We start from the raw sequence: 144,179 nt of genomic DNA on the forward strand, positions 1-144,179 counted from the left end.
AGATAGCAGGATTTTTTTTTTTTTTTTTTTTTTTAGCAAGGTATTGTCTTTCAGATAGCTGGGGGTTTTGCAGGGAATAAGAAGCAACAGATAAGAGAGTTTTTTGCTCCACATTCCTTAAATAGATAAGCAGTTTTGTGTAGATTCAGGGCTCTGACCCATCAACACAATTTATCCATTATATTCTCTGGTATTTTCCTTTTTTTTTTTTCCTTCAATCTTTCCTAATATTAGGATATTTCCCAGTAAGTACCATCTTCTCATTTTGTGGCCAGAGTATTTAAGTATATAGCCTTTCAGTATTGAGTCCAAGTTAATTTTTATTAAGTATTTACTGATTTTTTTTTTTTTTTTTTTGCTGTTTAAGATGGAATGTCAGCAGTCTTCTCCAGCATTACAATTTAAAAGCATTGATTCTGTTTTCCTTATAATTCAACCTCACAGGTATATGTTACTACTGGAAAAACCATAGCTTTGACCATATGGACCTTCTCTGGCACAGTGATGTCTTTGCATTTAATATGTTGCTCAAATTTGCCGGTATTATTTCCAAGAAGTAAGTATGTTTCCATTTCATGGCTACAATCCACTTTGTAGTTATTTTTCAGCCCAAAAATATAAAATCAGATACTGCTTCCATTTCTTCTTCCATCACTTCTAGAAGTGATGAGATCAGTTGTCATATTCTTAATCTTTTAGTTTGTTTGTTTGTTTTTAATGTTAAGCTTGAAGTCAGCTTTTACACTCTTCTCTTTCACCCTCACCAAGAGGCTTTTTGATGCTTCTTCACTTTTTTTGTTGTCAGAGTGGTATCGTTTGTATATCTGAGGTTGTTGATATTTCTTCTGGCAATCTTAATTCTGGATTTTAAATTATCCAGCCTAGAATTTCACGTGATGTAATCTGCATGTAAGTTAAAGTGAGTTTATACAATCTTATCATACTCCATTCTCAATCTTAAACCAAAAAGTTGTTCCATTTTTGATTCTACCTGTTGCTTTTTGATCTGCATACAGATTCTTCAGAACACAAATAAGATGAGGTGATACTCCCATTTCTTTGAGGACTTTTGCCATCTTTTGTTGTGATCCACATAGTCAAAAGTTGCAGGGCAGTCATTGAAGAAGTAGACGATTTTCTGGAATTCCTTTGCTTTCTTCAAAATGCAGTGAATATTGGCAATTTGATCTCTAGTTCCTCTGCCTCTTCAGAGAACTGGCCTGTAATTCTGATAATTCTTGGTTTACACAGTGTTGAAGCCTTACTAAGTTATTAGTCATAGACTCCAAGGCCAAAATTGCTTCTTATTCCAATTATTTATGATTTCCTATTTTAGCATTCCAATTCCTTATGATGAATTTGACAACTTTTTGGATTGGGAAGGAAAAGGATTTTTCTAGAAAATTTTGTAGGTCTATATAAATTTAAGAAACTTTGACCTCTTCAGCGTCAGTGGTTGGAGCACAGACTTGTATTATTATATATTACTCTGACTTCAATGGTTTGCTTGTATTTAAACATATATCATTCTGTCTTTTTTTGATTATGCCCCCATACTGTTTTTCTCACCTATTTATTGACAATGAGGGCTACTTCACTTCTTCTAAAGAGTTCTTGCCCACTATAGTTGATGTAATGATCTTGTGAATTAATTTTTATCCATTTCTATTCAAGTCCATTGACTCCCAAAATGCTGATGTTTAAACTTTCTATTTCCTGTTTGAGCAAATCCAGCTTACTTTGATTCAAATGTCTTATATCCTAGGTTCCTATGAAATAGGAACAGCCTCAAATTTTCCTTTAGTCATTGACATATCTACAGCTGAGCTTCATTTCAGCTTTGGCCCTTACACAATATTCTTTCTGGAACCTCTGTTTTTTCTCAGTAATGAAGTTGGACACCTTCTGACCAAAGGAAGTCATCTTTTAATGTCATAACTTTTATCATTTTAATATCATCAGGGTTTTTCATGGAAAGGCTATTGGAGTGGTTTGCTGTTTCCTTTTCCAGTAAGTCACCCTTTGTCTGAATTCTCCACTATGATCTATGCATAATAAATAATCCTGCTAACTCATAATTTCACTGAGCTATGTAAGCCCCTCTGCTATGATGATGCAGTAATTCAAGACAGAAATCAGCAAATAAAGAGTAATTTAAGATGGAATAGGGATAGCATAAAGAAAGTTTCTAGAGGAGACTGGAAAGGTTGTGATCAAAGACATAAATGGAGGTGATTCTTATAGCAAGAAGGGAAGTTGGGAAGGATGAACCTGAGGTTTTGAATATTAAATAAGTGATAAGTGGCCTCTATTTTCTCAGTAAAATAGGTATATTTTGTTTAATTATACTTATTTATTATAAGGAATTGCTTCAATTTTAGTGATGAATGAATTGGTGTGGAGTAATAGAAATACATAAAGAGTAAAGGAATGTCAATCAATCTTTAAAAAAAAACTACAGAGAAAAAATAAAGAATGTTCAGAAAGGAACATATAGAGCAATTTTGTTATTACATTGTTAAATATAATATACCCTTTAAAATAGTTTATTATGGAAGTTCATGGTTTCATAGAAAATCCTCTTGTGTTTGCTGATGATTGCTAAATTTATGATAATGAATAAAAGAAAAAATAGAAAGTGAGGTCACTTGAGAGGGAGATGAGTAAGAATCGTGTGGAGAGCTTGAGGACAGAAGTTTTAGAACAGTTTTTATGAGAAATGAAATGCAACCAATTAAGAAAAGAATAAAATGATTGCTGTACTATGACAAAGGCCCAATTAAGATTAGAAAATCTCACTTTGCAATTTGGTTCCAAGTAAGTACAATTGTAACTTCTGGTAGTGATACTGAGCAGTACCAGAGTGCTTGAAGAGATCATTTACCTTCTGGAAGTGACTTCTGCCTGCACAATGAAATCAATTTGCAACTCCTAAGATTCTCTGAGTCACCTCCATTGATACTGTCTCCTCTGCCTTAAATCAGATCTTTTATATCTGGTTTGATGACAAGAGCAGGGATTTCAGCCAAGAACATAGCTTTTTTGGTGGGGGAGGAGGTTAGAAATAGCTGGAGATGGGACTTTAGGGAAAATTTTTATAAAGGAAAAAACTCAGAGAATTTGCTGAAGCGAAGGGATGAGGAAACTGTCTTCAAAAGTGTCTAGAGGAGAATTCATGGGATCCTTGGGGCCATTGGAGCAGATGGGTAAAGTTCAGCAGAAGATATAAGAATGTGTCTGAGACTTTGGGATGATTTAGGATAAGTTAGGAGAGCATATTGTCCTGTCTCCCTCTCCATCCCCTCCCAATCCAAACCCCAAACACAAGAAAACCCAGTCCCTGATCCTCAAGGCAACTATAATCTTTGATTCTAAAATCTACCTCTTGGACAAAACTTTTGTCCCTTTGAAAAGGGGCTTGCCCTTTCCTGGATCAAAGCACTGAAAGAGTCCTGACTGTACAGGTCAGGCACTGAGTACTCTCCTTGACTTTCCACACACACACACACACACACACACACACACACACACACACACACACACACACACACACACATATACATACATATATATGGTCTGATGCCAATTCTAGCAAGATGCCCCTTTGGGCTAGGAAAGCATTGTTGATCAATCCAGTCCATACCTGGGCTGGTTACTACTAGTCTACAAAGTTCCCAGAATCACTGTCAGAAGAAAGATCCATCTCAGAGTTCTCTTTTTTTATTACTATTAATTTTATAATTATAAGAAAAAATTTTGACAGTATATATGCATGAGTAATTTTTTCATAACATTATCCCTTGTATTCATTTTTCCAAATTTTCCCCTCCCTCCCTCTACTCCCTCCCCTAGATGACAGGCAATCCCATACATTTTATATGTGTTATAGTATAACCTAGATACAATATATGTGTGTAAATCCAATTTTCTTGTTGCACGTTAAGAATTGGATTCCGAAGGTATAAGTAATCTGGGTAGAAAGACAGTAGTGCTAACAATTTACATTCAATTCCCAGTGTTCCTTCTCTGGGTGTAGCTGTTTCTGTCCATCATTGATCACTGGAAGCGAGTTGGATCTTCTTTATGTTGAAGATTTCCACTTCCATCAGAATATATCTTCATACAGTATTGTTGTTGAAGTGTATAGTGATCTTCTGGTTCTGCTCATTTCACTCAGCATCAGTTCATGAAAGTCTCTCCAAACCTTTCTGAATTCCTCCTGCTGGTCATTTCTTACAGAACAATAGTATTCCATAACCTTCATATACCATAATTTACCCAACCATTCTCCAATTGATGGACATCCATTCATTTTCCAGTTTCTAGCCACTACGAATAGAGCTGCCATAAACATTTTGACACATACAGGTCCCTTTCCCCTCTTTAGTATTTCTTTGGGATATAAACCCAGTAGTAGCACTGCTGGATCAAAGGGTATGCACAGTTTGATAACTTTTTGGGCACCTCTCAGGGTTCTCTGAGCCTAAAGATAAGAATCTTTCTGGGCTTCAGTTTCTTCTTCTGTAAAATGAGCTATATGTAATAAATGTCTTTGAAAGGTCTCTTCTAGCTCTAAACACATGACCTTGTGATCCCAAAGGTCTTTTTTCTGTGAACTTTAATGGATAATAATCCTTTCCTCAGCAACTCTGAGAAGATAGTGTAAGATAAGGGGAGCTTGGGTCTTCACCTTATTTTTTAGCTTCTAATGGGTATGGGCAGATTTCTCAAAGCCCACTTCCTATGGTCCTGTATTATCTGGGTCTGTCTCAGCCCTAAGGCAAGAGAGAAAGAGATATAGTCTGATACTGGATTCCTGCCAGTCCTCAATACCTCAAAAAAAAAAAAAAAAGTAAAAAGACATTCATTTGTCTTTATATCTGTTTATGTGTCTGGCTGTCTCTATGAGTTAGATAGTAAAAAGAGCATTAGAGTAAATGTTAAATGATTTAGATTCAACCCCCTTCCCCCTAGAGCTACTAAAAAGCAAATTAGTTAATCTTTCTGAGCCTATATTCTTTAATCTGTAAAATGGTGAAAAACCCCATTTAAAAAAAATAAACACAAAATGTTCTTTCAGAGTTATCCTGTGATTGTGATTCTTGAAAATATCAAAATCTCTGAAGAATAAAGGTTACAACTGACCAAAAGAACAATGGAAAGATGCATGCCAGATATTATGGAGCTACAACATATCCTCCAATGACAATAGATGAACAAGAAGTGAAAGGAGGGACACATTTGCAAATGTGTAATCAGAAAAGGAGGGCTGCTTTTATGATGAGAGCATATTAAAAGGTTTGAGTGAGTTTCAATCTATATCAGTGGAAAAACACAAAAGAGGTCACAAATCTACTGAATAACTTGAAACAGAAAATTAGTAATAATTCTAACATTACATATGTTATACTTATGAGGAAATCACTTTGTAAACCAAAAATCCCTATAGAAATGTGAACTATTTTATTGTTTTTGCATGTATTTTTCAATCAAAACTGAATTAGAGACTAGAGGAAGATTCAAACTCAAGCCCCATTTTATCTACTACTCACTATTTTGCCATCTATTTTTTCATTTCTCTCCTTATCTCTAGCTATCTGACATCATCTTTTCCCATTTCCATGCTTTCTACCTAACATCATTCTTGATGGTGCTTTTCCATCTCTTTTCATTTCTCTGATTATTTCTCTTTCCTACTCTCTCCACACCCAAGGCTAAGTCCTCCTCTTCCCCTAGTCTGCCCAGTATCAATCGCGAAGTTGCAAAGTAGTAAAAAAAAAAAAAAAAAAAAACTTTCGAACCAGAGATTTCCAAGGTCACCGGTCCAGATGTTGAGGGGTGGGGAAGAGTGACATGAGGCATGTGATTGCATGTAGACCTTCAGGGCCCAAGGGTATGGTCACGAAAATTCTAGGACAACCAGCGGAAGGGGGTAGAGATGGATAGTAACCCTGTAGGAGGGAGACAGGGGAGGGAATTCGTCCCTACCTCCCCCCACCCCAAGGCCACAAAGTTGACTGCAGCTCTCCCAACTCCCAGCCCAGCTGGCCACATCTGGTAACTGCCCCTTTTCCATGTTTCCGCTGGATCCAGACTTCCTCTTGCGGTGGCTGGAGGCTGCGCATCTGGGGGTTTAAACATACAAAGGAATTGCTGGGACCAGCAAAAGGGCAGGCGGCGCGGAGCGGAGCGAAATCGAAGGGAGGGAAGAAGAGGGGAGGAGAACTAGCTAGCTAGCCGCTGTTCAGCTTGAGGGCTGGAGACGATGCGCGGTTGAGAAAGAAGGCGGAGACGTGGACTCCAGACTCATAGAACCCCCCTCTTAGATCGCGACAGCACAAACACTTTGAGGAACCACCATGAAGACTTCAGCGGCCCCCGGGGTCCTCGGATTCTTCCTCCCGGCCCTCTGGCTCCACTCCAGCGTTTTTCACCAAACTTGGGCAGCCCCGTCCCCAATCATCAAGTTCCCGGGCGATGTCTCTCCCAAAACAGACAAAGAGTTGGCTGTAGTGAGTGTCTCGGTTCGGCTTCTGTAGGGTTGGGGGTTGGGGGAGGGGAGGGGAGATGGAGGAGTCCTGCAAACAGCTGTAGGGGGCTGGCTCCCTCAGCTCCCCCGGGGTGAAGAGAGGGAGAGGGAGAGGAGACAGCTGGAGGATGGGAGGTCTGCCTGGGTTGGAGAGAGGCAGAGTATCCCGGGAAAAGAGAATTGGCAAGTCTGTCTTTTAGATGTACGGCCCACGGCCAAAGAAAGTTTCCTAGGAGTTTGGAGAAGTGAGGCTGGAGAGGGGCAAAAGAGAAGGGAGGAGGGATGGAGGCGCGAGGCTCGCTGGGGTTTCGGGCAACTCCTAATGAGCGCCGTCACACAGCTGGGGAGAAAGAAGGAGGGGGAAGCGGGGAGCCCCCGGCCGATTCCTGGGGAAGTGAGCTGGCCAGAAAACCTTTTCCCCAGGGCCTGGACCGCTCCTTGAAGCAGCTCAGATGTTGTTTTTCGAGCTTTCACCACATCGTTGCATAAGCAGAATCGGAGGGACAATTATTGTGCGGCTCTGGGACTGCTGAACCTTTGGCTTTAATAAGCACTTTCGACTTGGGGCACTAGTCCCCGCGGTCAGAACGTGCTCTTCTGAAAGCTGCGGGACGGGAGTATAGGGAATGCTGGGGAGGGGAGTGCAAGGAGAGAGAGTTTAAATGGGGGTCTTCTACTTAATCCCTGGGCTCTATTTTCCTTGGAATTTCTTTTAAATAATTCATAAAACTGAGCCCCAGAATTGAAGAAACTTCCAGAGGCCATCTACTCCAACCTGTACTGAACAAATATCACTACTATAGCATCTCAGAAGAGTGGTTATTTAGTTAGTTTCCACTGGAAGTCATCCAGGAATAGGAAACCCATTTATCACCCACTAAAGTCACCCATTCTGGTTTTGCATTGCTCTAATTGATTTTCCTTTGATCAAGCCCCAAAGTGTCTTTCTGAAACTTTATGGGCATTTGTTCTTAATTCCACATGTGGGATCAAATAGAACAAGTTCAATTGCTCCACCCTACTAACAATCCTCAAATATATGAAGATAGATAACACATTCCCTCTACCTCTTCAGTATTCTTGTCTCCATCCTAAAATATTATTTCACCTTTCAACAGACCCTCACTAGTCCCCTCATCATCCTAGATATGTCCTCTGGATGTTCTTTAATCTGACAATATCCTTTAAATGTGATGCTTGCAACAACAACAAAAAAGTGCTCCAGTGTCATCTGGAGGACTGAGGCTCTGGGTTTAGCTTTCTTTTCTGTAAAATTAAGGTTTTGACCTAAATGATTTATGACATTCATTTTAGTTTTAAATGTATCATTTTCCAATCCTATCACTAATCTAACTCTTATTCTAAACATCTTCTTTTATCTATTGATGGATCCCTCATTTCCAAAAGGTCAAAAAAGTTAGAGGAACCCTGAACTACATCTGAGATAGGACTAATTTGGTTTCCTGGATTATTTAGGATAGCCCTCAACTTGAGAGACCTTGGCAAGAAGAGGACCAGATGCAGAGTTCCCCCAAGCAGAAACAGCTGAGGCAACATTTTTCCTGGGTCCTCATGTGGGGCTTGAGTCATAAAGAGAGATAATTTAAAATTCTAATCATAATACACAACAGCAAAAAGAGTATCAAGGCCTTGAATGAGATGGAAAAGGGGGTAAAGTTGAATTAGGCAGACTTTAAGGTTCTTCCCAGTTTGGACATCTTATAGTGTCATCTTTACTAATCACTATTATTCAAAGTTATAGATTTAGAACTAGAAAGGACATCTGTCACAAGTCATTTAGTCCAATCTCTCTTTTTACAGATGCAGAAACTGATGCCAGCTCAGAGAGGTTAAATGGCTATCCAGGGTCACAAAGAGATCAGCAGAGATGGGATATAAATCCAGATCTTCTGAATTCAGAGCCAATATTTTTTTCATTATAACTTTGAAACTCAGAAACTACTTATTAAATGTCTAATTTGCATCTAACAATGCAAAAAAGACAACTCCAGAAGGACCTAATCCTTACCTTTGAAGTGCTTCTAATTTAAAGAGACAATACCACTGGTACCTCTAATGTACTAGCTAACATTTGTAGTGTGATTTTAAAATTTGCAAAGGATTTTACATGTTATGTCATTTGATGTGAAATAACACAGAGAAATAATTAGCATAGTAGGAATGTTATTTAATAATAAATGACACTGTTCTAGGCACTATATGAAAAAGTCCATGGACTTTTTTTTGTAGATAGTATCTGCTCTCTGGAAGTAGAATACACAGATAATTAGCCAGCAAGTCAATGGGCATTTATTAAATGCCTACTATGGGCCAGACCAGATGTCGAAGTGGATAGAGCAATGGACTTTGGAATTAGGAAGACTCATCTTTATGAGTTAAAATCTGGCTTTAAACATAATAGCTGTGTGACCCTGGACAAGTCCCTTGACCATGTTTGCCTCAGTTTCTCATCTCTAAAATGAGCTGGAGAAGAAAATGGCAAACTAATTTATATCTTTGGCTAGAGAACTCCAAATAGTGTCACAAAGAATTGAATATGAATGAAATGAATCAGCAACAACTATGGTTATTATAGAAAGTGGCAAAAGACATTTCCTGACCTCAAGAAGCTCACAATCTAATGAAGGAAAAGACAAGCAAATATATGCAAACAAGGTACATATAGGATGAGTGAAAAATAACTAAAAGAAGGAAACACTAGAATTAGTACTTTAAGTACTAAAGAAAGAATAAGCTACTTAAAGGAAGTCAGTGAAGCCAGTAGGTAAGATGAAGAGGGAACATTCCAGGTACATAAAGGCTATTCAATCAATTGGAAAGAAAATAGTATATCACTAACTGACAAGAGAAAAGTCTTGTTTATTAAGCATCTTCTTTGTGCCTGATAGTGTTAGGAAAAGTGGTCAAATGAAGGATTGATTCTTATATATCATTTGCCTAAGAATTACAAGCATCAAGAGCACTGCAAAACCTTCCTTACCTCTTCTCATCCCCATAGATTTTGTATTCATTTTGGTCTGTACTCAGTTTGGGTGCTTCTCATACCTTCCCTGATAAGTCCAAAAATGAGGAAATGAGAATTCAAGAGCTTGTTGAATTGAAATGAAACATTGGGACACAAGATCAAACTTGGCAAGGTAGGAATCAGAACAATTTGGTGAATGTCTACGAAGGATAGGGCACAGACTTGTATGTAATAGTGAAAAAAGCACTAGTTTGGTCTTAAAAGTCCTTTTTCTCTTATAATGTGTTCTATGGGGGCAGGTAGGTGGCACAGTGGATAGAGCACCAGCCCTGAATTCAGGAAGACCCAAGTTCAAATCTGGTCTCAGGCACTTAACTTCCTAGCTGTGTGACCCTGGGCAAGTCACTTAACCCCAGCCTCAGGGGGAAAAAAAAAGAATGTTCTAAGTAGTTTTCTAGTTGGGTAATCTTGGGCCAGATATCAAACTGCTCTAAGCCTCAATTTCTTCTGTAAATTGAATGAGCCTTAGTCTCTTGTTTTTTTCTCAATGTGAAGACTCATGATCCAATTAATAATTCAATTCAATTCAAGCATTTAGTAAGTGCTTTCTATGGGCAAGGTATTGCACTAAGTCTTAGAAATACAAAGGGCATAGATTAATAGTCTTCTTCCTTAAGGAGCTTACATTCTACAAGTGGTGATGTAGATAACTGTGAAATATACATAAAGTAATTTTAAGAAATAAAGAGCCACCAACAATTGGGAAAATCAGGAATCTCTTATGGGAAGTGAAAACTGAATTTTGCTTTGAAGGGAGGTTGGGATTCTAGGAGACACAAGTGAAGTGGAGAATGTGAAATAAAACTATAAAAAAGAAGTGAAAGCTTCAAATTCGAGTCTATGTCTAGTTCACATGTCTTAGAGGCAATAATGAACATTAAAGATTTTTGCATGGGAGAAGGCTAGCAAATTCACATCTGTGTTGTAGAAATAGCATTATAAAAGAGGGATTGAGGTAGGGAAATACCAGAGGTAGAGCAATTTTTAGAGGCTAATGCAAATTCCAGACAAGAATCGATAAGATCAATGAGAAAACACTACAGAATTTAAAGATGGGGGACATAGTTAAAATAACAGCTGGAGAAGACTTTGCAGGGAATAAAAAGCCCAAACTGAAGGGAATGATGAGGATGGACTGAAGGCAGGGAGAAAGTAGGTAGAATTGCTAAGAGAATGGGAGTAATTGTATCCAAATCATGTAGGTTGAATTTCTGGGGGAGTTTTTCTCCCAAATATTAGAGAAGTTGGGTGTAATAAGCTTAAGCTTATGTGATAGTTTGGGGCTGGTTAGCTTTGTGGTTGTAGCCAACTTTATAATGAGAGCATAGTCATGAGTTTAATTCTCAGGTAGGTCAGTTAGCATTATTACATTTTGTGGCTACTGGCAATACTCTTTACGCCAGCCAGATGTTCTGAAAAATCAACAATTTGTGATCAAGCCAAGAAGAATAAATTGCTCAATGTAAATCTCTCCTTGCTGTTTATAATAAACAAAACTTAGAGCCCATGTCTAACTGATGAGAGGATCAGAAGCAAAACTTTTGCATTTAAACATAGTACATTTATTTTAGAAAGTGCAAACCTATGTGGATGGTCATGAAAACAACTGACAAGGAACTAAGCTCTGGGAATAGAAGGGGAAGTGATTTCATTCTTTATTGGCCCTTCTTTCTTCTCTAGCCTCATATCCAGGGACATTCCCTGAGGCTCTGTCCTTAGTTCTTTTCTCTACTCAGTTTCAGAGAATTCATCTATTCTTGCAGCTTTATCTATCTTGTAACTTTATTTTATAGAGATAACTCTTTCATTTGCATTTCCAGTCTTGAACCTACTACTGAGCTTCTGTCCAAATAATCCAATTGGCTACTAGACATTTATACTTAGATGTCCTGCCCATGCCTAGAATGTGTCCTCTGTTCTTAGAATTCCCTTTTCTCCTTCAGAATTCAGCTTAATCACTACTTTCTACTAGAAGTTTTTCTCGAGTTCCTTTCTCTTTTTTGATTATATATATATATATATATATATATATATATATATATATATATATATATACATATATATATTATATGTATTGTATGTATTCAAATATCTTGTCTCATATTGTATATACTCCCCATAAAATGTAAGCTCTTTTAGGACAGGGATTGTACTAGCAGCATCTAATCCAGTGTCCATATTAAACACTGAAAGATGCTTGCTGATTTGCGTGATTTCAAGAGAACACATAGGTACTTTAAAAATGCTTATTGACTGATTATCTAAACTAACTCATCATCATCTTTCCCCAAACCAGTTTCCTTTCCTAACTTCTGAGTTTTGTCATGATACTATCAATTAGGCATTAGGCCTTAAAAATTCAGAATCATCTTTGACATATTCCTTTTCTCATACTGAGTCAGTCATCAAGTCCTATTGAGTCTTTCTTCATACACACACACACACACACACACACACACACACACACACCCTTTCCATTCCCTTTGTCAGAAAAACTTCAGGGTCAAAAGATATCATATTTGGGTTGTAGTAATGATGAAATCTAGATAAGGGGTACCTAAATGAAATTAGGTTTAATTGAGGTCTAGTGGCAGGTTTGGGGTACAGGGAATCAAATGGAGCTCCCCTGCAACCCCTTTGGATTTGGAGCAAGGATACAGAGTTAAATGAGGTGTAGTAGTGGCGCAAGAGTCCTCTGTAAAGGAATTTACAGACCTGCAAACCTAGATTGATAAAAGAGGTTTATTATGGGGTTTGGAAGTAAGGTTAAAAGGTGTTAGGTAAAGAGAGAAAGGCACCAGAGCCAGAGTGGTGGTTCCAGTGGGCATGCTCTAAGGCAGGAATCATGGCTTGTTCTTCTTTTGTTTTTTCCCTAACACTTGTAACAGTGCCTAGCACATTGTACTCTGGGAGAAATACAATGGATGAATTATTGTAAATGGGGTCTAGTGCACAAGGAGGTCCTATAGGGGGAGTCCTTTCCATATACAGAACTGACTTATGTCCCTGAAGGCACTAAGGTTAAGTTCCTTTTAAGTCTCAGCATTGTAAGACAAAAAATGCAGATAATAAAAACCAAAGAAAATTTAGTGATTCTCTAGTCCAAATTCATCATTTTATATAACAAAACTCAAAGAAATAAATTGACTCGCCAAAAGGCAAAGAGCTGGTAAATAGAAACATCAGGCCTTGAACCAGGGGGTTATTTTCATAGATGAAACCAGTGATGTGTTGGTAAATATTTAATGGACGGGTTTTAAAAAATGACCATCCCAGAACACATTTTTCAGTTTAGTCTTCATGATTATTAATATTTTTCTTATCATCCATTTAACTCTAGATATCAACAAAATAATAAATCAAACCCTAATTTGTAGCATTTGCTGATTCTTTGTTTAAACTAAAAATTTAAAAATATGCTTATGTGAGGCTGTTTGAGCTAGCTCAAGCATATCCCTGACTTCATCTCCAGGCTTCTAAATTCAAATACAGATCTCTTTCCCCTATACCATGCTTCCATAAATGAGGTAACCATGATGAAGAACCATACTAGGAATCAGTAAGAGCATAGATCAAATCCAGCTCAGACATATACTGGCTTGCTATTCTATTCTCAGAATCTACCATACTGCCTGGCACATATTAAATTATTTTAATACATGTTTCTAGGGTGGCAAAGTGGGAAAGAACTAATCCTAGAGTCAGGAAGACCCAAATCCAAATCTGGTCTCAGTCACTTACTATCTGTGCGAACTTGGGAAAACCTCTTAACCTCTGTTTGTCTCAGTTTTCTCAAATGCAAAATGGGAATAACAATATCCAACTCACAGGGTTTTGTTCTAAAGCTCAAATGAAATAACATTTGAAAAGTGCCTAGCACATAGTAGGTACTACATATATGCTTATTCTCTTATTCCCTGCTTCTTCCCTGTATTGATAAATTAATTGGCTTTGGGGTCTAGAACAAGCCATATAACCTTTTAGAACCCTAAAGAATCTTTAAACCTGCATTTTGCAGGGCAGTGGTTTATCTGCTTTAGTAGGAGTTAGCTTTTGTTTTTCTTATTCTGTTAAAAATTCCCTATACATACAAAATCATAAGACTGTACTTTCCTCATTGCTTACTCCTAACATTTTTAATAAACACTGGCTAGAATATTTCAATTATCTCCGAATATTTTACTGGCTTCATTTGTAGATGAAGACCTGGATCTGGATCTAGTTCAGCATTATATACATGATTCCTTTCCAGGGCATCGATCAGTCTAGCATCTCTTGCAGTATGATCATAGAATCTAAATGGGCACATAGGGATTCAGTCCTACACACTTTTATATTCTAGCAATACCTGAACACATTCTATGGCTGCCCTAAGGAAAGCTGCAACCTGTTCGTGCTGAAGGACACTCTGAAGAAAATGCAGAAATTCTTTGGGCTACCAGAGACAGGAGAACTGGATCATAGCACTATTGAGACCATGAAGAAGCCACGGTGTGGGAACCCTGATGTGGCCAACTACAACTTCTTCCCCCGGAGGCCCAAGTGGGAGAAGAATCAGATCACATACAGGTGCTCAGGGAAGGGGAGAAGACTGGGGGGAGGCCAGAGCAAGAGACAAGGCAACATGAAATCCCAGGTATATAAGCAGGGCTGCAAAGAAATAAGGTTGCAGGCCTCTGGGACATCAGGCAACAGATCAAAAGAAACTACAGTCATCTCCACCCTGCCCTGATCTTTTTTTTGGGCAAGAATCCATGGGGATCTTGGAGATTGATAGGTAAAGTGGAAAAGTAGGGAAGTGGGGAGTGTCAGAGTATGGGACATATATAATAGGAGGTATTGCTCTTTGGTAGAAGATCATGCTTCATTTTTGCCGTTGATTCTCATCTCTTAATACAGTGCCTGGCATGCAGTGCGTATCTAATAAATATTTGTTGATATCTTTTTTGGCTGGAGGATTTCAATTATAGAATTTAGAGCTTCAGGAGACCTTAAAGATCATCTAATCTGGAAATTCTTTACCTAGAGTTCATGAAATTTAAAAAAAAATTAAAACTGTATTTCAGAATAACTGATTTTTTTTTTTGCAATCCTATGTATCTGAAATCATTATTCTGAGAAAGGTTCCATTAGTCTCAAGCTGCCAAATGGGCCCCATCGCACATGAAAAAAGTTATGAACTTCTGAGCTATGTCAGCATCTTTATTTTTTTAAATAATATTTTATTCTTCCAAATATATGCAAAAATAGCTTTCAATATTCATCTCTGTGTTCCAAATTTTTCTCCCTCATCCCACCCCAAGACAGCAAGCAATATAAGATTAATGATAGTACCTTCATTTAAAATTAGTTCAACATACAGATAAAGAAATGGGGGTCTAAAGAGTGGGTGAGGAGAGATGGGTTGAATTAACCCCAATAGTAAGTAGCAATGAAAAAATTCAAACCTAGACCCTTTGACTCCAAAACCATGGCTTAAATTTATTTTTAATATTTGTTAAGCCCTAAAATGTGAAGAGTACTATGCTGAACCTGGAGAAGATAACAAGGCTAAGTTAAGTCATGGTTCTGTGTTTTAGGAAGACCATTTTGGAAGTTGTATTGAGGAATGAGTAGAAAGTAGAGATATATTAGAGGCAGGAGGCAGGAAAAATAGTTAAAAAGCTAATTTACATTAATCCAATGTGACAAGTGATATGTGGGGGCCATGTGAATGGAGAGAAGGAGATGAATGGAAGAAATGTTGTGGAGAATATAGAAAATCTCTTCAGAAGTAATTTCTGTCTCTGACAGGAGCATGATGTAGTGGGTAGTAGTTTACATTGGAATCAGGAAAGGATTCAAGTCTCTGATCCATGTGTGATCCTGGACAAATCTTAATGATCCAGATAAATCTCTAAGATTGAAGGTGGGAGATTATGTGTTCCTTGGCAGTTAGAGAGACAATTTCCTTATCTGTAGTTCCCTATGCCAATGAAATTATAGGCCATAGGCCTTGGTTTCTACTACATAAGCCACATGCATTTGTCTCACAATCCTTTGTATCATTTCCTGGGGAAGGGAGTATATCATCCCAAATCTTCAGAGGGCTGAAAAGGTGTGAATTAGATCCGTGATTTAATTGGAATAAAGAACTCCCAAGAGAAGAAACTCCTTTTATTAATACTAACTGGAATCTTCTATATAACTTGCAGAGAGGTTCCTGGACCATTGAGAGGTAAGTGACTTGTCCAGAGTTACAGACAGACTGTGTCAGGTCATTTAGGTTTTGAAACTAGCATTCTGTTCACCAAATCACACTAACACCCATGGAAATTGGATTAGAAGAAGGTTGGCTTAGAATTTCAATACATTATGAGGCAGATGTTTTTACTTATAATGTTTTTCCTGACCTGCATTCTTTTTGCCTACCTCAGGATCATTGGCTACACACCTGATCTTGACCCTGAGACTGTGGATGATGCTTTTGCTCGAGCCTTCAAGGTCTGGAGTGATGTGACACCCCTTAGGTTTTCACGTATTCATGATGGGGAAGCTGACATCATGATCAACTTTGGTCGTTGGGGTAGGTGCTATAGATGCTGCAATACCTCTGAAAAATATAAAGCTTGAAAAGCCATCTAGGTGTAATTCCCTCATTTTACAGATGAGGAAATGAGCACAGCACAGTTCAGTGACTTTCTCAAGATTACACACTTAATAAATACCTAAGCCAGGAGCTTCAATATATTTTTTTGTTTTATTTCAATTTTGTTTTGTTTTCCATTCTTAATTCTCTCCCTTTCGTTTTAGTCCATCAGCTTTTTATGAGGGAGATGGATAGTTTACTTCATCATAAGTGTTTTAGAATTCTGGTTGGTCATTTTATTGCTCAGACTTTCTAATTCTTTCAAAGTGATTATCTTTAAAATAATGTTGTTATTGTATGAATTGTATCCTTAGTTCAACTCATTTCACTTTTCATCAGTTCCTATAATTTTTCTCAGATTTTTCTTTTAAAGTTCATTATCTTTTTAAAAAATTTTATGAAGCTTTTAATTTTTCTGTTGAAATGATGTAGACAATTGAAATGATGAAACAATATAAACTACATAGTTTCTTTTTTTAAAGTTGTTCTAATGGGTGATATCAATATAATTTTAAGCATAATAAGTTTGATTGTTTTTAATTGGCCTATCTAGTGTACACAAGCCAGAATTCCAAGTATAGTTTTTTATACTCGCCGATGTTTTTTTAAATATTTATTTATTTTACAAAAAAATCATGCATAGCTAATTTTTCAGCATTGACAATTGCCAAACCTCTTGTTCCAACTTTTTCCCTCTTTCCCCCTACCACTTCCCCCAGATGGCAAGTTGACCAATACATGTTAAATATATTAAATTATAAGTTAAATACAATATATTATACTTGCCAATGTTAAGACAAATTCTCATGTTATTGATTTCTCAATATATTCTTCCCAATCCTCACATCTTCTACCCCTAATTTTACATGCTTTTTAACTTCTTGTTTAAAAATAATATTTAATTTCCCCCAATTATGCATAAAAACAATTTTTATATTCTTTTTTAAAGTTTTGTGTTTTTTCACACCTTCCCTTCCAGTTCATTATCTTTGCAATATTTTTGTCATCATATAAATTGTTTTCCTACTTCTACTCTCTTTTTTCATCAATTAACACAAATCTTTGCAAGTTTTTCTGAAACTATCTCCTTCATAATTTCTTACAGCATAATCATAATCCACAAACTTCATTTAATATAACTTGTTCAGCCATTCCAAATGATTGGAAATCTCTGTTTTTAATCTCTTTACTATCATGAAGACACTTGCTATAAATAATTTTTACATATGACTAAGACTGTGTTTGAACTTAAGTATTCCTGACTCCTATTCTAAAATCTTGTCCACACAACAGTTCTGCTAAAGGATCACTACAGCATTACTTTCCTGAATATTTAATCTGTCCAGACTACTTCTAGGCTTAAGTTAGAATGGAAAGTATGATAGATAAATACTTGAATGGCAAGGCAGCTTTGACATAGGCCAAGAATTTGGCTTTTTCAGTGATCTCATGATTTTTTGGAACAAATCAGAGCCCTAAGTAAATCTGGGTTGTCCTGGATGTCATGAATTTCTCTTTGAGGGGTATTCCTGGAGGCTAAGGAACTGATGCCTACATGTGTGTTGCAGAGCATGGAGATGGATACCCCTTTGATGGGAAAGATGGACTCTTGGCTCATGCCTTTGCTCCTGGCACTGGTGTAGGAGGAGACTCCCATTTTGATGATGATGAGCTATGGACCCTAGGAGAAGGCCAAGGTAGGAGCTTGATTCTTCCCATTCCCCCATTCCCCTAGATGTATCTTAGACTTATCTTTACCACTACATCTTTACTATTTCTGTTTACTTATAAATTCCAAGTGAATGGAGAACATCCCTCTATCCTTATCACCCTGTGGTATTCACTGTGTACCTCTCTCCCCTCTTTCCCCATCATCTGAAAACACTATGTACTTTACCATTTGGCAGCACATAGTTGGAAGGCAGGCTATTCCACAGATATCCCTGAGCAACAGTAATGGCAGCCAATACTTATTTAGGGCTCACACTTTTCCAATCACCTGACATACATATATTATTTCATTTTAGCCTCAAACATCCTTCTGAAACAGACAGAGCAAGTATTATTTTTATATTTCAGATGAGGAAACTGAGTCAGAGAAGCAAAGAAATTTGCCTAGAGTCACTCAACTAATAAATGACAGAGCTAGGATTTCAACTCAGGCCTTCTGACTCAAAATCCAATGAGCTTTCTAGAGCTACAGCAGCTATTGTCCTCCCTTTGACACTCCCGTGTCTCTGTCACCTGTCACTGACTCAAAAAGGGCTTTTTTGGGGGTGAAAAAAAAGGTGATTTTGTTGTGATTGGTAAATCAGAGATATACAGCTATACAAATGGAATAGGGAAAATTTAACATGTAAGGATTACTAAGTACTTTCCTCATAGCACTGTGGGATATGTGGTCAAGTATGGATGTGGAAACACAGGTTCAGAAAAGGTAAATGACTTTCCCAAAGTCACACAGTTGTTAGGTCCAAGCCAGGTCTCCTATCCTGCTCTATTTACTCTATCCTGCTGCCTTTGGTATATTACAGACCCTGCTTTCCAAGCTTTCCCCTATTCTAATTTTACCTCTCTTCTACAGCCTCATGGTCCTTTATTTCGAATAAGCTAGTAACAGCTTTTCTGTTGCTTACAGTGGTCCGAGTGAAATATGGGAATGCTGATGGTGAGTACTGTAAGTTTCCTTTCCTGTTCAATGACAAGGAATATACTAGCTGCACAGATGCTGGCCGTAGTGATGGCTTCCTCTGGTGTGCGACCTCCTACAATTTTGACAGTGATGGGAAGTATGGCTTCTGTCCCCATGAAGGTGAGTTCTTCTCTTAACCAAATTTTTCTTGTACTCTGAATATATGTATTACCACACCCCCCCCCGACAATGGCAAACACTGTCTCGAACCCCCTGTCATCTTTAGACTTTTATTGGTTCTGGTTTCCAAGTTTTCCAAGTAGGGATGAGAAACAGCATGCTTTTCTAAGAACTGGTTATTTAATTTGGGAGTAGAATCCAGGTTTAGGATGGGTTAAGGACCTAGTCTATGGGGCATAGAGCAGAACTTATAGACTGAGGCTAGTTTGACTATCTGGCTCCGGGAGGTGAATCCTTAAGGGAACAAAGGGAGTACTAGCAATGGGTCCTCCTTGATTTGATCTCATGTTTGATTTAATGGTGAGCAGCTAGATGGTGAAGTGGATAGAGCACTGGGCTTGGATTTAAGAACAGTCATCTTCCTGAACTTAGATACTACCTTGCTTGCATGATTATGCAAGTCACTTAACTTTGTTTGCCTCAGATTCTTCATCTGCAAAATGATGTAGAAAAGGAAAGAACAAACCAGTTGATTATCTTTGCCAAGATAATGCCAAATAGGGTCCCAAGGAGTCAGATATGACTGAAAGAACTGAACAGTAGCAACAAATGTGAGGGTACTAATCTGTAAGGCCTGGGACTTTTCAAGGTTTGTATTTTCCCCCGTCTACCATAATATTCTGCATATAAAATGCCCTTAATAAAAGTTGGTTATATTTATTTTTGTTGTATCAATTGTCCTGATGTGTGCTTGGATCACTCCCTCTCTCTAGAGATAAAGAATGTTTGGTGTGCTAACATATATTGTGTGGTAGATTTCTGGACTTTTTAACATTATAAGGAAATTATTTTTCTTTATACATTTTAGGATATATTTACATTTTAGTTCATCTTATGAATCTAGAGTCTTTTTGTTTAGCATGAAAGTAAAAAGAACTCTATCACACATAATTTGATTTCCACATAAATTCACACTTTAGAAATGTGAAGACATAGTCCTAACATATATTTAGGCATGGAAAGGCTTAGTTAGGAAAAGCTGAAACAATTAAGTAATGAGGGAAACATTTTCTTCACTTCTCTTTTCCTGATTTTCAAGGTTAAGAACGACAACAATGATAAAGTTTTATGGCTTTTTTTCCCCAGACAATTCACCCACTCTACCCTGCATTGTTAAGCATATGTAGTAGTTGTTTGTCACACATTCTTTGTGTGTCTAAAGATAGACATATGCTTTCATCAGAACTGAAGATTGAACACCAACTAATCTTGGCATCAAGGAAAACAATTAGCAAATTAATCTACATTTCTAATTATGCTTCTGTTAATGAAATTAGTCATTATTTTACATGAGCACGTCTGACTCCAGTTCATAGGATCCATTAGTAATAGTTATACCATTAGTAATTGTTATTGCTTTTATAAAAAAGTCATTTCACTTTTGAATTTTCTGTGTCATGTAGTTCAACTATCACTTTCATATGATAACATTTCTAATCAAATTAGAAGACTATTAAGTAAATTATTAACTTTGAAGATGAAATCAAGAATAGAAAGCCTCTATTATTGTTTTTCCCCAGATTTTTGGTCTCTCGACAGAGTGTACATATTTGGGATAGAAGTTTCTATTACTCAGTTCCTCCTGACTGCTGATTCAGTTGTCTCTTTCAGCCTCTGAATGTAGGGGAACATGGGCTTGAAAGATCAGTGAAGAGCCAAGGGGCTTCCTGGGTGGGCAAAGGAGAAGAGGAGGGGTGGAGCTAGTGTTGGATAAAGAGATTGGGGCCAGTCAAATTCAAACTTAACTCTTTGAATCTTTCCAAAACAAAGGTCCTGGAGCCTCTGACTAGTCTCCTGCCCTCTTTATTCCTAATGCACCTAGAGAACAGGACAGAAGTCTCATAGAATATAGCCTGACATGTAAAATCTAATGTCCTTGAGTCCTAGACTGGGAGATGGGAATGGCACTAACCCCATTCCAGTTATAATAGAGTTAATGCTGGTGGGGGTGGGGAGTGAGATCACCTCTGGCCCTGTTCAGCACAGATGGTCCTCATTATACTGTGTGGTTTTGCTTGTTGGCAATTCCAGAGATACAACATTTTGCAGATTGGGGGTGGGTAAGAGGACTAGAAATGAGACCAGGGAAAGAAAACCCATAGTTCGAGGTCTGTCTTCTGCTTTACACTCTTGAGTAATAGTTTCTTTCTTGAGGAGTCAGTGTGAGAATTTTAAATATTTTTAAAGAACTCTTCCTTCCAAAGTATTTGTCCTTTTTACTGCCTCTTTCCCTGTTATTTTTGTTTTAGATAGGGAGTGGAATGGGATCTACTAGAAGAAAAACTGGGAAAGAGGAAAGGTAGGGGATAGAGTGGTGGGACCATGATGAGATATCTAATCTTGATTCCTGTGTGTGTATACAAACATGAATGTTTGCCTCATCTGTCTCTGACTGTCCAAAGCTCTGGTTACCTCTGAGAGGAGGAAGATACATAGCCAGTTATGATCTTGCATATGTTCAATGATCTTGCATGAGGGAGCATATGTATATTTATGTATACATGTACATGAAATAACATAATCTTTCTCTCTCTCTCTCTCTCTCTCTCTCTCTCTCTCTCTCTCTCTCTCTCTCTGTCTCGGTGTGTGTGTGTGTGTCTCCCTCTTTCTCTCTCCATGTATCTGACTGTATATGTCTTTTCTCTCTGCCTCTATCTGTCTGTCTGTCTGTCTTTCTCTCTTTTTTTCTCTCTAGCCCTGGTTTACCATGGGTGGAAATGCTGAGGGGCAGCCTTGCAAATTCCCATTCAAGTTCCAGGGTACCTCTTATGACAGCTGTACTACTGAGGGCCGAACAGATGGCTATCGCTGGTGTGGCACTACTGAGGACTATGACCGTGACAAGAAATATGGTTTCTGCCCAGAGACTGGTGAGAGTCATTGCCTTGTACTCCTTGTACTTTGTCTTTCCACACTGCCACGATGGAAAATTTGAGATCTCTCCCAATCTCTCCCCAGTCCCATATTCCTGGGTTTTGTTTATTTTTCTTTCTCCCCTTTTTCTCCTCCATCTTTTTTCTGTCTACTTCTATCTGTGTTTCTTTCTGTTTCTGGCTTCCCTAGTAGAATATTCCTTTCTTTCATCGTTTCATTTTATCTGCATATCCATTCAATAAGTATTGAACATTTCTTCTTCCTAGCTCAGTGAAAGACATTATGGAGATATAAAGATCTCAGTAAGCTTGATAGTTTCCTCAGCTCTGCCCTACTCAAATTTTCTTTATTTCCAGTATAATCACCCATCACTTTTAATGGAAAATTTTTAACTTGTTTGGACTAAGGTAGAGAAGGAAAAGTGGAGAGGCTGCTGTTAGACACACTATCTAAGATGTCTCACCTATAATGTTGTCCTCCGGCCCTCCTTTCCTGTTCTCTCCTGCTGTTGTCCTATGTAGTTCCCCTTCACATATATTCTTATTCCCCCTCACAGCCATGTCAACTGTTGGGGGGAACTCTGAGGGTGCCCCATGTGTCTTCCCCTTCATCTTCTTGGGCAACAAGCATGAATCCTGTACAAGTGCTGGCCGCAGTGATGGCAAAATGTGGTGTGCTACAACTACCAACTATGATGATGACCGAAAGTGGGGCTTTTGCCCTGACCAAGGTATTGGGGACACATGGGAGGAACAAGGGAGGGTATATCTACTCTCCTGGGTCAAGATGGCATCTTTCTTCCCACCACAAGCAGATTCAACTTCTCTATAATCTTTTCCTTCCTCATCACTCCCCATCAGCTTCTCCTAGGCCAAAGATTACCTTGGGGGGAATAAAAGGAGTTTCCTTCTGAATTTAGCCACTTACTCTAGTACCAAAGTCAGAATTTAGGGGAATGTTAAAAAAATTCTCTTTATTATACTTCTAATATCATAAAATGAAAGGATTTAGAGCTGAAAGAACTATAGAGTAGTTCCTTTCCTTTCCTCATGTGAGGAAACTGAAGCCCAAAGGACTTAAGTAATTTGTACAAGGTCACAAAAACAGTAAAGAACAGAGTGGCCATTTTAACCAAATCTTCTACCCTAAACCCTTTTCCTGTACATCATGTTCTTTTGATCATTTCAATATCTACTATTTAAAGACAATTGTTCTGGGCATCAGAGTCACAGAGATTGATAAATACAACCCTGCTCTCAAGAAGTTTACAATCTAGTTGAAGAGAAAGAATCACACAGAATTATAGAGGCATAAAGTTAGGAAAAAACCTCACAGTTATGTAGTTTAAGCCAATCCATACCTGGACAAGAATTCTCTTAATAACATCTCCAACAAATAATCATCTAGCCTTTCTTTGAAAATCTCTAATGAGAAGGAATTTCTTGCCTTTCAAGTCAGTCAGTTTTGCTTTTGGAAAGTTGTAATTTTAAAGGAATTCTTCTTCTATCAAATTAAAATCCAGACAGGAGGGAATAAGATAAAACATAAGACTATGTATGCCCAGCGTCAGATGAAGGACACCATCAGTGAATGGGACAGACAGCCACTTATTTTCTTCTTTAGCCCTTTCTTGTCTCCATCTCCTCTCTATTTAATTCTTCAGGGTATAGTTTGTTCCTTGTGGCAGCTCATGAGTTTGGCCATGCTATGGGATTGGAACATTCAGAAGATCCTGGGGCACTGATGGCACCAATCTACACATATACCAAGAATTTCCGTCTATCTAATGATGACATCAAGGGCATTCGGGAACTTTATGGTAAAATTCCAGCTCCAGGATGGGACATGGGGACTATATTTTCTACTAGCACTAATAAAGTGAAAACCGGGGGGAAAATATAGTTATAACAAAATAAAACAGTAAGACCAGCTTCAGTTTCTCTGATAAAATACTGACTAACAAGCTGACAAATACTAGTCAGAAGGTAACCTTACTATCTTCCCTGTGTAATAGATCACGAAAGCTTCCAAATTGTGAACGGGGAGACCTAAAACTGGAGGGAAAATTAGGCTGTGCAAAGACCAGAGAAACTAGTGAGGATTATTGAAGACCTCTAACCGGGGAGTTAAGGGGCTTATGAGATGAGGCTTCAAAACTAGTTAGAACTTGTTCCTGGGTGTAAGTGAGGTGGAAGTGTAGGTAGGAGCCATGACAATTATGTGGGGGAGGTGAGGGTCATAGATTACTCCTGAATTCTAGAGAAAGATGTGCTTCTCACAGGGTCTTCCACTGACACCGACACTGGCACTGACACTGGACCCACCCCCACTCCTGGGCCTGTCACTCCTGAGATCTGTAAACCAGACACAAACATTGTGTTTGATGGCATCTCACAGATTAGAGGAGAGACATTCTTCTTTAAGGACAGGTGAGTGATGGATCCTACTTCTGTTCCTTAGTCCTTAATCTCTCCTCCCTATTTGCATCAATTTCCCCTTTATTCCTAACTTATACCCTTTCCTTTCTACTGGCACCAGAACCCAAGGAAAGTCTTCTGCACAACTCCTGTGCCAGGGTAAACTGTTCTGATCATGGGAATTAAATGACCACAGGAACAAGGGAGAGATAAATACACTCACTCAGGCCTGTAGTATGACAGTCATAACCATCAACACTTTTTGGTGTGTGAGATCAAATTCAGAGTACTACAATGCAACATATAAAATGCTATACTGAACCTGAATATGCAATGAAGCCAGAAGGTATTTATAATTATAAATATAAATGTTATTCTTGTAGCCAATAGCTTACAAGGAGACCAATCTTCTCTAACAGAGCCATTAATTTTATAGTCAGCAAAAATATTCAAAGACTGCTAAAACTGGAATGAAACTACTTTGAAGGGAAATTGAAGAGATTAACTTTCCCAAGGTCAGTAAAAAATAATTGAGTTGGAACTTTTTCCCCTTAAGATTCTTTTTTAGCCTTTTGTTAGGGAATCTGATGTCACCAATAGCTTAATAGTAAGTAAGAGAAGGACTCCTCCCCCAAGGTGCTTCAGATTAAGTGAATTCTAGAGAAGTTAGAGCCTTTCTATGGTTCTTACAGCCTAAGAAGGGGCAAAGGTTCCTCTGGATTCTTTATCCAGTTATCTTCAGCACATTCTAGTTGTGAAAATCAAGAATTCAGTCAGAACTTTCTGAATCATAAATACCTCTAAGCTAACAGCCAGAGAGGACCTCTCAGAAAAACTACCAAAGGGCATATCCAAGTCTAGTGGAAGTGCCCCAGTTTGGTAGCTCAGAAGGATTTCCCTGATGACTCTTATTACCCAAAAATTCAAAAAGACTGAGCTGGACGGATGCCCATCAATTAGAGTATGATTGGGTAAATTATGGTATACGAATGTTATGGAATATTATTGCTCTGTAAGAAATGACAAACAGGATGAATACAGAGAGGCTTGGAGAGACTTACATCAACTGATGCTGAGTGAAACAAACAGAACTAGGAGATCATTATACACTTCAACAATGATACTATATGAGGATATATTCTGATGGAAGTGGATATCTTCAACATAGAGAAGAGCTAATCCAATTCCAATTGATCAATGATGGACAGAATCAGCTACACCCAGAAAAGTAAAACTGGGAAATGAGAAAAAAATTATCATTTTTTGTTTTTCTCCCCAGATTATTTTTACCCTCCGAATACAATTCTTCCTTTGCAACAACAACAACAACAACAAAATTCAGTTCTGCACATATATATTGTACCTAGGATATACTATAAGATATTTAATATATATGGGAATGCCTGCCATCTAGGGGAGGGGGTGGAGGGAAGGAGGGAGGAAATTTGGAACAGAAGGGAGTACAAGGGATAATGTTGTAAAAAAAATTGTCTATGCATATGTACTGTCAAAAAAAAGTTATAATTATAAAATTAATTTTAAAAAATTAAAAAAAAAGACTGAGCTGGAGAACACAATTAGCTCTATGTGGTCCTTAGAATTAGGACATGAAGAGTCAAGAATGTTTTGTAGCATGGAGAACCCTCCTACCCATGGCTGACCTTCATGGAATTGAGATGATCATAATTTTTTTCATTAAACAAGTAGCTATTGGGATTGGTCAACAACAACTTGCCAGGTTCCTGCTAATGTTCAGGACCCAACTGAAGCCAGCGATCTAGAGGTGGAAGGGATACTGCTTTTGCCTTCAGGAAGCTTATAAGCTAACATCAGAAGTATGATAAATGTATGTGAACAGAAAATAAAAAATACTCAAGAATGTGTAATAAATATCCATTTAGGAAACTGAGGGTATGATAATATTTACTATAAAGGTGTTTGTGAGTTGGAATGAACCAAGGAAGCCTTTCTGGGAAAAAGAGGAATAATGTAAAGACTGCCCCATGCAGCTCAGAATACAGTGAGCATTCCTCAGGTCATGGCATCTGAGCAAGCCTAACTTCTTTCATTTCCTCCTTCTTAATTCCAGTTCCTTCTTTTCTTCGTTCTCTCTGTTAAATAGCTAATGGCTGCCATGGCCTGGGGCTTCCTTTAGGGAAGCTGACTGGGACAGACCAGGTATGAGGGAAGAAGCAGTTTGGGGGACTTTGTGAGGGGGAGTGGGAAGTGGCCATGAGGGTGAATCTCCCCAGACTTTTTTGTCTGTCCACTCAGGTTCATGTGGCGGACGGCAAACTCAAGGGAGAAGCCCACAGGGCCTCTGCTTGTGGCCACATTCTGGCCAGAAGTTCCTGAGAAGATAGATGCAGTTTATGAGGCCCCACAGGAAGAAAAGGCTGTTTTCTTCTCAGGTACTGATAAATGGAGGGAGAGAAAAACAGGGGGACTGTGTTGAATTCAGTGACCTTGGACAAGTCACTTAACTGGTCTGTGCCTCAGTTTCCTTATCTGTAAAATGAAAGGCATTGGACTCAAAGGACTATGAGGTCCCTAGCTCAAAATCTATAATCCTATCTTGATAATATTGGGTGAAGAATTTGTTCATCACATGCACTTGACCTAATACTTACACATGCAAACTCAAACCTAAGCCCAGCCCCTCAGGTTTTTTCCTTTCTAACACTTTCCCATAGTACCTCTGCTCCTTTTTCTCAAACAAAATAAAATCAGACAAAAACCAAAACAAAATACCTGTCCTCTTCCTCCTTTCTTATTTATTTCATCCTCTGTCCTTCCTTCCAGCACCACCTTTTTAATATCCACAAACCCTCTCTTTGGCTCTTTTCTCCCCCTTTTATCCTCTGTTCCTGATCTAACTATGGGTCCATTGTCTGCCCCAAATCTGTCTTTTGCAAAAAAAACTATATATATATATATATATATTATATAATATCCTGAGGAATTGTTTCCATGATTTAACTTGGGACTTGGAAAGAGATCTTCCCATCACCCTTCGTTCTTGTCCTCAAGAGACCCCCAGAGATGTGAGGTAAGAATGGCTGATTGATTACAGGTATTCTATGTGCCTAGATCATTAGCATGACTTTTGTCATCATTTCAGGGGATGAGTACTGGGTTTATTCAGCCAGTACTCTGGAGCGGGGCTATCCTAAGAAGTTGACTAGCCTTGGACTGCCTTCAAGTGTTCAACGTGTGGATGCTGCCTTCAGCTGGAGCAAAAACAAGAAGACATATATTTTTTCTGGAGACAAATTTTGGAGGTAGGTTTTTCTGCTCTTCTTGTTAAGCAATTTGATGATTTTCTAAATATTTTCAAATTAATTTTATATTGATTTTCTATACAAAGTCTCCTGTAACTGCTTTTCAGATTTTTCTTTTGTCAGAACCATAGGCTTGCACAAACACAGGAAGGACAGAGAAGTTTTCTCCAGGGCAATAGTAGAAGGAAGAACAGAGAGACTGATTTAAAAGGCAGACATAAGAGTTTCATGTTTCTTAAGGCCATTTCCTAGCTTTGTAGAAGAGGCAGACAGAGATCTATATCTCACTAGTTCTATTTTAATGAGTTTGAGATACTAGCTTGCTTGCCATGTAATGATGGTCTTATGAAGTCAATTGATTGGAAACTCTTTCCATTTTACAAATGAGGAAGATAAACTCTGGAGATCATTAGATTTTGAGCTAAATGAGACATTAGAGAGCAATTTAAGAGACTGAATGACTTGCCCATGTATATGTGTCTAGTGTGAGGGCCAAGATTCAAATCTAGAATCTTCCAGTCTATAGTTTAGAGCCCAGTGATTTGGTTATTTAATTGATCTTAGAGACTAGTTAACATTAAAAAACAAAACAAAACAAAAAACAGTGTTAAAGAATACCAAATAAATAAAGCAGAAGATAAACATATATAATATAAATGTGTTATTCTTGAGAACTCTGAGTGGGCACCAAGGTGATATTCTCACATACCCTAATAAAGACTTCATCATTTAATTCTTGGTTAGATTAAATAAATTCTCTTTCCTGGATAATGAGTCACATATATGAAGTTCTTTTCATATAACTCTGGCAATAATAATAATAATTATAATTGCCCTAATATTGTGTGTATGCATGTCTGTCTCTCTATCTATCTTTAAATATATACATATATGAAGACCATCTCCATCTACATCTTGATCTGTTTCTGGCCACTGGACCCAGATGCTTCTGGAGGAGAAAGTGAGGCTGGTGACTTTTCACAATCCTTTCTCACTAAAATCCAATTAATTGCATATCATGACATCACCTCCCTGATATCATACTTGTCAAAGAGAATAAAGGATAAACAACAATAACAATACAATGTGCTTTCTAACTAACTATAGATCATCTTTCAGTATTTTGACAATAAAAGGTAGAGTAGTTAACAGCTTTGCATGTTGAGATCATCTTTCCTCCTCCAAGATTCTTGGGGCTAGCACTACCTTCCTGGACAGGCCACTAATAGATACAATTATAACTACCTCCAAAATATTTCTATGGGAAACAGCTTAAAGGATCCAAGAAAGAGGTGAGGCAGAAGTGAAGCATCTTTTCACTCCCCTTTCCCACTTAGTCCTTTTCATTCCTTTCCATTCCAACCTAGGTCATAGCGGCTGGTTCTGTCTTAAGTCCATGGGTTCAGACAGAATTCCAGATATACTCTTAAGTCACTTAGCAGCTAAGTTGATTTATATCTCAGCCAGGAAGGGAAAAACAAGGCAGATACAGACATGAATAGAATCAGACACACCTCCTATAGGCAAAACCATGATGATACATAAATATACACAAGAGCTTGGGCGTGCTCACATATACATGCAGAAACACACAGGCAGATCTTCTACCCATATAAGCAATGGTACCAGCTGAAATGTGTATGGGACTTCAAGGTTTATAAACCACATGGCAGAGAGGAGAGAGTGCTGGCCTTGAAGTCAGAAGATCTCAGTTCAAATTCTGCCTCCCAGTTGTGTGACTGATCAAGTCACTTAAACTTTCATTATTCTAGACAATTCTTTAAGACCACAAGTTCTAGAAAAGCTATGGAATTTCATTGTGGAGGAAATCTACTCACTTGAGAGTTCCCTATAACCAATGATATTTCAAGTCCAGTCTTCCTCCTTTATGTACATTATGTATATTATGTACTACAGCTATTATCCCTACAAATATCATTTAAAGATAGTGAAGATGAGAAGAGGCAGTTACTGGTCTGTAGTCACAAGTTTTAGAAGCAGGTTTTGAATCTATTATCTATCTCATTCCAAGGTTATGCCACAATAAGATTCTATACAAAGTATTTAATAAATGCTTCTCAGATCTTTTCTGAGTCCTCCATATTTGAACAAACAAAAGTGTAGGAAAGTTTTCTCCAACAGGACAGTGGTAGGAGGAGAAACAGAAAGACTGATAAGGGCAGACATAAAAGTCTGTTGTCTTTTGAGGCCACATCCCTGGTTTGAACGGAAAGAGAAAGGGAGAGATGAAGAGAAGGGGAGAGAGAGAGAGAGAGAGAGAGAGAGAGAGAGAGAGAGAGAGAGAGAGAGAGAGAGAGAGAGAGAGAGAGAAAGAAGGAGGGAGGGAGAGAGGGAGAGAGGGAGAGAGAGAGAGAGAGAGAGAGAGAGAGAGAGAGAGAGAGAGAGAGAGAGAGAGAGAGAAAGAGGCATGCATATCTCATTATTTTTATTTTAATGAGCCTGGGAATATTGTCAATTCGGTTGTTTAATCATTTTTCATTCTTGTCCAACTCTTCATGACCCAACTTGGAAAATTTTTGCCATTTCCTTCTCAACTCATTTTATAGATATGAAAACTGAGGCAAATAAGGTTTAATTAAGTTGCCCAGAGTCACACAGCTAGTGTCTGAGGCTGAATTTAAAAACACAGGAACAGGAGTCTTCCTGATTCCAAACTCAGTGTTCCATCTACTGTGACACACCTAGTTTTGTCAGCAGTAATCCCTTAATGTTTATGCTATACATGATAATTATGGAAATATGTATAGAATTGCACATGTTTAACATATATTGGATTACTTGTTGTCTGGGGGAAGGAGTGAGAGGAAGGAAGGGATCAAGTTCAGGGTAGGAGTTGGAGAGTATGAATGAACTTTTACTGTATAAAATATAAGGCATTATTGTTAAGAAATGAGATGTAATGTATTGGTCAACCTGCCATCTGGGTGGGGAGGGAAGGAGAGAAAAAAATTAAAACAAAAGGTTTGGCAATTGTCAATGTTGTAAAATTACCCATGCATATATCTGGTAAATAAAAACTATTAAAATATATTTAAAAAAAAAAAGAAGAAAAGAAAAAAGAAAAGAAAGGCCCTTAAAGACTCAGTTTGAGAATTGTAACCTACAAACCTTTACTCACCCAACTTATGGCTTATATTATTGTTGTTGCTTTAACATTTAGCTTATTAAAATGCCAACTCACTGTTAAAAAAAAAAAAAAAAGAAATGAGATGTGAGATTAGGTGGATGTTAAATAATTTTTTTGGGGGAAGGGGCATAAACATAAAGGCAATTGAGATAAAATGACTTGCCTAGGATCACATAGCTAATAAGTATTAAGGGTCTAATAAGTGTTAAATGTCTGAGGTAGGATTTGAACTCATGTTCTCCTGACTTCAAGGCCAGTGTTCTATCCACTATGTCATTTAGCAGCCCCTATGCAAGGTAATTTAGAGCCATTGTAGTAGTCCAAGTCTGGGTTTATCATAGTGACTTTAGGATTGGGATGAGAAGAAAGAATACACATTTCAAGGATAAGGAGGTTTTGCAGGAGTATTATACTTAGTGATGTAGTGGGATAGAGAAAGTGGCTGTTGGATTAAGGAAGATGATAGTCAATCCAGTTTTCTTTCTATAAGACCTAGGTTGACAGCTAGCATACTTTCAAACCAGCTACAAACTAGTAGCTATTACTCAGACACAGGAAAGCCTATCCCATGATTAAGAGCTTAAAAAAAAAATTATAAATTACTCTCCCACATTATTACTTCTTAATCACAACATCTTGATTATCTGGGCAGGGCAGGGCAGGGAATAATATAGCCAATGGTAATTGAAACCCTTGGGTAAGGGGTGGGGGAAAATGACCTGCCTTAACTTCAATTTGAGGAGATTATCTTGTGGCCTAGTGCTGTGCAAAGAATCATCACAGATTTAGAGCTAGAAGAGATGTTAAGAGACCATCTAGTCCAACCCATTCATTTACATGTGAGGAAACTGAGATCTAAATGGTGAAGTATTTGCCTAAATTCAAATAGTTAAGTGACTAGACCCAATTCAAGCCCAAGTTCTTTTACTCCAAATCTAACACTCTTTCCATTAAAGAAATCATTTCATGTATAACCTATATCAATTGCTTGCTCTCTTGGGGAGGGGAGAAGGGAGGGAGAAAAACTTAGAACTCAAAATCTTATAAAAGTGAAAGTTGAAAACTTTCTCTGCATGTAATTAGAAAAACTAAAAATGGGGAAATTTCCAAATAGATAAAGGCATGCTTAAAAAATGTGTAGATAATATAAAAAGAGAGAGAGCTAACATTATAACTGCTCTAGTACATGAACAGATTATGTTTAACATAGGGAATGTAAGGATGGATTTAAGATGAAATTTACTGCAGATAAATGCAAAGTCTTAAACATTAGTTTCTCAAGCATAGAATGGGAAGATGTGGATAGTCCCAATTTCTTTGAGAAATATCTGCAGTTTTTATTGGACTCCAAATCCAGTTTAAGTTAAAAGTTGATTTGGAAAACTATTAAAATTAGCACTATCTTAGGCAACATGAAAAGATACATTGTATCTTTTCTAGAATCCAGGAGATGATAATGCCATTGTACTCTTTTCTTGGTCATATTGTATCTGAATATGATTAGTTCTCATCACATTTTAAAAAATAAATTATCTACACATACATACACACACACACTCACACAAAATCAACTACATTTACCAATGTATTTCCTACCCATTTTTGTTGTAAGCATCTGTGCTGTATGCATGCACATATCTACATTCACAGTATGTATATATATATATATATATATATGTATATATACATATATACATATATATATACATATATGTGTGTATGTTCACAGTATATATATATGTGTGTGTGTGTGTGTGTGTGTGTGTGTGTTTTAGAAAAAGCACTAGCCAGGGAGTCAGAGTACCTGAGTTCAGATCTCACTCCTGATGTTTAATCTAGTTGTTTAACCAAGGAGCAAGTCACTTAGGGAACAAGTTTTTTAGCTTCTCCAGACTTCAGTTTCATCATTTGCAAAATGAAGTAGTTGGTCTAGTTGACCTCTGAATTCCTTTCCAGCTCTATATCTATATAAAATGATTTCAAGAAAGAACAACAACAAAACAATTTACCAAAGTTAACAAACATAGAAACATTCTAATACATTGTAATGTTCTGTTCTCTAAATTGCAATGTTCTCTGGGAGCAGGTTTCTTGGGGAGCTTCTGGAGGCAGCCTTGGTTTTAGTTCAGTTTCAATAATCACCTCAAATGCATCCAGGAGTTAAAGTCCAAATCCTTTATTGTTTCTTCCAAAATCTTATCTCCTTCACTTGAGGCTCCGCTAGTTTTCTGGAGGCCTTCCTCTCTCCTTGGTTCCTGAGAGCTCTTGCTGCTAGTCCTTTGTCTCTGCCAGCTTCAGCCTTTCATCTTCCCAATGTCTCCAGCCAGCACAAAGGTGGAAGTGGGAATGAATCTTGACTCTGAATCTCCGGAAGTCCTTCTGGACTGAGAGCTTCTTGCTTATATGCTGCACACCAATCATTTCATCACTAGGAAATCATTATTTGTTGTAGGATTAAATCAATGTTAAATTAGATTTAACCATTGTCTCCTCAATTCCACGAAGTAGCTTGTTTCAAGTTCTGGCCCATAACATTTCCTTGTAGGATCAGATTAATCATACTGAATGAGATAATTATTATCTCTATTCATTCCAGTGACTTAGCACCTTGTAAGAATCCTAATAATACATGAATAATCCATTAAAGTTCTATCTCTACAAAGAAGATGGAAGTGGAGGGACACTGATAAACTGTAGAGTTTTCAGAAAAGAGCAACAAAGATAGTGAAAGGCATCAAAATCATGCAGTAAGGGGATTGATTGAACAAACTAGGGGTGTTTTGTCTGGGAAAAGACTGGGGTGATAATGGATAGCTGTCTTCCAGTATTTATAGTACTGTTGTGTAGAAAAGGGTTTACCTTAATTCTCCTTGGTTCTAGAAGGCAGAACTGTGAGTAGTGAGTGAAGGCTACTGAGATAGTTTTAGGTTCAAGGAAAGGAAAAACTCAACATATAGAACTATCTAGTGAGAGAATGGGAGATCTTTGGAGGTCATAGGCTCCCCTCACTTGAAGACTTTAAATGAAGACTTAATGATTGTTTTACCTGTTGGAGATGTCACAGAGAAAATCTTCAGACAGATTCAAGTTGGACTAGAAAATCTTTGGGATACCTTCCAACTTTGAGATTTTATGATAACATGGCTGGCCCAAGGCCATATGTACCATTAGTGGCACATCTGATACTAGGACATAAATCTTTTCTCTTCATGTCCCCTACCTTTTCCACTGCACTGTTATAGCCTCTTAAGATCTTGGTCTAAATTGCAAAGTTTCAGAGGAATCTTTGATTATATCCACTGTCCTCTAGGGAGGTAGATGCTAGAGGTAGACTCTGTAGTGGTCTTCCTGGCCATGGGTAGCTGTGTTCTCCATTTCTTGATACCTGCCTGATTTCCATTCCTCCTTAGGTACAATGAAGTTAAGAAGAAAATGGATCCTGGCTTCCCCAAGCTTATTGCTGATGCCTGGAATGGCATACCTGACAATCTGGATGCTGTGGTAGAACTGCAGGGAAGTGGTGAGCTGTCTAGTTGCCTTTGCTGCCTTTCTAGGACTCTTCCCCCCAACCCCCACCTCAATCCTAGGCTCCCTGTGGTTGCCCAAGTACACACTCATTCATTGTATGGGGGAAGCATGAGTCTGCCTAGAGAAAACAAACCAGCCCCTTCAGCCCCATGCTGGGAGAGATTCCAGAACAGCTGACCTCTGCTCAACTCGGCCTGGCTTCTGTCAGGAAAACCAAGAAAAGCTTCACTGGCACTCTTACCGCTGCCAGGCCTTAAAAAAAGGTGGCCCTAGAGTTAGGGTGGCCCATCCATACTTTTTTTCCCTGCCTCTCTCTCCCAGTTCCTCAAGCCCATCATGATTTATAGACCTGCCCTGTTTGAATTTATATTGGCAATCCTGCACTAAAAGGTAACATAACCTTCAAGGAATGACTCATTTCAAGGTTTAATTGAGAAGTTACTGATTTATTCATGATTCTCTGCTGAGAACAAATAGCCCCTGAGCTGCTTCAGTTGTCCCTGGCCCCCTGGTGATATTGGCCAACATTGAACCCTGGGCACTGATCCCTGTTCCTGAGGTGGCTTTGAGGGATTCTCCAAGGCATGACTGGCAAGTTAAAGTCATTTGGGGATTGCAGCCAGAGATCAGTTTATGTCAACAACGATCTACTAAGAGTCTTTTCTGTGCTAGGCACCGTAGAAGATAGAAGGAAAAAATATCTCACTTCTGTTCTGTAGGAGCTTGCAGATGAACACAGCAAAAACAATTGTAATTGATATAATACAGTATCAGATTTCTTGTTAGATTGTAGAGATCACAAAGACTCTAGCTTTGAGCTGGAAGAGATCTTAGAAATCACCTAGTTCAACATTCTCTTTTTATGAATGAAGAAATGTAGACCCTGGGTAGTTAAATAACTTGGGCAAAGTTACCCAAAAATAAATAAAAGAGGTGGGATTGGAATTCAGGCCTTCTGATACTAATGCCAATGTTCTTTATACCATCCATCCTGACTCTTTCAAGGGTTAAACTTGCTGCCCAATAGGAGTTCTGGAGAAAGGGAAGATCAACACCCATCCCTGTTTCTTTTCTCTCCTAGGACACAGCTATTTCTTCAAGGACTGGTATTACCTTAAACTGGAGAACAAGAGTCTGAAAATTGTAAAAGTTGGAAACATCAAAACGGATTGGCTGAGCTGCTGAACTTTGCAAACTCTCTGTAACTCATTATTTACATCTCTTATCCCTCCCTCCCTTGTCTGTCATTAGCTAGATCTGAATACTTATTACTAGCCCAGGCTGGTACTGGTTGCCCCAAGCATTAAGGACATAGTCAATTTTCTCACATTTTGGTAATTTAAGATTTTGTACAGTGGCCTTCCCTCCTACCCCAATTCCCTAACCCAGGGATATAGATGTTTACTATGTACCCCCATCTCCTCCTTTTCCTTCTCCTGCCCTACCTCTAGGCCCCCAATAAGGGCTGAGTGATCTACAAAGGGTCTTCTGGTGTTTTACTCCCTGTCTTCAAGGAAATACTTGGATATCTTCTGGGTAACCCTGCCCAGGGCTACCCTGGTGCTGTCCTTTTTTAAGGCCCTTATCCTTCCTCTGCTCCCTCATTACATACCTTTATCCTCAAAGCCCAGAAAAGACTATCTGGATTGGGCACTGGTGGCCCTGACACCCTGCCATGGAGATTTGGGAGTCATGGTCTAATGGCAGCTGTGTTAATCTGCTTTAACACAATTGGCTGCCCTAATATTAGATTCATTAGCCATTTGCTTCAATGCACTTTGGTCTTTGTGGTTGTTTGTTTTTTGTTTAAAATTCTTTTCTGGACAGAAGGACTCAGGTTTTCTGAAGTCACTGCATGATGTGCCTGAGCCATATAATAATGTTTAACTGGTTCATGTTTTATAGCATTTTCCCAACCATCATGATCCCTTCACATCTGGTAGAAGGGAGAAATAAAAGCCCCAGTTTTCCCCTTCCCACTCCTTCCTTCCCATGAGAAATGTCAACAAATATGAATAAAGAAATCCATTGTGTCTGGGAGTGTTTGAAGAACATTGCAACAGCTCCGAGAGAGCTAGGTAGCAGCAGCAACAGGAAACAAAAGGGACTCAATAGGAACATGTTCTCAAATCCTTCCTACACTATTGGGGGAAGATGGTCTGACCCCCTCATTTTATGGAGGGGGAAACTGAAGCCTGGTAATATGAAATAAATTGACCAAAGTTATGAGTCAATTAGTTCCAGAGTCAGGACTAGAATCCAGGTCTCCTTACTTCTAGTCTGATACTCTTTCCCCTATGTCATATCATACTAAAGGTTTTCTAGTTTGTGAACTATCTCTATATGGGGAATCTTCTTTATTTATAGCATTTATTCAACACTTAATTGTGTGTGAAACACTATGTTAAATGCTGTGTATAAAAACAGAAAAATAAGACAAGGGGCTCACATTCTAATGAGGGCAACAACACATTTGGATGCTTTCAATTGCAAATCAGATAGAAAAGTCTCATAGTTCCTAGGATACAATGGCAAAGCCAATGGAAACACTTCTTTCATATCACTTCCACTGATAAAATCTTATCAATATTTGATGATAAATCACTTGACAAGTACCAAAGAAAGACTTGGGTGACAAGAATTTTTTTTTTTTTTATTGGGGTCTTCAAAAAAAGTGACTATAACACCTATAAGAGCAATTTCCAGGCTACATTGTCATAGAGGTTGCTTACTAGGATGATGGCTAAGGGTATTGGGTTAGAAGTATCACTATTCCAAAAGGTTTTAGATTCAAGGTCCTGGGATATCTTCCTTGGTGTATAGGGGATAATTGTGATGCTTTGATCTGCCTGGCACTTGCTGCTTCCTATTTCTCTCCCAAAGAGTTCTGCTGTTTCAGCAAGGCTGGCTTGTCTGTCTTGTGTGTTTCAGTTGATTGGCATTTAGTAGAGGTATTCTCAAGATGCTTTGTCAGCACCTTCCTCTTCTCTATCCTCTCATGTGCAGTTCTACTTCTCCCTCCAAATTCTTCATCCCCAACCAGTCCCAGAAGGTGAGAGAGAGGAAGGTTCAGGGTTCAGCTGGATGTAGCCAGAACTAATGCTCATGGGCAGAATTAGGGACAGGAATGAATATAAAAAGCAGGTTGGGAAAAATCTGCAGCCCAGTAGACAGATTAGGATCAGGGGATTTAAAGCTGGAAAGAACTTTAGAGGGCATAGAATCCAACCTCTTCAGTATCGAGATGAGAAAGCCTAGGCTCAGAGTCCAAAAATGACTTGCAGCATCAGAATAGTAGCAAGTAACAAATCTAGGAATAAAAGTCAGGTCCCCTAACTCCAGTGCTCTTTCTTTCCATAGCACAAATCTACTTCTGTTGTTTCTGTCTCAGAACAGTACTCTTGACAATGCTCTCTGGAAGAATATTAACAGTGCAGTGAACCAGTTGAGAGATGTAGACTGAGAGAACCCTCTATACCAGGTTTTTCAGGATCCAATTTCATGTTTATCAATCAACAATTATTTATTCATTATCAATTGAGAAACATTTGTGTGCTAGTTACTAGGTGCTGGGGGATACAAAAGTAAAAAATGAGGTAGTCCCTGTCTAGAAAGAGTTTGCATTTTAATAAGAAGCTGCAACACATATAGGGGAATAGTATCTAAGGAAGGAAGTTTTAATGTAGACCTTAACCCTTTTTATGTCATGGTTTGACAGTTTGATGCATTATGGACCCCTTCTTAGAATAATGCTTACTTGTCTATATTCTTAATAGAAAGAAATATTAAATTTCAACTAGAAGTACATGAAAATAAGAGGGTATTTTTTTCCATCCAAATCTGACATTTATTCACAGATGCTTTCAGGATTTACGGATCCTGGATTAAGAACTACTCTAGTCAGTCACAAGGATTATAAACAAGGCAATAGTAGATTGTTACATCACTTCCAATGGCAATGATAATTTTTTCCATAGGAAGAGATGGAAAAGGGGCAGTACACAGCAAGACAGAAGTCAAGATGACCATGGTAGGTAGGCCCTGAGGTCCTGGTGGATATCAGGATGAGATGTTAAATATAATCTAGCACTAACCAGATACAATTGTTTAATCCCTGAGTTAAATACTGCAACCCAGCAATAGACTGTTAGAATTCAAAATATCAAAGCTGAAGGAGATTTTAGAGGTCATCTAGTAACATCTGTACCTTTATTGGAACCATAACCCTCTTTAAAAAATCCTTGACTTGACAAAAGCCATCCGGTCTTTCCTTGAAAAGGACCAGTGATAGGAATTCACTATCTTTTTAAATCAATCTATTCCTATATTGCATTGTTCTCATTGTTAGGATTTTTTTTTCCCCTAATAGCTTTGAAATGAGGAAAACCTAAGTTCAAGTTCTGTCTTTGAAAATGTTATTTATGGGACCCTGGACAGCTCTCAAGGCAACTTTCTGAGTTTGTAAATGGAAAAGAAGGTGCTAATGTATGTAAGGTAGTGGGAGTTTTCTTATTGGGGAGTTCCTGATATTACTGAATTCACAGGTCTCATCCCTAACCTTATTCCTATCCAATCTTAATTTGTCTCTTTCCATTTTCTTTCTTTTGTTCCTAATCCTATTGTCTGTGGCCCAGCAAAACAATCTATGCCATTTCTTTGAGACTGCATAGCCCTTTTAATACTAGGGTATGACAGATTAAGTCAAGTCAAATCAACAATTTTTTGATTTTGAATTTTTTAAGTTCTTACTATTTTCTAAGTAGTGTGAAGCACCAGAGATAAGAATGGTGAAACTCTCCCACTCCCATGCCACCCTCCCTCCCCCCCAAAAAAAGTAAAAAATAAACAGTCTCTCAGGGAGTTAACAGATGGTTGAGGGAGCAATGTGAAAACAACTAGAAACAAACAAGACATATACTGCATAAATCAGTGATAAGAAAAGGTTCTTGCTGAAAATGCAACTTCAACTGAGATTCAAAGGTAGTCTGGGAAACTAGGAGGGAGAGATGAAGAGGGAGATAGTTCCAGACATGGGAATTCCAGAACTGTGAAAATTAAATGCAGTTACTAGATAAAGTCTCCTCTGTAAGGAACAACAAGGAGAGCAATGTTACTTGCATCATAGCAGTATGTGGAAGACAGTAATGTAGAAATGTTGAAAGGGGTCATGTTATTAAGGGTTTTAAAAGCTCAAAAGAGGATTTTTATATTTGATTCTGGAGATGGTGTTGGGGAAGGGAAAGGGGGAGGGAGTTATGAGTAACATGGTCAGATCTGTGTTTAGAAAGATCACTTTGATAAATGAATGGAGGATAGTCTGGAATGAGGAGAGGCTTGAGGCAGGGAGACCAACAGAAGACAGTTGCATGAGATGAGGAAAGTCAGATCTTATGGGTCTCACATAGACCAGATCAACAGGTTACTGCTTGTAAGGAAGCCAGATAATCTTGTGCCTCACCCATGGAAAGATATTGTACACATAGTTGTGGAGATCCAAAGGGTAAGATGGTAAAATATGTGATATGTCTAAGGCATTCCCTTTCCTCTCCACCCTTCCCCTAATAGAACTATAGGCCTGGGAGGGAGACATTATCATTGTTATAAATTTAAGGTCGTTGTTTCCTCTCTCGTTAATTTGTCTTCACCGGATTCCTGTCTCACAAATGTCAAAACCAGTCTGCCGAGAAAGTGATACTCTGAGGGAAGAAAGAGTGGGGAGCTAAGAGTAAAACTAGTGCTTACTGAGCCGACAGGACCTAAAGAGGAACTACATCCTCTTAAGTCTTTGTGGTATTCTTCCTCCTTGACTACTTTCTACTCCGCAGCTTCCTGTTTAACCTTCCTTAACTTTTACCGGACTTCACACTCTTCTCTGTTCAAATCACTGTAATTGCCCAAGGAGCTATGGAAAATGGAGGTTTCTACAAAGAGGCAAGGAACCTTACATAGCCCTTTTGAGAGTCAGAGGACGGATAAGGGGATCTATTTGGTAAAAGAAAAAGCTCTAATGTCGGATTTGGAAGGCCTTGAATTTCAGTCCTAGCTTTCACAATTTCGGGTCCTGTGACCTTAGACTATTTGGAATCTGTTTCAGTTTCTTTATTTGTGAAACTGGGATAAAGATGTGGGTCTGTGTTAAGAAATTCGTCTTTAAATCTTAACACATTATAGATAGGATTAGATGGTAATGACAATTCTTTATTGAATTTCTCTAATGCTTTAAGGGGGTCTCAAAGATGCTCAGTAATGCTCCACGTTTGGCAGGTTCTATCATGTAGGAAAGCCAGAAAAAGCTGGCTTGTATATCTGTTGTCCAAACGCTAGTCTCATTAAATTGAGAGAGATATGTTATCACCAGACAGCGGGCCATCAACTGAAGAAAGTTTTTCCACAGCAACTAATCTGGAAGATCTACTAGAGTTTGAAGAGGGTCCAGTTTGTGTGGGTGGAAATGACCTCTGGATCTATCTACCTATCTATATACATATATATATGTATGTATGTGTGTGTGTATATATACATATATATATATATATATATATATATATATATATATATATATATATATATATATATATATATATATATATTTAATATCATGACGAAAAGCTCCGAAGTTGAAGTTTAGCAAACGGGGATTTCAAATTTTGGTTGCGTTATTAAATGTTCGATTTTTGAGGAAGTTAACTTCCCTTGTCTTGATCGTAAGAGGCTGCCCTAAATGGGGCTTTCTAATTCTAAATCATCTGAGCTCTTAACTACTGGGCTTGGAATCGAGAAAACTGTATGCTAATCCTGAATCTGACACATAGGCTATGTGGCCATGGACAAATTAGAGTCTCTCTGTACCAGTTTCTTCTTCAGCAAAATGGGCATATAACGGCAGATACAATACCTATCTGCCGTAGCAGACTTTTCTAAGTAAAGTTCTTTGTAGGAAGGAGGTTTTGAAAGGAAATGTGTAATTATCATTAAACATCACAAGCTTCCTTCCACAGCTACAAAAGGTGGATGCAGGCGCTCAAGGGGGATGGAGCACTAAAAGAGGCGGGGCCAAGCTGAGGAAGGCCGAACCATCTCTGCTGAAAGGATCCCGCCTAAGTCCCTGGGAGAAGGTGGAGATGCTGGGTGGGGCGGGGCAGGGCGGGACAAGCCAAGGTAGGGAGGGGACCTATTCGCCTGCGCAGTGGGGGCCTGGAGGATCAGGGCTCCGATTCTCTAAGCCCGGCAGCTTAGAGGAGATTGCTTTGGTTAGGCATGAGCGGGTGCGCGGAGGCTGCCGCGGTGGCGGCGACCTTGCCCGGAGCAGGGGTCAGGAACCCGGAGGCACCCGGCGTGCGGCCGCCGATGGTGCCCCGTCAAGCATCTTTCTTCCCACCGCCAGTGCCCAACCCATTTGTGCAAGATACACGGATGAGCGCTAGCAGCCGATTCCTGGTGAGAGGGAGGGGCCGAAAAGGGCTTAGGAGGGAGAAGGGAAGGTGGGAAGAAAGGAAGATAGGATAGGAAGAGTGCTTGGGCCCTGACAGAAAATGGTTCTAAGATCAGGAAAAATCTGTGATATGATAAGGATGCACATCTGTGACCAAGTGCGTGGGGAGAGGGTGGGTGGATGATGATCAATCTGTAACTATCTGAAAGGTGGGTCTATGAAGAGGGAAGAGCCTGAAGGGATTTTCATTTATGATGATGATGATGATGATTGTTATTGTTATTTTATCGGGAAGGAGATATTGAATTGTCCCATGAAGAAGTGGTTGAAGTTTTATGTCAGTCGGGCCTGTTTAAAGGGTATGTGACTGAGCAAGTTGTTGAAGGTATTTAATAGTGACACGGTGAGATTTTGAGGTAAGGTTTAAGGTTATGAGTCTGCAACAAGGGAAGAATCTTCAAAATTTGAATTTGTATTCCAGTGCTTAATACATGCTTGACACTTCGTCTGCATTTAATAAACGTTTGTTGATTGAAAAGGAAGGTGGACTAATGAAGATCTGAATATGGAGACTAGGTAGGCAAAACATTCAATCCAATGAATAGTAGGGGTTTAGACACCCCAATTCAGAAAATAATGGTATTGTCTACATGCCAAAAATGCATAGTTATGTATTTGATGAAAATTTCCTTTTCTTTGCCCTTTAAAAAAAAAAAAAAACTGCAGCTTTGCACAATTACACACCCTTGACTTCCTCTTTGGTAAATTTGGCGTTCAGGAAAAGATAGGCCTATGTAATCTATGTTTGTAATGTTGGTTCTGCATTCACAAGTGACAGCAATTTTTTTTTTTTTTTTTTGCTTCCCTTAAATACTATTTGGCTCTTTAATTGTTATGGATCAATCCGTAAAGAACCTGAAAACTGCACTTAGCAATGAATGACTGTTTGGGTGAAAAATTGCAAGGATTCAGCTAGGTAGTCATTTCATATTACTTAGAAGTGATGGATCTAATGGTTGTTGCAGATGAGTTTATAAAAGAAGGAAGAAGACAATGTGGTAATTATTTTTAAAAGTGAGGTTTTGAAAGTTTTTCTCTGAATTTTTGGCTATAAATTTTTAAAAAGTCCTTTTCACTTTCTATACTTAATAGAAAATATTTGAAAATACAGTGATCCTTTTAATATTGTAATATTAGTTCTTCAGGCATAATGACACTTTCATTTGTTGTTAAATAAGTATCATTTATGTTGTATATATGTTTTACATGAAAATATAGTTTGTAAGGCTTTGAAGAATCAGTTTTCAGGAGATTGCATGAAGGAGAAAGAAAATCCTAAAGATATTAAACAAAAATCCCAAGAATTTATAGCTGTTTTTTTTTTTTTTTTTTAAGCAATTTAGAGCAGGGCTTCTTAATCTTTCCCCATGAAAAATGCCCTTTTACCTGAGAAATTTTTATCTGATATTATGTATATAGTTATATAAAAATAGATACGCAAAACATTTTCTGATAATAAATCGAAATAAACCATTCAGTTACATAACTCCACATGGAGCCACAACTCTAGTTTTAAAAGCTTTGATATGGAGAACATCAATAAATAACAGTTTATAGGTCTACTTTTCCATTTATATATGAAATTTTTTGGAGAATTATATAATCTGCATTGAGGCCATTCTTATCATATTTGATGAAACTTTCCTTTTCTTCATCATTTTTTTTTTAAGCTATAGATAGGATTGGAAAGGAAGAAAGACTATATTCCACAGTAGAGCACATTTTTACTATTGTACAATTGATTGAAAGATATAGAGAATAACCCTCTGGCTCACTAATATTATGCATAGCATAAAACAGAGATATATCTTGTCTTTTCCCTTTATGTGTCATAATTTTTCACCACCATGTAATCTTCCTGAGAGAAAGAACTGACTTGCTTGTCTGTATTTATATCCGTCATACTTAACATTGCCTATCAATCAGTAAAAATTTATCAAATGCTTACTACGTGCTAGGGATACAAAGTTTAAAGATCATTCTTGCTTTCAAGGAACTCGTCCAATGGGATGCTGCTCGTAAATGCTCAATAAATGTACTGTTTGTCTTCTTTGAAGGTATTAATTACCATCGAGATAGATATCTAACACTGAGTACAGGTGAAAGAGGGATTCCTCATATATGACTAGGTCTTCCAAATAACATTGTTCATATATGACGTTCTGATTGCATCAAGCCCTAGACATCATAGAACCTTGACTGGGATTTATTATCACTCAAAACAGCTTAGCCTAACTATACAGAGAAGAAAAGTTAATAGAAAAATACCATTTTTAGCCATGATATATATTCATATGAATTATCTCTAGAACTTATCCAACAGTCTGTATATTTTGAATAGAAAATCAAAATGAACAATGAGTTGGGCTCAGAATGGAACAAGAAGCTGGCTTCCTTGTCTTTGAGAAATTGCAAAAAAAAAAAAAAAAAATGCCCTTTACCCCATTTTCTCCCTGAAAGAGTCCTTTCTTTTTAATACCTTTGTTTTTCCAGTGATTACATATAGCTGTAAGTCAAGCACAACATTATGGTTTCTTTAGAAATGACATTTTTTGAGAAAGAGAAAATGAAAGAAGGAAGGAAAGGGGAAAAGGAGAAAAAGAGAGAAAGGAAGAGAAGGAAAAAACCTTAGTGGTGCAAAAAAATGTGCAAGAAAGAGCATTTATTAAGAATTACTAGGCACTGGGCTAAACCCTGTGAAAAAAGTAATAAAGTCAGTGCTTATTCTCAAGAAACTTACTTTCTAATGAAAAAAAGACTGACCAATGAAAGAATGCTGGCAATAGGAAGGGAAAAGTAGAGTAGGGGGAATTGTAGAAGTGTCTTAGATAGAGGCCTGGGCCTCAACAATAGATAGCAAAATTTTACCAATAAAGCTGGGGAATTTAGAGACCAATCTAGAACTAGAAAGTTCTAAATTACAGGTTATTTAGTCCATCCCCCTAATTTTACCAGTATAAGTGATTTGTCCAAAGTCACAAGTAGTAATCACCAGACATGTGCATTTGAACTCAGGCCCTCTGATTCCAAAGCCAGGGCTCTTTTGCCTGTCCTAGTCTGAATGAAGCTCACCCAAAGGGCAATGAACTGGTTCATGGTGGCCACAAGCAAATCATAACATATTATGAGTAAGGAATTATGCAAAAGAAACAGTGTGAAGTGTGTCATTAAAGAAATATATTATTTAAAAAAAAAAAAAAAAGGAACCAGTCACATGCAAAAAAAAAAAATGTGAAAAGAACATGAAAAAGGTCTTAAGTATGTTAGGTGGAATCCTTGAGGTAAATGAAGTGGGGGTCATGGACTGGAATCATAAGGATTCTTCTTATCATGTCTTCTTATCATCTCTAAAAGAATATAAAATCTGAGTTCTTTACCATCTAGTCCCCTCCTACCTTTCCATTACTCTTTTTACTTCCTACCTAGTACTCAGTGATCCAGTGGCACTGGCCTTCTTCTTCTTCTCCAAAAAGACACTCCGTATCTTCAAATTCTTGGCATTTTGACTGACTATTCCATAATTCTGGGAATATTCTCCCTCCCCATCTTCATCTACAGACTTTTCTGGTTTCCAGTCAAAATCCCATCTTCTACAAAAAGTCTCTCTGATAGTGTCTTACCATATTGAATATCTCCAATGTATCTGATGCAGTATTTAGCTTGTTGTATATAGGACTATTCTTATAAGGTCTTCTTTATTAAATTATGAACTCCTTGAAAGCAGTGACTTTTTTGCCTTTTTATTCTTTGCACTTAGCATACTACCTGACAAAGACTAGGTACTTAAATAACTCTTATTGACTATCTGACTAGGACTGATTATATAGTCTTGACATGCCAGAGAGCCAAGAGATTGAAGCTATCCCAGATTACAAATTATCTTGCACACTAAAACAATCTGAATAAATGAAAGGCAACATTGTTTAGAACTAGATTACTAAGATTTATTAGTAGAAGGAAACTTAGAGACCAGCTAATTCATTCTCTTCATTTTACAAATGAGGAATTGAGACCCAGAAAGGAATGTGTCCACAATGTGAGAAAGCCCCTCCCCTCCATCAAGTGGACAATTTACTACAGGTCCAGACAAACGATGGACAGTCTAAGATGTCATGGATGAGTGTGATTTGCACCTTTAGATGGAGTACTCACATTGCTGATATCACAGATCTACTGAAATAATTAAGTAAATAGGCATTTGAAAAAACAAAGTTTTATAATGAAAATATTTCATAGGTTGCCTTCCTGTATGACTGGAAAATGCACTTAACCTTCCCCTCCTCCATCTTCAATTTTATCATTGTGTAAAATGAGAATGATAATATTTATAATACCAATTTTATAGTTATGTTGTGGGGAAAATGCTTTGTTACCTCTAAAGTACTAGGTAGATGTTGAGTATTATTACTATGCATTAAAGAACTTTTTTTTTTTCACCTATATCTCATATGGAAATAAGTCCTGGCTCTTTTTTCCTGATTAAATTCCTTACTACTTCATCATATAATTAAAAGTGTTAAAGTTTTTATTTTTTCTATAGTGAGGAAAATAAAATTGCAGGGCAATGGAAACATAGAAAGAGATATAATACAGCTTGATGCTTTGACTGACTGTTTCTGCATTCCTAAAGAGAAGTTTAGGAAATATTTGTTCTTGAGATTTTTCTGCATTTTATTGATCTCTAGGTTGGATTACTCCTATGCACTATTATTTGTCACAGGGGTTTTTGTACTTCCACTCATGTGATTTAAACTCTAATCTCAAATCACAGTTCAGCACCTATCATTTCCTGTCTTCTAATGAAGGATCTTTTGTGACTAAGATTTATTTCTGTAGTATATGGAATTGAGATCCTTGGTAGCCTGCAATATTAGTCAAACTGTTGTTATGGTGCATGATACTTAGCTGCTTTAGTTGTAATCATATTTTGTTACATCTTTACTAAACCTCTTTGGATAATGATGGTCTTTGATAGACTCATATCATATTTGATTTTACTCATTAAGAATATCACTATAGCTGTTATGTAGGTTAATTATGAGTTCCTTGTCAAGTGGGGCAAAAGGTAAAAATTTAATAATGAAATATATAAACTAATATGACTTTGAGGTGTATGCCCAACTGATACTTGTGAGAATAGGTAGAAGTTGCTATTTAGTGTCTATGGGATATTTGAGATAGTGTAAACAATTAAATATGGTTTGGGTATGCTTTAGTAAAGACAGCACAAGAACTCTAAAATCTGAAAGCTTATGAGCAAGAACTTTACAAGGATGCAAAGCTGTACATTTAGGTCTATATTATAGTAATTAATATAGTAATTATACAGAAGAGTGGCAATATTGATGAGGTTTAGATTTGGGGAACCCAAATGAAATTAGGGTTTCTGGTGGTCAGGGAATTAAATGAAGTCTAGTGGCAGGTTTGTGGTTCAGGGTAGGTTTCTGTGCAAGGGTAGGGAATTTTGGGGACTCCCTTCTAGTGGCGCAGAAGTTCCTTGCAAAGGAATTTACAGACCAGAAAACCTAGTTTGATAAGAGGTATATTATGGGGTTTGGAAGCATAAAGTCTGGTTAGGGAAATGGTGAGGGTAAAGAGAGGATGGCACTGGAAAAGAATATTATTCCAGTGGGCAGATCTATGGAAAATGAAGTTTTGCACTTGGAATGCAGTTCTCAGTGGGCAGAGAGATCTGGTAGTAAAGGGAACAGCCAAGGTCCATCTGCAAAGACCTTAGTTGGTGGAAGCTCATTATATTGCTTATCTTGGTGGGGGTTGGGAAACCCAAGCAGATCATCAGAATGGGGGCTGGGACAGCTGGAGCAGATCAGAACCAGTGGGGGATGGGACAAGCCTAGATCTCCTATTGGAATTGAAAGGGGTACTTTTGAGTAGGATTTGTGGATCAAAGGTCTTGGCATCCTGGATTGATAATTCATCAGTAGGAGAGGTTGGGAATCTGAAAGGAATCTCAGATCAATAGGAAATACAGTTTCTTAAAGGGACCACAACCCTGCTGGATCAAAAGGTATACACAGTTTGATAACTTTTTGAGCATAGTTCCAAATTGCTCTGCAGAATGGCTGGATGTATTCACAATTCCACAATCAGTTAAAACTTAAATTCATTTAAGGGAAAAAGAACTTGGGGCAGAATTGAAGATTTTCTCCTTCAAGGATTTTCAGAGTTCCAGGGTCCCCTCTTCAATATGATATTTGGTGGAAAGTTGTCTCAGCTAATATTTTACACCATATTCCATTAAAAAATCCAAAATGGAAATGATCATGCCATTAAAAGAAAAACAAAAAAAACCCAAACCAAACTAAACCAAACCAAAACAAAAAAAAAAAAACCAAGAGAAACTTTACATACCTTTTTATAGCTATGTATAGAGCACTACTACTTAATCAAATAAGGTATTGAAGTAGTTATGGAAGATAAAATAGATACTTTTGATGACATGAAATTCAAAAGTTTTTGCTGAATCAAAATTAATGTACCCAGGATAAGATAGGGCAGCTGGGTGCTGTAGTAGAGTGAGAAGCCTGGAGTTCAGAAGACCTGAGCTCCAGAAAACCAGTCTGCAGACACTTAACATTAACATTTTGACCCTGGGCAAGTCACTGTTTACCTCAATTTCTTCTTCTGTAAAATGAGTTGGAGAAGGAAATGCCAAATCGTTATGGGGTCACAAAAATTCAAACCTGACTGAAACAACTAAACAACAACAACAAAGGATAAGGGAAATGGTTGAATGGGAAAAAAAAAAAAATCTTTGTAGCAAACTCGTCATATAAGACTTTAGTTTTACAAGATATAAGCTAATGTATATAAAAGACCAAAAGTCTTTCCTCAAGTGATATGGAGTCAAAAGATATGAACAGATCATTCTCATAAAAATTGAAAATTAACTGTGTAAAAAAAATTCTAAATTTTTAATAAGAGGAATACAAATTAAAACAATACTAAGGTTTCAACTTGCATTTAGCAAGATGGCAAAAGTTATCCCCCAAATGAGAATAGTCACTATTAGTAGGGTGTGCCTCTGTGTGTGTGTGTGTGTGTGTGTGTGTGTGTGTGTGTGTGTGTATGTGTATATGTGTGGCTGGATAGATGCATTACCACATGGTTGGCAGATTGAAATGGTAAACATATTCCCCCAAGACTTCGGTGATAAAGAGAAAGGCTTCATATTTAATATAATATTTATACAAGCACATTGTATGACATCAAAGAATTGGAAACTAGATTACTATTATTTGCAGAATGACTAAACAAATTGTGAAATGTAATGGCACATTAATGTATTGTAAGAAATAACAAGTATGATGAATGCAGAAAGGGATGGAAGGACATAAAAAGAAAAGATATATGAACTGATGCAAAATGTGGTAAGCAGAGCCAAAAAAAGCCAATATACCCAGTGACCATGACAATGTAAATGGAAGCATCAAGGACCTCAAAACAAAAAAATAAATAGTATAAAGTTACCAAAAAAAGCTGGCTCCTAAAGAAGACATATGAGAAGATATCTTTCCATATTCCTTAAATTTAGAGGGTTTATATATAACTTTGCTTTTGATGTCATTTTTAATGTATTTATTAATGTTGCTAATTTTTTCTTGTTGACTTGCCCCTGCCCTCCAGTTATTTAGCATGAGAGATGGCCCCAGGGAAGGTGGTGGAAGAATGTAAAAAGAAATAGAGAACATGGAAAAGTAAAAAATATTAAAAAAAATCTATTTTAAAAGAATAAATAAAATGTTCGTAGGCCAAGAAAACTCAATTCAAGTCCTTTTACACATTACCTATCACCGTGAACAAGTTAATTAAGTTCTTAGTGCCCCAGGCATCCCTATGACTGTAACTTGGGGAACACATGTTAATCTTCTTTTTTTTTTTTTTTTTTTTTTTTTTTTTACTGTATTGTGTATTTATTTATTTATTTATTTATTTAAAATTTTTTTTTTATTATTATATATATATTTTATAATATTATCCCTTGTATTCATTTTTCCAAATTATCCCCCCCTTCCTTTATTCCCTCCCCCCATGACAGGCAATCCCATACATTTTCACATGTTAATCTTCTTTAGGAGATCGAGTTTTCTCTTTAAAGTTCTTATACTGCAAAACAGATTACATAGAAATAATTTCAAATTATAGCAGTTCTCTTTAAGACAATACTATTTCATTTCATATTTCTGTTTTATAAAATGCTTTAATGAGCTTTACTATCAAAATAATTTCCATTTATCCATTATTATCATCTTTAACTTTCAGATTCTCCTTTTGGGAAGTATTTTGCTTCCAATCCGTGCCATATGTGTTGCGTTAATATTGATAATGGCTTGGCCGTTTGCTGCAGTTGCAACAGTAGGCTTACCAGAAAAATTGACACATCCAGTCATAGGTTGGAGGAGGTAAGCAATACTTATGATTAAGCACTAAGTGTTTGAGTATAAAGAAAAATCTGTCCAAGTTCAGTAAGTATGCCAGCAAGGCCTGAGTTCAAAACCAGTGTCAGATACTTACTAGCTGTATGATCCTAAGCTAATCATTCAACCTCAGTCTCAGTTTCAAATTTAAAATGGGATTAATAATAATATTTACTTCCCAAGGTTGTTGTGAAGATCAAATAAAATTGTGTTTGTGAAGTATTTAGCACTGTGTCTGGCACATGGTAGGCAGTATTTAAATGGTAGCCATCTTCATCATCATCATCAACACCTTTATCATTATTTTATTTTTGCAAAGAATTAAGGGCCGCTAGTTGATGCAGTGGATAGAGGAGCACCAGCCTTGAAGTCAGGAGGACCTAAGTTCAATCTGGCCTCAGACACTTAGCATGTCCTAACTGTGTGACCCTGGGCAAGTCATTTAAACCTGATTGCCTCAGCAAAAAAAAAAAAAAAAGGAATTAACCTAGCCTTTTTTCACTGTAACAGTATGAGTCTTATTAAATATTATGCAGCTATCTATTTTTGTATTAAATATCCCAATATGGTATAATAAAATGTTCTGTTGTATAAAATTTTGTCAAAATATGATATTGGTTCTGAAAAATATTCAATTAGCATATATACTACTACCTTTTTATTACCATGAATCTTAACTTTCTTGTATGTTTTCTTAATTTTCTAACTTACCTTAGTTTCTCTCCCAAAGCTTCATTCTTTTCATTTTTTCTTCCTATGTGAGTTTTTGCCATGGTTTTATAGAGTCAGATAACTATATTTCTAGAATATAAATATCATGTGTCATCTGGGGAGGAGGAGAAAATTATGGCTTACAGTTTTTCCCAGCCCTGTACTTTTTGCTAGATGATCCTTTTAGTTAATAAATTTTAAAAGACAATAATAAATAGCACGTGTGCCAAAAAAATAATCATTCTGATTTTTAAAAAATTAAACATGCCAGAATTAATTCATACATATAAACAATATACTTTTACTTTAAAGTAATGATATCATTCATCAAACATTTTAAGCTTTAAAATTATGATTCTATAATTTTTTGGAACTCCTCTTTTGATGATCTATGGTACATTCTTTTGAATATCCTCAATGGTTCAAGTCTTGATGGAGAATTTTTTTTCTTAGAGGAATAGGTCTGATTTTTGGAAGTTGCAACACATCTTTTAAAGTTAATCTATTTACCAGAAATGAGTTGTGTCTCTAAAGTTGTTAACAGAGCTTATTTTAAAAAAATTTAAAAAGTATATCATAACTTAGATTTAGAACAACAAAAAGACTATTTCCTTAAAAACTTGGCAGATAGTGGTACTCAACATTAATCAAAACATTTTAAAAGCTCTTACTTGGGAATGACTTTCAGAGGAGCCTTTCAAGAAACCTGTTTTGTTATTCTAAAGTCACACCTTTTTTTTATTATTTTTGCTAGTTTTAGACAGTTGCCTAGGGCACTAAGAGGTTAAATGACTTACCTAAGGTCACTGAAAGCAACTGTATAAGGCCATTAAGTTTCAGAGAAGGTGCTGATTAACACTGGTAGAGAAAAAAATCTCACAAATTCCCAGTGAAAGTCAGGTCCAATACTGACTCCTGTTTTTGATATATTATGATGCTTTGAATTTCTTATTACACTTGAAAGTCATTTTGCTATTGTCATCAACCAATAGAATTAATTATATTCTCTTTGCATTTATTTTTTCAAAGGACACTTACTCACCCAGCTTTGAAATTCCTAGGCCGAGCTATGTTCTTTTCAATGGGATTTATAGTTAGAGTGAAAGGAAAAATAGCAAGTCCTATGGAAGCACCAATTTTTATTGTAGCTCCTCACTCTACCTTCTTTGATGGAATTGCTTGTGTTGTTGCTGGGTTACCCTCTATTGTGTCAAGAACTGAGAATGCATATGTTCCACTGATTGGCAGTAAGTATTTGTAGCTAATACATGTGGCTTTTGCTTTTGTGCTTACATGAAAAAGTTTTAAAGCATTATATTATTTGTTGACTAACTTTTTAATCAAAAAGGTTATTTTGGGAATATTATGTTTTTGAAAATGATATTTATCTATTGTACCTTCTGTATTGTACAACACTTAAATCTGATGTAGATAATATATATATATATATATATATATATATGCTAAAGATATTATTGTGTCTTTTTGTAATTAGAATTCTTGATTTATATTGAATTAAATATTTTTCAAAACAAGTCCAATTTGAAAGCCATATACTATTGCTGTACTAAATGTGTTTTCTTAAATGAATTCAATGAATGGAATGAGATAGAGATTAGTGTCTCAAGTAGGTATATGAAATCTTTCCTTAATGTTTATGCCTTCTTCATTAATTGCTTACAAAAGTCTCCATGAAGAGCCACTAGTTATTTTTTTAAATGATGACATGAACTGAAAAAAAAAAAATGCTTCCTGCCATAAGATATACTAATGAAGCCAGTGAAATATTTTTCCCACAAGGAGCTTTGGTTTCTCCCTAAGGTACTTGTCTCTGAGTAACTGCTTTCTGTTTTCATCTCATGTTATTACGTAGATTGCACTGGAGGGGTAAAGTTGGTGCTTCCTTCTTTGTCATATGTGTAATAAAGATATATATATATATATATATTTTTTTTTTTTTTTTATTTTTTTTTTTTTCCTTTGTGATATGGTAGACGAGAAGGCTAATTTGATTGTCGGGTGGATTTAAGCTCAGGTCTGTACTCTGAAGTATCCTGGCTGTGTGATCAAGAGCAGATTACTTAACTTATAAATTGCAGAGAAAGTACTGATCTAAATGGGTATAAATGCTCCCTATTTTAAAAACAAATCTAATGTGATACATTAGATCCATCTTTGTCTGATGGAGATATTCCTGTAAAATATTTAAATGAAATCCTTTATGTAAATCCACATTTTTCACATATCAAATCTTTATAGTATAGTTTATAGTAGTATCTTTAGTGTTTAATTTTAATTTGGTATTAAATAAGAAAATGTCACTGTGTGTGTATGGTTATAAAATGTTGTATTTGCTATCTTTTATACTCTTTATGCTTCTTTCTCTCAAGCTAGTAGATGAAATATGATTTTATGCTTAAATATATATTTTGCTCTTAGAAATGGAATTTGAATTCCTTGAATTGGAAAGCTTCTTTGCCACTACTGCCCCCTCTTTCCAAAGAGGAAAAAACTATTTTTTGATAGGTTGATATAAACAATGTTTATGTTTTTGTTATTGGCTTGAAATATTTGTCATTTAGATTAATGCCTGTTAACCAAGCATATTATCTGTGTTTTTTTAACTTGTTTTAAAAGGAGTTTTACGAGCTATTCAGCCAGTTCTAGTATCCCGAGTAGACCCTGATTCTCGAAAGACCACAATAAATGAAATAAGAAAGAGAGCCACTTCAAAAGGTGAATGGCCACAGGTAAAAACATATTTACTTCTCTTTAGGATCTGCCTTTTATGAGTTTGCAGATTTATTAATTTGTGTATTAGTTTTCATTTATGAATACTTAATGTACTTACAGGATTTTAAAAATGTATTAATTTTTAAAATATCACTATTACTTTCTACTGACTTCCCCATCAAAAAGCAAACAAAAAATAGAATTCTCATTTGTAAAAATAATGTTTAGTTAAACAAAAGAGCATATCAGTTATATTTGAAAATGTATGCCTTATTCTTGCCTCTAAATTGTTTTCTTTATCATCATTCTTCTGAAGTCATAATTGATCACTATATTGATTAGAATATGTGATGAGAAATAAGTACTATTTCTGAAAGGGAAAAATTAATTGAATAAACAAGAAATTATTTGACCAAGCTATTATAAAGGTAAAAGGAAAACTGGAATACATCCAAATGTTCATTTTGTGCAAGTCTTATTGGAGCACGGCCCAGTGTCTCTGTGTTTTAAATTAAATTGAATCATCATTATCAACAGTTACAAGCATTTTTGAGTGCCAACTGTGTGTAAGGTTAAAAAACCTTGTCATAGTAGTTATGTTGAAGATTCTACCATCATTCCTGTGTTTTAGGAGAAAATTGGAAGAAAAATCAGTGACATCTAATCAATCTCATGTGTTATCTTTTGCTTTTTAAAAACATTTTTAGAAAACAAAAGTAGCAACAATTACATAGTAATAAGCTAAATAATATACTAATCTGTTAATGAAACTGTAATAATAAATATATTCCTTCCTTCCTTAAGTTATTAGTTTTCCCAGAAGGCACCTGCACTAATCGTACCTGTTTGATCACTTTTAAGCCAGGTGAGTAAATGTTAATAATTCATTTTGACAAATAGATATAAAATTGCCTGTAGGAGTATAGATTTTCAAGCTTGAATGTTTCTTAGGGATCATTTGGCTCTCATTTCAAGGACAAGAAAATTGAAAGTCTATAACTTGATCAGCATTATATAGGTAGGTAATAAGTGACAGAATCAGGATTCAACTGACTAAAAAATCTTGAGTATTTTCTAGTATACTATGTGGTGACCTCAACTGATTTGGTGATTCCCCATGAAATAATGAAAACTAATAACTTTGAAACCCTTTACAATTCTGATCAACACAATGATCAACCACAGTTACAGGATGAAGTAGGCTTCCCACTTTTGGCCAGAAAGAAAATATAGAGAAGAGTCAGAATAAAGTTGGAAATATATTTTGGAAGATTTGTCCAAGGAAGGGGGGGGGGGAATTTATTTTGCTTGGTTGTACAATGTGTGTTTTTCCGCCCTTTTCTCTGATTGGTATAGCACTAAATAAATAGATTAGGGAGTATTGTCATCTTAATTATATTTACTCAGCCTATCCAAGAGCACTTAATGTCTTTCCAATTATTTAAATCTGACTTTATTTTTGTGGCAAGTGTTTTGCAATTTTGCTCATATAATTCCTGACTTTCCTTTGGCAGATATATTCCTAAATATTTTATACTATCGACTTATTTTGAATGGAATTTCTCTTTGTATCTCTTGTTGTTGGATTGTGTTGGTAATGTATAAAAATGCTAAGGATTTATGTGGATTTATTTTGTATCCTGCAACTTTGCTAAAGTTCTGAATTATTTCTAATAGCTTTTTAGCAGAGTCTTTGGGGTTCTCTAAGTATACCATCATGTCATCTACAAAGAGTGATAGTTTGATTTCCTCATTACCTACTCTAATTCTTTGAATCTCTTTCTCGTCTCTTATTGCCAAGGCTAGCATTTTTAGTACAATGTTGAATAGTAATGGTGATAGTGGGCAACCTTGTTTCACTCCTGATCTTACTGGGAAAGGTTCCAGTTTATCGCCATTACATATGAGGTTTACTGACAGTTTTCCCCTTTTTTCAGTGGAATTAAAAGGGGGAGAGAATGGGTAGAAAGAAGAGAATTTTTGTGGATTGAAAAACTTAATTTAAAAAAACTTCATGAAATAACTATTCGGTATTTCTCTGAATATTTCCAGCTAGAAAAAGTTTTCAGACTTTGTAAAGGCACATAATTTATTATTTTTTATGTCTAGTTCTTATGTTGCTGTTCTCTTCTCCCACTGGAGAAAGCCAGAATCTAGGCCTATAAATGATCATGCAGGTATCAATAAGTTGTTTCCCAAGTTTTTGATCTCCACATAAATTCATAAACATGGAGCAATATGGAAAGAAAATCCAACAATTTGACAATTTCCTCAGTTTTGCTGAAATCCCTCTAAATATTCACTTGTTTTCAATAAGACTATGTTGTTGTTTAGTTGTATCTGACTCTTCATGATCTATAGACTATAGTATGCCAATATTATCCATGAATTTTTATTGGCAAAAATACTGAAGTAGTTTGCCATTTCTCCTCCTCTTCCTTCTCCTCTTCCTTCTTTCTTTTTCTTTCTTCTTTTTTATTTTTGAAGCAATTGGGGTTAAGTGACTTGCCCAGGGTCACACAGCTAACAGCTAGGAAGTGTTAACTGTCTGAAGCTCAATTTCAACTCAGGTATTCCAGACTTCAGGTCTGTTTATTCACTTTGAGGGGAAGCTATGGGGTCCAGCTGAGATTTCAACTACATAAAGGATTTCCTAATAATATAGATGAACCACTGGCCTATTGCTTACTGAGTCTGAGAGAGAGAAATAGGGTGATAAGGTTAAGGGATTTCTCTGTGATGATCACACATCCATAATGTCAGAAGAAGGCATTCTATTTCTGAATTTGTTCTCTGGTACATCAGATTGCTTCTCCACCATTTAAATGGTTTATCCTTTTCTTTGTTTTAACAGTTTTTGTTGATATAAAAGACAAATTGCCAAATTTCTTTGTGGTTTTAGGAGCCTTCATTCCAGGAGTTCCAGTGCAGCCAATACTGCTGAGATATCCAAATAAGTTGGTGAGCACTATAAATTACCAATAGAAGAAATTTCAAACATTTTAAACACTCAGAATAGATTTTTGTGAACCTCCCTAACATTTGAGTGGTTATTTGCCACAAATATTACCAGTATCTCTAGAGTCACATTTTGCTCAACAGTTAGTTTTTAAAAGAGAAAATATATTTCCTTTGGATGATAGATTCACATTTAAATTTGGAGATGGGGTGATGGGGAATATATAGGGGAATATTGTAGGTTCTGAGGATTAGTTTTTTATTTTTAAATCAGAGGTGTTTTCATCTTTTTTGTTCTCTTAGAAGACCCCTAATATAATTTTAGTTAAGTAAAAAACCTACTTTCAATTCAGAAACTAGTTTTTCTTTGCTCTCTAGTCCACTAAAAAAAGGAAACATTAATTAAATTCCACAAGTTAGTGAAAAGTACATCTGACTGTAGATTTGAACTGATTATATTTTTATAGTCTACATTCCTTCTCAGTATTTTATTTGTATTATCCTTTTTGAGAATTGTTTGAAATTTAATTTTTGATTTCAGCATGAAGTTTAGTCATATATAAAATCATCTATTTCCCTCCTTCAAATAAGAGCCAAACATATGACAAAATGTCAAAGAATTTTTAGTGTAATTTATTTCCATATGGAAATAGATGATAACTCTTATGTGTTAAATGCATTTTAAAATCTGAATATTCTTAAGCAATACAGTAATGAATTTAAGTGCAAATAATTTTGTTTCACTTCTACTTTAATCCTTCACTAACATTTTGAGTATTCTTTTTGTTTTAGGATACTGTGACCTGGACATGGCAGGGCTATACATTGTAAGTTGTTTATTGTGCTACAAATATATTCAGATTAGGATATATCAGTTATTAGTGAAGGGAAAAGAGGTCTTTTAGTTTGCAGAACTCTTCTTGTCCAGTTTTTATGTTAGAGATTTGGGATCTTTTTAGCTGATAAGTGAATGACAAGTCTTGGCAAAAAGTAGCCTTGTACATCAGATAAATCCTTGTGCTTTGCTACTCTGAATACAAATTCTGCATAGTATCATGATGATCTTTGAAGACTGTCATTTCTGAATAAATAGCTTGCTAGTTCATTTTTTAACTGTTTAGTTTTATGTGAAAAAAATTCAGTGTCAAAGTTTTGAATTGCTTCAGGCTTAATCAGATTTACTATGATCAGATAATGCTTCACTTTTGAATTTACTAACTAGCAGGCTAGTCAGTGACAACTTCAAATTTCTCAGGCATAGGAAGATAACTATATTATCATAGTTGGCATAGTGAATATAAGTTATATGTTGGATATTTGAAGATTCCAAATTTTGGTTTTGTTCCTAAATTAATATTTTAAAATGTTAAATGTCAGCAGTTCTTTAAAAAAATGTCAGAAAAATTGAAATTGTTTTCATTCTTATTAAATTAATTATGAAGCAATTTAAAACATTCTGTCAGTGGTATTTTTTTTCTCACAAAGAATTCTTAATGTTTAATTCACTGTTATTGCATTCTAAGCCAGTTTGATGTTTGGTGACAGCTATTGGAGGAATATTTATAATTTAAATATATCTTCATACTTAGTATGGACTATTTTATAACCTGTATGAGTATGTGTTTAGCTGAAATAATTTTACCTACATGATGATAAAGTGGATTGTTGATTTAAGAATTTAGAAATAGATGAGGAAAACAATAATTTGGCCTTCAATGCTAAGGTATATATACACATTGTCATAGAATTCAGTTTTACTGAGCATTTCACTGTCTCTTTAGTTATAACTTCAATTTGTTGTGATAATCATTTTTTCCAATTTTTTATATAACCCATTAAAATCATCAAAAGACAGTTCAGTGAGTAGATCAAAGGGGTTCAGTGAGTAGAGGTTGGAGGTTGGAATCCAGAAGACTGGAATTAAAATCTGGCATCAGGCACTTATTGGTTGTGTATCCCTGGGCAAGTCACTTAACTTTGTTTCCTCAGTATCCTTTCCTATGAAAAGAGCTAGAGAAGGAAATAGTAAACCATTCCAATATCTTTGCCCAAAAAACCCCAAACCAAACCAAAACAAACAAACAAAAAAAACAAACCCTAAATGAGGTCACAAAAAGTCAGACATGACTAGAACAACTAAACAATAAAATCTGTAAATTATAGGGTATCCAAATGATACGTACATGGTTTGGGTTCAAATATTACTCCCAGACATCTACTGTCTTTCAGATACTGGACACGACATTTGGTCATTCATCTTCTCAGTACCTCAGTCAACCAATTATTCTGAGAATAATAGTTATTCTGCTATTTTATTATAGGAGGTTTCTCTACAAGGAATTCCCTATGCTAATGATATTAAAAATCATTACCCTCCCCCCAAAAATACTACTTTTTTTTTATTAACAAACAGAATTAAGTATATTTCCTTGCTAGAAGTGAAACGATATTTTCAGTTTTACCTGGAAATTATGAGAACTTAAAATTAAATTAATAATTTTAATGAGATAAAGGGATAGGGACCACCCTTATGATTTCATCAGCACTGGGAATACCTAGATAAGCAAGCTCCCTTTCTGGTACAGGTTGAATTGGCATTTTCTTTGCAATGTATACTCTTAGAGAGTTGCCTCAAACACATATAGGTTAAAGACTTGCCCAAGATCACAGAGCCAATCGATGTCAGAGGCAGCATTTAAACACATATCTTCCAAGTTCCATGTCAAGTTCTCTATCCATTGTGACACAAGGCCTCCTATATAATTAGATATGGAAGTGGTAAACATCTTATTTCCTAGCTTCCTTCTTTTGATTTCTGCCTTAAAAAACAAACAAACAAATGCACTTGGCTATTTGGAGTAATATTTTTCTATGTGAGTAAGTTTTCATCTCAAAAAATATATAATTTTTAAAAATATCAACTTGGTCTTTTTTGTTTTGAATAAGAATCTATTACGATACTTTGCAGTCTTTAACTGAATCATTACATACATGTATATGTTTATACATGTGCTTATATAACCAAACATATACTTTCATATACATATATACACATACTGGATCTCCCTGTCTCCCCTAGTGTATAAGTGTTTCCTCTTTAGCTGGTATCATTATTGATGGGCTCAGAAGACAGATTTTATTCCATTTCAAATCTGAGACAATTCATTTCTCTTTAAGCACCATGGTGGAATCCTGGTCCCTGGGGCTCTGTATACCAATGCTAGACTTAATGTGGACACCCAGTTGGCAAAACCCATTGCAGTTCAGAATTATCAAGTTCAAGCATGGATGATATATTTTTAAAAGACTTATAGATAAATGCTTTTATGAAAAGGTTAAAAAAAAGAGAGTGAAAAACACCATCTTTAAGGAATTAAGAAATTTGCTAGAAATCTCCTATTTTCAGAACCAGTCTTTGAAATATTTTAATCAATTTTAATGGAAGTCTTAATTTTGTTTTAAAATAAAGCTTAGAACTTATCAGAATGCTGCATGGTAATGATACAAATGCTTCCTAATATCTATTAGAAGAGATTAGAAGCTTAGGGTCATATTTAAGAAATACTTTCTGTCTAATAGATCTTAAAGTGAAGTCTTAAGTACTTTTTGGAAAGATTTCAAATTTGAGATTTAGTCTGCTGAGCTGTGAGATTTAAATATATCTCACAATTTTAATTTTTGCATAGCAAGAATGATAAATTTCAAGCCTGCAAGATGTTATTATGGAGCATTATCAGTAGAAAAGGGATATTTTTGAAATTCAAATTGTACGTTGTTTGACACTATGGAAATGAAAAGAATAATTAATAACATTAAATAATTTCTGTGTTATTGTATAAAGATGGCATTGTTTCTTTCCCCCTTCTCTAGCATTCAGCTTTGCATGCTTACTTTCAGCCAGCTCTTCACAAAAGTAGAAGTTGAGGTAAGTTGATCAGAATTTGGATGTGAAATGTAGGATGAAGCTTACTGGTTTTCCTGGATTTTCCAAATTTAAGGCTCTTAACTTTTTTTTTTTTTTCTTTTTGGCTATGGACTGGTTTGGTAGTCTGAAGAATCCTCAGAATAATATTTTAAAATGCATAAAATAAAACACATAGAATTACAAAGGAAACTATGTTGAATACCGTTATCAGAATTACAAAAGAGTTCTTAGATGTCCTGAAATTAAGAAGCTATTTTAAGAACCCTTGTTCTAGGATCACAGATTTGGGTGTGTAACTCCTGACTGATTGAATTTGTGATAGACCTTATACTTTTAAAAGTGATTCCACCTTTAGATGAGTTCTGCATTTAGACACAGTCTATCAGTTCTAGTCCAGAACCCTTCTTAGGAAAGATATTCTGAGTAATAGTAACCTCATTCTTCAACATAATAGGAAATTCAGCTATGCATTTGCATCCCAAGTCACACACAAGAATTAGAGCTACAAATTTATAATATTTTGGAATTTAGTTTATGAGGGAATAATTTTTTTTTATTAACTTTAGCTTTTGTTCCTTAGTCTTCCAGAAGTAATTCATTATTAACATAGACTGTTTAGGATTGAGCAAATTATGGTTAAAGTGTATTTTCAATTGCAAAAAGTTGTTTAATTTGAGTTAAATTTTGGGGGGTTTATTTAGTTTTGCTTTTTGGTTTGCTTTGAAAAGACACTGTTCTTTTCTTAATTACATTGTACCTATTACTCTGAGTTTATGTAAGCACTGTTATTATTTTTAAATATTTTTATTATCGTAGACTTTAATTTTTTTCAAACTAAAACAAACTCTACCGAACTGTAGAGTTGTCTGTACCACAAAGGCAAACCAGATCTTTCTTGGATTCTGTTGACATAAGGAAAACTCTAGCAAACACATGGAGGAACAGTCATAGAACCATATTTTATCCTGACATATGTAGCAGTGGTCAACTTTGAATTGCAATAGAAGTATGCAAATTCCCCTTTTCTCTTATTTTAACCACTCTTGCCACATTTCCTCTATGTCACACAGCTATGTTGTTTTCCTCTTTGTCTTTGCCTTTTTTTTTTTTTTTTTGGTATAACATTATTTTAGCTAGACTTGCACTTAGTTAATATTTTTTGGAGGAAAGTATTTTCATTACTATTTAACTTCAGAAATAGACTTTTGTTTTCCACCAATTTGACCTGAGTACAATATGATTTAATGCATCAAAATTATTTTAAAAGCAGATATATATTAAGCAAGATGTTGGAAATTTGAAGACTTCAGTCTTAGTGTGTATATTTTAAACTTATGATATTTAAAATTTAGATGTATTTTGGTTTTGTGAAACTGCCTTTCATTCAAGGGGCCCTACTTATTTTATTGACTTCTGAATGCTTTTAATTCCTCATTGTGCTTAAATACAGCTAAAAAGATCTACATTAAATGCTTATTCAACTTGCTTACTGGTTGTAGTTCATAGTCTTGACTCTGAAGCATCCTAGCTTTTCTGCCTAGACTGAGAGATTCTAATTTAGGTTACTGCACAAATACCTTAGCCTTGCTTGTCTTTAGGATTTTTAAAAATTTGTTAATTTATCATATCATTTAGTATATTTCAGATATTATTATTAGATATTGCTAACTAAAAGAAGTAGAACTATCAGCCTGCCAATATATCCACATTAAAATTAAAATCTAAGTACTTCATTAAGTTCTTTATTCATTGCTGCTCATTAGTATGAATCATTAAAAACAGTTGGCCATTTCTATGCAACCTATTACTGATGATTGATATTTACCCCTGGGATTTTGGAGATATTTCTTTGCTCTATTTTTATTCTTTCTCCCCACAAATTATTTATGTTACTTCATCAACACAGTTATCATTTTTTCAGCCACAACTCTGGAAAGGCCAATTGGTTATGATCTACATTGGTGATAAGTGTCCATAAAATACTAGACTCTTGTAATATTGAAATATTGTTACTTTTTCACTTGATCTGAAGTTACAGTAAATTTAAAAAATGAATATAAAAGGAGGGAAAGAATTTAAATCTTAAAATTAAAAAAAAGAATGTAAATTTTTTTAATGAAAGAAAAAGAAAAATATGTTCTTGCATAAATTTTCTGCATGCATCCTTTCACATTTACTCTGCCTTGAAAACCTAAGATTAGGTATAATATAGAGCATTTGTATATAGTATTTTAAACTTGATAAAGTACATTACATGCATAGACTTATCTGATCTTTATAGCAATTGTGTCAAGGTTATAAAGAAGGAAACTGTCTCAAAGACTGTTAGGACTTATTCAATATCTCACAATAAAAGGTGGAATTTGTATTCGTAGCTTTCTGATATGCTATACAAGTATAGCACTCTTTCTACAATGCCATAATACCACTCAAATTTCCGAATTTTGTGAATAGAAAATTATTATCTGTAGTTCAAGGTAACACTGAAGTTATATGTATTAAATATATTTTTATTTATTTCATTAAGTATTTCCCAATTTTATTCCCAATTTTTACATATTCATTTAAAAAAATTTTTGAGTTTCAAATTCTCTTTCCTTCCCACCACTCTCTTATCTCTTAAGCAATGATGTAAATTTTCCCCTGCTTTCAAAAAAAAAAGCTTTCCTTCTGATTTTAGCTGTATTCATTTTGCTTGTGACTGACAATATATTTTTAATTTAATTAAGTAAATATTGAACTTATATTATATGCCTGTCACTATGTGTAGGACAGCTAAATGATTCAGTGGACAGAGTACTGGACCGTCAAAGACTTGAGTTCAAATCTAGCCTCAGACACTGAATAGCTCTGTGAGCCTGGACAAGTCACTTAATTTCTATTTGTCTTAATCTATTGGAGAAGGAAATGACAAACCACTCCAGTAGCCTTTCCAAGAAAACCCATTGGACAGTATGGTGCACAGCATTATGAAAACTCAGACATAATTGAATGACTTAATAGCAACAATCACTCCACAAAGGGGTATGAGGAATACAAAAGAATTATATTACCTAATCCCTGTTCTCATGTATTTTACTACCTTTATTTCCCCCCCGCCAAATTTTTTAGGCATCAGAACTTAAATTAATTTTTTTGTAGTTGTCATTTGCATTGACCATATTCCATATATAGTTGTGCTTGCCATGTGCTTTTATAACATTTAGTAAATTGCTTCCTTTCTGTCAGTCAGAGGTAATAAACATTTATTAAGTACCTAGTGTATTTCAGGCACTTTGCTGAGTATTGGACATACAAAGGGGAAAAAAAGATAATCCTAGACCCCAAGGAGTTTAGTGTAGTTGAAAATAATTTTGCAAACAAATTATGTGCAAAATAAATAGAGAAAATCATTCTCTGTTGATCATCCCTAAGTTCTCTTACATTGGTAATGAACCTGTTAATTTAATGGTTCTCAAACATTTTTGCTCACCACTCAGTATCTTTAGTGAGGAAATCACAGTGCTCTGAATATTTAAGTTGACAACCCTACAGAAGACTCATGGATATGTGACTTTCCTTCAGTTAAGAGGAACATTTTTCTTTAGTTCTTTATGAGTTTAAGATCTGATACATTGGGGTTAGTGAATACTTTTAATAGAAAAAGTTTAAGTATTTTGTGATGACTTTAAAATTTTTTGTATTCTAGTAAGTAAAATTTATATTAAATCAAACTATTTTACAATTTTACAAAATTTCTCTATCTATAACAACATCCACAATTTCTTGGCAGACAGCTCATATCATGGCTTCAAGTTATATAAAGTAAGATAGTTAGTAAGAGAACATCCCAAATATTCATAAATGAAGAACTCTCTAATTGATTACTGCAGAGGAGAGGCTGTATGTTAAATTAAAGCACATATTATTATGTATAGTTAGCTAGTTTCTATCTTGAGCCCCAGTATCACATCACCAGCTACTCATTGCACATTTAAAACTGAATGTCCAGGAGGAATCTCAGATTCTACATGTCCAAAATAGATCTTTTCTTCCTTTCCTCTTCTCTGCATTGAAATTTTGAGTATTACCAATCTTTTGTTTTTTCAGGTTCATAACCTTAACAATGTCCTTATTTCTCTTTCTCCTTCACAACACATATACAATCAGCTGCCAATGTTGCCATTTCTACCTACAATTTCTCAGTACAACTCCTCTTAATTCACACAATCTCTGCCTTAGTTAAGGGACTCATCACCTCTTTCTTAAGACTATTGATAACCATGGTCTCCTCATTGGTCTTTCTATTTCAAGTTTTTCCATTCTACACAGGTGAGTAATTTTCATATTACTTTTCTACTCGGGTAATCTAAGCAGCTTTCTGTTGCCTCTAGAATCAAATATAAAGTCCTTTGGCTTTTAGAGTCCTTCACAACTTGGCTTCAAGCTATTGTCCTTATTATACATTTTTACCTTCTCTGTTGTCCAGCCAAACAGACCTTCTTTCTTCCCCTTTTCACTCATAACACTCTTACATATTCAATTTTCCTTTGCCTTTGCCACTGGCTATGCATCATGCTTCAAAGGCACTTCTTCACATCTGTCTCAAACAATCCCTGACTTCAAGATGCCATTCAAACTACTAGATGCCTTTATACACATGTGTATAAATATACATATGTACATTTATCTACATAAATACATTTATTATCTCTTCTGATAAAACATCAGCTCCTTGGGAGCAAAAAATATCATTTCAGTTTTATATCCCAATGCCTATATAGCACAGTGTCCAGAACATAGTAAATTCCAAATAAATGTTTGTTGAACATTTTTATTACTTTGTTCATGATTACAAAATTGCCTATGACAAAAAAATTAGTCATACCTCCTTCACTCCCAATAACTGAATATAGGACTTGTTCTCTACTTTCTTGTAATGCATTTTAATGCAAATGTAGTCAAAACACATAATCTTTAGAGACTATTTTAATTCCAACTTATTATAGGTATTAAAAAATGATTTGTATGCATGTATATCCCCATATATACTTATATTTTTCTAAGCAATCCCCTTACAAAGGTTATAGTATATATGTAAAAGTGTGGGTGGTATTCTAAGACATTTTTGGGAGGACATTTCACCACCCAAAGAAACATAAGAATATTTTGTTATTCAAAGTGGGAGTTTTCTTTTGACCCAAACTCAGGAAATTCTGATTTAGGAAAGGGCAGCATTTAATAGTGTTTTATTCAATAAGTTCAGAAATTTATTTTGGAAGTCCCAAAAGAGGTAGTTACTTATAAAAGGCTCAAGTACATGCATAAACCTCTCTGTAGTTCATTTAATTTCCAAGATACTGAATTGGTTTGTGGTTTTTGGCATAGACATTGCCTTTTGGGAGATCTCCATCACACAAATGTAGAGAAATGTTCTGGTCTAGTTTATTTTAGAGTGTGCTCATGAAAAGCGTAAGTGATATTATAGCATAGTAGAAAGAGTCCTAGTCAGAATGTCAGCAGGCTTAGGTTTTATACTTGTCAGTGATTTTAACTAGCTTTGCTGTCCTGGGTAACACATTACCACCCACGGCATACAAAATAAGGGAACTGAATTAGTATTATCAATCCCTTTCTATGATCCCAAGAAGTTGAGAGCATACCCAGTTATGTTTAGGCTCATCAGAGGTAAGTCTCTTCTCTTGTTGAGAGGGCAGTGATAAGTGTTTATGGATTTCTTCCTTCACTTTCCTCTGACTCATGAAGTTAAAAGAAGAGTATAAGAGAGAAAACTTCATTTTAATCTATTACTCTTGTCCTCTTAATAGAAAGGAGATATTGATAGCTATACTGTCTCTTAGATATAAAATGTGATGTGCATAAAAAGCACATTTGGCATGTACTTGTTGCTAAATGAGTAAGAGATAGAAAAGACTCCAAAAGTAGAAGAAAAGGAAGTGCATTGTTTCATAAAAGTAGAGAGAGAAGGAAATTTTAAGAAGAATGTGTTAAAAAGTTTTCAGATGTGAAAGAGAAAGATTGAGAAAAAGGAGAAAGATTTAGATACTGTGTTAAACTTGAAGAGAATGTTAGCAGTGTGATGGTGGTACAAACTAAGTTTCAGGGGGTTACCTTCATATTCATGTTCAGGGTATTCTGTAGTCAATCCTGTATATACCATTCCACGAATATCACCTCTTTCTTATAGTATACTATTTGCTCCCACCAGGTTGTGCTAATCAGACTAAAACACAGACACACACACACACAATTTACTTGTTTTTGTACCCACACATATGTAACATATATGTATTATATACAGAACAGATAAAAGGAATTTCTTTTGGAGGGGAAAAATACTGGGAGCTAAAACAGCCAGATATAGATCAGGACAATTGGAGGTAGCCCCAGATGCAGTGGGAGACACCCCCCCCCTCCCCAGGCCTTTTAAACTACAGTTTTCAAAAGGTCTTAGTTTGACTGGAGACCACACCTTTTTAGTAATTAAGGCTAGGTATAAACTGAACCTAATCAAAAAAAAAAAACAAAAAACAAAACAAAACAAAACAAAAAAAAAACAACAACTAACTAAGTAAATCTGGGAGGGGTTTCTGGGCAAAATTGGTGAATCAGACCAATGACTAATTGGGGCTGGGCCTGGAACTCATTGTTGGCCAGTCTATGAGAATGTGAGTGGTTTTGGTTTAAAATATAGTATTTAAGAAAAAAAAAATCTAGAGAGTAAACCCCAAGCTGTCTTGGGAGAGTTCAGAGCTCCAAAAAGGAAAAAAAAAAAAAAAAAAAGTTGGTAAAGATGTAAAGGACAGAAAACTGAGTTGCACTGAGTCCAAGCACTTGAGGCTAGTTACCAATTGGACAATATTCTATTAGCATATGTTTGGAGAATGACCCGGCCCACCATTACAGTGAATGAAAGGAGACATCTGAGGGTGGTGTAGGACTGGCGGGATCATTCTTTGGTGGTGGAGAGAGAGAAAGGAGGTGTGGAGATTCCTATATCTATTCCTCTGACTTTTGCTTATCCTGACTCCAGCTGATTCTAAGGTATCCAGGGTACTAATGCGGTCATTAAATAAAGATATAATACCCTGTGTGGACAGAGAAAGGGAAGGGAAAAAGGAAAGTGAAAGACCAGAAGGAGAAAAGGACGTAGGGAAGGAAGAGAAGAAAGAAGAGAAGAAGAAAGGAAGGATGGAAGGAAAAGAAGAAAGAAAAAAAAGGAAGAGAGGGAAGAAAGGAGGAAGTTTCCTGACTAGTTCCACTTGGGTTCCTAGTGGGGTAGCTCTACTCACAGAGATTGTTGTTTGTCCTTCATTCTCAAAGAGGACCATACCATAAGGGAGATGATGCTATGGCATGAAAGTGAATTGAATTTAAGTGAGGGAAGACTCTGTATAGAAATAAAGGGAATGTTCCTTAAAATGATAAGCATGTAATAAGGGATAAGCTACAAGTCTTCCCAGTAAGATCAGGGGTGAAGCAAGGATGCCTATTATTACCATTGTTATTCAATATGTTATTAGAAATGTTAGCTATAGTAATAAGAAAAGAAAAAGAAATTGAAGGAATTAGAATAGGCAATAAGGAAACAAAACCATTATTCTTTGCAGATGATAAGATTCCTAGGCAAACAACTAAAAACTAATTGAAATAATTAACAACTTGAGTTGTGTTATAGGATATAAGATATATACATAAACCATCAACATTTCTTTATATGACTAATAAAATCCCACAGAAAGAGGAATTGTATTTAAAATAACTGTAAATAATATAAAATTCTTGGGAGTCAACCTGCCACAACAAACTCAGGAATTATATGAACACAATTATAAAAAGCTTTTCATACAAATAAAATCAGATATAAACAAATAATAGATAAAAAGTCTGTTGTTTGTGGGTAGGTCAAGTCACTATAAAAAAATGAGAATTCTGTTTAAGCTAATTTAATTCGTGACATATCAATCAAACTAACAAAAAATATTTGATAGAACTAGAAAAAAGAAAAACAAAATTCATCTTGACAAACAAAAAGTCAAGAATATCAAAGGCATTATTAAAAAAAAAACACAAAGATAGCCTAGCAAAACCGGATTGACTAAGAAATAGAGTGGTGGATCAATGCAAAATACATAAATAAGACCCAGTGATCAATGATCATAGTAACCTAATATTTAATAAACCCAGATTTCCCAGTTTTGGGGACAAGAACTCACAATTTGATAGAAATTGCTAAGAAAACTGAAAAGCAATAGAACACAAAATAGGAATAGACCAATCTCATGCAATATACCAAGATAAGATCAAAATTGGTACATGATTTTGATATATAACGTGACACCATACATACATTAAAAGAACAAGGAATAGTCCACCTGTCAAGTCTCTGGGGAGTTGAAAAATTGATCAAACAAGAGAGAATATTACAAAATGTAAAACATCATTTTGATTATATTAAATTAAAAACCTTTTGTACAAACAAAACCAATGCAACCAAGATTAGAAGGAAAACAGAAATGTGGAAACAATTTTGACAGTAAATGTCTCTGATAAAAGCCTCATTTCTCAAATATATATAGATTGAATCAAATTTATAAGAACACAGGCCATTCCCCAATTGACAAATGTTCAAAGGATATGAAGAGTCAGTTTTTAGATGAAGAAATCAAAGTTATGTATAGGCATATGAAGAAGTACTCTAAATCACTTTTGATTAGAGAAATACACATTTAAAAAAAAGTCTGAGATAGCATCTCATGCCTACCAGAGTGATTAATGACAAAAAAGCAAAATGATAAATGTTGGAGAGGACGTGGGAAAATTGGGACATAATTGCACTTTTGGAGGAGATGTGAACTGATCCACCATTGTGGAGAGTAATTTGGAATTATGCCTGAAAGGCAACCACATTATGTATTCTCCTTTATCTAGCAATATCACTATGAGGTCTGTATTCTATAGTTTTTTTTTTTTTTTAAAGAAAGAGATCCATACATGTACAAAAATATTTATAGCAGACTCTTTTGTTTTAACAAAATGTTAGAAATTGAGGGCAACTTATCAATTAGGGAGTGGCTGAACAAGCTGTGCTATATGAATATAATAATGCAATGCTATTGCATAATAAGAAATGATGAACAGTCACATTTAAGAAAAACCTGGAAAGACTTATACAAATTGATGCAAAGTGAAATGAGCAGAAGTAGGAAAACATTGTATACAGTATCAATAACATTATGTGATGATCAACTATGAATGACTCAGCTCTTCTCAACAACACATGATCCAAAATAAATACAAAGGGCTCATGAAGGAAAATGATATTCATATACATATAAAACACTGATGTATTCTGAATGCAGATTGAAGCATATTTTTCATTTATGTTTTTTCATGTTTTCTTTCTCTTTTTTCATCTGTTTCTTCTACCACAATTGTGACTTATATGGAAATGTATATGTATAACCTACATCATGCACAAGCACATGTATAACCTACATCAAATTGTCTACCATTTTTGGAAGAGAAGAAGGGAGGGAGAAAAAGTTGGAACTCAAAATCTTGTAAAAATGAATGCTAAAAATTATTTTGACTTATGATTGGGAAAAATACTCCTATATTTAGAGACAAAAAATAGTTGAGGGGTGGGAATAGGTAGCTGCTATGCAGGGTACAATCTAATTCTCACCCCACACAATAATATGTGTATTTCTTTAAGATCAGGGACTAACACTTTTCCTATATGTAATCAAGATTATTTGATATATAGTAATTATTTTTTGTTCAAGAAGGGCCTCTAGGATGTTATCACAATGAAGTAAGGTTAAGTGTGTGTCTGAAAGTGGTCCTGAGTGGTGTGATCCCATAGTTTTAGGGGTAAATGGAAGACTTTAAAATAAGATAGTTGGTACTCTGAACAAATCTTTATTCAATCAGGGTGAAATAATTTTGTGATAAATATTTAACAAATGTTTCGTTTAATAATGAAGGTCAACATTGACTGTTCTAATAACTAACCTCAGTTCTTTTTGTAACTTCTTTAGAGTTGAATTAATGTAAAATCAGGTGTCAACTCTTTTCATTTTTGTTGAAATTCTTGAAGACAAAAAAAATTCATATAGAAAAAAGCAGTCAAAAATAATAGATATTGAGATGATAGAGGAAAAATGTGGCAAAATATGATGGTGATGAGGAGGTACTTTCTCTTTCAAAGGACATGTCTGTACCAGATTTCTCTGGGGATATATGACATCAAGACAATTTTTTTTATTAATACCATTAAATATTTTTATTTCTTTTATAGTAAATGTCAATATAAACCACATAGATAAAAGTTTTGGGAGTATTTTTTCAACAATTTTTAAGACTGAGACCAAAAATTTTGAAAGCTATCAGTTAGGGGAGCTAGTTAGGGCAGTAGATTGCTAGTTCTGAAATCAGGAGAACCTGAGTTTAAATGTGGCCTCCGACACTTAACTACTTCCTAGCTGTGTGACCCTGGGCAAGTCATTTAATTGCAATTGTCTCACCAAAAAATAAATGAAAGAAAGAAAGCTACCAGTCTATTACCGTTAGCATTTTAAATAATTTAACTTGTTTCTTTCATTTATTTGTGATATAAAGGACCTATAGATTAGCCCTAGAAGAAGCGACTTCTTCTTTGATTTTCCACTGATTTTCTTCATTAAGAGTAGCTAAAAATCTTCAGATATTTAACTATAAAATTTATTCATTTTATTCCTTTGAATTCTTTAAAAAATTTTTTCCCAGAGTAAAATTCCATGTTAATATTAAGATAATTAAAATTGCTACATCTGTAAATATTACCTATGCAAATAGGTCCCATATTTCACTAATATTGTACCAGATATTTTATTAGGCAATATTTTCAGTACAAAGCATAACTGACTACATATAAGAAAGAATGCTATATAATAAAATAATGCTATATAAGTAAGATTGATTTATAGCTATTCATTCTAACATTTGCAAATTCAATTCTTTAGTCATTTAATTTTTAAAATCATTTTTGTATTGTTATTAATACATAATTACAGGTAGTTTTTTTTTGGATTTTAATACTGAGCAATTATGAAAGATTCCAGTTATGTTGAAAAAAAAAGAGGAAATACTAGTGTTTTTTGGAAAATACATACTTGAAAAGTTAGTTTCAAGTGAAGTGAGCAAAACCAGGAGAACACTGTACACAATAACAACATTGAAAGGGTTATCAACTGTGAAAAACTGAGCTACTTTGATTCAAACAATGATCCAATAAAATTCTGAGGGAACCATAATGAAAATTATTCGCTGCCAGAGATAAAACAGATAAATTTGGAATATAGATTGAAACATATTTATTCTATTTTCTTTTTTTTTCTATATGTATATTTATTTTGCAACATAGTATTAATTTTTTATATATATATAATTGGGAAGTACTTAACAAAATAAACATATTTTAGAAAGAAAAAAGCTAGTTTTTTTTGAAGTTAGGAAGGGACCCCAAAAGGTTGGGAGTCACAGACAGATGTCACAAGGTGTCTCAAAAGAATTTGCAGGAGCAGGTAGGTGGTGTAGTGCATAGAGCACCAGCCTTAAAGTCAGGAGGATCTGAGTTCAAATCTGCCTCAGACACTTAACATTTCCTAGCTCTGTGACCCTGGATAAATCACTTCACCCCAATTGCCTCAGCAAAAGAAAAAAAAAAAGGAGAATTTGTGAATTTGAACCCATCCCCAAATCAAGGGGCAAAATTTATTGTAATTGTTAACACCACTGGAGTGGTCTAAATTCCAAAAGAATTTAGCAAAGAAACACATTTATCTAGTTCTTCAAGTTATTGATATGCTAATTTTATGACCCAGAGGTAGGATCAAGGAGTATACTGTCTCTGAAATTTGGTTATCACTGACCAAAAGACCATAATGCTTACTGACAGATTGTTAGAATAATAGTATTCTTAGGTTGGGAGTGGGGAACCTCAGAATCAGAGATTACAAAGCCAGAAGATTTAGAATTACTTACTTATCGTTGGAATAGAAGCACTCTAAGGTCAGGGGACCTTAAAATTATTGCTGTCTCCCCTAGAATCTATATTACATAAGTTTGATTGCTGTATTTTGCTATTTGGGAGATTTGGAGACCTCTAGTGGATTAATTTATAGAATGATGAAAAAATGTGAGCTGAAAACAATCTTGGAGTCTATATTTATTAAGAGAATAGTAGAAAAGAATAATGAATATAACCTTTCCACTTCAATAACAGCCAAAAAAAAAAAAAAAAAAAAAAAAAAAAAGGGTCTGTCGTACCTTCTCATATGGCGGTATGTGGAATTAACTGAATGAAGACCTCTCATGGGAATATAGCCTTAAACTATACCTTAATTGTGACCTGAGACTTTATAATAACAAGTAGAGCTATAGCAAAAAAGTTGGTGTTTCATTGTCTTGAATGAACATTCCCCTCCTATTTCCCACCACCTCTTATTTAGCATTAAAGTACTTCTTTTAAAGGTGATTATGGCTTTGATACTTTTATCCCAGAATATCTGCTTATATAGTAGTTTTCTAAGGAAATTTAAATTAAGAGTTTATTATTATTGATTTGTATTCCTTTGTTTCTGGGATAGATTTCCAGGTGTAGAGTATAAGCCTAGATACCTCCAAACAGTGGGAGAAAAGATCAAGGAGAGGAGCCTTCTGTTTTCTTTAATCTGATGTTTTGCAGTTTATACTTGACACTCCTTTTAAAACTAACAAACACCTTCTCAGATTGGAGATGCCCTTTCACACAAGATCATAATAAATACCTTTTTGCTTTTTCTTACTCTGAAAGTCTCTGATTGTTTTTGTGGGGAACACTGTCCCACATAGTAGATATTACATATGTGTCTGCATTGTATGGATATATCTCAGTAGAATGTAAGCTTCTTGAGATTGGCATTTAATCTCTATCTGCCTTAGTTTCCTCATGTATAAAATGGGGATAATAATAGCATTGCCCTCCCATAATTGTTGTGAGGATCAAATATGATACAAATTTTTATTTTTGAATTTAATTTTTCTTCAATTACATGTAAAAATAATTGTTAACATTTGTTTTTAAAACTTTGAGTGTCTTCTTTCCTCCATATCTACCATACCTTTATTGAGAAGGCACATGTGAAGTAATTTAAAACATTTCCATAAAAGTCATGTTATGGAAGAAAAATAAATTCCTTCCCCTCCCCCCCAAAAATCTCAAGTGACGTAAAGTAAAGAAAAAAAAAGAAAAAAAGGTGTGCTTCAGTCTATATTCAGACACAATTAGTTCTTTCTCTGGGTATGCATAGCATTTCTCATCATAAGTCCTTTCATGTTGCCTTGAATCATTATAGCTGAGGACAGCAAAATCATTTTTGCTGTTGCCTTTTATACAGTACATTTCCCTTTTGAGTTCATGAACGTTTTTCCATTTTTTTTTTCTGAGAGCATCCTACTCATAATTTTTTATAATACAATAGTATTCCATCATAATGTACTGTAATTTATTCAGCCATTCTTCAATTGCATGGGTATCTCCTCAGTTTTGAATTCTTTGCCCCCCCCCCAAAAGAGCTTCTATAAATATTTTTGTACATATAAGTCCCTTTCCTATTTTATCCCTTTTGGAATACATGCCTATAAGGTTTTTTTTTAGCCTTTTGAGCATAGTTCCAAATTGCTCTCCGGAATGGTTGAATCAGTTCACAATTCCATCAACAATGCATTGATGTTTCATTTTCTCCATATTTTCTCCAACATTTCTTATTGTCTTTTTCTGGCCATCAGACAATTTAATAGGTTGAAGTAGTATTTCAGAACTGTTTTAATTTGCATTTTTCTAACCAATAGTGAGTCAGAGTGGGTTTTTTTTTTAATATGGCTATAAATAGCTTTAATTATTTCTTTTTTAAAAAAATAATAACTTTATATTTTCAAAATATATGCAGATAGTTTTCAACATTGTTTTTCAAATTTTTTCTCCCTGTTTTCCCTCACCCCCTTCCCTAAACAGCAAGTAATCCAATATATGTTAAACGTGCAATTCTTCTATACATATTTCCACAGTTATTATATTGCACAAAAAAATCTGTTCTAAAGTGAAAAAAAAAAGAAAAAGAAAACAAAAAACATAGCTTTGATCATTTCATCTAAAGTTGTTCATATCTTTTGATCATTTATTATTGGGGGAATGGCTCTTATTTTTTATGAATTTCACTAAATTCTCTATATGTTTTAAAAATGAAGACTTTATCAGAGAAACTTGCTTCAAAATTATTTTCAAAATTACCATTACTAAGTGTATTTCCCCCTTCCCAGCCTCACTTATTCTATTTTCTCTCTACTTTTGTTCTGCCCCTCCTCAAAAATGTTTTGCTTTACACTACTCCCTCCCTCAATCTGCCCTCTCTTCTACGGTCCTCTCATATTCTCTTCTCCTTCAAGGTAATGTAGATTTCTATACCCAATGAGTGTGTTATTCCTTCTTTGAGCCAATTCTGACGAGAGTAGCACTTTGTAAATCTTAAAGCACTATATAATTGCCAGCAATATGGCAGTAAAATCTGGCTATTCAGTACTAAAGAAAATACAATTCATTATAACTTAATGGACTTGGAATCAAGAGCTGAGGTGTAGTCCTGGATCGGTTATAAACTACTTCTTTGATCTTAAATACATCATGCCCCTCTTTGGATCTCAGTTTCCTTATCAGTAAAATGAAGGGGTGGACAATGTAGTCCCAAGGTGCCTTCTGACTTTATCTTCCTCTGATTCTGGAAAACCATATAAATAAAAATAATGACCATTTAAATGAAAAAAAAACTAAAACCTATCTTTTTCCTAGTACCAATGATTTCTTTTTTGTCCTTTCCCAGAGAAGTCATCTGTTCCATTCTCCTTTCTTCATAGAGCCAGAAGAAAGATGAGCATATTCTTTGTTCCTCAATATTCCTCCAAATCAGAGGTTTTTTAGACTTATTTTGTACCTAGAGTCTACTGTTTGGCAGTCTGTGAAGCGTGTGTACTTCTCAGAATAATGTTTTAGGTACATAAAATAATTTTTAAAAAGCTATGAGCTCACAAAGAAACCCAATTCTATTGAAATATAACCATTAAAACAAAACAAAAAAAAAAAACATTGACCATAGTTTAAGAATTCCTGCTTTTAAAAATTGTTTAAATCCTTTAGAAGTCTATCTTAATCCATTTACATAGCTTTCTACTCATCTTTATCAACACTGCCTTCTGTCATTATAGGTAGTCTCCCATTTTTCTCAAATATGCTGGCCTGCAGTCTTCCTTTTTACCTCAACTGCTGCCATCACATATATTGGTTTCAACATAATTTTTTTTAAAAAGGCTCACATTTATATTCCATTTGAGACTTAAAAGCCTGTTTTTCAACTCATTCTGTTGTTCTTTCTATTAAAGCTTTACTCACTGATTTATTGATACTTTTTTTATCATCCTTTTAGCATAGTATCTCCACCTTTACAGCATATCATCCATTCACTAGCACACCATACCATAGTCGTAATCACTTGAACTGATCTTGCACTATTAAACTTATGCTTTAAAAAAAAATCCTATCCTGACTTTCCTAATTCAATATTTATTACATAATTGCCAGAAAATTGCCAGTAAATGTTTTTTGAATCAATGAGTAGAAAATACAAAATGTGAGAAAATAAATGTTAAAAAAGAAAATCAAATGAGGCAAGTAATGTTTCTAGCTAGAAGGAGTGGAAGACTGGACGGAAATAAATGAGCAGATACTGAGAAGCCAAAATATAGCAAGATAATTTTGACAATGGCTCTTAACCTATGTGATTTTCCTTAGTGAAATTTGTCTTTCAGTTTATGCCTGTTCATGTTCCCAATGATGAAGAAAAAAGCGATCCTGTTCTTTTTGCCAATCATGTCCGGAACATTATGGCAAAGTAAGTGTCCATGCAAGGCTTGGGGACATAAAGAGAAAGTAGATAGAGAGATATACACTATATACATATAGAGAGATATACATACATGTATATACATATTCACACCCACATACCCTAGCCACCCACACCCACCCACCCATATATAGAACAACATTCATACATATATCTATATATAGTATTTTTCTCAGATGGTCCCTTATGCTTCATAATCCTTATAAAGTAGATTAAAATAAGTCATTCTACATTTCCCTTGCATGTTCATTAGTCTTTGTCATACCTTTCAGTGTCCCAAGAATAATAACTGACTATATCATCAGGAGCCTATAAAATTTCAATAATAGTTCTATAGGGTCAGGGATATGTTGATAACTGTTTAACAACTAACTCTACAGGGAAAAAAAAAAAGCATGCAGGATACATTTTTAAGTTTAATCTACATTATTTACATTTTGTCTGTCACTTTCTTAAGTCTAGACCAGTGGTCCTCAAACTTTTTTGAATAGGGGACCAGTTCACTGTCCCTCAGACTGTTGGAGGGCTGGACTATAGTAAAAACAAAACCTCACACTCTGTTTCCGCCCCTCAGCCCATTTGCCATAACCTGGTGGGCTGCATCTGGCCCTCAGGCTGTAGTTTGAGAACCCCTGGTCTAGATAATCAATAAAACAATAAATCAAGCTCTAATTCTAGCATTTGCTAATTTCTGAGATATAAATGCTCACACCAAAAATGTAATAATTGTAATTTGCTGTATTACACCACTTGCATGGGGTGGACATCAAGTGAGCCATTTTTCAAGATAATGTATTCTGTGATCATTTGAGACTAATGTTTTTAGATGATCTGAAAGCATATTCATTTTATTTTAGGAAGTCTAGGATAGATGTTACATTGGTTTGAACTATAGAACCAAAGAGAAACATCCATAAATTCAGCAAATGGAAATGATAATCATTGAACAAATGTATCCTTTCAGTTAAAAAAGAGAATAATAGCTAACATTTAAAAGGGGCTTTAAGAGTTGCAAAGCACTTTGTTTATTATTTCACTATATCCCATTTCATAGCCTAAAATGTCCACTGGAATAATTTCAGTTCTGCTCATTCAATCAAGAGCAGAATTATTTGGATACTATGTTACATAAAGAAGAAAATCCCACGTTGCACTCTATGTTATCTCATTTGATTTCACAACACCCCTGTTTAAGTAGGTACTATAATTGTCACCTTTTTACACATAAAGAAAAGACTGAGAGAAGTTAAGTGACCTGATGAGAACCAGTCAGTACTTGTCTAAAGCAGCATTTTAGTTGGTCTTCCTAATAAGTCTGACATCAACTATTGTACCATATAGCTTCCTTCATAAGAAGAAAAAAAATGAGAAAAAACTTTTGCATAAATATCTTTGATAAAAGCTTGCTATCCAGATATAAAGGTAATTTAAACAATTATATAAGGCCAACAACTAATAGGAAAGTAATAAAAAAATAAAAATAAAAACCAGACAGTTTTCAGAGAAGGAATGGAAACTTCCAACAAGTCAAATTAAAAAAAAAAATTGCAAATTTCTAATAGAAAAAATTCAAATTATAAACACTCAGTGGATCTCTTTCACATCCTTCTAACTAGCAAAGATAGTAAAAAGATGGTAAAAGTCAATGTTGGAGGGGCTGCAGGAAGCCTGATACACTAACTTATGTTTAGTGGAACAGTTTAGTAGCACAACCAGTGGAAAACTTTGAGTTTTCCTAAAATTCCCAGATTTGGATTAATTGCAAAATTTAATCTTGGTCTCAGAGAAAAGATAATGAACCATTTAACTCTTCCCACTCTTGATAGATGGATTATGAATATAGAATATGGCCACCAGTCAGATAAGGTCCTTTGGTCAATTAGTTTTGCTTAATGTTTTCTGTATTACAAAAAAGTTCATTGGTAATTAGTAATTGTGGATATAAACAGTAAGTATTGTGTAAAAAAATGCATCAATAAAGCAAAAAAATAAATAAATGTAGGTATTACAAGATAAAGAAAAAAAAGCAAGAAAATAATGGGGAGGGAATATTTTTGTGTCTAGCTGAAGCCATAACTCACCAATCTCTAGATAATAAAAATATTATTTTGGCTGGAGAATAGAGTGGAGGAAGATTGTATAAATATTTGGCAAATATTTCTCATAGTAGTTTTGTTAACTAGTATATGTATATAGTTATACTTTAAAAAACCATCATCTTCTATCTTAGTTTCATGCTTCAAAACATTTTTTCATGAGTTTTTTCTTTTGTCTCTTCATACTAACTTTATGCTCAGAACTAAAGAAAAAAATTAGTTAGAATCTACATTAAATGGATATATTTAAAAATTATTAATAAAATGATTTTTTTCACATGTTTGCAATAAAAATATAGAGGCTCATGCCGTATACTTTTTTTCTATCCACATTTTATAAGTAGGTTTTTTTTCCCTTTTATTTCAATTTATTATGCTTTCTCTAGAACACCTGTTTGTAAATGTTTTCATGCTCTTTGAATTTTAAAATAATTTTTATTAAGTATTATAAATTTGGTATCAAACATCAATGCAACTAATTTAACTTGCTTAGCATCTTTTTTTTAACTTTTAAATTAATTGATTACATTATAAGAGGCAGTGTGACATGATGTTAGAATATGAAGGTTAGAGTATGAATGCTCTTAGTTTAAGTCCTGATTCAAATATATTGGCTATGATCCTGGTCTTCAAAATAATCCTCCCAAATAGGAAGGGCAGATAACATTATTCCTATTTTACAGATGAGCAACTTAACATCCTCAGGGATAAAATGGCTTTTCCAGTCATTCTGCTGAATAGCACTAGAGTTGTGATGGGAATAACTCACACCCCTTGATTTCCAGTTTTGTGTTTCAATCATTTGTGCTTTAAAAAAATAAATAAAATAAAATAAATACCCACTCAGTTGCATAGACAACAATCATGTAGAAAATAAATAAATAAATAAAAAGAAGTTCAATGATTAAGTAGTTAAAATTGGGCTCTTTAGCAGGGGAAAAAACCAGAGCTATAATTATAAATAATAATAAGTAGTGTTGAACCTGATCAGTTCAAGTTTAGTAAAAAGTAAAAATCATCATTTGAAAATCAATGTTTTAATTTGTTTTTAGTGCTCTGGAAGTACCTGTTACTGACCATACTTATGAAGATTGCAGATTGATGATTTCAGCTGGACAACTGACATTACCTATGGAAGCTGGTTTGGTGGAATTTACTAAAATTAGTCAGAAATTGAAGTAAGTACATATTGAGTTTTCATCATACATGTTTCTATTAAAGTTCTATTAAAATTCTAAAGAGTTCTCTTTCAGTTATTCAATTTTCCTATTTGGAGTTCCAAAGCTGACTTATGTTGGCCTATTGAAGCCAAGTCTATATATCTTCTACTTTTTCTCCAGTAATTAGCCTTGTGAGCAATCTAAAAATAGTAGGTCTGCATAAGCACAATCCCATTGTTAGTATTAGAAATAATTTCTTGGCATATGTAAATATTTTTGATGATGGATCATGTGCTGGAGAGTGCATTAAGATGATGGAATAGTCCTACAGAACTTGCTGATTTATTTTAACATTAAGTGATTCATGATAATCAGAGACTTTATAGGATCATTCAGCCTTATTGCATCATTTCAATAATGTTTGATTCTTCATGATTCCCTTTGGGTTTTTCTTGACAGATATTGGAATAGTTAGTTATTTCTTTCTTCAGCTCATTTAAAGATGAGGAAACTGAACCACCCAGGGGTTAAATGACTTATCCATAGTCATAGCTATTAAGTGTCTAAGACCAGAGTTGAACTCAGGAAGATAAGTCGTTGGACTCCAAGTCCAACACTCTATTCATTGTACCATATAGCTACTCATTAATCAGTCTAGTACCTCATATTCCAGATGAAAATACAGTTTGCATATAAGCAGTTTGTATAAGGTCATCCTGTGAGTCAATGAACTCAAGTCTGCTGATTCATAGATTCTTTTAATATACTTACCATAAAACATTTTTGTAACAGGCCCAAAGATAATTGATTTCTTTGAGTCTTGTTGTCCGAAAGAAGATGAGAGACATGTGAGTGAAAACACCTCTTTAGGGTATTGAGTTGAAGTCTAAGTCTTGTAGAGTTTCAAACTGAACCATTTAGTTTGAGGGACATAATTACTGGGTCCTCACTTTCTTATAATTTATATTGTATGTAAAGGTTGTAATTTGTTCATTTGTTTCAATCATTTCAGATTTTTTGTAACTACATTTGTTTTTCTTTTGTTTGTTTTGTTTGTATGTGTGTGTGTGTGTGTGTGTGTGTGTGTGTGTGTATATATATATATATATATAATATAGCCATATATATTATATATATGTGTGTATATATAATCATATATGTATATATATATATACATATATATATATGAGTCCTTCTGACTTCAGGCCTGGCACTCTACCCACTGTGCTGCCTTGGATTTCCAGTCTCCTGAAAAAAACAGAGCAAAATAAAAACTGAGTTGAATTTCCAAAACTATAATTGGTTATAATATCAGAGTTCAATATTAGGATATAACATATTGATATTACAGCAGACATTGATATTTTTCCCATATGAGAAATAAAATAATTTGATTATTATTTTTACATTGATATACATAATGTTTCTGTAGCTTTAGAAAGTTCAGATAGAGAAATCTGATATAGAAGAAATATTTTAGTTCACTTTTTTATTCCTTCAAGGCAAAATTAGGGTTTGTTATATAATGTACAGTATGCTTGCTACTATTTTATTCTAATTTTTATTAATTTTAATATTGAAATATTTATCCCCAACATTAGGAAACTAAATAGTGTCTAATAGACTTGTTCATTCTCAGGTTTTACTCTGCCAAGTGACATTTTATTTATGGGAGCTCTATATCCTTAAATAAATTGTAAGTTCTTGGAAGACAGGGACTACATCTTAATCTGATTTTTGTGCATTTTCTATATGCATACTTCTCATCTGCCCTGGGAATGACAGCAAAAAATAGCATTAATTTACTAAACAGTTGATATATGGATTTAGTTTTGTTTACTTCATATTATCTCTTACCACATGAACTGATTCATCTCCATTATTTTTCTTTTTTCAAAATACTAGTGAAAAGGATAGTTATTACAGTAATATCTTTATATAAATTAAAATCATTATATTTCAATTCAACCTTTTAAAAATATTATATGTAATCTGTATGTGTGTTGTATTTTTATACTGAATATATCTAAAGACTTTCTGACTACTCTTTGATTATTTTAATTTTTCCCCTAAATTATTTTTATACCTGATATTATTTAGATTAGATTGGGAAAGTATTCGTAAACATTTGGATGAATATGCTGCTATTGCAACTGCTTCAAAAGGAGGAAGAATTGGAATTGATGAATTTGCAGAGTATTTAAAACTGCCCATTTCAGATGTACTGAGACAGCTTTTTGCACTCTTTGACAGGGTATGTTTAATTTTTTTTTTCTAAAAAAAATTAATAATTTTTATTTTCTTTAAAAATGCATTATTGATATTCTTTGTTTTTCACATTACTGTCAGTATTTTCTACTCCGTTTCCACCTTTAAACTCTGTTTTATCAAAGAAAATCAGTTTGGTATAGCCGCTGTGACTGACAGCACTTCTTTCTGTGCAAGTTTTCTGGATCCAATATTTGATGATATTTGTATAATCTGAATTTTGTTATTTTTTTAGAATTGTTTTTATGGCAAACATTTTTTCTTTGTAATTTTCTAAACTTTAGAAACAAAATGTTACTGAAACTTTTTAGGCTAATATATAATATATAGGCTATAAATCATAAGGCTTGGCAAACAATTAAAAATGTTTAATATTAGGCAAAGTTTATGAAACTGCAATGTATTTGTTAGAATTGTTTGTTTAAAATATCAAATTATTCAGAACAGTGTTAAATCATTTAAAAAAGGAAATATATCAATATAGATTTGGAGAAGAAAGTCTCCTTTTAGTATAAAGTAATGATATAATGGAATTGCGAATTTTTTCCACAGTATTGGGAAGAATGTTTACATCTATCAAAATTAAAATGCATATTGATAATACAGGTATCATTTGTGTACATACGCATGCATATGTATGTGTATATATATGTGTGTCAGAGAAAGACATATTTCAAGTCTACTTAGTGTTACTTAAATTTAATGATTTAAATTCATTAAATGAAGCAAAAGAGAAGCTGTGGGTATAGTTACTTTTATAGACATAAGTTAATTGTGATGGCAAAATGGCAAAAGGTGAAAGGAATAAACTGTCCCATAAAAATTTTGGTTTCTTTATTAGGAACAGAGAAACACTTTGTAACAGAAGTCAGAAAATTATTATAGTAATTTAAGTAATTACAAAATTTCATTTTAAAAAGTCCAGATACGTGCTAATGTATTTAGTGTTACTATACAATGACATGAATGATATAACTGCTTAATATTTAAACTGCTGCTAAGCAACTTGCCTCTCAAATGGAATGTTGGAACTGGTCCTTTAGGGTCCCATATTTAAACATGGAAAGAACCTTAGAAACTCTCTAATTCAACCATCTCATTTTATGGATCAGATGAATAAGCGAAGATTAAGTGACCAAGGACATACAGGTTGGTAGTAAAAGAGTCAGGATTTTAATTTTAAATCCATCATCTTTTCCACACTGCCAGCACTATACCATGCTTGACTGTGATGCAAAGTAAAAAAGGGATAATAATGTAATTTCTTATCATCTCTCAATTGATTAGCATAGGTACAATAGAAGGCAACAAAAATTTATAATACAATAATACAGAGTAATTGAATGTGGAATAATTAAATTCATCATCTTTTGCATAATATTATTTTAATATAGATGTGGTACAAAAATAAATCTGTGGTACAAATAAAACATTTTTAAGCCAAAAAAAATGTGTTTGTAGAGGTAGGTTTGAGCCCAACTTCTTAAACTGTGGGCCATGGCCCAATTTGTAATTGAATGTGGGGGCTGTAAAATTAAGATTTATTATCAGTAAATATTTAATTTATGTAGCTATTTTATATACACATATACCTGGAGTCACATAAAAATTTCTCAGGTGAAAGTGGTTTGTAAATGGAAAAAGTTTAAGAAGCCCTGGGTTAGAGAACTTTAAATGATTTTTCATCATTTGTGTATAAACCTTTTTTCACATAATTAGGATCCGGGATTTATATAGTACCTTCTGTAGCATAGCTCAAGAAATCATCCTCACTTCTATAAACCAAAGCCTGTTGAGATGAAAAAATATTTTAGAGTAAAAACAGTAAGAATAGGAAACAGAAAGGGAATTGGGTAGGAATCAAAATGAAAGTTTATACATTGTCTAAAAGACATTTGCCAAAAAGAATAATAAACAAATTATAAACAAGATTTCTAGCACTTATCCTGTCCTTCAGATGACACTCTGGGCTATCATTACAAGCTATACCGGTCCTTTCTTTCTGATGATTAATAGATTCTTTCATTAGTTCCATTGATATATGTAATTTTGAGGAGTTCAAATAATATTTTTGTTTTTAGTTGTCAATGAAGTGCTAACTTTGAGTATTTTGAATACTGAAGTCCTTTTGTTCATATGTTAGGTGTTGCCTGAGCTATGACAATACAAAGTTCTGGTCAGCCAGGTTGCCTCCCTCTGATCTAGAGAAAGACAACTGCCTCTAGAGATGAGAAGGTTGGTGAGTCATCATAACCAATTAGCCATTCACTTTTCTGCATGGATTGCTTCAATCTGCCAATGTGAATTTTTTAACCATGGATTTTCTTGATTCAAGTGTATATAGTAAGACCTAGCCAGAGACTGCCTTCAACCAAGGCTGAAACAATTTAGTTTTAAGCTCAGCTGTTATGGCAAGCAGAGGAAAACTTTTTGAAGGGACACAAGAAACTCACTTGGCTTGTTTTTAATAGACCTGCATGCATGTTTGTACGTGTGAAATTTGCTTTGTTTTATAGAGATGTATCGCTCAAGTAAGAGACACTGACACACCCAGTACACACCCATACCCTCATGATAACTGGTTCCCTTAATCAGATATGAAATGATTTTGAAAAAGTTTGATGGAATAAACACAGAAAATGGTTTAATTACTGCATTTTTTTGACTTCAGGTATGATTGGTGCTTGAATATAAATGGGAAGAGGGAAATCAAGGGGCAGAATTACTTTCTTGACTATTATAATCCTAATACTTCATTTCTGCATAGGTACAAATCATTCCTAAGAGTTTTATTCTTCATTTTCTTTTTAATCTGCATAGGTACAAATCATTCCTAAGAGTTTTATTCTTCATTTTCTTTTTAATCTTCATTTTCATTGCCTTTCTCTGTGGCACACATCTAGAAGACCACATAAATAGGTGAGGTATGGTTGGGGATTAATTTGGAGTACACAGGACCATTTCTATGCCTTTTCCTTCACTTCAAATACATGTTGACTAAATATATTTCTTCCAATAATAACAAACATATATTAAATAATGTATAATTATCATAATATGACCCTACGATTGAATTATGACTGTATTGACTTTCATCTGTGTGAAATTTAGTTAGTTATGGTCCTGTTTATTTCCCCTATTAAAATGTAAACTCCTTGAAGACAGGGACTGTTTTTTGCTTTAACTTTCTTGTATTCCCAGTGCTTGGCAAATAATAAGTACCCAATAAATGCTTTATGATTGATTAAATTTGCATAGAATCCTCAAGGTATCCAAGAAGTAAATTTCAAGCAAATTATGTAATTATACAAAATAGAATTTGGAATCAAAATGTTATGCCAACTGGATATTTATAATCAGGACGTGTCCTAACTATATACTTCATTTAGGATATTCTTTGAAGGTAAATTGAAAAGTGTCACCTTTAGCTTTAGTCTAATTCTTGTATGTTTTATCATTGTTTCTTTTTGTATTATTTCATTCAAATTCCAAAGAATGATTCATAGTGCTCATTGGAATGTGGGAGGGTAATTTTCTAAATTTTTGGAGAATAGAAAGAAAGATAAAACTTACTATGTTTAATACCTTGCTGTAGATAGACCAGAAAAAAAAAATATAGCGAAATTTTCATGAGTACTCACTATTTTTGTAATGAATAATATTTTAAAATTGCTGAATTTTCCCTAATTCTGACTTTTTCATAGCTATAAAGTCCTTTTTTTTTTTTGTTAGCATTATTGCCTTTTTGAGATATAAGTGGCAAATAGGAAAATATCAAATATAAAATTCTGTGCATACTTTACTCTTGGAAATACAGTTTTTCAAGTTATGGTTCTTCTGTAAATTTTATATTACCTTTTCACATTATTTGATATGAATATGATTCCTTTTTAGCTCTTCTTATTTTTTCAGAGTGCTAAAGTATGAGTACCAGCAATGACAAACTTCCTTACTTGCTCTTTCCAATTAGAAAAAGTATAGTATTTTACTATGCATTAAATCATCCACTCATATGAGTAAAATTAAAAGGGGCCTGTTCGGAAATATAGATGATAGGAAATGAACTGTGAAGTCTTTTTTATTTTAGTTACCCATTATGCATTTGAAATCTTTATTGTAACATCTAGTAACTTACGTGGAAATATTAGTCCTAATTCCGATCTCAGTTTCTGTAGTTAAGAATTGATTTGTTACATAAAATCTATGCTATATGGGCATTAGTGTTGTCTTTAGCAGAGCTAACTGATTTGTTATGTGCCATGAATGAACTTTACATGGAATTGCTCCAGAGCTTTGTAAGTATGCAGTCATGCCTCTGATGTATATTTATAAGTTTTTTGTTTGTTTGCAAGCACATTTAAGACTTTACATTTATTCTTTCCCAGATTTCATTATATCAGATTCAGGCCAATACTCTAACCTGCCAAGATCTTTTTTGGATCCTGACTCTCATCCAAGTGTGTTAACTCTGAGCTTTGTGTTATCCAAGAATTTGATGTTGATGAGGATGCCATCCTCAATTTTATCCCAAGTCATTAATAAAAATATCAAACAGTACACAGTCACATGGCATTCTTGAAATACTCCACTGCAGACTTATTGCTGCATTAGCATTGAACCATTTAACAACTCTTTCATTGAGATCATTTAACAACCAAACCAATTCTGAAACCACCTAATTGTATTATCATCTAGATAAATCTAAATCTAGATAAACTGACCACAGAGTTCCTTTTGTTTACTAGTTTCGTAATTCTTTTTTTTACCTCTGACAAAAAATAAAAGGGAGTTTGTTGTGATATGACCTATTCTTACTAAAGACTCTTTATGATCAAGAAATCCCTCTTTAAATGGTCAGCCATCTCTTCAGTGATCTGTCCTAGAATTTTTCCAGAAATCCAAGTCGAATTAATTGACTTACATAATCTATGCAAACTCAGTAATAGTTCCTTTTTTAAAAATCAAGATGTTAATTGCCCTTCTTTTTACCACAATCTTTCAAATATTACTGATAGTGGCTGAACAATTGAATCTGCCAATTCTTTCAGCTACCAGTTTTTGTTGTTGTTATTGTTTGTTTGTTTGTTTTTAGCAGAAAGAGGATAATAGCTTGAAGGGATAATATGAGTTGTTTTTGTTTTTTTTTTCCCCCCCTGAGGTAATTGGGTCACACAGCTGGGAAGTATTAAGTGTCTGAGACTAGATTAGAACTCAGGTCCACCTGATTTCAAGGCTGGTGCTCTATCCACTGCACTACCTAGCTGCCCTGATCATATTATTTTTTAAAAAACAATAATATATTTGTAGTAAGAAGAGAAGCATCTGATAAAGATGAAAATATTATTCTTTGCTGTACTGCTGGTAGTTTATGTTTTAAAATAAATAGCTTTCCCATTGGGATTACTTTACATACCAGATATACTAGCTCTCTTAACCTTGGTTTTTAAGGATCTATTGCCAATTAGTAACAGAGAACTTTCCCAAGTCTATTATATAAGCAGCTATTGATAAATTTATCAGAAAAAAAGTTTAAAAAGGAGTGAAAATGATGAGAACTGGGATTGTGATGCTTTCTACATAGTATAGGTTAACATTAGAATTTTTAAATTATAAAAATCAGGTTGCTTCATGCATATCTCATATCTCTGAAAGTGATTTGTGAAGAGCTATGGGGCACCAAAGAGGGGAATAGGGCTTCTGTGATCTACTCATTTGTCTGTCTTTCATCTTTGGATATTTGTGGCCCCTGGTCCACATGCCATCAGGGTCTTCCCATCTCTGTCCCTCTGTGAATTAGTTCTGCAGCTCATCACGCATCACCTCCATGAGTGATCTTAGTGGTATTTCTGCCATGACTTTTCTAAAAAGATCATTTGCCTCAATCTTTTTTGTCTAGTAGCTTCCAGAGCCATGACATCCCATCTTCTGAGGTGCCCAGAAGACAGATTGAACCAGCATACATTTTTGCTTACCCTCGTGACATAAAGGCAAGCCTCTTTGCTATATCTAAAATTCCTACTTTGCATATTATAAAATTCGGCCCTTGAACATCTGAATGAGTCACTTTATTTATTTATTTTCCCATCTTGAGTTGGGTTTTCCTCTCTAACTCCAATTTCAGGGTTAGAGATATGATAGTAAAGATTTTAATCTCTTCAGAAAACTGCACTCCTTACAACTTCCTTGGTATAACACTGCTGAAAATAAGAACACAGAGTTTTGAAATCAGCTTCTCTATCCCAAAAGTTTTCTTCCCTTTTCCAGTTTTCTACCTACAGGAGTAGACTGAACAATGTAGCTGGAAGTTTCTTTTGACACAATCTGCCTTGCATCTCTATTCTTTCTGGCAGGCAATTATGTTTCAGAAATTATAAGGTACTTTGGCCAACATTAACAGTAATGGACAGGCTCTATAAAAGATCCACCTTCCCCCCTTCCCCAAGCCTCTTCTGGGAAGAGACAGTGGGAGGCCAAAGCTATCATGATTACTACTGGATCTAAAAGCTTTCTTAATTCAAACTGGTTGAAAATTTCTACCTTTCTTTGACTGAAACCAAAGAAGGACACTCATGATGACAGAGACAGTGTATGAAAGTTTCCTGTTTCTGTCTCTCTTCCCAGTCTTTTCCTAGAAATAGGCAATAGAGGAAAGGCAAGGCCCTCATGATACTATTAAGCCTGGAAAAATCTCTGAGGGAAAATCTCTACCAACTTTTCTTTTCTTCCCACCATTTTCTTTTTTATTACTATTAAAGCTTTTTATTTACAAAACATATGCATGGGAAAATTTTTAACATTGACTCTTGCAAAACCTTTTCTTCCAAATTTTCCCCTTCTTCTCCCCACCACCTCCCCTAGCTGGCAGGTAGTCCAATACATGTTAAATATGTTAAAATATATGTTAAATCCAATATATGTATACATATTTATGCAGTTATCTTGCTGCACAAGAAAAATCAGATCAAGAAGGAAGAAAAAACATGCAAAAGAAAACAAAATGCAAGCAAAGAACAACAGAGAGAATAAGAATGCTATGTTGTGGTCCATACTCACTTCCCATGGTCTTCTTTCTGGGTGTAGGTGACCCTCTTCATCATTGAACAAGTGGCACTGGTTTGAGTCATCTCATTGTTTTTTTTTTTTTTCCATTTTTAAATTTAATTTTAAAAATTAATTTTATAATTATAATTTTTTGACAGTACATATGCATGGGTAATTTTTTACAACATTATCCCTTGTACTCACTTCTATTCCGAATTTTCCCCTCCTTCCCTCTACCCCCTCCCCTAGATGGCAGGCAGTTCTATACCTGTTAAATGTGTTATAATATATCCTAGATATAATACATGTGTGCAGAACCGAATTTTTTGTTGCACAGGAAGAATTGGATTCAGAAGGTAAAAATAATCTGGGAAGAAAGACAGAAATGCAAACAATTTACACTCATTTCCCGGTGTTCCTTGAGTCATCTCATTGTTGAAGAGAGCCATGTCCGTCAGAATTGATCATCCTATACTCTTGTTATTACTGTGTATAGTGATCTCCTGCTTCTGCTCATTTCACTTAGCATTAGTTCATGTAGGTTTTTCCAAGTGTCTTTGAAATCATCCTACTGGATGTTTCTTACAGAACAATAGTATTCCATAGCATTCATATACCATGATTTATTCAGCCATTCTCCAGCTGATGGGCATCCACTCACTTTCCAGTTTCTTGCCACTACAAAAAGGGCTGCCACAAACATTTTTGCATTTGAGGGTCCCTTTCCCTCCTTTAAGATTTCTTTGGGATATAAGCCTAGTAGAGCTTGGATCAAAGGATATTCACAGTTTTATAACTTTTTGAGCATAGTTCCAAATTGCTCTCCAGAATGGTCAGATATGTTCACAGTTACCAACAATGTATCACTGTCCCAGTTTTCCCACATCCCCTCTAAGATTCATAATTATTGTTTCCTGTCATCTTAGCCAATCTGACAGGTGTGTAGTCGTATCTCAGTTATTTTAATTTGCATTTCTCTGATCAATAGTGATTTGGAGTACCTTTTCATATGACTATAAATAGTTTCAATTTCTTCATCTGAAAATTGTCTGATCATTTTCTTTGACCATTTATCAATTGTAGAATGGCTTGAACTATTATAAATTTGAGTCAATTCTCTACATATTTTAGAAATGAGGCCTTTATCAGAATCTTTGAATATAAAAATGTTTTTCCCAGTTTATTGCTTCTTTTCTAATCTTGTTTGCATTAGCTTTGTTTGTACAAAAACTTTTTAACTTAATATAATCAAAATTATTTATTTTGTGATCTTTAGTCAAAAATTCCTTCCTCTTCCACAAATCTGAGAGATATACTATCCTATATTCTTCTAATTTGTTTATAGTCATTCTTTATGTCTAGATCATGAACCCATTTAGACCTTATCTTGGTATACAGTGTTAGATGTGGGTCAATGCCTAGTTTCTGCATGCTAGTTTTGAATTTTCCCAGAACTTTTTGTCAAATAGTGAATTTTTATCCAAAAGCTGGGGACTTTGGGTTTGTCAAATAATAGATTGAAATTGACTATTTTGTTCTGTGAACCTAACCTATTCCACTGATCAACTGCTTTAATTCTTAATGAATACCAAATGGTTTTGATGACTACTGCTTTATAATATAGTTTTAGATCTGGTACAGTAAGGCTACATTCATTTGCTTTTCTTTTCATTAATTTCCTTGAAATTCTTTACTTTTTTTTCTTCCAGATGAATTTTGTTGTTATTTTTTAGGTCAGTAAAATAGTTCCTTGGGAGTTTGATTGGTATAGCACTAAATAAATAGTTTATAGGTAATATTGTCATCTTTATTATATTCCCTCAAACTATCCAGGAACACTCGATATTTTCCCAATTGCTCGGATCTGACTTTATTTGTGTGGAAAATGTTTTGTAGTTTTGCTCATATAGCTCCTGACCCTTCCTTGGCAGATAGACTCCCAAACATTTTATCCTATTGACAATTATTTTAGACGGAATTTCTCTTTGTTTCTCTTGCCATTGGATTTTGTTAGTGATATAAAAATTCTGAGGATTTATGTGGATTTATTTTGTATCCTGAAACTTTGCTAAAGTTATGGATTACTTTTAATAGTTTTTCAGTTGATTCTCTAGGGGTTTCTAATTATACCATCATATCATCTGTAAAGAATGACAATTTGGTTTCCTCATTACCTATTCTAATTCCTTTAATCTTTTTCTTCTCTTATTGCCAAAGCTAGCATTTCTAATACAATATTGAATTGTAATGGTGATAGTGAGCAACCTTCTTTCACCCCTGATCTTATTGAGAATGGTTCCAGTTTATCCCCATTACATAAGATGCTTGCTGATGATTTTAAATAGATGCTACTGACTGTTTTAAGAAAAAGTCCATTTTTTTTCTATACACTCTAATGTTTTTAATAGGAATGGGTGTTGGAATTTATCAAATACTTTTTCTGCATCATTTGAGATAATCATGTTTTTTGTTGGTTTGGTTATTGTGATAGTCAATTATGCTAATAGTTTTCCTGATATTGAACCAGTCCTGAATTCCTGGTTTAAATCCTACTTGGTCATGGGTTTTTTGTAATCTCTTTGTTAATATTTTATTTAAGCTTTTTGCCTCAATATTCATTAGGGAGATTGGCCTATAATTTTCTTTCTCTGTTTTCTTCTTTCCTGATTTAGGTATCAGTACCATGTCTGTGTCATAAAATTTGGTAGGAGTCCTTCATTCCCTATTTTTTCAAATAGTTTATATAGTATTGGAGTTAATTGTTCTTTAAATGTTTGATAGAATTCACATGTAAATCCATCTGCTTCTGGGGATTTTTTCTTAGGGAGTTGATTTGATAGCTTGTTCTATTTCTTTTTCTAAAAGGGGTCTATTTAAGTAATTTATTTCCTCTTCTGTTAATCTGGACAATCTATATTTTTGAAGATATTCCTGAATTTTACTTAGGTTGTCAAATTTATTGACCTAAAACTGGGCAAAGTAACTCCTAATTATTGCTCTAATTTCCTCTTTATTGCTGGAAAGTTCTCCTTTTTCATTTTTGAGACTAACAATTTAATTTTTCTCTTTCTTTTTTCTAATGAAATAAACTAAAGGTATATCTATTTTGTTGGTTTTTTCATAAAACCAACTCTTAGTTTTATTTATTAATTCAATAGTTTTTTAGTTTCAATTTTATTGATCTCTCCTTTTATTTTTAAAATTTCAAGTTTAGTATTTAATTAAGGATTTTCAGTTTGTTCTTTTTCTAGCTTTTTTAGTTGTAATCCCAATTCACTGATCTTCTTTTTCTCTATTTTATGCAACTAAGAATCTAGAGATATAAAATTTCGCCTTATCACTGTTTTGTCTGCATCCTACAAATTTTGGTATGTTGTCTCATTATTGTCATTATCTTAGATGAAGTTATTGATTATGTCTAGGATTTGCTGTTTCACCCATTCATTCTTTAGAATGAGATTATTTAGTTTCCAATTACTTTTTGGTCTATTTTTCCCCGACCTTTTGTTGAATGTAATTTTTCTTGCATTGTGATCTGAAAAAAAAAAGTATTTATTATTTCTGCCTTTCTGCATTTGCTTTTGAGGTTTTTATGTCCTAATATGTGGTCAGTTTCTGTATAGGTTCCATGAACTGCCGGGAGGAAAGTGTACTCCTTTCTGTTTCCATTCAATTTTCTCCAAAGATTTATCATATTTAACTTTTGTAGTATTTTATTTACCTCTTTAACTTCTTTCTTATTTATTTTGTGGTTTGATTTTATCTAATTCTGAGAGTGCAAAGTTGAGATCTCTCATTATTATAGTTTTGCTGTCTATTTGAAACTCTTTTAACTTCTCCTTTAGGAATTTAGATGTTATGCCACTTGGAGCATATAGGTTTAATATTGCTATTTTGCTTTTGCTTGATCTGAGATCAGGATGGCTACCCCTGCTTTTTTTTACTTCACTTGAAGCATAATAAATTCTGCTCCAGCCTTTTACCTTTATTTTGTGTAAAGCAGAGTGATGTTTTAAATATGTTTCTTGTAAACAACATATTGTAGAATTCTGGCTTTTAATCCAATCTGCTATCTGCTTACATTTTATGGGAGATTTCACCCCATTCACATTTATGGTTAAAACTACTAATTCTGTATTTCCTGCCATCTTATTAAGCCCATATTATATTTATCTCTATCCTTTTCCCCTTTCTCTCTTCCTCAGTATTTTACTTATGAATACTACTTGCCTCAAGCAGTCTTCCCCATTTAGACCCTTCTCTCTTGGAATACCTTTCCCCTACTATTTCTGTTTTCCCTTCTATTTAACCTACTCCTTCCCTTTTCCCTTTTCCCCTTTCGATTTTCTATAACATCAGAGAAGTTTCTCGGTGAAATCAAATATGTCTAACCTTTCTTTGAGCCAAATCTGATGAGAGTAAGATTCACATAAAGTTCATCACCTTCCCTTCTTCCCTCAGTTATAATAAGTTTTCTTTGCCTCTTCCTGAGATGTAATTTCCCTCATTTTACTTCCACTAACCTCTTTTTTTCTGCTATATTCCCTTTTCTATGTTTAGTTTTTTTTTATTATAACAGTAAATTCAGATTATAAACTCATTCTCTATGTATACCCATAAAATAGAGTTCTCAAGAGTACTTTTCTATTTAACTTTTTATTCTTCTCTTGAGTTTTATATTTGGAGGTAAATTTTTTTCTTTAACTCTGGTCTTTTCATCAGAAATAAATGGAATTCACCTGTTTCATTGAATGTCCATCTTCTTTCCTGAAAGAAAATGCTCACTTTAGCAGGGTAATTTATTCTTGGCTTCATTTCAAGTTCTTTTGCCTTTTGGATATCAGATTCCAGGCCCTTTGATCCTTTAAAGTGGAAGCTTCTAGGTCCTGGGTAATCCTTATTGTGGCTCCTTGGTATTTGAATTGTTTTTTCCTGGCTGCTTGTAATATTTTTAACTTGGTCCAATTGTTCTGAAATTTAGCCATGATCTTTCTTGGGGTTTTAATTTTGGGGTCTCTTTCAGGAAGTGTTTGGTGAATTCTTTCTCCCCCCCTCTCCAAAATCCTTTATTCAGTTTATATTTATTTAAATCAGTCACCGAAGAAAATACAGTGGCAATGTAAAATATTCTTCCAAATTAAAATTCTTATTTTTCAAATAACTTAAGTTCCTCTTTTTTTTAAATTAAAACTTTACAAAGCATATGAGTGGGTAATGTTTTCAATATTGACCCTTGCAAAACCTTTTGTTCCAAATTTTCCCCCTCCTTCCACTCCCTCCTTTGGTGGCAAATAATCCAATATGTTAAATAAGTTGAAATACATGTTAAATCCAATATATGTATACATATTTATACAGTTATCTTTATGCACAAGAAAAATCAGATCAAGAAGGAAAAAAAAAGTAAACTAAGAAAAAACAAACAACAAAATGAGTGAAAATGCTATGTTGTGTTTCACACTTAGTTCCCATGGTCCTCTCTCTGGGTATAGATGGCTCTTTTCATTATTGCACAGGTGGAACTGGTTAGAATTATCTCGTTGTTGAAGAGACCAAGTCCATCAGAATTGATCATCATATAGTCTTGTTGTTGCCGTGTATAATGATCTCCTGGTTCTGCTCATTTCACTTAGCATTAGTTCATGTAGGTTTCTCCAATTCTCTCTGAAATCATCCTGCTGGTTATTTCTTACAGAACAATTGTATTCCATAGTATTCATATAACACTCCATTCTCCAATTGATGGGCAAAGAAGGCTGCCTCAGTGAATTCTTTTGACTGTTATTTTACCTTCTGATTCTATGCCATCCAGGCAGTTCTCTTTGATGATTTCCTGAAAAATTGTGTCTAGGCTCTTTTTTTCATCATGGTTTTTAGGGAATCCAATAATCTTTATATTGTCTCTCCTAGATCAATTTTCAGGTCAATTGTTTTCCCAATTAGGTATTTTACATTTTTTTGTTTTTTGTTTTTGTTTTGCTTGACTGATTCTTGTCTCATTAAGTCATTCATTTCCATTTACTCAGTTCTGAGTTTTAGTGAATTATTGTCTTCATTTACTTTTTTTTTTTTTTTTTTTTTTTTTTTTTTACTTCTTTTTGTATTTGTCCAATTGAATTTTTAAATGAGTTGTTTTGTTCTATGGAAATTTTTTCCACTTCACAAATTGTTTTTTAAAAGAGTTATTTTGTTTGTCTGTTTCACAAATTCTGTTTTTCTGGGAGTTTTTTTCTTTTTCCATTTTATCAAATCTATCTTTTAATGAGTTATATGTCTTTTCCAAACCCTCTTGCAAAGTTTTCATTTCCTTTCTCCATTTTCTTCTAGCTCTTGTAAAAAATAATACTCTTGACATTGAAAATAAGATATCAAGGGAAATTTATTAAAGACGAATGTTAAGGAATCGTTTTAATATTTAAGGCCAGTAACGGGCCCCACTCCTCTTGGGAAAGAGGAAGCACTGAGTACAGAAATAAAGAAACTTGTATACTTGTGTGATGCAGCTCCTTTCTTCAGAAAATGGATTGGTCCATTTTATCCGGGTTACATTCTTTCTGATATGCCCTCTACATGTTTCCTCTTAATATGTATAAAACATTCCCTCCCTCCCGCATTATGCCTCCCATGTTAAAAGATGGTGGAAAACTTCTCTGGGTGTGTTGCTTAACATTCTATTAGCCTATTAATTAGGTGCAGTAGTGATTTGTGTCAGATCACTGACCCCAACTATTTTGGGCTGGATGGGTTATTATCTTAAGTTTGTGGTTTTCTGAAAACTGTAAGACTCTTTCTGATTGGCTGAACCCAGCTGTGCCTTCCTACTCCCCTAATTTTTTGTTTACTCAAGGCTTCAGTTGATCTCTTAATTGTTCTATGAATCTTCCTTAACCCCTCACATTCTGGAAACCTGTTCAGGTCAGTGGTACCCACTATCTCAATTCCACATTACCTCAAAGCTTTCAATACTGTGGAAACCCAACTTTTCAGCATTTTTACACTCTCTTTTAAGATTCTTTTCAATTTCTTCTAAGATAGCCTTATTTGATGGGGACCAGGACCTTTTAGGGCTTCACCTGGAGACTATCTGCTTTTACTCTCCTCAGAGTTTGAAATCTATTCTTCTCTTTCACCATAAAAAAAGAATGAGTTCTTTTATTGTCGGCATTCTCTTTGCTTTTTGACTCATTAAAAAAAAAAAAAAAAAAAAAAAAAAAAGGTCTGTTTTTAGGGCAGGGGAGGTTTTCCAAGCTTTCTCTACAAATAGCAGCTTCTTCTATAAGTGGACATAGTTAGGTCCCATGAGATTTTGGCATTTTAGGATTTACTATTTACCTTTTGTATTTGTGTTGGATGTTTTATAACTTCTCTACTGATCTACTGGCTTGCAACCAGGGCAGAGTAGCCAACTGCTATAGATTCCTCCCTGTAGATTCTCCACCACACAAAGTCAGCACTGTCCCATGGAGTCTGCACCACTCCAGGATTCTGTGCTGTCTGCACTGCATCTGTACCCAGCCTGCTTGCTTTTGGCTGCCTCCTTCTGTTTCCAATTGAAACAGACCTTTTCTGGTGATCATTTAAATTATCTTCTGCTTGCAATTTCCCAATATTTGTGGATTCTGCAGGTCCAGAGCTAATTCAGAGGCTAGATTTGGTAATTGGTTTGAAGGTTGTTGGAGAAGGTCAGAAAGAAACATGTGTCCTCTCCATCATTTTGGTCTGCCCCTGGAAGTCCTCTTCCCACCATTTTCAACACTATAAGATAATGGACTATCTCATTTCAAAAGGACCATAGAGATTCTTTGGCATATTGGACAAGACTGGCCATCTTTTTTTTTAGACATGACTATCCTGTGATAATGGCAATTCATTCAGATTACCTACTAATGAAACAATGGGGAAAAAAGAGACTTGAATCAAACTCAGTTAGCATCTAGTAATAAACTCCTAATTAAATATTATAAAAAAAAGAATATATGGGCACTATTGTGGTAAAAAAAAAAATTATTTGACAAACTGGCATTGCCAATAACATTTCCACCTACATCTAGTAAAAAAATAAATAAATAAATGTATAAACACAGCCTTATACAATGGAACTACACTATTTTTCAATTTTTTTTTAAGTGAATATGATGCTGTACTGGAATTTGGTAGGATTATAAACTTCAATAGCCAGTAGGAAAAATTCCCTTTGTTGTTGGAATCAGTCAAGCCCCCTTTTAGAGAAATATAGACCCTGTAGGTCTCTATTTTAAGTTCCATGTCGAGAAATTAGAGTTAAAAAAAAATACAGTCACAAAAATGATGAAAGATGATCATTAGGACCTTGAAAGTAGTTAAATGATGTTGGGGTTAGGTAGTCTTGAGCTTAAAAAAGAAAACCCATAAGAATGACTTAGTTACCTTTAAATCTCTAAAAGGTTTATAAGAAAATAAACATTATGGAGGTCAAATGAGGAGAAATTATTCTAATTACAGTAAGAAAAACTTTAGATAGAGAAAAAGAAAACCATCCTAAAAGGCACTGAGAATTAGACATATCAGAAGAAATCATGTTATATCCCTTCCTAGGAATATTTAAAAATAAAACTATTATGTGAAATGTTATAAATCTGACAGATCAGGATCCTCTAAAAAATGACAGTCTTTTTTTCCTCTGGTATCTAAAAAAGAATTTTAGTCTTAATTTTCCAAGTATACCATTGTGTAAAAGAGAAATAAACTCAAACATTCAATGGAACAGTAATACTGGATTTGAAGTATGTAGATGAGAAATTAACCAGATTCAATAAATCCATTGGTTGCCTCTGAGATAGCCTTTTATTCCTTAAATTAATCTTTCATTGCCTGACAATATGGAATATTATTGACAACATAAATGGTAGGAAACAGAACTCAAGAGTGTTAGAATGCTTGAGATTAATAAAATTTTAATTCTGCCTTCTTAATCTTTGTTTCATACTGTAGAAACTCAGGGAAGTCAGCTGGCTCAGTACCAAAATTCAACTTGGGAATGCAGATATTTGGGAATGTGGAGAGGGTAATAAAATTACTAGGATGTCTCTCTTTTCAAATAGACTAGTTCTAATGTTTGGAATATCAGGTCATTTAGGGCCAGGAGACATTATTATAGTAGAGTAGATATCTTTCCATGATGACAGATGTTGGCAGACAGGTAGATTGTCTTGCAGCTCAGATCACTTCTTCCCTTTTATTTTAAAAAGTATAAAACCTGCTAGATAACCTCAGGTTTCTGAATAGAAGCTCAACTGACACATGCAGCTATGAAACATGGAGATTAATTAGCTGACTTTTCTAATCTCTCGAATTTTGGAATTTTATAGTTTAGCAAAATATTTTAGGAAAAGATCTCGTGATTCCTGAACTAATCTGTTCCCATTATCTCAGACTGTTTTCTAGCAGGAGTATTCAAGTTATCCAGAGAGTACTTTTAGGGAGAATTGCACAAAATATAAAACTATGCGTATTCCTTCTCAGTTGCACATTGTTCTTGTTAGTGTAAAGAAAAATAGATGTGGTTTTATGATTTCTCCAAAGTGCTGTAAAGTTGGTTATTAGAACTTATAAAGTGGGGGAGGTGCTAGAACCTAATGGAATTTAGGCAATTTAAGCCCAAGGCTGGATGAGACATGAATGGGTGTGGTTCAGTCTAAGCAAAAACAGATGAACTAGTTTTTCTACATATGCGACTCAGACTCCATTACAGCTTTTGTCTCTGCTCGGAAACTTCTGTGACTTTCTTCTTATTCTGCCGGAATGTTTCTTGCAAAGGCGCTCCTGGAAGGGGCAGAGAAAGGGGGTCTTGGAGAAGCAATTGGAGGCCTCCTTGGTGGAGGAGGGCAAAAAAGAGGAGGAAATATTGGAGGCATTGTTGGGGGAATTGTAAACTTTATCAGTGAGGCTGCAGCTAATTATACACCCGAACCACCGCCTTCTTACCAGCACTTTTCAAATGTTGAAGCCAGTGAAAGTGAGGAAGTTAGGCAATTTCGTCGCATCTTTTATCGACTAGCTGGAGATGACATGGAAGTAAGTGCCACTGACCTGATGAATATTCTCAACAAGATTATTTCCAAGCACAGAGAACTGAATTCTGAAGGCTTTACCCTTGATACTTGCCGGAGCATTGTAGCTGTCATGGACAGTGATGCTACAGGAAAACTAGGATTTGAGGAATTTAAGTACCTGTGGAACAACATCAAGAAATGGCAATGTGTTTACAAGCAGTATAATACCAACCATTCTACTTCTCTTGAGGCAAGGCAACTGAAGGGAGCTATTCAGGCAGCAGGCTTCAAGCTCAATGAACAACTTTACCAGTTGATTACCCATAGATATACTGAAGAAGATGGAAGCATAGATTTTAACAACTTTATTAGCTGCCTGGTTCGTCTAGATGCCATGTTTCGTGCCTTCAAGTCATTAGATGGAGATCGAGATGGACAAGTTCAAGTAAATATTCAAGAATGGCTGGAACTGACTATGTATTCCTGAAAAAAATGCTGAAAAGATACAGTCCTCCCTTGAGGATAGGACTGCTCTAAGCCTAGGTGTGTCTGTCCGGGATGGGGCATTATAACTGTTATATATCCCTTCTGCAGTTTCTGAAAACTTGTGCAGGTCTATGTTGCTTCATTAAAGCAGATTTTAATGCAAAGTATATTGAGTAGTTTGTATATTACCTATATAATAAATGTTTTACTTCTTTGAAATTGTATGTATATGATTTTGTAGGTGAAAAGCTAAATACAGGAATCTTGGAAGGAATAGACTTTTAAAAACTTATATAATATCTTGTTCTCAACTGGGAATTATTTAGCAAATTAATTCTTAGCAGTAGAAAATGTTTACTAAGAGTTAAAAATCCTGGAATAAATTAATGAAATAGCCAGTGTTCCTCTCCTCTCACTCATTTTCCCCTCACTTTAGAAATAGAGATACATATTTTTTTTCTTTTGAGTTCATATTTGGTGGTTCTACTATATTCTAAAAATTTTCTAAGAAATGAAAACAGTGAGCCAGTGTTTCAAATTGTATAGTAATTTAAGAATCTCAAACATAAGGATAAGCTGTCATATATGGACAGTCTATTTCATTTTAATAGGTCTCATTGTTTACATTTAGTCTCGAGCAGAGCAAATGTGAAGAGGTTCTTTTGTTGTTCTGTTTATTCTCTAAGAGGTTGGGAAGAACAAGGACTAAAAGGGTGTATCTTTGGTTCAAAATGTCCTTGGCTGCCTTAATGAATCAAAAGAATAACTCTTACAAGCTCTTCTTGCAAAATCAAGCTTGCCTTGATGTTAGCCAGCTCCTGTCATGTCTTGCCTTGCCTTGGAGCAAGGAAAATTCTTTTTTCTTCTTCACAAACTTGAAGGCAGAATTGTAAGTTGAATGGAATGTAAAGCAATGTTGGAAATAAGTTTAGGGCTTTTGTGTAAAGCTCCCTTGTGATAATGCCCTATGTATCATAGCTGAGACTGAGTCCAAGCTGGAAGAGCATAGAATGAGCCTGCTTTTCCATTTTCCAAAAAAATGGAATAATTGACACTGCAGGATTCCTGAGGAGGGAAGTAATAAAAAAAAATTCATCTCAGAATGCCTTTTTGAATGAAACAAGAACATAATAAGTTAACATTTATTTTATGTTAGTATTTAGCATAATACTAGGCACTATGCTAAGCATTTTACAATTGTTATTTCATTTAATCCTTACAACAATCCTACATTTTCAATAAATTTTAAGTTGTGTCTGACTCTTCATGACCTCATTTGGGGTTTTCTTCACAAAGATATTGAAGTAGTTTGCCATTACCTTCTCTACCTCTTTTTTATAGATCAAGAAACTGAGGCAAACAGGGTTAAATTGCTTGCCTAGGGTCAGCTAAGTGTCTGAAGCTGGACTTAAATTTAGTTCTTCCTTACGCTAGGATTATTGTTCTATCCATTGTGCCATCTAGCTGCCCAGAAACCGTGGAAGTATGTGCTATTATTATTCCCATTTTTTTAGATAAGAAAACTGAGGCAAACAGGTTAAATGAGTTTCTTTTAGTAACATAGCTCACAAGTATCTGAGGCCAAATTTGAGGGCTTCCTGCTTCCAGTATTGGTGTTCTCTCCACTTCCCCACCTAGCTTCCCCTTTAGCTTTGACCATAATTGTGTTTAAGACTCCACACTTCTTAGGTTGTGGATCTACATTTGGAGGTTATTAAATCCAAGTTATTCATTTTGCAGGTGAGGAAACAGAGGCACAGTGTGGTTACTTAGCAAACTCAATCTCAGGCTAGAATAAATTTGTTATCTTGTAAAACTGCATATTAGAATATTATTTAAGACTTTACTGCCCATTTATTCTGTATTTCTTTCCATTGTATTTTATGGATAGACAGTGCTTTTGTCTATAAGAATAATGCCAGATTTGAAGAGGGAGGGAGAAGAGACCCTCTTCCTTCTTGTATTTATCACAATAAACAACTCTGTGGTGATGCTGCTGCTACTGATGATGACATAATGACATACTTAATGTGCCATAGCTTTCAATTTGTTATCAGAAAGTACTTTTTTGAAATTGATGAAGTTGAAATTTGATATCTATCATTATTAAATAGCATTAATTATATACATTCATATAGTTCTGATCTTGATAACATACACTTCTTCCCTCAAGAATCTTATTAATTAAACTTGATTTGGTAAGTCACCTTTATGAGATATAACTGTAAAGTAATAAAACTCTTTGCACAAACTGTAGGAAAGTGAGTCTCATTACTTTGCAGTCATTCCTTATCCATTAGACCTCAGGAAAATAGTAACTCTCATGTAACTGTATTTGAATCTGAATTCTGCTCCTTACCACTCCTTAAGTCCTCAAACAAGATCTTTTGAATCTATTTTCTCATTTATAAAGACAGAAGACCATGAGGTACAGTTTAAAAAGTACTGGCTCTCAGTCAGGGAACCTGGCTTCAAACCTTACTTCAATATTATTACTAGTTAATCTATTATTTACTTTTAATACTTTGAGGGCCCAAGACTTTACTGGTGTGTGCTCTTTCACTAATAGCTTGGCAGATAACCACAATTAGGGGTCAGAGTTTGCAGAACCACAAAAGGAGACCAATAAGGAGTGATAGGATCATATTGAATATTGAATGTCTTCCAAACCCCCACCCATCCCAAAATTTTAAGTTTCTGGTTGCTGAAATATATGAATAACTATCTTCTTTATGCTTATGTCAGAAGTATATACAGAAGTATATACAATTTGGTATAATGGTTATCATTTAAGTTGGAATTAGGAGGACCTGGGTTCAAATCTCACTTCAGAAACTTATTAGTTGGGTAACTGGGCAATTCACCTTGACATCTCTTTTTCTCACTTTTTTTTTTTCCATTTGCAAGTGTGAGTGGGATCTGAATTATTTAGTTTTTAGGGTTCTTTCAAGGTCTAAATTTTTAATCCCATGATTTACAAAACAAAAATCGTTTTCCCTTTGAGAGCACACAAACCCGTAAGTTCAAGTCCTGGTTGTTCCTAGCTATGTGACCACAGGAAAGTTATTTTCCTTTTCTGAGTTTGGGTCCATGACTAGTAAATTTTTTGTTTCCTCACTAGGAAATTGATTCAGGTGCCCATTCTCCCACACACTTATTTCTTCATGTTCCACTTCCAAGGATCATCTCACACTCATTTCTACTAGTCTTTCCCCAGCCCATATGTGCTCAGTTATTGCTCCTTGTTCTCTTTTCTCTCTCAACTTTATTCTAATTTGCTCAAGCAATAGCCACCCAGTACTTTATCACAAACACACCTGGGGCCAAATCTTAGCCCAAAAGCCCAAACAGCAATCACCTGTGTCTAGAATGTTTCCCAGTGGGTAATTAACTACATTGAACAACTGCATAAATGTTCTTTTTTTCCCCCTGCAGCACTGTCTGTCTTGCCCTAGGTTTCTCAACCTTAATGGTTCTCCTGCTCAAAAGCCTTAAGGAGACTCCTTCCTTCCTAAAACCCTCTCTCACCCTCCCCATCTGAAAGAATATCTTTCCTTAGATATTCTAGAGCAGGGGTATTAAATGCATGCTACAAAATTTGGAAATAAAAATACAATAGAAATGATAATATCAATATATCATTTTTTAAAAAGTCAATATGCTGCCAGTGGGCATCAATTTCTCTTTTGAGTTTGACATTACTGTTCTGGAACATTTTGTCTGGATCTCACTTCTCTCACAGCACATTTTACTGTGTATGTGCCATATTCTGTCCCCTCTAAAATATAAGATCTTTGAAGGCAAAAACTGTATAGTTTTCTGTCACTGGATTCCTTGTACTGACAAAGGGTCCTATACAAAGTAGCCTAATACATGCTTATGGAATTTGTTATGTCCACGGAAACTCTACCACAAATATCATCATAATCATTTATATTCTGCTTTAAATGTAGGAAAATTTACATGCATCATCTCACTTGATTCTCATAATGACCCTTTGAGGTAGGTAATATAAATATTTTCCCCCTTATTTTGTAGATGGAGAGACTAAAACTTAGAGACGTGACATGATTTGCTTATGGTATTAGAAGTAAAAAGTAACTGAGTCAGAATTTATCCCAGACCTTGTAATTCAAATCCAGAGCTCTTCCCAGTGTATAGTGTTGCCTCTGAAATTAAGTTACTTGTCTTTGTCCATTGTTCTTTTGATGTTCCTTATCCTTCATAACCCTATGTGGTTATGACACTATCCTCTAGAGAGGGAACTGAGTCACTGCCCATTGACCTTAATTTGGCATTATTTAAAAGTTATTAAATATTTGGGCACCAAGGAAGGGTGCTTTCTTATTCTTGATCTCATTTTCCTCATCTCTAAAACAAGGGGATTGAAGTAGAATGTTTTCTAAGGCATTTTATACTTCTATTCTGTAGTCTATGCTCTTAGATTCCTTTCAGTTCTGACATTGTTCTTTTTTAAAGCCAAGTGGTAATTAATACATCAATGGTAATGGGTCCACTGTTTAGAAAAACTTCAAGGCGGGTATAGCTAGGTGGCGCAGTGGATAGAGCACCAGCCTTGAATTCAGGAGGACCCGAGTTCAAATCTGGTCTCAGACACTTAACACTTCCTAGCTGTGTGACCCTGGGCAAGTCACTTAACCCCAGCCTCAGAAAAAGGAAAAAAACTCAAGGCACTGGATTAGCTAAGAATGTGGGTTGCAGGTGAACTTGATCCATGTTATGAGAAAACTCTTCATGACAGACTTAATCAAGCCCTTCACCTCCAATAACAATTGGACAACTCTCTATCAAGAAACTGGTGACGAGGCTAGACTGGAGTCATATTGGGGAAATCGAGTTTTAGACCTGTTTCTTTCATAGACTTTGTATATGACTTTGAGGAAATGACTACACATTTGTCTTTAATTTCTCCAGTGGACATTAAAGATAGAAATACTTCCCTCTTCTCCTTTGGATTTATAGGGATGTTTTGAAGACAAAAGAGACAATGATATGAGTTCTTAGGATGTTTAAAGAGAAAATTCTGTCCTAAGATGTTTTGGGAGAATAGAGGTATTATTTATGATAGAAATAAAAATTTATTCAGAACTGAAGATCTGCATTTCACTGATAAGTCTTCTGTGATAGTTTATCAAACAACTTACTAGCTTTGCTGGTACTAGTTCATGCTTTATCTAGGAATTCATCGAGAGTTTGCTGCCAAGATGCTTCTCACAACACCTGGAATTTATAACTGTGTAATTTGTCTCACAGGTTTTCAGGTGTTTTATTGTAGTCTTTCCCCCCCCCCCTTTTCATTCATCTTCATCATGCTTATTCCAGTCTCAATCCCTACAACCTTTCAGGAAAAGATGAATATAAATCATGAAATTTGTGACAAGATAAATAGCAAATACCATTTAACACAACTTATACTTATTCAAGAATTCTTCTCTGCCATATCTCCAAGAAGTAGCAATTCAGCCTTTGCTTAGAAAATGCAAAGGAAAAAGAATGCACTATTTCTTCACACATATTGTTGCACTTTTTGGATAGTTCTAATTTTTAGGAAGCTTCTCCTTATATTACAAAATCTGCTTCCCTTCAGCTTCTATTACTTTTGCAGATGGAAGAGTTATTAGCCTGTAGTTTTACCACAATATAAACTTTTCTTCCAATTAACCACAGTGCATGAAATTGTTGCTGCATTATGTGGCATATTGTCACCTAATATTTTCTTGTTAACTATGATTTGACTGTTGGACTTCATAATTGAATTCTTCTCATCCCTTCACAGAATCATGATGGCAGCATAGACTTCAGGGAATATGTTATTGGTCTGGCTGTCCTGTGTAATCCTGCCAATACAGAAGAACTTATCCAGGTGGCATTTAAGGTACTGTCAGTCCCATTGAGAGAATCTTGTTCAGCCTCACAAATGAGTGTTGACTCTAAATGCATTACTTGAAAATCCGTGAATTTCTTAGAGGAATTTATAGATCCACTCTGACATATACACAGAAATAATATGGTTAAATCAATTGACATTGACAATGAAGAAAATGCAGGTGTCAGTTTTGTCATAAAGACCTTTGAAAGGAAATTTGTAATAATGTCACAGTTAAGGAGCAGGTGATTTAGCAAATTAAGTTAGAAAATTATTTCCCTTTTTAGATTTCTCATTTTGAAGCCCTTAAATGTGATTTACAAATAAACAATGTTAGCCATTAACATGTTCAGTCCCAGAATTCCCTTAATTTCGTGATTCTAATTTGTATAATCTGCTGGTCCATGGTCAATAGAGCCTTTACTTTCAAGTTGATTTTTTGTTTTGTTTTGTTTTGTTTTTCCTACTAATATAAATAGACTTACCTTGAGCCATCTTTCTGGTCCTGCATGAAGAATATTTGTCTTTTTTGTTGTGTTACTATCCTTAATTAGTAACACTAAATTTAAAAAATATAGCTTGCTAATTTTCCAAGAATTCAGTAGCATTTCTTTCACTACCTCATTTGTATTTGGAGCAGCCCATTCCAAAGCTCGTTTAATTTAGCATCTTTTTCAAAAAACCTGCAAATAAGCTTTGACAATTCTTCTTTTTACATTAATACCTGTATTTTTGTAGGGGATAGACTATAGAGTACACAGGACCAAGGTTTTTAATTCAATTGGGAATGGAAACCACCTCGTCATAACTACTTAGCTATTGTGCCTACTTATATTACAACTACTGAACCATATACAATTGAGATAGTAAGGGAAATACTACTAAATGTGTTCTATGCCATGCTGGAAAATGAAAAACTAAAAAAAAAAGCAAAATAAAACCTTAAGATCCACAGCAATTTTCCCCTTTATTAGGGTCATAGTATTAATTGGATTATGACCAATAACAATAATAATGACCTATTTTTGTATAATGCTCAACATTTTTTTTTGCTTTCACATACATTTTATCATTTTATCACAGTATTAACCTTTCCTACATATAGAAATATGTCCTAATCCCAAATTCAATGTAGCATGGCCATTTGTCTTAATCTGTATTTAAAAATTATGATATCATGTTCATATAATAATCCTTGAAGCTCTATGAAATATGTTTGGACAAGTTTTATCCCTTTCTTGGTTTCTCAACTGCTGAATAGTGTCACTAATAGTGTCAGTGATGTTACAGTTGTCATCGCTATCTCCAGAAGCAGGTGACTGATTTTTTTGTCTGCTCTCATCATATCTTCTATAGCAATGCTTGTCCTTTACTGTAGGGAGAGGGAAAGAAATTAGACCTATTCTTTTGGTCTAATTCAGTGAGGAAACTCCCACTACCAAGAAATAATAGTCCCATATCTGTAACTTATAATGGTAGAAAGTTGCTTAGAGTACTGTGAACTTAAGTGACCTTACCTTGGGTCATATAGCCTGTCTCTGTTATAAGTGGGACTGGAACTCAGGCATTCCTGGCTTTGAGGCCAGCTTTCTTTCTACCATGCTATGCTGCATGTCATTTATTATACCCACAGTAATTAAATCCACATTAGTCATATCCAGGAAGGGCTAAAATGTTGCTGTTGTGCTTTATGAGGTATAAATCATTAATAAGCATTTAGTAAAAACACTTATTGTTTTCCAGGAAGAATACTATACACTAGAGGTACAAAGAAAGGCAAAAATATTGTCTGCCCTCAAGGAGCTCATAACCTTACTGGGGTAGGGATGGGGACACAACATTCAAAACATGTACATAAAAAATATAGAGATAGATATAGGACAAAGTGGAGATGATCTCAGTGAGAAGACAAAAATAGGGGGGCTGGGAAAGGCTATTTAAAGGAGAGCACAACATGATGTAAAGAATACTTATACATGGATAGAAAACCTGAGTTCAAGTTCTTCCACTTATTTACTATGCAAATCCCTATTGGGCAAGTCACTTAATTTCCCAAAATCTGTTTTCCTCCTCACTAAAATGAGAAAGTGGTATTCCATGACTTCTGAAGTTCTTTTCAGTTCAAAATCTACAATTCTGTGAGTCTTTGAACAAAGAAATTCAATAATTTATCTGAAAGGAATCCTGAAGTGATATACCCTAGAAGTCAGTGTTAGAGATTGCCATCACATTAGCCTTTCTCCTAATAGAAATGAGATATTATAAATAAAAAGAATGAATTATGACTCCAAAGTTCTCTCGTCTCCTCTTCCTTCTCATATTTTCCATAATCTCTGAAACCAAAAGTATAGGAAGGATTTTAGAAGCCCCACAAATAGTAGGAGATATATTCCATTGGAAGAAATTAGACCAGCTCAAAGACTGGTATTGTTTATCAGAAATATTCTTAGTATTACTCCAAGAACCCTTTTAATTTAATTTATTTATTTTGTTGAATCATTTGGGGTTAAGTGACTTCCCCAGGGTCAAACACCTCAGAACTATAGGTGTCTGAGGTCAGATTTGAATGCAGGTCCTCCTGATTTCAGGGCCAATATTCTATGCATTGCACCATCTAGATTCCCGACCAGCAAAACTTATCCAGAGGCTAGCCTAATTCCTGTTTCTCTTTGCTAAGCATTTAAAGATATGGTTCTATTTTGAAATCACCATTTGATAGTAGGCTCCTTCATTTCTCAAGACTTCTATTCCTTGCTCTTACAGAGTAAGTTAAGCCAGATGATCCCCGAAAGCCCTTCTCACTTTAAATTTCTGTGTTTTAAGGGCTTTTCCAATTTTGACATTCTGAGATGTTATGATTTCAGACTTCATATCTTTTTTCTAAATATCTGCTTACAAAAACAAATTGCCTTCTTTCTGTCCCCCACTAAAACAATCACACATATTTAGGAGAGCCAGCTTCATTGTTCAACCTAAAGAAGTAATATGGAAAAGGATTAACTCTTATTTTTAACCAATTAACCAGTTTTCTATATGTATTCTTCAACATTTGCTGAGCAGAAGAAATATAGAATCAGTCAGGGGCATAAGATTAAGTCAGAACAATTGAGTTTGAAGCCTAGTTCTGTTATTGATTCCCTTTATGATCTTGGATAAGGTAGTGTACCTCTCTCAGTCTAAATTCATCTTTGGTAAAAAGAAAGTACTTAGATCATCTCATCTCTAAAGGCCTTCTCCCATTCTCTGGTTCTTTGTCCTGTGATTCTTTGTAAGTTCAGTGGAACTGAGTTTAAGAGTCAGAGACTTTAAGAGATAAATTAAGACTTGGACCTTACCCTCAATGAATTTAAAGTTGATTATTGTAGTCATTCTCCAGAGTGTCCCTGGTGGAGGCATTTGAAGGATTCATGAGAACTGAGGGAATATAGATTTAAGAATACCAAGAGGGCAAAATATGCCTGAGATATGGAAATAGCAGAGGATTGAGAAGCTATGAAGCTGAGGTGTGACACATTCAGAAATGTTGATGTTTGGGAAGGGTCATAGTGAATATTGTTAAAGTGTCAGGAAATATAGCAATAATTCAGGACAAGCCACCAAACTTCTCCCTATTACCTTATCTATAAAAACAAGAGTTAGGTTAAATGGCCTCTAAAGTCCCTGCTTCCTTTGTATCTGTTATCCAATGATTCAATAAATTGACAGTCATTTATTAAGTGGTCATTTTGTATCAGGAATAATGAAGAGAGTTAAAGCAAAAGACCATATACTATGGGTTATGAGTTTCATTTAATCAGACAGAAAAGTTAAACTACCTCATCCTATGACCAGTGAAATGATTGAAGGTGGGAACTATTTTTTTGCTTTTCTTTGTAGATTTAATACTTAAAACAGTGCCTGGCACATAGTAGGGGCTTAATAAATACTTAATGACTGACTGACTATGGTGTGGGAAAGAATGGCTGATAATAAGTCATGCGCTCCATGGAAAATAACACTCTTAAGGGGGGAAAAATTATCATTGCTTTGTAGCTTTGTTCAGCCCAAGTGATTGTTACTCCCTTGACAGATCCCACAGAATATGATGACCCTATGAAACTAAGTAGTTTGGCTAAAATTATGGATTAGGAACATTACCTTAGTCACATTTTCTAATTACTTTTCTGCACAAACTAGTTTACAAGGCAAAAATATGACTGTAATTGGAGAGTATACCAATTGGACTTTCCTTCAGTTTAATTCATTTAATGCTAATTGATTCATTTTTGAAAATAATTCTTGAAAATTTATTTGCAAGTATACCAAATCTAAATGACAACTGTAGGAGGATTTTGAATATTAGAGAATATGATTACAGAATTTTTGAAGATTACTCTGTACTACTATCTCTGTCACAGAGTTAAATCCTTTAATCTTTCTTTTTCAGCTATTTGATGTTGATGAGGATGGCTACATAACAGAGGAAGAATTTTCCACCATTTTGCAAGCATCTCTTGGAGTGCCTGGCCTTAATGTTTCTGGTCTCTTCCGAGAAATAGCCAAAGGGGGTTCAACACATGTTTCCTACGGTGAGTGTGCTCCATACCCTGACATTAGAGATTTGGTTCCTGAGTAGTAATTTTATCTAACAGATTGTCCCTTATAATATTCTATATTATCTCTCTATACATTCTACCTTTGGGGATTTAATCACATCTTCTGTCTCACTATGGGTCATCTCAATCTTGAACTAGAAGGAGGGATTTTGATTTCATCTGCTGTGGATGTAGCTAAGGCTTAACAAGAATGTTTTCCATGGTTTCTGTAACTCAAATAGAGTAGACTGAGGGATTTATGGACAACTTTGATGCTTTGTTTGATAGACTGTTATTCCACATCTATAAAGGGAAGAAGCAGCTCAACCATCAATTTTGACTTCTTTCTTGGAGCCAGAAGCAGGCTCACAATAACATAGAAATATAGATACATGAGAGAGATGCAAACATCTCTACAAAACAGAAATGTTTATATCTCTTTAGATATCTATCTAGACATATCTCTAGATAGATATATCTATATTTACATTTATTTATATATCTTTATCTATTTATGTGTAATTATCAAGTATCTATATCTAGTTAAATAACACTTAGCTATATCTCTACAGGCAGTCATGAATCCCAGTGGATTAATTCAGTTCAATCAAGCAGACATTTAGTGGTATCCATTGTGTTAATCATTAGAAATACAAAAACAAAAATGAAGCAATTCCTGTCCTCAACAAGCTTAAATTCTACTGGAGAGAAACAATATATATACAAAATTAAATGTAAAATCATTATAAAGAAATTTGGTAATAGCACTTGATTTAAGCCTTGAAGAGAGCTAGAGTGTATTAGTTCCAAATGGCCAACATGGAAAGAGAGAACATACTAGGTGTGGGGAAACAGCCTGTAAAAAGACAGAGAGATAATATATGAAATTCCAGGAATAGGAAACAGTAAGTAGTCCAGTTTGGCTGGAGCTAAATGCTTCAGTAGAAATCATATATAATCAAACTGTAAAACTAGATTTGTGTCATATTGGGAAAGGATTTTAAAAGCCAATCAGAAGAGTTAGCATATTTTTCCTAGAGACAATAGAGAACCACTGAAACTTGTTTAGCTAGGGTATATTTTAGAAATATAAGTATGGAAGATGTGTGGAAGATGGATTGGAGAAGGGAAAAATTAAGGCAGGAGGACTTAATTAGGGAAATTGTTTGGACCTATGAACCTACCAGGGTAGTTGTTGACTTACAAAAAATATGTTTGTAGAGTTCTGAAAGATTTCATTCTGCCAAAAATTTTAGTATAGTCATGGAATTATTCTTGTCTCATAATTTAGACCCTTTGGCTATATTTTTTTGTAAACTTTAAGCTTTGCCTATTGCATTTCTCTGCTCATAGTAGACAATAAATATACAAATGGAATCCCTGAATTTTAGAGTTTTAGAGGCAGAAAATGAATAACTGGTCTGAAAATTTACTTTCTCCTTTGATGATAACTTTAAGATTAAAGGAAAATCTGATCCTATGATTTCATTACTACATATTTTAGCTACTGCTTGTTCAATTGTTCTTCACTATTCAATATTGAGTAATTAGCTGCCTAGAGCTTTTTATTTATTGTTGTTGATTTGTTTCAGTTGTGCCCGATTCTTCATGATGCAATTTGAGATTTTCTTTGCACATATACTGGAGTGGTTTACCATATCCTTCTCCAGCTCATTTTACAAATGAGGAAATTGTGCCAAACAGGGTGAAGTGATTTGTCCAGGGTCACACAGCTAGTAAGTGTCTGAAGCCAGATTTAAACTCAGGAAGATGAGTTTTCCTGACTTAAGGTCCTTCATGCTAATCATGGTGCCACCTAGTTATATTTAATAAACTTGTTTTTTAAAAAAATAAAGAAATGATAAAATGAGTACATGCGTACTGAAGGAAAATTATAAATATTAATCCTATTCTGACCATTTTTCTTCCCTGGGTAGAGCAATCTACTATTTGTCCCTCATTCTCAAAGAGAACCATGACATCAGGGAGGTCATGCCATGTCATGCAAGTGAATTGAATTTACATGAGGGAGAGTCGTGCAAGATCACCTGCTTCACTTTTTCTCCAGAGCCATCTGGGTCCACTGGCAAGATATAGATCAAGATAATTGGCCCTAGAAGAAATGAGAGACCTTGGCCTTTTTAAGCAAAGGTCTTCAGCAGGTTCAGTTTGACTGAGGCTGTACCCATTCAGTGATTAAGGCTAGGTAGCAACTGAGGCAATTGAGTCCAAAAACAATATGAAATAATGAATGAATTTGGGAGGGAAAGATCCTTAGGATATTTGGCCAAAGCAGAAATGATTGCTATGTACATTCAATTTGAGTCAATCGAGACCCAAACAATGACAAAATGAGACTTGAATTACTGGTGGCTAGTTAGAATCAGATTAGTGTCAGTTTAAAGCCTGGTCCTTGAGAAAAATCTAGCCAATAAACCCCAAAATATCTTGGAGGATTCAGAGGTACAAAAAAAAATGGGAAAATGCTATTAAAAGCATCTGAAGGAAGGAAGGAAGGAAGGAAGGAAGGAAGGAAGGAAGGAAGGAAGGAAGGAAGGAAGGAAGGAAGGAAGGAAGGGAAGAAAAGGAAGGGAGGGAGGGAAGGAAGGAAGGAAGGAAGGAAGGAAGAAAGGAAGGGAAGAAAAGGGAGGGAGGGAAGGAAGGAAGGAAGGAAGGAAGGAAGGAAGGAAGGAAGGAAGGAAGGAAGGAAGATGGGAGGGAGGAAGGAAGGAAGGCGGGAGGGAGAGAGGAAGGGGGGGAGGGAAGGAGTCTTCAAACTGATCAAATTCCAGGCCAGCTTTACTCAGAGATTGTTTGCCCTTTGTTCTTGAAGAGAATCATGACATCAGGGAACTGATGATATGCCATGCAAGTGAGATGGGTTTAAGTGAGGGCTCTGCAAGATCAACTGCCTCACTTTCCTTTCCAGAGCCATCTGGTCCAGGGACAAGATATATATCAAGATGATCTATTTCTCTGAATTTTTCTATTTCAAAACAGGAATTAAAACAATTTTATTGAAGAAACAGTCATCAACTACTTTTCAGTCTGATAGCAAATAGTTTAAAAATATTGTAGATGAAAAGACACAATTTTTTTAATCAACTAAAATAAATACTTTTTTTAAAAAGGGAAAACAATTATTTAGCAAAGGGAACCCTTCTTTTTTTTACACCCCCCTGATTCTGCCCAGTGATATAGGATAAGTTTTTTGCATCCATATTTTTCAAGTTCAAATTTAGAGTCAGGGGAAGATATTTAAGAAAGCATTTTGAAAATGTTTTTGGTATTAGAACATGGGAAAGATTTGGAACTGTGATTTCAGTGATGTAATTAGAGCTTCTGGTAAGAAACTCTTCTACCAGAGCAAGGTGGTATTTTCTAGGCAGATAAACTCTTAGAGACATGTAAGTTCTAAAAGAGTTGCCTAAAATATCAAGAGCTTGAATAATATACCCAGTATCACATTTAATTTTTGCTTTAATGTTTTCCACAAATCAAATTAAAGCATGACTTGATTTAATTTCATGAGCAATTTCTCCCAGAAATTGGTAACACCTTGATTTTTCACTAATCATACCAAAGACTGAGATGTTGGCCATTTCAACAGAGTACAAGTCTCAGAGTTAAGCCCTTGAGTTCAAACATGTCAGCTCTCACATTAACTTATTTTCTGATCTTTACAAAGCTGCTGTTCCTTTTTGAACCTTTGTTCCCTACAAGTTTTTGAAGTAAACTAATAAGTTTGTCCTATTACTAGGGATATTTGTTAGTTTTGCAACTATTGAAAGTACAGAGTGGTTACTTAATATCAAATAGTAGATTCAACCTCACTCTGTGGTCTACTGATTTATGTTAAAGAACCATCAATATAATTTTAACTTTTGGAAAGTTCACTGATGATCCAAAACTGAGTAGAGGATATGTCTGATTATAGATCTCAATGGAGAAATAATAGTCAAAGACTACTTTTGAAAAACAATAGCAAAATGACTAAAAGACAAACTTCCCTTGGCTATATGTAGTTATTAAAGTCTTTTGCCATACTGAAAAGTAAAAAAAAAAAAAAAAAAAAAAAAAGGAAGGATATAAAGGGCAGATTCAGGGATTGGGTCCTCTATTTTGGAATGAAGTGTTAAAGATCAGATTTTGATACTAAATTTAGTTCTGTCATCTTAATTCTTCTAGCCTGAAATATTTGAGATAAAAGATGATTTATTTCTTATCTGAAAATCTTGGGATACCACCATTGTATACTCTTGAGACTGTTAGGTATTATTTAATAGACTATATTTATCACTTTATTGAGCTTTTCAAGACTACCCAAGACATGTATAATTAACTGGCATAATTCATTGGTTTGAGGTTTTAGGATATTTTTAGTAATTAATTTACCAACATAAGATATAAGAAAATAGAAATTCACTATATTTTATTTTGATATCAGACAGAATAGGATCTAGTCAAGAGGGTCTCACTACAATTTAGATTTTTTTTAACCTTTCTGCTCTTCCAGTGGAATTTAGGAGTTTTGCCCTGAAACATCCAGAATATGCCAAGATTTTTACCACATACCTAGACCTCCAGACGTGCCATGTATTTTCATTGCCCAAAGAAGTTGAAATGCCTCCATCTGTTGCTCATAACAAAGTCTGTCCAGAACCTGTTGAAGATGGTACCTCAGACAAAAAAGATGACTGAACCAAAAATGAAGATCAGTTGTTTTTATTTTATGTTGTAAAGAAATTTATTAATGGTAATTAAAATGTATATGCCAAATTATAGATACATTTAGTATTGAAAACATTTTGCTTTTCTAAAGTTGTTTTAATGGCTCTCATAAAAAAGTTATCTAAACATCTAGACTATCTATCTCTTCATTTTTGTATGATATGCTTTATACCACTTAATAATATGGTTGATTTATTGGGGATAAAATTCCAGTTTATACTGTATAGATTTTATTTTTCAAGTCAAGATGACGTTGCCAAATAAATATAGTGGTCTGTGCTTTTTTGAGTGATAAACTGAAAATTTCTTTATTATATGTGTTTTTCTGTATCTCCTGAAAATATAAAAGGAAAATATTCTATATTCCTGAAATAGTTTTTCTTGTAAAAAATACTCCTCCAAAACATAGGGTTAGTGTAAAATATGATAGAGGATTCTGAAACTATTTTTGGCAACCCATTGTTTTGTTAAATTTTCCATATGTTTTTCCAGGAATAAAAATAGTTCTTGGTTTATAAGGTATACAATTGGAATAGATAATTCCACTTATTGGATAAGGAATTTTAAGAACTCATATTCTACTTGGTGTGTGTCTAACTTACAGGTTTTCATAATTATCTGTTAAAATCAATATTCCTATGCAAATTTACAGTATGTTGATAATACAGTGATTTCTGGCCAATGACCGAGATTAAATGGCTTATTGAGGTAATACTAATTGCTTAATGAAAAAATTAATTGTGTTAGAGATGAATTTTATTCAACAGAATGTATTATTTACCCCACAGATAAGTGATATTTTTACTCTGTATGTTTATATACGTATATTAACAGTCTTTTAGAAATGTCTTAATTTAATGTTAAATAAAATTAATGTTAAATAAAATAAATATAAAAATAAAAAAAATAAAAATAATGTTAAATAAAAATAAAAAATGTTCTATTTTATGATGGGAGAACAAGTTGAAGTTTGTCACAAATATCAAATTGGAAAATATATAATTCTTCAAAGTATAATAGAAATCTAGTGACTTTAAAAGCCTGTCCATACTAATATAACAGTTAAGATTAGTGAGTAGTTTAATTTTGCCTCATCATGTACACTTTTCAATTTTTGATATTTTAAAAAAATTTTTTCTTTGTCCTCTATGTCATATGAGATAAAGAACAAAGGAATGGATAAAATACAGAAACAGGTTGCTTCTGGCTTTTTGCTGAATATCTGAAATGAATTACATAGTCTATCTGGTTTTTCATTGTCTTTTTAAAGCATAGTCCCCCTTTAATGAAAATAAAAATATTCAAAGTAGATATCAGGATTTATTTTTAGCAAGTAATCATGATTTTAAATGAATTGTACACACTGATCAATAAATGTCCTCATTTCCCAGATAATTAAATGTGTATTTGGATAATTGAATATCTACTCTCATTCTTAAGAATATACAATTGTTTGATTTTTATCCCTCAAAGCTATTTAGAAATTAAGCAATAAGTAAACTTAAGTAATTGTTGGAATAATTAGAATAGCACATCATTGTTATATAGTATCTGCCACAAGTAGTTGAAAAATACCTGGTACTCAGATTCAGTAATTGTTTCTTGGTTATCACAGAAAAGCTAGATATTAGTCTTATCAATCATGAAAGACCAAAGATCCCTAATAAATAACATTGCAAATTAAAGGCTTTGTGTGGGACTAATACAATTGATTATTTTATTTTCCTGTTTTAAGGTAATATTTATACAATTTAATTGTAGTAATAACTTGTGTAATTTTCCAACATTTCCTTTTTTATTATGTTACTAAATAAACAAGTGTACTGCATAATATTTTATTCTGTTTTCTCCATTTTGTCTCGAAATTTGCTTTTCAGCATTGTGAACTGAATAAAAATTACATATGGCTGCTTAATCATTTTTTGTTTGCATTTCAGTTATGAAATGTCAGAACTCATTTTATTCTAATGAAAGACTCAAATTTCAATGAAGCTAGCAATAATTATTAATCCTAAATAGTTGACTTTTGATTCGTATTATTGTGAATAATAATGATAAATCATGATTGGTATTTCTACTATATAAAGGTTTGGTATTATGCAGTTTCAACAGATTTCTTTGAAAGTCTTTTTCCTATCATAAGATTCAAAGTAAGGAATTAAATTTCACTAAACCCATTCAAATGCCCTACAGTTTTGAATAAATACCTGAAAATGAAATAAAAATCACTTATAAATTGAAAATATTAAAATCCTAAAATATATAAACCATAAAAATTCAACCTCAGTTATCATAAGCTCACCACCACACTCAATGCTAATTTACAGAATAAGGTTGTTTTATACACACACACACACACACACACACACACACACACACACACACACACACACAATGGAAAACTGCTGTTAAAGGCATTTGAGACAGTATTTGAAAAATTGCTAATAAAAATATTTCCTATTGAGAGACTACTGGGGAAATGAAGTCTGAAAAGAGTCCTACTTTAATATTTCATTGTGGAATGTAGATAACTCTGAATTCCTTAAAGACTTTCAACAAACATTCAGCATATGCTATGAGCTAAATATGGTACTAGGCACTAGGAGTACAAAAGCAAATATGAAAAAGCCCCTGCCCTCAAGGAGCTTACATTCAACTGGGGAAACAACATTTATATGAAAACAAAATATATACATATAGCATTTCCTCTCTCTAGGTTACTCTTCCAAATTGCACTTGCAGTCACCAGTTGAGAGAGACAGAGACAGAGACACAGAGATAGAGACAAAGACAGAGACAGGGAAGGAGGGGAGGAGAGGGAGAAAAAAGAAGAGGGGAGGGAAAGAGAGAAGAGAAGAGAGGGAAGGGAGAGGGAAAGTAAGAGAAGAGAGGAAAGGGGAAAGGAAAAAAATTGTCTCAGAATAATGATTTCAAAGATGCTGTCTATTCTAGCTATATAGACAATGGAAAGAAGCTATTCCCACATATGTGGTCAGTCCTGGAGTCTCTTGAAGGGATGCTCTATTTTGAGTAAATTGGGCATAAGCAAACAAAGTCCTTATTGAACAAATATTAGCTATTTGCATTAACTAGGAAGCAGCAGAGAGCCATAGGAAAGGGCTGTATTTGGAATCAGAGAAGAAAACCTAGGTTTGAAGCTTGACTTTGAATCTGTATAACCTTGGGAAAATAACACCCCTTTTTTTGACCTCATTGCTTCATCTATAAAATCTTGGTGTGTGTGTGTGTAGGAAGTCACACAGGACTGTGGTTGGGCTAGATGATCTATCTCTAAGGTTCCTTCTAATTGTAAATCTATTATCCTTTAATCCCATTCTATAATCTCACCTTTAAGGAGCTACACAGAAGGTATTTAAGCAAAGCATGATATATTTTTGGAATAAGTTCATAGCCAAACTTCATACTTGGGAGTAGCACTTGGACAATAATCTATATAAACTAACAGGATCAATCTGGGTAGCTTTGTAGAGTGCATTTCCTTCTGAATGATGGTACACATCATACACATTGCTTGACTTGCATTGTATATGTTCTAACATGTCTGTGGGTAACTTGGACTGGGAAAGGAAGTTGCTAGCTCATGTACCCTATCATATACGAACATCTCTGCTAAGTATTTCTGTTTTTACATGTAATTCAATGAAACTTTTTGCCTGGTTTAATGTCTAAGAAGCTCATTTTCCTCAAGTTGTTCCATTTCACCTTAAAAAGCGAGGTATAAATATAACAATGAATCATTACAGAGTTAATCTATCCTATCTAAATTCAACCCCCATCCCTTTATCTTGGGATCTAGTCTTAAGTAAATGTAGACAAAGTTAATCTCAATATGATTTGTATCCATTCTTTCCCTCATTCTACTTCTTAAAATTATTAACCATCTTTCCCCATGGCACCTGATTCATCAATAAAAGTGTACTGAGAGATATAAAAAAGCAATTTAGTCAAGGTAAATATAAGCCTCTTTTAATGTCTCTAAGACGCATTCTGGAGATTCCAGACACCCTTAGGAAGAAGAATCATAGATCCCTGGCCTTGAAACAGGTCTGTAGTTAAATAGACCAAAGGCCCCCACTTACTTTCACTTTCATTTATTTTGAGAACCTGACAATCTACAAGTTTCTGGTTTGAAAATTCTATATTCTACATCATGTCTCTTTCTTAATGATGGGCCATAGGTTTACACCCAAGAAACTTCTGGGATGTAGGTAGGAAAGAAGTTTTATATTATTTGTACTATTTCACTATTTAGAATTATTTTAAGTTAGAGAGAACCAAGATATACTTAATATCTTAATAATGGCTCCCCTGAGGTGACAATCTAATCTCACAAGGGAATGATAAAGATTCTAGAACTTAAAATCTTTCAAGCTTGCATAAAAGGATAGTTTTGTTTGGATTAGAAGTTGAGACTATATCATCTCTATTGGCTACCTTGTACTTAAAGACCAGCTTTACAGTACGTGGAATAGTGTAATTTAATGAGAAACAGGAAAACTCCTTTATCACAAAGATATTCCCTGACTGGTCTGCTATGATGATGCTCACTATTCACTGAATTCAGATATCACGTCTGTTTGTCTCCAGATTGTTATCCATGAATACACTATAATAATTAAATGTCTTATCAGTTAAACTTTCTGTTTGTTTGTAAAAAATATCAGCTTTTTATTTATCAAAATACATGTGAACATAGTTTTAAACATTTGCCCTTGTAAAATCTTCCAAATTTTTATTCCTCCCTCTCTTAGATAGCAAGTAATCCAATATAAGTTAAATATGTGCAATTCTTCTTAACATATTCCCTCATTTATCATGATGTGCAAGTATAATAAATCAAAAGGGAAAAAAGTGAAACAAAAACTAGTAAACAAACAACAATAGCAATAATACACTCACTCTTCATAGTCCTCTGTCTGGATGCAGGTGGTTCTTTTCATCACAAGTCTATTGGAATTGCCTTGAATCATCTCATTGTTGAAAAGAGCCAAGTCCATCACAGTTGTTCATCACATAATCTTCTTGTTGATTAGCTAAACTTTTTAAAGGACCAAAAGAGAGAGGTGGAACAGGTAAATTTCAATTCGAATGAAAGATCCATTTGAGCAATGGTCATTATCAGTATCCAAAGACCAAACATCAGGCCCTTCTCCCTCCCTGTGCTCCAGCTTTCCAAGGATTCCCCTCTCAGTGAACGTTCCCTTCCTAGGGTACTTTCCTATTAAATTAAATCATGCCCCTTGAAGAGTTGAGGCTGAAAGAGCCTAGGCCAGTGGCCAGTTTGAGAGCATTCTATTGAATTGTGTCAACCTTGATATTCTTGTTTAAGTGAAACTTAAAGATAAGAAGTTACAACTGATTGGAAGGGTGGCTCAGATTTTCTTTGAAGAAGTAAATAAAGGTGTTTATTTTAATGCTTTCCTGAAGGTTTAAAGAAGCATTTGGGAAACTTAGTCATCTTTCTTTATAATGATTATTATAAGTGTTTTCAATAATGCAACCATGAAAATAATTGAAGTTTTTTACTAATATTTACAGCAAGCTATATTCAGAGAGAAACATATAAAAATTAATACCTTCAAAATTAGATTTTGTATTTATCTTAATACAAATATTGATATAGGGCAGGGTGACAAAATATGTTGGGAAAAATGGTCCAAAAATCAAAACTAAAAGATCAAGTCTTTATAGAATGTCTACAGGCCTCATACTTATATGACCTGAATTATTTCTCTGAGAGTCAGGAGGTGCTAAATATGGTGATTGCCAAATAACACTAGCCAAAATGAAAATGATTAAACTTGATACTTCTTCCAGTGCAGGGATAAAAAAAGAAAACTGGAGACAGAATTCATGGATTATATATTTTTACCTCTCATTATTTTATCATTATGTCTTTTTGTTCTCTCCTTGAATACATAGAGTTCCCATTTCACGCTGACAGGGTATATTTAAGATTAGGAATTTATGGAAGCCTCAGTGGAGGATGCTTTGGACAATCAAATTCACAATTACTGTTCATAAGGACATGGTTGGTAAGCTATGGGGGATAGTAGAACAAAATAATTATGAGATGAGGAAAAAAAAAAGCTCAAAGAGGTTGGAAGACTTGTTGGAAGTTAAGCTTCTAGCAAGAGGGTAGATTTGGGACTAGAATTTTGGACTTCTGACTCATAAATTTAATCCTTTACATATGGGTCAATTAGTTTTACCATACCTTTTTTCAGTCATGGATTAACAAGCTGTGACATTGCAATGGGAGCAGAAAAAAAAGTCTTACAGATGGCTCAGTGTGAACTTATCCCCACAACTGGAAATGCGTTTCAAAATGTTTGTCTTATTTATGATGGCTCAGCAGTATCCTCTCCATGGTTGAAGGCTAGCAAATTTATTTGATTAAATTCAACAAGCTTTGATTAATTGGGCAAAGTACTATGTGAGACAAGGTGGAGACAGACAAAAATGAAGCAGTCCAGAGTGGGATAAGGAATATAATAAGCACACAGATAAGCAAGTATACAAAAAGTAAACCCAAAAGAACTTTCAGGGTAGGTGAAGCTCAGAAACAACTACAGAGATCCATCTCTCCATCTTTGAGCTCTAGGCATTTTTTCTGTCCATCTTCAATGCCTGGTTCCTCTGCTTCAACTACAGTACCCCCTGGCTTTTAAGTCCCAAATAAAATCCTACTTTCCACAAAAACCTTCCTCAAGTGCTCTTATTTCTAATCTTTTCTCTCTGAAAATTATCTTGTTAACCTGCATATAGCTTATTTTGTCTATATTTGTTTACATATTGTCTATCCCATTAGATGGTAAGCTCTTAGAGGCTAAGCACTGTTTTTTTTTAAATTTTAATAGTTTTTATTTACCAGATATATGCATGGGCAATTTTACAACACTGACAATTGCCAAACCTTTTGTTCTAATTTTCCCCTTCCCCCCCACATGGCAGGTTGACCAATACATGTTAAATATGTTAAAGTATAAGTTAAATACAATATATGTATACATGTCCAAACAGTTGTTTTGCTGTACAAAAAGAATCAGACTTTGAAATAGTGTACCATTAGCCAGTGAAGGAAATAAAAAATGCAGGCGGACAAAAATAAGGGGATTGGGAATTCTATGTAGTGGTTCATATTCATCTCCCAGAGTTCTTTCACTGGATGTAGCTGGTTCAGTTCATTACTGCTCTACTGGAACTGATTTGGTTCATCTCATTGTTGAAGAGAGCCACATCTATCAGAATTAATTATCATATAGTATTGTTGTTGAAGTATATAACTATCTCCTTTTCCTACTAATTTCACTTAGCATCAGTTCATGTAAGTCTCTTCAGGCCTTTCTGAAATCATCCTGTTGGTCATTTCTTACAGAACAATAATATTCCGTAACATTCATATACCACAATTTATTCAGCCATTCTCCAAACTCCACGTAGTTTCCAGTTTCTGGCCACTATGAAAAGAGCTGCCACAAACATTCTTGCACATACAGGTCCCTTTCCCTCCTTTAAGATCTCTTTGGGATATAAGCCCAGTAGTAACACTGCTGGGTCAAAGGGTATGCACAGTTTGATAACTTTTTGAGCATAGTTCCAAATTGTTCTCCAGAATGGCTGGATGTATTCACAATTCCACCAACAATGTATCAGTGTCCCTGTTTTCCCACATCCCCTCCAACATTGCACCTTATCTTTCCCTGTCATTCTAGCCAATCTGACAGGGTAAACACTGTTTTTTTTTTTTTTTTTTTTTTTTTTGTCTCTTTTTGTACCCCCAGTGCATAGCACAATGCCTGGAACACAATAGAAGCTTAATAAATGTTGCTTGAGCAGGAATGGATCAATACAAAAAGTGTCAGGTTAATTGAACTTTGAAAGGAACAAAGGGTTCCATGAGGCAGAAGAAAGAAGGAAGTTGATTGCAGGCATGGTGGATAATCTATACAAAATCATGGAGGCTGGAGATAGAATGTTATATATGGAGAACAGGAACTAGTCCAGTTTAGTTCATATGTGTAGCCAGCAAGGGGAGTAAAATATAACCAGTATGGAGTATTTTGAATCAGATTGTGAAAAACTTTAAATGCCCCAAAGAGAAATTTGTATTTTAATTCTGGAACACAGATACCAAACACATAGCCCTAGCAGCAGGAGCAAAAACAGTACTCAAATGGAAATGTAATCAGGTCATGTGGTCAACAAGATGGAAGACAAGACATTTTTCTGTTCCCCTTAACCTTTCAAATCTCTCCAATACAGAAATTGTGTTCCAAAGATAAAAAGCCTTCATGATTTAGGGCATCCAGAATCCAAAAGAAAATAAAACAAACAAACCCATGCACTGACTTCCAAACTGAGCTTACTCAGCACTCCTTTGCCATACTGCATGCCACCAGTCATAAAGCAATGCTAGCCAACCCACAGAGCTGGAAATAAAACTCACTCCCACAATCCTGTCTTTCCTGCCTTTTCAGATGTGAGGAGATCTTAGTTCCAGAATTATTTGAATATATATATATACATATATATATATATATATATATATATATATATATGTATATATATATAAATATATAGAACTGAAAATATTGACTTCAACAGTTATATGCAGATAAAACTTAAGAATTATAGGTTTTCCAGAAGAACATAACAGAACAAAAACTTTAACAACATAATGAAAGAAATAATAGATGAAAATAATCCAGAACTTCTGAACATAAAACAATGAAATACCAATTGAAAGGATTCATAGATCATCTTCAATTTGAAGCCAAGGCTTCAAACTCCAAGACACATAATGATTAAATTTAACAATCCAATTAAAAATCAAACAAGTTATATAAATGATCGGGTGTTATGATATGAGAGCCACCTGCCAGTGGCTGCTGGAGATCTAACTCAGACTTGTAGAATGGATCTCTTCATGTGCGAGGATGATAATAATACAAGGAGACTGAGAGGCAGTTGCTTCTCTGACCTCTCTCCTCTTCCCTCTTGCCTCCAATTTATTTTATTCCCAATCCACAAGCAACCTCTGCATCAATAAAGGCTGCTTTGAAACTCCTATAAGTGTTATGATTCATATCTCTGAGGACTTTAGGAGACTTGATCTGCCCCTTCCCATTTAGGCATGATCCTTAACAATCAGGAGAAAGATATTTATGCACAAAGGAAAAGAAATTCACATAACACAAGACTATTGTACACTGCCTACCAAACATACAAGGTAATGGAATAATATATCCTAAACAGCAATAGAGCTCAACATACAAATCAGTGTGACCTATTTTTGTAAACCAAAGTTTGTGTAAATTTTTAAAAAGAATCAATCATAAAGAAAAATTCTAAACATTTTTGGAAAGAAGATCCAACCAGAAAAGATTCCCCTCCTTAAACATCCAAAACAAATATATATATATATAGAGAGAGAGAGAAGTAGTGAATAAAGGAAAGCACCAAAAATAAGAACAGCAACAGAGTGATCACAGAGATACCATTAAGAGAGTAAATGTATACAAATGTATACAAAGAGTCAGCGATGAATGCAGAAATCCAGTGGTAATACCCAGAAAGAATCAAGCCTAATGGCTTCATGGATAAAACCTTGAAATACTTTGTTTGCAGATGAAATCAGATTTTTTTGTGTACTATATTGTTACATGGGATAATAAATATCAATGTTGAGAGGGGGATTAAGGAGAAAGAAAGGAATGTATGATATTCTCAGATGAATTAGAGGGCTATCAATGAGGGAAGGGTGATTCTTGTAGTCTCAGTAAGAGAGGAGAATGGGTGAGAAAAGAGGAAAATTCTGAAAGGAAGTAAAGGAAAACCCCTTACTTTGGTAGTGGGAGAAGGGTCTATTGATGAATGTTCTTATGGGAGAAGAGAGATGGTCTATGAAGGGAGAGAGACCATATGCTGGGTGTGATCTATGAGATTTAGTGATTACAAAGTTCACTCATGCTAGAAAGGGGGAAGTTGGAACTCCTAGGAGCAACTAAGCACCTAGGGGAATGGGAAAGCAGGGATTTAGGGAGATTTTGAGACAAATAGGGATAAAAGGTGTCCAAGGAAGATATAGATGAGCGGGAGGTTGCATAATCAGGACATGATGGAGGAGGGGCCCTACCATGGGCAGTATCCTCTCTGACATTTGTAAGCAATGTTATTCTTGGAATGAGACACGAGAAAGGGAAATCCATAAGGAAAATTCTACAAGGCAGTGGCAGAAACTATATAGATGGGAGAACTAGAATGGACACTTTCAAAGTTTTGATTGAATAAATGATACAAAGAATAGAAACTAGATAATTATAGAAGTCAAGAGTCATAGAATGAAGATCTAAGAGAGATAGGAATAGAGGTGGATAAAGAAGAGAATAGGATAAATATTTTCTGGAAAAGGACACAAAAATGAAATTTTAGAAGGTAACATGATTAGATACTAAGGGGTGATAATCGAAAAAGGCATAAACAAATTTTTTTTTAGAAAAAAGAAAAATATAATTTGGAAATATATAACAAAATAAGTAAAAATACAGTAGAAAATTAAGTTAATTTGTCATTTTCTAAGTCAATATGCAATCTACAGGGATCCTTTTGTATAGGTTAGTCTCCATTTTATTTGTTTGATACTACTGTTCTAAAAGCAATAGGAAGCCAATGAAGTATCTTGAGCAGAGGAGAGATATATAGTAAGATTTATACTTTGGGAGTATCAATTTTGCAACTGTGTATAGTATGCATTGAAGAAGGGTCTGGAAGCAGAGAGAACAATTAGAAGTATGCTAAAAATAATCCAGATAAGAAGTCCTGAATTTCACTGGTAGGGGTATGAGTAAAGGTAACAGATTCAAAAGAAGTTATGGAGGCAGAATTGACTAGACCTGATAACTGAGTGTATTCTTCTTTTCCTAAAGGTCTTATTTTCTCTTCTTGTAAATATATCCATAGACCAAATGGAGGCATATGTGTTTAATGAGAATATTGAAGTGGAAAACATTTAGAACATAAGCAATGATTGAAGAAAAGAAGCCAAAAAGAATCAGGTCCATTCCAGAAGGGTTGTTTGGATTAGTTTCATTAATTTCCAACTTGCTTCTCTAAAAGAGATCAGCCCTAAGTTTTTTGATGTATTTATTTTTCTATAGGAGTCCTAGGGTAGGGGGAGGTAGGAATTTCAGATTCCTTCTGGTACGTGAAAAATGTTCATTTCCCAGTTATCTTGGACTCTGACCATTGCCATCAGGAAAATCTTTCACATTAAAGGGAGATAGCAAAAGCTGATGTGTGCCAGGATCATTCAGAGACAGCCATTTCCTTTAGAAGAGGCACGCCAGCTTTGCATAAGATGCTATTGCCAGGAGCACAATCAACGCCCTCAGCAGATGATATTTCTACGCACCAGGGTGGGTCCCTGACATCAGAGACCACAGGAGAACGCCCAGCATTTGCGTAAAACTTGAATAAAATGAGTAGGGAGTCGTTTAGAAGGCAATAGGGGAGTTTTTTGTATAGTTGGAAGCCTTTAAAACAGGGCTTTTCTTCCTTGCGGGAAGCCTTTTGAAACCAGAGAAAACTAGCAATGAAATGCAACAGTTATTCAGAGTCCCTTATAAGTCAGAAAAATTTCATTATTGCATATTACATTTCCTTCTGATCCCAAGTATGTCAGGCTCAGAGGGCTTGTTTTTCTTCCTGCAATGTTTCAGAAACTCTTGGTAACCAAATATTCTAGACCAAAGGGGTTTTTTTCCTTCCTTTTTCTAATGTAAAAATATATTGAAACTCTGAAAGAGAAATGCCAACTCTCTGGTCTAATTACAATTTTAGTCTTTGTTTAAATTGTATGAAAATTTATGAGTGAAATCCAACCTAGGCCCAAACAACTTTTGAAATCACAAAAGTCTTCTTCATTTCTATCATCACTCTGGGCAGACTGAGCTACTTAAGCTATAACAGAGTCAAGCTAATGAAGAACAGTTGTGGAAACATTTCAACTTAATCTTTAAAAGGCCCAGAGGAGGAGGAAACAAACAAATGCACTGGCAAACTCCAGCAATCTGGATGGAGGGAGGGAAGGACGGAGGGAGTGAAGGAAAAGAAGGGGAACGTGAAGGAGGAACACTTGACTTAGAACTGAAAGTTCTAGATTTCAGTCCTTGATCCTTCTACTCATTAGCTGGTTGATGTTAAGCAAATTACTTCACTTTTCAGAACTTCAGTTGCTTTACATTTAAAATAGGGAGGGCATCTCATACTTTAACTCACTTTACAGAACTGTTGCAAAGCTCCAATAGAATCAGATACTTAAGTTCTTTGTAAATTATTACCTATTCCATGGTAATGTATACTGTTAGTAAAGGGCTTTCAACTGAGAGCATTAAAGAACATTACTTCTTTGAAATTTGGATTAGAAACTGAAAGAAACATTGAGTTTCATGTTGTTCAGTCCCCTCATTTTATAGATTCTCTCTTATCCTTACAAATCATAACTTGACCTGACATCTCTTCAAACTTCGCCTGTATTTTCTTGACTTCTTTCAATTCCAAGCTCTTAGAAAGGGATTATTTTATCTCTGGTACTCTTTGTTTCTCTTTTATCACTTCCCACACTTATTCCTTAATTTTTAGTATTGTGACTTCAAACTCAAAAACTGTTCTATCCCAGGTGACTAAGGTTCTCTTAACTTTTAGATTGTTAACTTTTATTAGTTTTTATCAAGATCAAGATCATGAAGAATCTTGATCTCTTTGCAGTTTGAGACTTGACCATCTCCTCTTGGTCACTTTCTTCTCTGTACATCTTCTATGAAACTAGTCTGTCTTGCTATTGTTTCTACTTGTCTATTTCTAAGTCTTCTCTAAGAGTAGACAGCCAAAGTTCTGTCCCTGTCACTTTTGTTTCTCTAAACTCTCATTCAATGAGCTCATTGTTCCCATCAATTCAGTCATTTCTTTGCAAATGACTCTCAGATCTATATAGCTAGTTATCATCTCTCTTCTAAACTTCAGCTCCATTTTTACCAATTGCCTACTGGATTACCTCCACTTGAAAACTTAGACATTTCAAATTCAAAATAAGAGAAATGGAAACCATCATATTTCCCTAAAAAAAATTCTTCTCTGAGTTTTTCTATTGCCTATTGTTGATACCACCATTATTCCATTTATCTTGGGTTGTAAGCTTGGAGCCATCCTGAACTATTCAATTTTTTCTTAACCTCTCCATTTCTCTCATCTACTCCCTTTCCTCCACTCATTCAGCCTTTACATAATTCAAACCCTTATCATCTTTCATTGGGATTATAGACATAGCTTCATAATTGGTCTCCCTGCCTCAAATCTTTCCCCAGAAAGTTGCCAAATTAATATTCCTAAAATGCATATCTGGCCACATCATATATGTTCAAAAGACTTCAGTGGATCTTTATGTCCCCTAAAATAAAATATAGACTACCCAGTTTGGCACTTAAAACTCTGTAGTCTCACTCCCATTTGCCTTTCTTGTTTTGTTTCATAGTGTAATAGGGACTGGTTAATGGGCTCCATGAGCTTGCACACAATGCTATTTATGCAGTCCCCATATTGAAGGGTCTGGGGATTCTCTCTTTCTCTGTATCTCTCTGTCTCTGTCTCTGTCTCTCTCTCTCTCTCTCTCTCTGTCTCTCTGTCTCTGTCTCTGTCTCTCTCTCTCTCTCTCTCTCTCTCTCTCTCTCTCTCTCTCTCTCTCTCTCTGTGTGTGTGTCTCTTTCTCTCTCTCTGTCTGTCTCTCTTTCTCTCTCATTTCTCCTATTCAGCTTACATCTTCATTCTATATGGTATTGAGTAAAAAGCAATCTTGTAAGAAGAAAGTACTCTAGTCTTCTTTCATTCAAGAAAATATTCCCATGAATAGGGGTATTGATTCTTTTACCTTATTGTTTTTCTCTCATTTTAGATGAAAAGGATTGGAGGCTATGACCCTGTATTTCAAAAGGTCAAGAGAATCAATGTAAGAAGCAAGACATAAAATGAATTCACACATATCATTAACATTAGCATTAGCATTTCTATATAAAAGCCAACAGGAAAGGTAAAAAGGGAAATCCCATTTAAAATAACTTCAGACAGTATTAAAATTTTGGGAAATCTACCTACCAAGACACATACAGGCCAGTTATAAAATACTTTTCACACAAATAAAGACAGATCCAAACAAATGGAGAAATACTAATTGTCCATGGGTAAAATAAGCCAATATAATAAAAATGACAATTTTACCTAAATTAGTCTACTTATTCATGGTCATATCAAACACAAAGAATGATTTTATAGAGCTAGATAAAAAATAACAAAATTAATCTGGAATAGAAAAAGTTCAAGAATATAGAGGGAAATGATAGAAAAAACAAAACCAAAGAAAGGTCGTCTATCAGCACCAGATCTCAAATTATAGTACAAAGTAGTAATCATCAAAATAATATAGTACTGGATAATGAAATGGGATAGTATCAATGGAATTGAGTGGCACATGATATATAGAAGTAAATGACTAAAAATCTACTCTTTAATAAATCCAAAGATCAAAGCTACAGGAACAAAAATTCACTATTTGATAATTTCTGGGAACATTGGAAAGCAGTCTGGTAGAAACTTAGTGTAAACTAACATCTCACATTGCATAAACCAAGAAAATCCCCCAAAGGATATATAATTTAGATATAGAGAGTGATATCATAAGCAAATTAAGGAAGCATGGAAAATTAATTATTAATTTTCTAGATAAGGGAAGAGTTCATTCATAATCCAACAGAAAATAGAGAGAATGATGGAATTTTAATTACATGAAATTAAAAAAATATGCACAAACAAAATGAAATGCAGCCAAAATGAAAAGGAAAGCAAGAAAGTGGGAGCAGGAAGATAAGAAATTTACAGCAAGTTTTTTTTCTGATAAAGGTCTCATTTCTCAAACATATAGGGAGCTGATTGAATTTATAAAAATAGGAGCATTCCTTGATTGATATATCAAAAAAATAATATATTATTTGCTATACCAATAGGCAGTTTTCAGGAGAAGAAATCAAAACTATTAATAATCATATGAAAAGTTCTCCAAATGATTAATAATTAGAAAAATATGCAAATTAAAATAACTCTAAGGTAACATCTTATATCCTCAGCATTGATTGAGATGACAAGGAAAATGACAAATTCTGGGGACATGTGTGGAAAAAATAGATATATTAATGCACTGTTGGTGGAGTTGGAAACTAGTCCAACTATTATGGAGAATAATTTGAAATTATATCCCAAAGGTTATAAAACTGTGCATGCCTTAGGTATCAAACTGAAAAGAAACAAGTACCAATAAACCACACATATGGCAGTTCATATTGATTTAACATATTACCGTTATTTATGTTCTATTGTACTTTTGCTTATTTTGTTAAATAATTCCCAAGTATGTTTTATTTGTTTCAGGCAGTAGTTGATGCCTCTAAACCAATGAAATCACAGGGCTAATCTCAAAGCAAAAATATTCTTAGCATTTTGTATTTAGTAGGCATTTACTAAATGTTAGATTTAAAAGAAAAGTATTGAATTAAATTACAGGGAAAGAAACTGAAAAGGAGACATGACTCCTGGTATGACCTGGACAAGTGTGTATCAGAGGAGTTATTCAAGCCCATATCTGATTCCCAGTACTTTTTGCTTTGACAATTGTGTTGTACTTTTACATCTTTTCCTATGGGACAATTTTCTCAAAGCACTTAGGATTCACCTGGGCCAGACAGATTTGGAGCCTCTTTTCATAAAGGGTATCTGGCCTTCAGCAAAATTGTGATGTCAGCTATTTGTTCTTCACTGCCTTCTCCCAAAGCCTGCTTTTTTCCCGTATCCTCTTCCCTCTTTCATCTCCAAAAATCCCCATGTCTTCATGCCAACTCTTCTTTCTCATAGCAAAAGTCAGTAATTGATAAACGATAAGCTTACTCAGTAATTGATAAGCTCATTCACATTATGCTATCGATGACTTTTCATATTTTTTTTTGCCAGGGAGGCTTATTTTGAAATAGGACTCAAAAGGGATATTAAAATGATAAAATAATTATTGCATTTCAGGCATAATGGTATCAAGTATCTAAAATGGGGACTTCTCTGATCATTTTACCTAGCAATCAATCACATCTTTACATTCATACATCTACTACTTAGGATGCTTTCTTGATTGTTGTGGAAATAAAATGAGTTAACATATTTAAGTGCTTTGCAAATCTTTAAGTGCTATTATTGCTTATGTGACACCTAGAATGCCACTGTTAGCTTATATGGATCCCACAAAAGGTGCCACAAGTTTAAGATAACTGGGTTGGCAACCACTTAAAACTGTGGCCCTATTCATGTGTTTACTTTTATAAGTCAAGTCAGCCAGAATATATATATATATATGTATATATATATATTGTTCAAAGAAAAGGTATAATAATGAAATAGCATAGTAAGAAAGGTAACAGTATCACATTTCTCCACCACAAGAAAAGTTTGAACACACTTTGACACAAATAGCTACTCAGTAGTGATGAAACAGCCATGCTCATGGAAGAACATACACATTAAAAATATGACTAGGATATATGTGTGGATAGACACACATATAGGAAACAGATACATGAAGACAACTCACACCTTCAAACCTGAAGCCCACCAATGTCTTCTGGTAATTTCACAGTGCTGCCTCTCCTGGGAACTACTTCCTGATGGTTTCATATAATATGTAATCTTCACTAGTTTTATGGTGACTGGTAAATATTAAAATTCGTTGGAATAATGTGTTCATAGGAGCTTTTTTCTACTTTTCTGGCTTTCAGTTAAAGTCTTCACTTATGGTGTTATCTTTTTTTTTTTCCTTAAGAGAAGTGAGTTCTGTCATCTCTTACTTAGATTAAAGCTCCAAATTTAAGTGAGAACTTTTAGTGAATCCTTCCCTCCTAGTGTCAGATTAGAGGAAAGTTTTTTGCTGTTCTCTTGGTAAAAAGAGGAATATGTTGGTTCCCGAGATCTTAAATATAGGTGGCTTTTTGCTCCATAAACAGAGTTTTATACCCAGGGGTAAAGCTCTTTTGGAACACAAAACAGTTATTATACCAAATAAAACCTCACAGGAATTCAATTTGTCTAGAACCTGCTTCCCCTTGCTCACTAGAATAAATATCTATGTCATAGACCTATATTTAACTTAGAGTTAGGAGGCCACTTTTAACTTCCATTCAAAATAATTTTTAAGTAGTTACCTTTCAACAAACTAACAAAGGGTTTTGGAGGCCTGTATTCTGAATTCTTGCCTTTATTAGCTATATACAGTTGACAACATACATCTTATATTTTAGACCTGAGTTACATTAGAGTTGTCTTTCATCTCACTGATCTAGACATAGAGACAGGAAAGAAGTTTAATTCTGACTGCAAAATATTACCTATGTACAAGAGTAAATAATTGTCCTCTCTTGCTTTGGTCTCCTCCTTTTAAGGTACCATCCAATTCTAAATTCTATGATTCTAAATAGAGCTCAGCTCTTGCCTAGTGTTGTAAGAGTTTTTGGCCAGGACCCTATCATCCTCAAAGCTGGGTAAGGACAATGACCTTTAATGTGCACCCCTACAGTAGGGTAGTGGGAGGGGGAGGAGATAGATATCTTGCCAAGAGCAGACACACTTTCTAGTCAACCCCTCTTTCACCCTCGCTTGGCTATATATCAGTACTTCCCATTTGGAAGTCATTTGCCACACATCAAAGGCCTTGTTTCCTCAACCATTGTCTCTCAAGTTTATTCATTTATTCCTGCTGATGTCACAGAAACCCTGGCCAGATCTAATATATTAACAGGAAGAAAGCCTGAGGCAGGATTTGACACACAGCCCCTCTATCCCCATCCCCAAACCTACCCCCAGTCAGGGAATGTAAATAAATAGAAGATCAGATATTCAGGGGCACTAGAGGAAAGCTATTTGTTTATTCCCAGTGGCCTGTTCCCTAGGCAAGGGACACACTCCCTCAGATCCATCATATCCGGGGCAGTCTTGCTTACCTAAAAAGTATCTGGCAAGCTACATCCAGATTCATGTGGAAAAGAGGATCAAGAGAAAGATACAAGGTCCTAGGACCTGAGCACAGCAATTTATCACTAAAATATTGGTCTTTTTTTTTTTTTTTTTCTATAGGGAAGGGAGAGGAGCACAAGAATCAGAGATTTGAATTCAGGTATGCCACTAACTTAACTTGCAGTCTGACTATGGCTAAGTCATAACCCTGTTTCAGGTCTTTTATTCTCTGTATACTGATTCTGGAGTCCTCTGGAAAATTTAAGTTCAAATTCTGCCTTTGACACTTAACAACTCAAATACTGATTTTCTCATTTCTAAAAAGAGAGATGAAGATCAAGAGGGAGCATAGCTTGCTAGATAGAGAACTGATCTCAAAGCCAAGAAGACCTGGGTTCAAGTACTTTTTCTGACACATTTGCTCTGTGACTCTGGGCAAGTCAATATCTCAAAGCTCTAGGGAACTGTTAAATCATTAATAGAAGAGGAAGTCGTTCTCCAAGGATTTCCCAGTAGCAATGAAACCTTAGATCCTGTGTCTGTTGTTTAGCTTCCCTTGTGTTGCTCCCAAAACAGGTGATTGGAGTGCATGATCACTAACTTTCCTTCTGGCTCTAGACTTATGAGGATCATAGAAATGAATATTAAGGTCCCATATATCCAGCTCTGATATTTTAAATTTCCCATGCTTTGAAAGCCCAGCTCATGTTATAGGATCATAAAACTAAAAGGTATATCAGAAGCCATTTAGTTCAACCCATTTGTTTTGCAGATGGGAAAACTGAGGCCTAAGAAAGCTTATGATAGGAAGCAAGTGTTTCTGTTTTTAATAAGTACCAGAGAAAATATTTGAGTTCAGGTTCTTTGAATTCAGAGTTATTGCTTTTCCCACCACATTACCCAATTTTTTAGTTATACTTTACAGTTATTAAGTTTGAATTTGGTCAACATAATATGTCTGAAACAGTATTGGATTTGAGGTCAAAGGTCTTGAATCCAAATCTATCCCCTATTTATTATGTAACCTGGTTGGTCAGTCATGTCTGACTTATGACTTAATTTTTCACTTGTGGTTTTCTTGGCAAAGATACTGAAGTGGTTTGCTATTTTTTCTGTAACTTAGTTTAACAGAGGAGAAACTAAGGCACATGGGGTTAATTTATGTGCCCAAGGTCACACATCTATTAAATGTCTGAGGCCATATTTGAACTGAGATCATCCTGATTCTAAGCCCATTGCTCTATCCACTGCACCATTTAGCTGCCCCATATGATCTTTGGCAAATTATTTAACTTCTCTGGGCTTCAGTTTCCTTACTTATAAAATAAGAGATTTCGACTAGATAATCTCCAAGTTTCCTTTCAATTTTAAATCCTAGAATTCTAAGGATCACATAATCTCAGACTTGGAAGGAACTTCAGAAGCCCCCTATCAAATCTCTGCCAACATCTTTGACAGTATTTTTTCAAAAAACTTCACTGGAAGACCTTCAATGATAGGAAACTCACTATCTTATGAGGGAAACTATTTCATTTTTAGACTACTTACTTGTTAGAAAGGTTTTTCTCCTATCAAGCTGAAAACTGCCTCTGAATTCTCTATCCATAGCCTCTTATTCTGCCCTCTTGGGATCAAATAGGGATCAAATGAAATAATATTTGTAAAAGTGCTTAGCACAGAATCTGGAACTTAGTAAATGCTTACTACTTAATACTCCTCAAACTTTTGGGCCAATTAGGACAAATATAATCAGTCTTTCACAAGACAGCTCTTCATACATTTAAAGATCATTTTCATACCCTCACACCAATCCCATCAGTAAACCTTATTTTCTCCAAGGTAAACATCCCCAAATCCTTCAAGGTACTCTTTATTTGGCATCACAACCACCACCATAGCAGATATCTTATAGAAACAGATCAATTTGTCTGTCAGTCAAGAAGCAGCTATTAGTTGCTGACAGCATTTCAAGTTAGGTTCTAAGGCTAGAAAGACAAAAGTAGAAATAGTCCCTACCCTTGAAGAGGTTTTCATTACAAAAGAAAAGGCAATAAGTATATGTGTTGTTGTTCAATGGTTTCAGTCAGACCCTTTGTAACTCATCTGGGATTTTCTAGGCAAAAATGCTGCAGTGGTTTGCCATTTCCTTCTCCAGCTCATTTTACAGATGAGGAAACTGAGGCAAAAAATGGAATGATTTGCCCAAGACCACACAACTATTAAATGTCTGAAGCCATATTTAAAGTCAGAAAAATGAATCTTCCTGATTTCAGGTCTGGCATTCTACTATACTACAAAGAGAACATGCATTTATATAGCATCTACAATGTGGTAAGTACTCTACCAACTGCTTTACAAATATTATCTTATTTGATCCTCACAACAACCCTGAGAAGTAGTATCATTATCCCCATTTTACAGTTAAGAAAACTGAGGCAAGATTTGAAATGATCTTTTTATCTCCAGGTTCTCTACTGTATTTGCTGCACTACCTTTTCATCCCTCCCCCTTCCTATTTCATATATGGTATGAATCCCATACTAAACAAACACAAGATATTTTCAACTGGGGAAATGAAGAAAAGCCTCATAAAATCAATTGTGTTTGAAATAAATTTTAAAGGAAATCAGAAACCTCAAGAGGCACAGGATAAGAAATAGCTGTACCAGATGTGGAGATGGGAGTTGAAATGTTGTGTCTAGACTAGAAAGAAGGCCAGTTTTCCTCAACTGTTTTAGTATCTTTCCTAAAATATGATGCTCTGAACCAAAAACAATGCTTTGGGTGTGATCTGACCAAAACAAACTAAAGCAAGACTATCGTATTGATTGACATGATATTGAATGAATAAAGGAAAAGAGGATTTATTAAGCACTTAATATATGTGTCAAACATTGTGCTAAACCCTGTGGCTATAAAAACAAAAAGCAAGAGAGTCCCTACCCTCAAGGAGCTTACATTCTAACAGGAGAAGATGTTATATATGGAAGAGTAGTGACCAAAGAGGAAAGTTTTCTTTTGGGAATTAATAGAGATAGTCAATGTTTGGCATCTCTTTTTCAGGAGTGATTGCATGATTTGATTGTTTTCAGAGCAAGTACTGTAATATGTTTCACCATGGTTCTTCTTGAGTCATGACTGATCATTGTGCTGATCAGTATTCCTAACTCTTTCAAACTTATTATATTTATGATATTTTTGATTTTGCATAAATTGTTCTTCTTCACCCTGAATTATTTCATACTGATCTTCCCATACTTCTCTGTAATTACCTCTTTCATCATTTCTTATAGCATAATAGTATTCTGTTACTTTTATATATCAATCATTCCCAAAATAATAAATACCTTTTCAGTTTTCAATTCATTGCCATCATAGAAAGAGCTACTATAGCACATGTATACTTTTCCTTTTTAAAAAAAAATCTCTTTGGAATATGTATAGATTTAGCAGTAATATTTGTGGATCAGAGTATGTGTACAGTTTAATATATTTAGGGGCATAATGCTTTTTAGAATGGCTAGGCTTGTTCCATAGATTCTCCAACAATACTGTAATGCACTTGTTTTCCCACAGACTCTGTAGAATGTCATTGTTTTTTATTAGTTTCACCAATCCAGTAGAAATAAGATGAAACTTCAGAGTTGTTTTAATTTATACTAATTATTAATAATTTAAAGCATTTTCATATGATTATTTATGATTTAGATTATTTCCTCTGAAAATTGCCTGTTCTTATCATGACCATGTATTATTTAAGAAATGGCTCTCAGTTTTAAATATTTTTAAATTATTTCCACATACATATTGGAAAAGAAACCATTATCAGAGAAATTTGCTGCACATGTTTTTTCTATTTATCTTTTTTCACTTCTAACTTTAGTTGCATTAGTTTTGTTTGTGCAAGAACTTTTTAATTTTCTCTTACATGAACTTTTTCTTTGTACATGACCTTTTCTCTAACCACAGATTTGACTAGTAATTTCTTCTTAGCCCTTCTAATTTGTTTATGTCACCCTTTATCTTTGTTATGTATCCATTTGGAGTTTGTGGCAAAATTATGTGAATGCTGATCTATATCTAGTTTCTGCAGCCTGTTTTCCAGTTTTTGTTAAATAGTGAGTTCTTGTTTTGGTAGTTCAAGTCTTTGGGCTTATTAAACACCAGCCTACTATGCTTATTGACTTTTGTAAATTGTCAATATAATCTGTCACACTCATCAGTCTGAATATTTCTCAAACTAAATTGTTTTGATGATTATTTCTTTGTAATACAACTTGAGGAATGATATAGATAGTCTCCTTCCTTTATCAGTTAAAAAAAAGATTTCCCTTGAGATTCTTAAGCTTATTTGTTCCTCTAGAACAATTTTGTTACTATTTTTTTCTGATTCTATAAAGTACTCCTTTGTTAGTTGACTGGGATGGTATTGAATATGTAAAATAATTTCAGTATTATTGTCATTTTTTGTATTGGATCACTCTATCTATGAGCAATCAATATTTCTCTATTCATTAAGATTTGTTTTTATTTGTATAAAAATTATTTCATAATTGTGTTCATATAATTTCTGTAGATGTCTTGAATATAGATTACAAAATATTTTCTACTTTTTAAATGTGATTTCTCTTTCTTTTTCCTTCTGAATATTATTGGTACTATACAGAAATCTTAAGAATTTATGTTATACCAGAACTTCACTAAAGCTAATTGTTTCAGGGTTTTTTTTTCTCTCTAAGTTCTCTAGGTAAATCAACTCTTCTGTGAAAAGTGCTATTTTGCTTTCTATTTGCTTATATTTGTTCCTTAAATTTCTATTGCAGCTTTATTGCTTTAGTTAGTACATCTAGTACTATGTTGGATATTAATGGCAATAATGGATATCCTTGATTTACCTTTGATCTTATTGGAAAGGCTCTACTTCAGCCCCAAAGAGACAATGATGTTGCTTTTATTATTAGACAGGTGTTATTTATCATAGTGAGGAAAGATATGTTTATTCTTATGCTTTATTGTGTCTTCTTTTTATAAAAAATGAATGTTATACCTTTTCAAAAACTTTTTTTGGTGTGCATATTTATTTTTAAATATATTTTATTTTTTCCCAAATTACTTATTAAAACATTTTTGACATTTTTAAAGTTTTGAGTTCCTAGAATGTTGTGTTTATTAAAAATATTTTTCTGCATTTATTGTTACAATATTATTTTTATTATTCTTGTTATTAAATTAATAATTATATTATTAGATTAATTTAAATTAATTAATTAATAATTTTATCTATAGTTTTTCTGAGACTGAATTAGCCCTACATTCCTTATGAAAATCTAGCCTAGTTACAATGTATAATCTTTGTGGTATATTGTTGTAGTCTCCTTACTAAATATTATTAAAAATTTTTGCATCAATATTTGTTAGATATTGATTTATAGTTTTCCTTTTCTGTTTTGAGCTGGTTTAAGTAACAAGATTTCCTAGTAGGAATTTGATAAGATTCCTTTTCCTATTTTTTCAAAAAGTTTATATAATTTTTGGAATTATTATTCTTTAAATGTTTGATAGAATATGTTGATAAATCTATCTAATACTTGGAATTGGAGGGGTTCATTTTTGCCTATTAAACTTCTTTTTCTAAGATTAGATGGTTCAAGTCCTTTATCTTTTGGTAATCAATGTAGTTGTTTATGGGTCCTTGATACAATCAGAACATCCATAGATTAATTCAGAAATTTTATCTAAAGAATCTCAAATGACATTAAAGGAATTTGGTCAGTCTGTCTTCCTAAGCCCTAATACATGCATGTCTTTGTGGTAGGCTTAAGGAGAGGGTGATGGACTAGTATTTTAAAAAAAAGCTTTTTTATTTTCAAAACATATACATAGTTTTCAACATTCACTCTTGCAAAATTTTGTGTTCCAATTTTTTTCCTCCCTCTCTTTCCCTCAACCCTCCCCTGTAATACAACCAGTATCTGTTAAAAATGTGCAATTCTTCTATACATGTTTCCACAATTATCATGCTGTATGACAAAAATCAGATCAAAAAGGAAAAAAAATGAGAAAGAAAACAAAATGCAAGCAAACAACAATAAAAAATAGTGAAAATATTATGTTGTGATCACCCATTCAGTTCCCACAGTCCTTTGGGTTCAGATAGCTTTCTACAGTATAAGACTTGAATGGCCTGAATCATCTCACTGTTGTAAAGAGCCATGTCCATCAAAATTAACCATGGTATAATCTTGTTGCTGTGTATGATGTTCTCCTGGTTCTACTCACTTCACTTAGCATCAGTTTATGTAAGTGTCTCCAGGCCTTTTTGAAATCATCCTGCTGAACATTTCTCATAGAACAATAATATTCCATAACATTTATATACCATAACTTATTCAGCTATTCTCCAACTGATGGGTATCCGCTCAGTTTCCAATTCCTTGCCAGTACAAAAAGGATTGCCACAAACATTTTTGCTCATGTCAGGTCCTTTTTCCTTTCTTATGATCTCTTTGGGATATAGCTCCAGTAGAGAAACTGCTAAATCAAAGGGTATGCACAGTTTGAAAGCCCTTTGGGCATAATTCTATATTGCTCTCCAGAATGGTTGGATCTGTTCACAACTCTACCAATGTATTAGTTGGACTAGTTGGACTAGTCTTTTTAAAGAAAATATAAATAAATCTAATCTGTTGGGACCTGTTAGAGTCCTGTAGTGAAGACTTCTATGATTTCAGGGATAAAATCAGTTAGAAATAATCAAACTGCCTTTATCAATAATTATGTATTTGGTTCTATGGGAAACCTCCACTTACTGCATGTTATCAATGTATTCAGAAGTGTCTATTTTATTTTTTTGATAAGCTGGTAATGGAATTATTTTTTTCACATAGAGTTTGACTGAGAAGGCTCAAGAACCCTAAAACTGAAGAAATTACTTTCTTGAATCCAAGATGTCAACTTTTTCTTACCTTCAAACCACTTCAAAAATGTGGTTATACACACATAAACACACACACACACACACACACACACACACACACAAACACACACACACAGAGACAGACTGAATCTTTAATGGATCTATTCATGCTAGAATAGCATTTTATTTATTTTTTATAATCCAATTGCTCAAGCATTTATTTATCTGCCTACTTTAAGGCAATATACTTCCAGAAACAAAATTCTAGAGCTCTTAGACCAGAACAAAATTAGAGTAAATGAGGATTCTGTCCTGAACTGCTACTTCCTTTGATTCAAGGACCCTGTTCAAATTATACTAAAGAAGGCTCCTGAAGGAAATTAATACACCCAGTGAAATTATAATAATGAACTCTGCAATTTCAGCTTGACTCGTGGTCTGTAAATGGAATATGACAGAAAGAAGCCTGCAGACTAAGTTGTAAAGCTCATAAATGGACTTCCCTTCAGGAAAGGGAGTTGGTAGTGGCAGGGAGAAGATAGCTCTCAGAGAATGGAGTTAACACAGAACCATTTGCTGTCCAGATAGAGCTAAAACGTTATCTGTCATCAGAGGCTCTCAAGGTTTGGCCAAACCAGGACAGCATTATTCAGATTAAATGGGGAAATGGGATTAAGAAATGTAACAGACAGGGATGTCACCACTATGTTTTACTTAGGTGCTCCCCTTTAATGGAGTTGGCACATTAGAACTGGAAAACAGGGGGCTTGTGTCAGGCAGGGGCTCTTATGGCCATAACCCAATTGAATTTACTGCTAAGATCATCCTTCATGGTGTTAGTGACGGCAGTGATGCCTGGAAATGAAGGAGATGGTAATACTTTGCGTAAATGTCTTGTTTTCTAAAAAAGATCTGGAAACTAATAGCTTATATATACCTCAGAAGCAGATGATGGCATCATATCCTTGGTGGGTCCTAGACCATTTAACTCTGGCTACCGAGGAGATGACAGGATAGATGCTTCAAAATAATATTATATTAGATCTTGAATACAGATTCCTCTCTGGTTGAGGAGAGATTGTAGTTTGCTTGTCATACTTGATCATGATCCATGACTGACCTTTGGTCTGTAAACTAGGTTTTGAAAAACAACAAGGCATGGATGAGAATGCTTTATTTCATTCTATCCACAGCAGCATCAAAAAACAATTCTCCAAGGTTCTTCTATCTATTCCCCATGGAAATAAAAGTGCCCCTAGAGATTCACGTTTGCTGATCCTTAGGTACATCACACATTGTTATCTCAGCCAATCTCATGGATATCTCCAAGAGCAAACCTCGTAATAGAACCAAACATATGATTAATAACATGGACTCAGTCATGTCTTCCCACCTCCATTCACAATGTAAGCATTGAGAACAAGTTATCCTTATATCAATCCTGTATCACAAAGGACACATAGTTTGGGAAGTTACTCCTCTTTCCTGAAATATTGGCATCCATAAATATCAGATAGCTTATATCCCCCTCTTTGGAAAGAAACAAAAATACACCTGCAATGGGAGAAGGCACTGGATTGCCTCTTGGGGGGAGGGATGAATCCAGAAAGGTGAGGATACTTTGTTTTGGAAGGTTTTGTAGAAACTACTAAGATTGGATTTAAAACACATTGGCAAACAGAGAAGGGGGGGGGGAAGGTAGAGAAAGGAAGACAGAGAAGGACAACAGAGAGGACAGAGAAACAGAGGAGAGAGGACACAGTAACAGTGCACACACACACACACACACACACACACACACACACAGAGCCCTGACAGAGACAAAAAGACAGAAATTGACAACATAATTGGGTCATTTGTTCTTGTCCCATAGAGGCAAAAACTCCAAATAAGCTGTTTAGAATCACTTTTAATGGAGGGTTTATTTAGTTCCTGCCCATAATTTTATGAAAATCCAGTTTCAGAACTAAACTGTGAATCAAATTATAAATCTTTAGTAGGAATGCATAAAATCTGGCTCTTACCTTTCACTGCTCAAGGAACTGATTGGAACAGAAAATATAATAGCATCACTAACAACCAGGATGAAACTGAGTATACATTGTTTTAGTGAGGTGATTCAAAAATCAACCCATGTAGAGGAAACACCTGTGTTTATTATGGGCCAGAGAATCAGGAAAGAGAGGGAAGTCCACACACAGTTCTTGATTCTTAGGACTGTCTAGTCTTACATATGGATAGAATAGGCAGTCCACTTTCTTAATAGCATCTGAGAAATACCAAAAAATCTCTGTGCACCAAAAATGTTCCTTCAAATTATGTGTAATCATAATTCATTTACAAGTTGATTGGTCATAATTCAGTAACTATATATTATAAATGAAGATTTTTTGATTCCAAGGCTAGCTCACAAAACTCTTTCAGTCATATTAGATGAAATATTGCATATTTGCAATAAAAAATGAAAAATTGTTGCTTATTAGTAATTGTAACAGAACATAGTTAAATTTGATTTTTAAAATTCTTTAAAATGCATTGTGGTACCATGCATAAAGCACCTCCTGAGGTCAGGAGGACTTGATTTCAAATTTGACCTCAGACATTTAACACTTAACTGTGTGACCCTAGGCAAGCCATTTAACTCTAATTGCTTCAGGGGAAAAAAAAGTATTGTGGAAAGGTAATTAGGATTATGATTCCAATGACTTAAGGAAATCTCAGATAAGGAAACTCCTCTATCACTGCATGTTAGTACTTCCTATGTAATTTAGAATTTCTGAGCTGTCTAGACCATTGAGAGGTTAAATAACTTGCCCAAGGTCACACAGTCAGTGTCTTTTGGAAACAGGACTTGAACTAGATGTGCCTGCTTAGATACCAGTTTTCTATGCTCTTAAAAGGCTACCTTTTATTTAAGGAAGAAGCAGATTTGATTAAAAGAGCATGAGTGTATTGATGAAAATATTTGTATAAGTGTTGGGCTATTTTCAAAGGCTTTAGTTTCTAGTCCCTGGGTCCCAAAGTAAGTTGTTTGTTTGTTTGTTTGTTTTGTACAAAAGAGCAGGTTTGGCTAACAGGCCTTAACTCTCCATTAAAATATACAATGCATAGGCAGTTCCCTCCCCACTCACTGGATCTCTTGAACACTCACATTAATCCTTCCAGTTCCTTTTCTTTTTTTGTTCCCTTTCCTACCTCACTGGCACTGTTCTCACTGGAATAAGCTACTACTTATTGTGATAATTTCTTAATTCACAAATGGATGTGAATGAAAATGGAAGGGAGATTTTCCCCAAGGCAAGAATTAAGCTAAGGAAGAGAAAATGAAAGGGTGTTAATCTGAGACTGAGATTGCCTGAAGAAGAATTTTCTGAATTATGAGTAGTGAAAAACTGAAACATAAAGAAAGGGATGTACCCTGGATGATTCAAAGAAGAAAGAGGATACTGAAAAAATAGGTTCATTTTGAATTTGTTAACAGTTCACTGGTAGCTAGGTGACATAGCAGAAGGCTGACCTTGAAGTTAAGAAAATCTAAATTCCATTTAGGGCTCAAATTCTTATTAACTGTGTTATACTGGAGAAGTCACTTAAAATTCTCCAGCCTCAATATTCCCAATTGTAAAATGAGGATAACAATTGTATTTGCCTCATGGGATTATTATGAAACTCAAATCAGATACTACCGTGAAGACACTGCTGGGTGCTTAAAAACACACACACACACACACACACACACACACACACACACACACACACACACACACAAAAGATTTATATATGAGACAACCCCTAGCCTTATGAAGGGCCTAACACTGGATAAGATATACTGATTACTGTAATAAGGGAACTTTTCGCTTCAGTCATGGGATTACAGATTTGGATTTGGAAGAGATCTTTAGTTAGGTCACTTAGCTAAAGGTCATTTTATATTTTGCATTTGGAGAAACTGAGGCCCAGAGAGGTTAATTGATCTACACTAAAGCTTTTTAAACTGTGAGTTACTATTAAGGACATGCCTAAGTGAAGAGGCAGGTCAATTCTCCGAGAACCTTCACAGCTGTCAATCATAACACTTGAAGGAGTTGCAAAGCAGCCTTTAGACAAAGATGTTCCTTGTGAATTGTGAATGGAATGAAGTCAATTGGAGGCAAGAGGGAAGAGGAGAGAGGTCAGAGAATGCAATTGCCTCTCAATCTCCTTGTGTTATCATCATCCTTTCACATGAAGAGATCCATTCTACAGGTCTGAGTTAGATCTCTAGCAGCCACTGGCAGGTGGCTCCTGTATCACAAGTTACAACTTCATATGGGGTCAC

General features: G+C 34.7%; 3 protein-coding genes across 3 annotated transcripts; all 3 read left to right on the forward strand.

Moving 5' to 3' along the window:
• The first annotated feature begins 6,076 nt into the window (after nt 1-6,076).
• MMP2 (matrix metallopeptidase 2) lies at nt 6,077-36,363 on the forward strand. The gene is made up of 13 exons (XM_074293438.1): nt 6,077-6,512; nt 13,918-14,144; nt 15,992-16,140; nt 17,772-17,900; nt 18,842-19,015; nt 21,772-21,945; nt 22,506-22,679; nt 23,613-23,768; nt 24,231-24,378; nt 26,641-26,777; nt 27,488-27,647; nt 34,206-34,315; nt 35,405-36,363. Exons 1-13 carry the CDS (start codon nt 6,360-6,362, stop codon nt 35,506-35,508), a joined length of 1,995 nt encoding a protein of 664 aa, XP_074149539.1. The 5' UTR covers nt 6,077-6,359; the 3' UTR covers nt 35,509-36,363.
• Nucleotides 36,364-41,497: 5,134 nt separating this feature from the next.
• LPCAT2 (lysophosphatidylcholine acyltransferase 2) lies at nt 41,498-115,752 on the forward strand. The gene is made up of 14 exons (XM_074293439.1): nt 41,498-41,760; nt 50,099-50,238; nt 51,994-52,211; nt 53,602-53,714; nt 54,502-54,562; nt 56,600-56,658; nt 57,448-57,482; nt 60,526-60,580; nt 76,463-76,545; nt 79,706-79,831; nt 81,914-82,067; nt 105,437-105,535; nt 109,953-110,094; nt 114,617-115,752. Exons 1-14 carry the CDS (start codon nt 41,581-41,583, stop codon nt 114,799-114,801), a joined length of 1,650 nt encoding a protein of 549 aa, XP_074149540.1. The 5' UTR covers nt 41,498-41,580; the 3' UTR covers nt 114,802-115,752.
• Nucleotides 98,804-99,858, forward strand: CAPNS2 (calpain small subunit 2). The gene has a single exon (XM_074293440.1). It carries the CDS (start codon nt 98,903-98,905, stop codon nt 99,638-99,640), a length of 738 nt encoding a protein of 245 aa, XP_074149541.1. The 5' UTR covers nt 98,804-98,902; the 3' UTR covers nt 99,641-99,858.
• Nucleotides 115,753-144,179: the final 28,427 nt, after the last annotated feature.

Source organism: Sminthopsis crassicaudata, chromosome 2 (genome assembly GCF_048593235.1).
Source record: "Sminthopsis crassicaudata isolate SCR6 chromosome 2, ASM4859323v1, whole genome shotgun sequence".
Lineage (NCBI taxonomy): Eukaryota > Metazoa > Chordata > Mammalia > Dasyuromorphia > Dasyuridae > Sminthopsis > Sminthopsis crassicaudata.

What these genes read in the sequence shown, in the direction of transcription:
- MMP2 (XM_074293438.1), top strand. Translation starts at nt 6,360, where the DNA reads ATGAAGACTTCAGCGGCCCCCGGGGTCCTCGGATTCTTCCTCCCGGCC. An exon ending in GATCAACTTTGGTCGTTGGG is followed by an intron (nt 16,141 to 17,771) that starts GTAGGTGCTATA and finishes TGTGTGTTGCAG; the next exon opens with AGCATGGAGATGGATACCCC. An exon ending in AAAGGCTGTTTTCTTCTCAG is followed by an intron (nt 26,778 to 27,487) that starts GTACTGATAAAT and finishes TCATCATTTCAG; the next exon opens with GGGATGAGTACTGGGTTTAT.
- CAPNS2 (XM_074293440.1), top strand. Translation starts at nt 98,903, where the DNA reads ATGTTTCTTGCAAAGGCGCTCCTGGAAGGGGCAGAGAAAGGGGGTCTT.
- LPCAT2 (XM_074293439.1), top strand. Translation starts at nt 41,581, where the DNA reads ATGAGCGGGTGCGCGGAGGCTGCCGCGGTGGCGGCGACCTTGCCCGGA. An exon ending in TGAGATATCCAAATAAGTTG is followed by an intron (nt 56,659 to 57,447) that starts GTGAGCACTATA and finishes TTTTTGTTTTAG; the next exon opens with GATACTGTGACCTGGACATG. An exon ending in ACATGGCAGGGCTATACATT is followed by an intron (nt 57,483 to 60,525) that starts GTAAGTTGTTTA and finishes CCCCTTCTCTAG; the next exon opens with CATTCAGCTTTGCATGCTTA.